Source organism: Dromaius novaehollandiae, chromosome 1 (genome assembly GCF_036370855.1).
Source record: "Dromaius novaehollandiae isolate bDroNov1 chromosome 1, bDroNov1.hap1, whole genome shotgun sequence".
Classification (NCBI taxonomy): domain Eukaryota; kingdom Metazoa; phylum Chordata; class Aves; order Casuariiformes; family Dromaiidae; genus Dromaius; species Dromaius novaehollandiae.
The window spans coordinates 170,596,983-170,741,161 of record NC_088098.1 but is presented as its reverse complement, the minus strand read 5'-3'; the positions used below and the strand labels follow the sequence as shown (position 1 = coordinate 170,741,161).

Sequence of the window (144,179 nt, the reverse complement as noted above, 5' to 3'; positions counted from 1 at the left end):
TATTTATTGATCTGCACTGGAAAACAGAGAAAGAAGACCACACATTTAAAAGGCTAATTCCTCACAATGGATTACTTTTTACACAGGTACATTTTTCTTATTAGCATCTGACATTGTCTTGTAAAAAAAAAATAGGTCCATCTGTTCTTTAGCCTTGCAGATAACTCAGTGACTTTGATACTGAAGTTCAGAGTAGAGTTCACTAGTTCATTCTCTAGAAACAGCACTGTTGGAGCTCTGAGTTGTTCTGTATGTGTGTATTTATGTTCCACAAATACATTTTCACATCTTTCAGAGTATAGAATTGCCTTTCTTATTCTGATAGCCATGGGTGTTGTGATAATAATTTTAAGCAGTTTTGTAATTTAATTAAAAGTTTCCTTTACATTGTATTGACACAAGGGAAGCAACAGGCATGTAGTAGATTTTCCATCACTTGAGAGCTGTGTCTGTATACAAAATACTGAGCTATTTTTGATTTCTTTTTTACTAATATCAGATAACATTTGATTGAAGTATTTAATTCCTCCAGGAAAATGCTAGACATATTCTTTAACAGACTCCATATCAGTCAGTGTGGTGGTAATTAGGTGATCACTGTGAAAATGTGTCTTCAGCATGGCAAGTATTGGTATCACAAGTGTCCTCCATAACTCAGCTGAGGTCAGTTTGTGTAACTTTTTTCTTGCCTGCTCTGTTGTTTTTGTGAAGAGCTGCCAATTCATCAGTCTGCTCCAAGTTAGCTGCAATAGCATTTTTGAAAGCTGTTATTGCAGTATTCATTATTGTTCTTCCATATTTCTCATTCGTAGTTTTTGTGCAGTATATCCATACGCAGCGCAATGTGCATAAAGAAAGTAAGAAGGCAAAAAAGTTGTCAGTCATTCAAAGGACTGAATAGTCCATGAGAGTCATTAATGGTTGCTAAATTCCAGCCCAACTCTTCCTGAAATTTCTCCATACATTTTCTTAACTCTTCCAAGTTTCCATGAGCAGTATTAGTTCTTCCTTTGAAATTCATGTGTTACACTTGGTTCTTCACTATTCTTCACTATTTTCTAGAAGAACTATATGCTTCAGAGAAAACAAGGGGAATACAGACTAATACACAAAAAACACTTTCATTTTATGTGTGCTATGGAAGATAGCTGTTGCATGGTGACATTGAATTGCTAACTATATCAGCACACAAAATGTGAGAACAAGAATTCATTAATTTGTGCCTGTACTCCATTCAATCCGCCCTTCCCTAATGCTTTGTCACCATACATTTGAATAGCTAGTTTGTGTTCACTCACTCCACATGCTTGAGAAGCATATTTGATTACTGTTGGAAAACATACAGCTACTTTTTCTTACACTTCTAAGCACTACACAACGTATTCAACAGTAATGTCTGTAAGGGAGCAGCCAGGGCAGGCTGCTCTTCAAGAGGAGGGGAGCTAGGAGCTAAGTATGATTACAGAGCTTCATGGACAAGGGGGCAGTACCACAGTATTTGAGAAAGTAAGCAGAGTAGGTCTCATGATGAAAGCTAAGGGTTAAGCCAAGAGTCCAAATCACCAGATAAGGCCCTGGAGATGACACAGGTCCAAGGCCAAACTGGGGGGTTGAATTAACAAGTCAGGGTGAAGATCAGTTCTGGAGACAGTAACCACGATCAGCCACAGCCCTGTGATCACCAGGCCAGTCCATAGTGATGAGGCAGGTCCAAAGTCAAGCCAAGAAGTGAGGTCCATTGGTCAAGGTCAGTCTGGATCAGAAAGGTACATGATCAGGCATTGGCACAGCTGCAATGCAGTGGCAATGTGGCACAGGCAGTAATCACGCATGAGAGCCTCAGCTTAAAAGCTACTCCTGAGGAACAGCAGGGGAAGACACCACTGAGGCTTAGCAGAGCTGTTGGGAGAAGAGCTTCTGCTGAGGTTTCTTCCAGGTCTTCTCAAAGATCTCCATGGCCAGCCAAGGCTTCTCAAGTAATTCTCCCTTAACAGAGAGCAGGTCTGGAGCACAGAGCACACTCCTGGGCAGGGGCGGAGTGCGCTTATGGCCCTTGACACATTATTCTCTAAGATAGAGCATGATAGCATCCCCATTCATGATAGAAGACCTGTCTGTCATTTCCTGAGCTTAAACTGAAATGTAGTTCGGTCTTTCAGGTTCACCCTTGATGTGATTTCTATGAAGAGTGTACTTGCAGTTCAGTAGCTTGTTCTGTATAGTTTCAGTTCAAGAAATATATAATGGAGTCTCAATGATGGATCATCCTCACATACCATTTCAAATGCTGACTGGAAAGTTCCTGGTTTTAAAGACTGAAGTGAAAATTATGTCCTTGGATACCTTCTTCATACGAACCACAAAATTTTAGCACTGAAACATTCACTAATATGTACTGGTTATCAGCTTCTTGGCCGTGATGTTGAATTTTACACTGGCGTTTACCATCTACATTTGCAATAAGCGGACTTTCCAAAAAGTTAAAGCAAAATAGCATTTCCCAGATGAGAGGCTGAGCTTTTGTTTTTTGAGTCACTCAGACAAATGCTTTAAGTCTTCCTACTCTGATTTAGCCCATACAGTATAGCCACCAAAAGGGCAAAAACAAACAATATAGACTCTTCCTGGATATGCTGGCAATCAGGCACAGTTGTCCACAGAAACAGTCACACTGAAGTGTCAACTTGCTCTTAAGTATCTGAGATTTGCTTTTGTTATTGACAAAAACTATGTCAGCAGGTTGATATGGTCCTAAATGCTTCACTACCAATTTTGGTTTAAAAGTCATTATACTGAACACACTTCTCAGCAAAAAAAAAAAAAAAAAAGAAAGGAAAAAAAAACTTTTTTTTTTTTCCAGAAAGGAGGGTTGCATTTATACATATATGTATATACTTACACAATAAATTCTCATCACACTTCACAGTTGAAATGGCAGGATCTGAGGCTTTGGAATCTTCTCACTTTCTCCCACAAACCAGTTTTCACATTCAAGCCTAGTTGCTGTATAGCTTTTTCAGCAAATTTGGGATATTCAGGGAATGCTCCACTGTTGCCTACAGAGGAAGCACTGTACACTTATAGTCCTTCACTCCCTGATCTGGTCTATTGCCCTGCCAGGCTTGTTGCTAGCATGAACACCGTCCATGTATACCACAAGAGGAAAATAAGACTCAGAAAGATTTTACCAAAGTTGATAAAGTCTTTACCAAAGTAGGGATAGACTCCTTTATTCTCAGGGTAAGAGCTACCTGAGTCTAAGCATTCACAGATCACTCTCTACCATCCTGTTTCTAAAAGAAAAGGAGTTTTATTCATGCAGGCCCAAAGAAAGCACTGATATGCTCCAATATTCCTGTAATCTGGATGACTGAAGGGTATACTAAGAAATGCTTCAGTGGATAAGTCCAGACACAGCTAAATGTTCTAAGGTTCCAGTAAATATTTCTTTGTTTCTAGTAGAGCATCATAAATTTCTCAAGAGATATTGAGAGAACCTGACTGAAAACTACACAGTTGCATAGGTTTTATAATCCTTAGCTGAAAAATGTAACATTTGATATAAAATCACCATCCTTGACTCAGTCTCTCATCTCTCCAGTACTTAGATTTATCTTTATGGTGATACCATCTCCTCTTTTATTCTTTTGCAAGAAAAGTTGAGATGCCACAGAAATTTATCTCTGAACAGGACTTTGTAAGTGTGCATGGGACAGAGATACTTCCTTCTAGACTGCACGTAGTTACCCGGTTTCCTAAAGTAAGTATGATTTAAGTTCTGAATTTTTTTCTCAGTATTTCCTTCCACTTCATGTCAATATCTTGCCCAGATAAATTATACACATCCACTTCTCACACTGATTTTTTCTCCGCGTTGAACCCCTGGAAGAAAGAAACAATTTCGTTAGCTTCCAGCCTGCATGATCTCATTCAACAAGGCATCAAACTACAGCCTGCTACCGTGGCAACGAGTGTTGCTTTAACTAGTAATCTGATTTTCATAGACTATCAAATGTTTCAGCCTTTCTATGGTACTTTCTGCTTATTATCATGCAGAATTCAGTAAAGTGCTATTTTCTTCCTGTGTTTTCCAACATGTGCTTAAAACTATTGCAAAAGGGTGATTTCTGAAATTTCTGGCTGAAGTCTCAGCAATGCAGATGACATACTTGTCTCTTCTCAAAAACACTCTCCCTGTTATTCTGACAGCCACGTTGAAATCAATTAGATGAAGAATGGTTGATCAAACTGAACTCAGATTGACTTAAGATGACAGTAGCAGAAAGACAGAAGCTTTTGAAAGTGCATTTCTTTCCTATTATCTTTCGGGGCATTTAGTTGCTGTGCAATACCTCTCTTCCTAAGCTATTAGGGCTTCCTGTCCTTTTGCACTTCTCAAGACTAAGAGATAATAATAACCATCATAGCAAAAAAGGAAACAAAAACAACCAAACAATCACCTCTGCTTGTTCTAAATATACAAGCAGAGGTAGTTGTTTATTTGAATGTATTCAGTTTAGCAATATCTAGAAGTGATAAAAACAAATGAAAAAAGCTCTTTCAGTGGTGACCTGTTGCTTAAATAAAATGTTAATGACTTTCCAACTTAACGAGTACATAACAAGGCCTCATTGCCAAAAGAAATTATTAGAGCACTGATAGATCAGATGCAAGCTTGATGAGAATAAGGACTTTAATAAGAGAGACTGAAGAAATCACATATATATATTCTAAGTATTATACTAATTCAGTAGTGACTTAACCTGCTTTTTGCCTTGTATTTAGCTTCATATAAAACTAATAAATAAAGTTGGCCTTCAGATTCATTTCTAAAAAATGTCAAAACACCTTCCAAACTAAGTTCTGATAATAAAACGTGAACTGAGACAGATTCTTTGATCCATTTTTTTCCCTTTTTTGATTCATTGTTGAGATAGGAGATATGCACTCTTATAACTCTGTTGGCCTTACAACAATATCCACTGTTAAATACTACCAAATCCCTGTTAACTCAGATGATTCTGGTGACAGAGCGCCCACAAAGTAAAACTGTGAGAGCTATTTACACTTTTCACAGATCACATGTGACAGTATGTGATGAAAAAGTGAATACAGAGTGAATCACTTATATCACTGGCATTTTAGAAAAAGAAGTCACCTACCTTTAATTAAATTGCATTTATGGTAGATATGTATGGAGATGACATGACCTGGGAATTATAGTGATTGAGTTACTTTAGTAGATATGTATATACATAAAAAGATGGAGTATATAGATAGATAGACAGACAGACAGACAGATAGACAGACAGATATATAGATATATGGACTCTACATTTCATGAGGAAAATGAGAACTTCTATGGATAAACTATGTTTAAAAGAAATATTAACTGAATGGCAATCAATTATTTTCAAATCAATTATATTGGTTTTATCAGAATGCAAGGAATATGAGAATGAGAATAAACTTCCATTAAGTAATTGTGTTACATTCATTTTCTCTAGTTGCTTGTGATCAATTTCATTCTTGTATTTTTTTTTAAATAGAATAAAATAGAAGCTATACAGATTACTAGATTTAGATCTAGAGTCTTCTCTTTCATTAATCTTTGGGTGCTAGTGCTTTTTCTGTGCAAATAGCTTTTTGTTTATGGAAATTTCTGACAATACCACAGAAATTTATTTATCTTTTGGGACAATGGGAGATAAACTTCTATGAAAAAGAACATTTTGGAACTAAAGGAAAGGATGCTAAATTCAGCTTTTAACACCAAAATCCCTTGATTACAAACTGTATCTTGATAAAGAAAAATTCCTTTGGTCCTGTTCTATACTAAAAGAAGTTTCTTGTCAGCTGTATTTAGTTTTCTTGATTCAGATTTCTTCTGAAGTCATCTAAAATAATTGCTTCTTGACATTCCTTTTCATTCTGTTCTGTTTCTCTGAACTCTTTAGCTTTTAAATAATTTTCTTTAAATTCTTTATTAATTACCTGGCTTTTAAGTGGAATTTTTTGATAATGTGCTTGTGATAAAAAGATGAGAGACTGCACTAGGTGCACTTTCCTACCTGTTTGCTTATCATTCCTTCAATACAATTCTGACACTAATAAATGAAAAACACCTTTAAAGGCTCTAAAATGCCATGAATAACATTGATGAAAGTATTATTAACACTCTAAAAGTATATATCCACTCTCAGGAACAAATACCCGAATCAGTAAATGTTTCTACATCTTGTATAATGATCTGTACAAAAATAATTACATTCCAAAAAGCTAATTTATAAGCATACTAATTTTTGATACTATCACAGTATGATGTGATACTGGGTGTCATAGATGGCAGATAAGGGTAAGCTCTAGCTAAAATATCAGTTCTTTTTGCTTTGAGCAAATTCCATCTGACAGCAATTTCCTATCCAAAGCTTCCTCATAGCATAGTATTATTACTAATAAAAAAATATTTGGGAAAGTTTTAGTAAAATTATTTTAATTATTTATGTGCTTATTTAAGGAATCACATTGTTCCTCCCCATATCTATTTATCTGTTTTGTTTATTGTGGATTACTTGTATGTATCTGAAACTGAGAGGCTCTTGACCTTTGACTTTATATTCTTGCTGCTCACTGTGTTCTCCATTTGAGTGAGATCTAAAAATTAAGGTATGCTTTAAACTAACTTTTGTTCAATAATCACAATAACTTAGAGCGAGATATCAAGCCTTCATAAAAAGTTGTTGTTTAGCTTTAATGTGTCTTCAAAATTAAAATATAGCAATACTAAGAATTAAAAATCTAAAGCCTATAGAGATCTAAGTTCTGAATTAAGAGTAAGCTTTAAAAGATAAAATTGTCTGACATTTATCACAGTTATATGAACTACCAGCATGGTGCAGAAAGAACTGTGATTCAAAACTCCAGCAGCAATTTCCACATTAATAAAAACATAGGATCAAACAGAACAAGGTAAACAATATAAACAAGTTATTTACAGAATCTGGTTTTAATGAAACTTAAAATCTTAGTGAGAAAATTAAAAGGTTAAATGCAAAAACTTAAGTGACCTCTGTTTTGGTCTTTTGTCTTCTTAAAGAATCTATGACCATTTCTGCTTACCCAAAGTTAGGCAGCTATTTTAAATTAATCACGTAGAATCACTATCTAAGAGATTAAACTTAGATTAATGTGACCATTTCAAAACTCTACTTGCAGGTTGACTGTATAAAAATGAGAGAGTTTCTTAAAAAGATACAGGCAGTTAATGTCAGGGCTTTTGGTAACCAAAGCACTAGTTTTTATTTAAAGTTTCTTCACCATATACTTTATATCTTGACTTACTTAAACGTTACCAAAATGTTATAGTCATGTCAGTGCTACAGTCTACTTTCCTGAAGCTTTTGTTCAAACGATCTTTTGCATACTTGTTTTCCTTACTGTGCTACAACTACTAACACTTTTAGTGAATTAAATATTGAATTAACCAAATTTTAATAAAATGTGCTGTATTATTGCAAAATGTAATGTGTGACAATGTTACTGATGATCAGTAAGGAATGCTTGATAAAACATGAGAAAAAAATAGAACAATACTATTAATTTACAATAATGACAAAAGCCAGAAAATGTATAGAACATTTTACACCAATAAAAGGCAGGCAGAGGTCCCTTCAAGAAAATGCTCCCCAAAATAAACCTGTCTAGTACACTGAAGACACATATCCATGATTGAACTGGGAGATTTATCTATGAAAAGCAATATTAAATATATATAGAATGAATCCATTTTATTTCATTCTGATCTGAGCTTTGTTCATTTATTCTAGTTTGTTTGTTCATTAAAAAATAAATGGGGTTGTTATTGCTAAAATTTTAAATAAACTGTCAGCTTGTTCTGCAATTTTTATCTCTTCAACAACTCCTCAAAAGAAAGAATTTAAATTCTATATGAAAATAGATAGAGGCAAAAACATTGAAAATTTATGAAAGCAACTTAAATGATCATCAGATACCTGAAAATATTCCTGGCTATAATTCAAATGTGTATTTTATCAGTCATGAGACAGGATCATATACAACACTAACGATAAAAAACTGTCAAACACCCCAGGGAAGCCAAAAAATGATAGTAAGCTTTGTGAGCTTTCTAGTAACCCAGTAAAACAATTATCTTTTTGTGCTTAAGTCAACATGAAGAATTTCCTCAAATGACAGAAGGGGTATTATTCACTCCATAAACTGTTGCTCTTTATTACATTAGCCATCTATCATGAAGTCTTTTATTATCTTCACCTTAATACTATTTGTAAAAGAAGCTGGCTCTTGATTAAACTTTCCTCTGACTACAGCTGGTAGGTCTTAAGCTCCCTGGGTGGACTTCATCCTCAAGGTGAGAGCTTACTGCTGAAGAGGCTCTAAGCACATCTAACTCCACTGACATCAGTCACTTTGGATTTATGCTGATGTCAGAGAAAGTCAAGCCAGCAGAATAAAGCTTATCTACTTTACTGAAAAAGTGAATGAATGCCTGAATGACTTATGTGTGTGAAATCACAGCTCCTTCCCTTAAGACTCACCTGGAAACACTTGAAAAACTTCACATTTTTCCAGTACTTGCTGTGTAAAGATAGCAAGACTCAAACTGCACCAGTAACTAGAATGGCTGGTTTATGTTGGTTGGAAATACTGGCAGGTGTTAGTACACTGAGGGTATCAGAAGCAAAGAATTGGTTTCCCATGGTGATCTATATTCAGGATACTGCATACATAATTAACACCAATAAAACATAATTAGACAAGGATCTTGCTTCTTTTTCCATAGCTCACAAAGTGCAGAAGAAACAAGGACAATTATCAATAGTTACAGAAAAGAAACAGAATTCAACCAGCTCTTAACAATGTTGTGGCTTCAAACTCTTTGCTTTTCTTTCTGTTTCTCAGCTTGCTTAGCAATTGGTGTACTTAGTAAAAGTTGCTGACATGAGTACTTCACAAATTACATTTTATTAGTTGTACTTGGGAGAAAGGGGGAGGAAAACTGCTGCCGAGATGACTGAAATGTTTTTACGATACGTATGTTAAACTCTGAAAACTTTGAAAGATGAACAGGGAGGCAGCTGAGCAGCTCATTATGCAAGCGTGCCAGTTCATATCCCATAATACAAATAATGACTGTCTCTCAAGCATGAAGCAAAATGGCAGAAGTGGACAAAGACTTAATGTCTATATAAAATGTGGGATGAAAAGTGAGGAACAAAAAAATCAAGACAAAGAATGGGTAACTGAATGTGTTAATGTTTATAATTGTGATTATGGTTGGTATGCAAACAGAATGAAAGAAGAGACTGAAGATGAAATGTAGGTATATTTCTGTATTTCGTATGTCAATTTTTTTCCAGAAGTAGAGCTTAAAGAACTGAGTGTGCAGCAAGAGATAAGTAGCTACAGATTATCTAAACAAGTTGTTGTAAGATTTTGCTCAGCAGAAAAATAGATCATTCATGGCTCTAAGGATTTGTCATCACTAGCACGTGTGGAGCCATTTCAACTTTTTTGGTAAAATATTCCAACTATAAAGGTAAAAAACAGAAGTGGAAAAGCTTATAAGATAGATATTAAAGTCACAAAAGGTTAACGGTAGCATTAATGTAGAATGGTGACTCTCCATTCTTGTTCTACTAGCCAGTTGAGAAATTCACTGAGATTCCGTACCTTAAAATACAATTCTTATATACAGCTTCCACTGCAAGGACGTGAAAGGGAAAAGTTAATATTATATGCAAACTCAATAAAAAACTTTTGACTTTCTTACTAGCAATGGCAATGCTGTATTACTGGGCTACAGGGTTACACCACTGAAGAGGGAGCAAATAAGCAAACTAAGTTAGCAAAACATAAAGTGACCTCAGATAGACTCTAGTGAGGAAAAATAAACCATGTGCTATCAATATCATACTCCTTCAAACAAAGAGGAGGAAAGAAACCCATCATCAATGTCATCCTGAGCAAGGAAGACTTATGCTTGGTGGAAATAGGTCTATGGGACCCGACAGGATGCACCCAAAAGTGCTAATGTTACTGGGGGCCATTCTTGACTATCTTTGAAAGGTCAAGGAGACTGGAAGAGGTTCCTGAGGACTAGAAGAAAGCAATTGTCAACCATATATTCAAGAAGAGGAAGAAGGAGGATCTGGGAAACTAAAGGCAGGTCAGACTCACCTTGATCCCTGGAAGGTGATGGAGACAATAATTCTGGAAGCTATTTCTAAACAAATTAAGGGCAAGAAGATGATCAGGAATAGCCAGTGTGGATTTATGAAGGGGAAATCATGCTTAACTAACCTGATAGCCTTCTGTGATGAGATGACTGCCTTGGTGGATGAAGTAAGAGCAGTGGATGTTGTTTATCTCAACTTTATAAATGTTTTTGACGCTGTCTCCCATAACATCTTCACTGACAAACTGATGAAGTACAGCCTAGATAAGTGGACAGTGAGGTGGACTGAAAACTGTCTGAACCGCCAGGCTTAGAGGGTTGTGATCAGTGGAACAAAATCCACCTGGAGGCCAGTCACTAATGATATACCCTAGGGATCAATACTGGGTCAAATATGGCTTAATATCTTCATTAATGACCTAGTTGATGGGACAGACTGCACCTTCAGTAAGTTCATAGATGATATTCAGAGGAGTGGCTGATATACCAGATGGCTGTGCTGCCATTCAGAGGCACCTTGACAGACTGGAGTAATGGGCCAACAGGAACTTCATGAAGTTCAGCAAAGGGAAATGACAAGTCCTGCACCTGGGGAGAAACAACCCCCTGCACCAGTACAGGCTGAGGACCAACTGGTTGGAAAGCAGCTTTCCCCAGAAAAGACCCTGGGAGTAATGGTGGACAACACATTGACCACGATCCCTCAATTGTGGCAAAGAAAGCCAACATTTTACTGGGTCTCATTAAGAAGAGCCTTCGCAGTAGACCAAGGGAGGTGGTTCTTCCCATCCACTCAGCCCTGGTGAGAACATATTTGGAGAACTGTGTCCAGTTCTGGGCTCCCCAGTTCAAGAGAGACCTGGAGCTACCAGAGTGAGTCCAGCAAAAAGGTCACTAAGATGATTAGAGAACTGGAGCATTTTGTCATACGAGGAGAGGCTGAAAGATCAGGGATTGTTTAGACCAGAGAAGAAAAGGCTCAGGGGCATCTTACCAGCATGTATAAAATACCTGATGGGAGGATGTAATGATGATGGTACCAGACTCTTCTCATTGGTGCCCAGTGAACGGACAAGTGGCAAGGGCCACAAATTTAAATACAGGAAATTCAATTTAAACATAAGAAAAAAAATACTGTGAGGGTGATCAAGCACTGGAACAGGTTTCTCAGAGAGGTCACTGAGTCTTCACCTTTCAAGGTATTCAAAAGCTGACTGGACAACGTCCTGAGCAATCTGCTCTAGCTGACTCTACTTTGAGCAGGGGCTTGAACTAGATGATCTCCAGACATCCCTTCCCGTCTCAGTGATTCTGTAATTCTGTGATTCTCCTCTTGGTAAAGAACTGGGGATGCTGATAATTCATTGCAAGCCCACCCCTTCTTCCTGGAAAAGTCTGCTGCCATCAAACTTAGGGCTCAGAGCAATGTTAGAAGGGTATGCACAACACCAGACAAAGGGGTAGACCCTGGAAAGTTTGTGTATATCAGTTTTCACTGTGTTATTTTGGGGACTAAATCTCACCAATTGATTTATCTGGTACTGGGTCCTTGAGGACTGGCTGATAAATCTGAATGCAATCAAACAAATATATATATTTAGGCAACTGATTTGAGCTTCTACTGTATATGTTGACACCTAAATCTAGGTGTCTTAGTACAGCGTCTAAATGAATCACAGCTGCCCATAAACATAACTCCTGCCGACAGCCCATTCTGAGTCTAGCAGTGCTTCTGAAATTTCCAGTAAAAGGATGTTCTCACACCATTCACCTTATATTTTTTCCTGTTTTTGCAGAGTGTTTGGAAATAAACTAGAATCAGCTCAATGGAGCCACAGGAAGCTTATGGGAAGCAATTTGACAATTTTATGATCCTGTTTTCTAGACTTTTTGTTACCTTTTTCTTTCATCTTGAATTCTTTTTAATACCCATAGGTTGACAAGCCTGGAGGAGCATGACTAATCCTAGAAAGGATCCATTTAGAGCAGTATAAAGGACTTAGTAGTGTGTGTGATGCCTTTGATAGGAGCAGGAGGTAAATAGAGTAAAAGTGGCTGATGGGGGTCAGGCTCACTGATCACACTTTTAAAGTCAGCCCAAAATACTGACATAGCCAAATCCAAAGAGAAAGAACAGTAGAATACCCAGATAATCTTGCATTGCCCAGCTTTTGAGTGCTTGTCTTCACAGTATTCCTCATATTCAAATAACAAGCGTCCATATCAAAAAAATCATGGGAAATTATATTTTGAACACCTTTTCTACTCTGTACTTTTCTGTTCCATACAGACTCTGTTATGTGTTGCTGCTTCCAGAACCTGCTATGCAACTCAGTAGAACTGAAAATATATATTATCTTCAGGTAGATTATTTATCAGCTTTGAGAACATATCTTTGTCAGGCTCTGCTAAATACAAAAGAATGTAAATGGTGATATTTGACAACTTGGAAAAGTCTTCTGTCTTCTTCAGACAGAACAAAAGGCATTTATCTGACATAAGGATTCCCTTGTGAAATTTCAGCTTCTCAAACACGGAAAATCTGGTTGAGGAAAATGTTCTAAAATGTCTAGAATAGATATATATATCTAAATGTCCAGAGTAGGTCCAATATATTTTCTAAATAACTTCAAATACAGCATACAGATACAATACAAGAACATTCTAACTTCAAAACCAAACTTTACAGAGCTAAGATGCATAAATATGTATGCCTGGATTTTCGCTGGTATAGAATACTATGGGGAGAAAATACATATTTTGAAAGAAGAACAATTTTTGAATTGAAGAACAATTTCCCTCAAAGATGGATTTCGGCTATTTGTTCCTTAATTTTAGTCCTTTTTGGTTTTCATATGGTGCCAGCCACATAAGGAAACCTACTGAGGCACAGAACAGCAGGATATTTTTAGTAGACTCTGGTCTCCTGCCAGTCCTGAAAAGATGCCATGCATTCATAGCGCTGATGAAAACAAGGTAAAATGAAAATGAAAGGGATGTAATGCTGTTTCATCTCATTGGTAAATTTATTGGAATCATAAGCAAAGGACTATTGATGCATACTTCTTCCATAAAGCATGACTGAAGGTCAGGCAAAGATAGGGAGTACATTTCTCTAAATAAAACACTTTTCTTCGTTCTCTTGTATCTTTTTTGAGGCTAGATCATTTTGCAGACTCTATGCTGCAGAGTTTCATGGCAGGCTATTTTTTAAAGTGCAAAATTACACTCTTTTCTTAACTTCTTACATTCTTCTTATTTGTATTTTGTGTTGTTTTTTGACAGAAGTGGCTGGCCTTACTCTTCCTTTAGAAAGGTTGTTTTCCCATAAAATAATCACCCCCAAATGTGCCATATTCACTGACGTTTTAGCAAAGAAAAAGAAAAAAAATGTACATTAATGCAGCAAAAGTGTGTTAGCACAAGTTAGAAAGTATCTTTTGATAAAGAGATTTCAGTAAGGACTTTATGTTAGAATCCATGGCCCAGAGCAAACAGGAGATGCTGACTTCAAAGCAAAATTTTAAAAAAAGAACATGCTGGGATGATGTGGCCATCTGATATATGATATACGTAGTATTTTTCAAGTTGCTATAAAATTGTCAACAAAACCAAAACATATTTAAGAATATTTTTTAAAAGATTAAATATTTAATAAATTAAGGAGAAATATTAAAGAGGCCTTTTAAGTAAAAAAGAACAAATGTCTTGAAGAATGAAATGCAGATTTTTTTTCTGTTTGTCTTTTTGATTGATATTTTAATTTTGATGTTTTGACTCTGTTTTGTCTTAAAATAAAATGCTGCTGAAAGACTGACATCTTTTAAAGAATTATGCAGCTGAAGAAAAAATAAAAATGTAATTTAATGTATAATTATATAATTATGTTACTGTAGTTAGATAGAATGATCTAGGTTGGTGAATTTGTTGCCATTCTGACAAATTTCAGAGATATGGAAGTCCATGGCCAAAATTAACACCCTCTGCTTCCCGGAAGGAAAAATAGGTAGGCCCCTTGACTATGACAGAACACACATTTTAACTTTCAAATGCAGAAGCAGTACTGGTAATCCTGATCAGTCTTTCTTTGCACAGAGCCACTTTGCAATATGATCATTTGGTCTTTTTATTATTCTATTTGTTTTTGTGTTCGTAAATCTGCGTGTCTTGGAAGAAAACAATTTTAAGCAATGCTAAAATTTTGCACTCAAATTTAGATGTGTTGTTGTAAATCTAAAAAGCCACATGATAAATGTGAACTTCTGGTTTCAGCAATATCATGTGTGGTATTTCTGTACAAGTGAAAATGAGAAAAAGGATAATTTCCATAACACCTATGCTATAAAACCAAATTACTACATAATGCTAAGTATTAAAGTGTTAAAGTATTATAACAATAAGATTTATGCCATTACAAATATATCTCTATATAGATATATAGATATCTATATCTATATACATATTTATCTCTCTATAGAAATTACAGTGGCATGTTTTGAGTAAATAGTTTTTGAAAGCATCAGCAAGGAAAGCTTGGACTCGAGGAGATCAGCTTCATCATCAACTTTCATAACGCTATTGCATGTAACTTGTGCCAGCAACATCTTGTCCTTCAACATATAGGAGAGGATACGGTGGAGTTCACCTCTGCTCACCTGACACTCAGTTGCCTGTTGGAGAATGGTGCAGGAAAAAATTATAGTCTTAAAGCTTCTCTAAGTTACTCTAGTAAGCAGTAAGCTAAAGCTTAAGAATAGAGAGAGAGCAAGAGGTAAAGGAGCTCTATAAGGAACTAAGTGAAGGGAAAGAAATCTGTACAGGTCTTCTTTTATTCTGGGCACTTAAATTTAGATGTTGTTAGTGCTAAGTTTTCAACTATATTTGTAAATATCCACCAGAAATTTATGTGACACTAATGAACAAGCAAACAAACAAAATCTAGTTTAATCTACAAGTAACCTTTATCTTTTAGCATAGTATGGATGTTTTTCCTTACTGATGTCAGGTGGACATTAGCACCATTTGCTAGCATTGGACCATGAAGATTCAGAATCATCATTTCTCTCTTTTTGCTAATTTGAGTCTTCAGTTTTACTTCAGCCACTTTTCACTGATTGTCAGTAACCTAACAAAATGTATTCATTAAATGGCTTTCAGTGTAAAGGACACAGAGAAATACCAAAATAAACAGATAAACAAAAACTCTGTCTAGTCTCTGATATCAAGTGTGGTTATATACATTGTCTAGAAAATAGAGTTTAATTCTAAGAAGATGTAAACAGGTTCATATCTGTCCCTGAATTTCACCTCATACTGAAATGAAGTCTTCTATTTAATGTTAATGATCTTCTGTGATATTCTACTGTGTGCCTCATAATGATGTTTATATTCTCTGTAGTATTGAAAGCTCCTACAGCAAACATTCTCTTTAGTATAAATCACTTTGATTTCTGCACTTTTACAAAAATAAAGGATATAAATCCATCTTCCTAAGATAAGGTCAGTGATGATTTTTGAATGGAAGGTTTTGGTAATTCTTCTCATTCCATAACTTTGTGTCATAGTTCACCATATTATTAATATTTAATGAGATTTTGATGATTGCTAGAGAGAGTTGAATATATCTTGCAGGTAGCACAACCTATTTAAAAGGAATCCACTAGAGGGAAACATTTGGTGTTCACTATGTTATGTACGTATTGTTATGTACAGCAGCATCCAAAATAAGCTTGAGGGCAAAATAGCAGATCGGGAACATTGTTTGACTTCAGGAACATATTTGAGGTTAGCTGCTGCTGATATTCCTAAGGGACAGCCTCAGGAACACTTCATGAGTAAAGGACTTCAGAAGTAAACTCATTGCAATGCACATAGCCCAATAATCTACGTAGTCTCCAGCTATTTCAACAGTACCGTGACACTGACCAGAAACACGTTCTTGGCTGAGGCTTTTTGACAACACAATATGCGAAGCATGTGAGATCTGTTAACAGACTGAGTTCAAGCTGGTTGCCAGCATATAAAAGACAAAGCAGATACTGGGCATAAGGTTCATGAAAGGTTTGATGGAATGAATTTCACACCATGTACCAGGTCCCAGAGGCAGTTTGAAATTTGGAGTGACCTTTGAAATTCTGTAAGAGAAAAAGTGTGGGTACAAACAGATATCCCAATGGTTAGCAAGCTTATTTAACAATTATCAGAATATGTCATGAGTAGACTTAAATTCTATCTACATCAAATCAACAGTGCTTAAACATAAATGTCAATTTGATATCAACCCCACCCCCAGGTGATGTTCTATGGCTAACTTATTTGCTGTTAATATTATATCATATATTTCTGTTGTTATTACAAATTTAAAATATATATATGAAGATCCCCATTCTTTCACTGGTTACTCCAATTTCTTCTGTCTAAGACTAAAAGAAGATTTTCTACTCTCTATAAAGAGGGAAAATGCTTCTCTTTGCTCAAAAAAATGAGCCCTGTAAATAAAAGTAAATATATGCAAAAAAATCAAGAAAATGCCTGGACATCTCATCACAAAGCCCCATTTCTTTAGGTGGTAGATTGACTTTCCACATCAGGATTTTACATTCCATAGCTTTCTTCATATGTTGCTTAATTTCCCTTATCCGCAAATTGTGTTTTTGATTGCCTAGAGACTTCCTTTCCCGCTCTTTGCTCCATGTAAAGCCAGATTCAAAAAAGCTGTTATGTCTAAAATTGATAAGAGAAATCAATATAATCACAAGGAAAATATATATTAACTTCCAGGGTTATTTGCTACAGAGATACTTTTTATTGAAAGCTTATGTTGGAAGGATGCTATAATATTTTATTTACTTTGGGAAAAGAAAAATAAAAAGCAAAAACTCTTCCTTTAAATTCACTATCCCCTTTCTACATCTATTGTAAGTTCTGACTGACTGTTCTGACTGTGATTGCAAAATCACACATATATATACACATATAATTATTCCAGCAAATACTTGCCTAAGACATAAGAGAAAATTATAATTAACATGGTTGCTCTATGTCCCAATACCTTAGACAGTTTCCTAATTCAGAAATGTCATCTTAACATTTCTGTCTGCCTCCAAGTGAAAAAGTTGATATTTGTTTTCTGGTAGCAGGCAGGGGGATCAGAGCTTTCTTCCAAGCAGAAGAGAACTGTAAAAAATTGCAACAAAAGAGTCTAAACTACAAAATCTCTACAGGGGCATGTGTTTATAGATCCAGTGTTCATTCAAATTTTAGATGCCTGATGTAAGATCCTAGGAGAGTATTTCTACAGTGAAGATTTCTTCCTAGAACCTAATTCTTATCAGCTGTGATGACTACTTGCAATTTCTGTCTTGGTAGTCTCTCATGAGATGCATACTCTAAGCCTGTTGCTCAAAAAATGTTATTGCGATCACTGAAATTGTTAATATTAGGGAATTGGGGACCACTGCGATTAAGGAAGTCTGAGTGACTAAGACACCAGGCAAATCTCAAGACTTCAAACAAGCTCAACTAATAGGTCATCTATCTGTAACAACTAAGAATCAAGCATTAAGCAAAAATACTAGTCAAGCATTAGGTATATGATACCATGAGTCTGATGCTTGCTCAGTCTTTGCTGGTTCTTAATTTCCAAGATTAAAAGCAGGCTTGAAAGGTCTTTGATGAGTCCCAGGGTCCCTTTGTAGTCAATGAGGAGACAGGTATTTCCAGATACTCTTTTGGTTAACTGGTTTAGGATGGAAGGAAGTGGCCTCCGAAAATACTTTATTCTTTCCACAGGTTATAGAAGGAGCTTAAAGTAGTTGCCAAACACACAACCCTTAAATAGCTACTTACATATTAACTGAATCTCATACCAAACACTTAGTTTCCACAAAAATGAAAAGATATTGCCAGTATTTTTAATAGGATACCTTTTACTGTAGATGTGTTGTATATATACTGCATATACAATCACAAAGTTTCTATGTATATGTTCATTCAGCAGCTGAGGTAGATTTTAGAAATAAAATCCATTTTAGCCAATTTGATTATGAAAGTAAATTACTGATTAGTCAGATAAACTTTTCACAAGAAGATGCAGAGGTAAAGTTAGGAAGGAAAAAAGAAAAAGAACACTTTGTTTTCAGGCAATTTAATCCTATCTATCATAAACCTTAGAAGTGTAATGCAACAGATATGATTGATACGATAAACAATTGCTTTCTGACCTATTGAGCACAGAGATCTGTACAAAAATAACTCATGTCAAGAGTAGGGTCCAACTTATGGCTATTATACATTTCTAAGAGTAAATTAAAACACACACTGGTGGTAATAAATGTCATCTGAGCGCAACATGATAAATGCAATGTGTCTTTGAAATCAAAATGCCTGGCTGGAAAAATAAACAAAACAGTAGAAGTATGATCGTGAGTGGATTGGCTTCAGAAAATAAAAAGTACAAAACCATAGTCAATCTCACAGTGTCATTAACCTCCATGACCCACCTATGTATTACATTCAGAACTGATTGGGAATGTTTTAATGCAAGTGGACTGACCACTTTCCTATTCTGTGTTGTGTGTTCCCTCTTTCTTATCTCTCTCTTAAAAATCTTCCCAAAAGCCACTTTTAGAATGATGGACTAAAGCTGACCAGAGTTTAGAGGTCTGCCTGCCTAGCCCTTCCCTCTATACTGAGTTTGCTCAAAAAAGACCTACATGATTTTTTTTTTTAACTCAAACTCCAGGGGTAAATAAAATATAAACTAGAATAATTGATAATCATTAATTTCCTTTTCCCTCTCCAAGGCATCTACATCTTAAAGACACTGAACCTATCTGCTTTTGCCAAAGACATTGCTTCTTCATATCAAGTGTTATAATTCCTACTTTTACCTCTTTACCGATCTGTGTTGTCTAAGAGCCAGGGGTCTCAGGATTTTGACCCGCTGTGTGGTGCTCCCCTAGAGTAGGGTGAGGATGTACCAGGCTCACCATCCAAATCCTCCACTAAAAGATGGAATATGATCTCTGGTCCTTTCCGTTCTTTTCTTTGAGAAAGGCTTCCTGCCCCATTCTCTGATTCTCTTTCTGTTTTTCTTCCCTTGCCTTCTATTTCCTGGAGTTTGCAGGCTTGTTTACATGACTATGTTCAGTTGCTCACCAGAGAAGGAAGATTCTCCCTCCTCCTTTTAGAGTGTTCCCCAAATTTGCTCAGTGTCTTTTTAAAGAAATATGACACTCTGTCTGAGTATCAAACAGATAGTTGTTGATCAATGCATGATCAAATTAAACAGAAAAATTCTGAAATCTAGGGTTTTATAAAATGAGAAAATAGCATCTGATATTTATCAAGATTTATTGTTCCTTGAATTGTTTGCCAGGATGACATATATTGATTCTTTGCCTAATAAAAGTGGAATGAAAAATGAGTACAGCAAGAAACACTGAAATCAAAACAGAAAATTCAAAAAGGAGGTACTAAATGGTCTTGAGCATGCAGCACGAAGAAAAAATTGCAAGAAATTAGTTCCAATCACTTGCTTTTACTCTCCTTGAAAACAGATAAAATTATTTTCAAAATTCAATCTTCTGAAAAAAGTCTATAATAATTTCTTTATTTTGGGCTACCTTGGTTCAGTTCTCATTAGGAGCACACACATGGCCCATGAATTATTTCAGTCCTACTTACTATCCTGACTGAAAGGACGATTTCTTCCTCGAGAGAACACTAATCTAGAAGATCAGCTCATTCCAAGGGCTCTCCACTAAGTTTATGTTTCATGTTCAAACTGAGATATTTAAGAGCAATACAAGGTAACATAGACACACAGTTATTTATATAATTATACTTCACAGTTATTTATATAATTATACTTACATATTTATATTTAGAAATGATCAATGATTTATTGTGAGAAGACAAACAGGAGAAGTTTGTATAGCTACCTGCTGCTTTTGTTAAAGATGTAATTGCTCCTGTAGCTTTTTCTGCTCTATTCTGTTATGTGCCTCTGAGAATATAAAATTACCCAGAAGTCCTAAAAAATGAACAAGTTTAGGTCCTGATCCTAGGACCAATTCTTCATATTTGATTTATTTTTACACGGAGGTGCAAGTCAAGAAGCCGTCTGCTGATTCATTTTCTTTTCCTTCCTTACCTGTTGCTTGTTCTGGAAGAGGTTTTCTCTTCCTGGCTCCATGTGATTGTGTCTGAAAGATCAGGTTTCAGAAACTGAGCAATTTCTTCTGTTGAGATTGTTTTGAGGTTCCCATATCTAAGGAACCACCTGCACGAGATTATCCAGAAAATATGAGGATTGGGACACATAATACTGTGGACAGACTGTGGACACATAAATTTACAAGTGTAAGTAAGTGCCCTATCATCAGATAGATGATCTATCATCAGATGATGATCTATCATCAGTTAAATGTGTAAGCTCCCATAGCAGCCAGAGAAGAGAAAATCAGTGGAAGGTAGAGAGCTGTCTGGCTCACTCTTTAACAGATACCTGCATTTCATATCTCTAGGCTCCACTGACTATACTGAACAATTCATTTGCCTAAGCAAATGTGTCTGGTACTATTTGACATGCTCTGTTTCACGTTTGGCTTCCAGCTGCCATTTCCAAAGGGCATGCATTCCAAATTGGTATCTCTCAGCCTGTGCAGATATTTGGGATACTCCAGGGAATCTCAAATGGATACCTATGTTTAGGACACTAAGCAAGCCCTACATTTCCATTGATTGTTATTGGAGCTTAGGCACTTAGCTTACATGAAGACATTTAGGCACCTAAGCTTAGATATCTAAATTTAGAACTGAATCCCACTCCAACTATTTTCAGTAATATGCAAAAAATCCCCCCCCCAAAAAAAAATAGAAAGAAAAATCCACCAGAATTAACAATTGCATAAGATACATTAAATATGCTTTTTGTGAAAATAAGATGTACAGGGAGAGGAAAAAAAAACCCAAACAAACGTATTTTACATCTCTAAAATCTGTTCCATGATTATCCCTGGTGGATTTTGTCTGTACACCATGAGAAGTTCCCATATCTTCCACTTGACTTATATACTGGAAAAACTGCTGCATTATCTTTAGAAGGTGCTCCTATCTCTCTAGTGGCTTGTGGAAAACAGCTTTTGTTCTTGTTTAACATAACCAAATTAATTTAACTTGGATTAAGAAAGGTTCCAGTAAAGTGATGAATCTTTACATAGATTTGTTATGTTGGTTTACAATTGGTTGTGCAGGTTTCATATCTTTACATTTCTATATGCAAGTTAAGTTGTTAGAAGCAGGTTTAAGAACTTATAGCTATTCACTGAAACAGATGTGTTGGTTAATATCTTGTCTTTCAAGTTTACAGTGGTTTTCTTGAGTAGAGGGACTGACCACAATATTTCACAAAGTGCCTTGATAGTTGCTATTTTAGATTCTTTTCACTCATGCAGGTGAACAGATTTTTTTAGGACATTGTATTATATTGATTATTTTTGACAACTGATGTGTAATCATGCTCTCCTGATGAAAATGTGTAATAGTTGGTAAGACTGGTGTAAATATGTTTTTTTTTGATTGCCTAGCTCATCATTAGGCAGTTGGTTAAAATAAAAAATTGAAAAGATAGAGTCTACGGGAGATTTATAAAGGTTACAGAAATAATTCTCCATATTTTTAATCTATGCAAGTGGAAGTGAATATATGCAAAACTCTATCTGATATGGCGGATGACTGATTCCTCACAGGGCTAGATAACTTTCTCTTATGCAAACCATATGCCTCAAATCATATAGCTTTCAAGAGGGTTGTTAGTTTTCTTCCTATTTTGACATCTTTCCAAACCATCTATGTGCCTCCATTTCTTTCGGCTTTGTTTTGAGACCGTCTTTAGTTAGAAAGAAACAAAACACTGGAACCCACATATATGTACCCAAGTCACACATGCATCCACAAGTCATATTCTCAATGATCTAAATAGGACTTAACTAAGTAACAGAAAAAAAATAATTTCAAAACATCCCAAAGGGAATTTAAAGACAAGCTCTGATGTGCAGAACTGTTCCCATGTAGCTCCTAAAAGAGTGCATGTAGGACAGTTCAACAGATATCTAAAGGAAATATACTCCCTGTTTTCTTTTAATATCTTAAGTTTTGCTGGCATTGTGACAACACATTTACCTTACTAGGTTTTTAATGTATTTTTGTAGTGCAAGTGATTCGAGAGTGAGTGCTCCTTTTTTTTTTTTTGTCAAATATGTGCAATTCTGTGTGCTGAGCCTAAATAAAAGAGAAAAAAAGTGAACGTTTTAGTTCCTAGTGTGGGACATTGTTGAGTATAACATTGGCTGGTGTAAATACTTTTCAGATTTATCATGAGAAATTCCAGTACCATCAAGAAGAAAAGAAATTGAAAAACAGATTTGAAAAATTCTTAACTTCTGAAATTGCTGCAGGGGGAAAAATGAAACAGGTATCATAAGAAAATCAAATATTAATCTTAAATTTGAACATGGCAGGCTTCTGGTGGAGAGGGTGACACAACAGAAACAGCGCCTGAGAGATTTCCCAAGTAAGTCTACTACTACTGATCTCACAAAGAATGACATCCCAGTATTCAGTTGTCCCCTAAAGTTACAAATGGGAAGTTTCAGATTTGAGACAGAAGTCAGTGCCAAAACCTAATAATTTTAACATTTATATTAAAATATTTTCCAGCTGTTAGTTTTATGTAAAGGCATGTCCAGAACAGAACTCAAAGCTTGCAATGAATTGATGAATTCATCTCCAACAAACAAGAATGAGTTCCTGTGAATGCACTGTAGTTGGTAGCCTCAGTCTCTTGAAAACAGCATGAAAGAACTTCAGACAAGAAGCTGGAAAAATTTGAGGTTGATGCTACAAAATCATAAATGATGTAAAAGCTTCATGCTACCTACAGACAGTAACAATAATGGCTTTCTGTGAAGTCTTAGTATAAGAATGATGCTTTAATAAAGCATGATTTTTCCCTTCCAAAAGTAATATCAGTATGAAGATTAACATTATTCAGAAGAGCATAATCAAAATCTTAACATGTGAAAATTAAAGAGCAGTAATAAAAAATTCACTTAAGTGATGGCAACGGTGTTAGAATCAATTTTGTGAATTTTAAATAGCTTAATCTATTCACAGACAATGTTTCATGAGCAAAATTTCTAACATATAGGGGTCAGTTTCCTGGAAAAAAAGGGAAAAAAAAATCTCCAAGCCTGGCTAATATATAATTTGGAAGACATATCCTATGTTCAATATTTTTAAAATGAGCAGTTATAGGTGACCGTTGACAGCCATGAGGTTAACATTATCTATACAGATATTGATGAGAAAAAAAGAAATAACCCTGATCTGATCTAGTAATCTAGTAAATACTGCGAGGTTGCTATTTGTTTTTACCTGCCTCACAATACTTGGCTACAGAGAATTTAGTAAGGACAATTGATTTTGAAAGACTTATAATGGTTAAATTGAGCTTCCTTAAAATGTTTTTTAAAGTTCTAAGCACACATGAAACCATCAGCTTGCAGTTCTTGAAGATTAGTCATCTATGCACATAACTGCATGAACAAGGTCCATGTTCCCCCATACCAGAAGCGATGTACCTGAAGCCTGATAGAATTTTTCAAAGAAATCAGCAGTTAAATAACCTCCATGACTTAATTATCAAAAATTTAAGGTGGAAGGATTACAATACCATTATCACCTTCACACACTGTTACTGTTTGCATTAAGGTACCCAAAGTTTTCCAACTGTCAAAACCAATAAAACATTTAAACCAGCTCTAATTATAACTATTTTACCTATCTCTCTCTCTATTTTACACATCTCCTTCTATTTTACTCCATAAGCAAGTAAAATTTCTTACCTGCTAAGAAATACTTAGATTGAACATTTAAGAAGTGCTTCGAGATCTTTAAGTGAAAGACAGTTTTGCTGATTTGCATTTCATGGTGCTTTTCAAAACAAAGTTTTTCAATTATATAAAAAAAGTGTTGCTTTATTAGCTAAAGTAAAACTAGAATGGAAGCCTGACTCCTGTTTATTATTTTCTTTCCTGATTGTTTTGGTTATTAGTGATACTATTCACAGCTGCTCTTTGACAGCTATATCATTGTGCTATTTTTGGCTGATTATGACAAAATGTAACTTGTTTCCAGGTGCAGTTCATTTTTCAGGTGTTTTCAGGTACTGTTCTCATCCATATGTTTGGTCTTTCAAGTGCTGAAAGAATTATCTTTCTTTATGAGGGTTCAGCTCAAAATTAGTTGGGAGATTGAAGCTGGTGTAGAAGTTCTTTTGTTATAGCTTTGATTGTCTAGGGACATAAGTAATACAAGGCTTGTAGGGAAAGGTCTTCAGGCATGTGTACACTCAAAAGCTTTTGTGTTTTCTTTCACTAGGTCAAATGGACTAATAAAGCCTATTACTCCTCTTTTTAAAACTCTACTAACTGTACAAATGATAATGGCTTACTTATTATTCACAGTGTCTCACTCAAAAGTTGGATATTAGCATTCCAGGATTTGTCTGCATCTTTATCTGGTGAGGATAAAGGGTCTGTTTATGACCTTTAACTTTTAGTCTATAAACTTTCCTGTCACAAGAAAGAGATGAAAATAAGTTTCTGGAAGTGACTATTAGGCTGAAATCTGCCAGGAATGATGACGACGATTGCTTTTTTTCATCATCTGGTATTGTGTTTTAGAAAATTAGGGCAGATGATACAAAACATTTGTACTCTTTTTCACATATACGTCACTTACTCACAGTCTCACACCTACATACCCATAAGCACCAAGGTTCATGCCTCCATGTTGTCCCGCTAGGATTGCCTATGTGTCAGAGGACGGACAAGAAGTGCTAGGTACCAAACCTTCATTGCATCTATTGGGTTGCTCTTGCCTGGTGATAAGAAAGGATTTTGGACAGATCTTTTATCACATTTAAGAGTCAACAGTTACTATGGTGTAATCCTTTCATCTGAGGGCCTTACTTCATCCTCCACTAATTTTAGGAAATGTCTCAGTACACTGTCTGTCTTTTCTCTTTTGGGGGATCTTAGGGATATAGTCATCTTCTTCTTGGGCTGACAGGAAAAGGAATGGAATAAACCGTGTACCGTCATTTTGTTACCATCTCTCTGTTATCAAAGCATAGCATCTTTGCTGCTGAGTCATTATCAGTGTGGGACTTCTGGTCTTGATGAAAAAGACACATTCCTTAGTTTTATTGCTGTCAGTTGTGTCTTTGGTTGTCAATGCCAATCTTTTAACTCTACTTTTGATATTCCTTCTGGTGTTCTCATGAACACATTCCCATTCATACTTCATTCAGAACAACCTTAATATTTCTGTTACAAAACTCTATAATGTAATTATGCATGAAGTCATCTATAATCCTGGAAAGGTATTTTCACATTAATGGAAATTGATCTCCATAAATCATATTCATTTCAGAGTCATGTAGACAATACATTCTCCAGATATAATTGCACAAATTATTGTCTACATTTAACAAAATAATCCAACATTAATTCACTAAAGTCAAGAAGATACAGTAACATGAAAATAAATCTCTACATTCAAAATTCTTCTCAGCAAACTGTCATTCTGATCCTCTGGGAAATACACAGCCTCTGTAGGGATATACACTGTTCACGACAGTCTAACAACAGCTACAGCATTCCAATACACCCAGGATATTTCGAGAGAGTGGACGCTGGATGAAGTCATGTATTCTGTAGAATTTTATCATATGCATGCAGCATGCTAAAGATTCTACTGAAGGTTATAGACACATGGTAGCTGGTTAAAATAGTCTCGTAAGATTCCTTTACAGCTCCTGACTATTATTTGGGAGACAAGTCTTTATTAAAATGAAAGACAGGAAAGCACAGATGATTCTGCATTCACTTTCCTCCTTGATATTTTGGAAATATATATATATATTTTTTTAAGAGTGAAATAAATATCAGTTGATGTGGAAGAAGCTCACTTATGTCAAGGTTAGACACATTTTAAAACTTACCCTTTTAATCCTTTCTCCCAGCAAAGCATATTCAGTTCAACAGGAAGGATTTGGGAACTTTCTCAGAAGTCAGCTTGCTGATTTACTACTTTAGAGGACTTTCAGTTTCTTGTTACAAACAAAAACAGAAATACACACATACAGAGGTGATACTAGCAATTCTCTGCTGGCATATAATATCACAGCTTCAGTGAGCTATGTTGCCTAAATATTTGGATCTTGTGGGTATGTTAAGAAACAAAATACTCAAAGCAGTAATTTTCCTTATGGCAACATACATTATTTAGAAGAATCATTATAATCAGGGAATTTAATCCTTACAAACTTTTCATCAAAGAAAAATATAAAAATACAATCAGGGGATAAACAGGCTCAAGGTCTCACCAGTCATTCTCAGTTTTGCTAAAAGACAAGTCTAGTGCTTTATATCCATGAATATTTAAGGATGCATTGCACTACTGTGATCTGGATCAAGCATACCTTATATGTAATCATGCCTGTAAACCTCAGCCTTAGTAACTTAGGAAAAAAATGACAACAATAATATAAGAGGCAAGTCTTTCAGCCTCAAAAACTGAAGATAAAAATCCCATTCACCAGGAAAAGGCATGTGTTTTGAGCTATGTTTTAGCTATGCTATTTAAATTGTATTTTAGTAGGATGCCAGAAAGTTAACATAATTGTTTGGTCTGTATTGCACATTCGGCAGTAATAAAAATATAATGTGTACATTGCTTTCACTGGAAAAAACAAGGAGAACAAGACATACAAAGAGGTAACAGTTCATAGAAATATATATACTGTCCTGGGTGACCTATACAGATGCTAATAAGTTTGAGTCTAAATGGTTACATACAAATACAGAGATTTATGAGGAAGTATCATGTTATCTAATGCCAGAAACCTGACTTAGATGGTATGACTTGTGGTGAATCTTATCTCTCTTCATTGACTAAGTGATACTAATAACACCAACTTTGTGGGAATGAACTTTTTTTTAATTTTTAATTTTCTCCTTATATAATGTGGCAAATAGTCCCATGTTATTTATTTAATAAAATATATAATTTATTTATTTTTATTATTTATATATATATATATAACTTTGTATAATATATATTTTTACCATCAAGAAAAATATTTTGACTAAGATGCTATTAATCTATATTAAGGATATGGTCACTTAAAATTCCACTTCAGACCCAGACAGCAATCTAGTCAGTTTGCTGTCCAGCCCTGCCCTAGTCACTTCATTCCAGGGTATGAACGTTCTCCCTAGATATTTAAATTTATGCAGTCAGTCAGACTGCAGAATGCTTTGAATGGGGAACTGACTGCCTGTCTGCAGCTCTGCGGTACACTAGACATAGTTTAGGACTATGTAATTTGTTTAATGGTCTTCTAATGTTCTTTCTTCATTTGCTGAGCCTCCACCCTAGAGTGAAGAAGGTGAACATCCTCTGGAGCCTGGACATTTTGGAGCTTTTGAAGAATATTGAAATAAAACAATCAGTCTTAATCTTAAAAGTAGATCTCAGCCAGACTCTGTCCAGGAAACACACATCAACATATACTGCAACTATAAGGAAGAAGCAAAAAGTAAGTCTCTACAGGATGTCCTCCACTCTACCCTCCACCCCAAACCACCAGTTTTCCTCCTCTCACCTCGCAGTAACTGCTTGTATTTTAACACACACACTTCCCACGATGGGAATTTGAAGTTCTCTGTACTTCCCACTTTCCAGCAATCAGCCACACTTTTTATTCCTCTGGTCACTATTCCTATCCTTAATTCTCCTGCTTTGACAAGTGCAAAAGTATTTTACAGTTTTTAATTCTAACAATAGGAGAGCAGATGAGCTTTTTTTTCCCTCTCATCCTATGTGTGATTAATGTCTAGTCCTTCAGTACAAGAAAGAAATAAATGATTATTTCAACAAATATTCTCTCTGAGATTTCCAAAGAAACACTAGGGAGTTAGCCACCTCTTTTTCATTTACAGAATCAGTTGTGTATATTTACAAATAGTGGGAATAGCTTTTAAATTCAAGTCTGATTTTTGTCTTCTTCTGAAGAGTTGGTTCACTCCCCTTCCCCCCAAAATTCCATAAATTTACTATTTCAGTAACAATATATCCTGATTTCATACCATTCAACCATTTTGCCAGAAAGCTTATAAATATGATTTAAGTCTATATGAATAAATTCATACTATTTAGGCTGATTAATCTTTGAAATGACTTAAAATAGCAAGGATACAATTTCATTTCTACAGTAAAAAATCTATCATTTGAGTAATGATTATTCTTAAAATCATTTTCTCTAATTGTTAATTTCACCAAGGCTTTGATTATTTATGTTTATATATATATATATATATGTATCAACATATCAGTCTTCTGCATATAGATATTTAATCAACTTTGTATCCTTTTTTGATAAAAAGTATATAACTGCCTGTGTTTCAATTTGTGCTGTTGCCTCTCCTCCTATTGCTGGGCACCACTGAAAAGAGTTTGGGCCCATCCCACACACCCCCACTTCAGATACTTATCCACCACACACATACATATCCACCATACACATTGATAAGATTCCCTCCCAGTCTTCTCTTCTCCAGGCTAAACAGACACAGCTCCCTCAGCCTCTCCTCATAGGAGAGATGCTCCAGTCTCTTAAGCATCTTAGCAGCCTTTTGCTGGACTCTCTCCAGTAGTTCCATGTCTCTCTTGTACTGGGGAGCCCAGAACTGGACACAGCACTCCAGATGTGGCCTCACCAGAGCTGAGTAGAGGGAAAGGATCACTTCCCTTCACCTGCTGGCAATGCTTTTCCCAATGCAGCTCAGGCTACCATTTGCTTTCTTGGCCACCAGGGCACACTGCTGGCTCATGGCTAACTTGGTGTCCAGCAGGACTCCCAGGGCCTTCTCCACAGAGCTGCTTTCCAGCAGGTCAACCCCCAACCTGTCCTGGTGCATGGGGTTATTCTTCCCTAGGTGTAGGACTCTGCACTTTCCTTTGTTGAACTTCATGAGTTCCCTCTCTGCCCATCTCTCCAGCCTGTCCAGGTCCCTCTGAATGGCAGCACAGCCCTCTGGTGGATCAGCCACTCCTCCCAGTTTTGCATCATCAGCAAACTTGCTGAGGGTGCACTCTGTCCCTTCATCCAGGTCATTGATGAAGAAGCTGAACAAGACTGGACTCAGTATTGACCCCTGAGGGACACTGCTAGCTACAGGCCTCCAACTAGACTCTGCACCGTTGATCTCAATCCCCTGAGCTCTGCCATTCAGCCAGTTCTCAATCCAGCTCACTGTCCACTCATCTAACCCACACTTCCTGAGCTTACCCATGAGCATGTTATGGGAGACAGTGTTGAAAGCCCTGCTGAAGTCAAGGTAGACAACATCCACTAGTCTTCTTTTGACTGCCCAGTCAGTGATGTGGTAATACATGATTCTGAAAAAATTCTTTATGTCTACTTCAAAAGTTTCTATTTAATTTTCACTGCAATGACTTACACTGCTTTGGATCAAGTCTCTGAAAGGAAACATTTAAACAGATTTTATTTGTGTTAAGAACATATTTTACGCTCAGGATCAATGGTTCCAACAGAAATTACAGTACACCTACTGGAGCTAGCTTTAGATGTACTTTTTTTGCAACTTCCTTACTTTAATATATAACTATTTTTTTCTATTTATTTATGTAAGAAATGCCAATCAGTGGCAATTTCAACTTTTACTTTATATTTCCATTGTTACTAAATTCTAAACTAGTTTATTGAGAGATTTGTGTGATTTTAATTCAATGTCAATTTAGCAAAGATGAACAAAAGTGATACCACAACATTCTTTTTCCTGGACATCATATAATACACACTCCCAAAAAATTTTGTGCAAGTAATTTTTTTTTAGTGTTCCTGGTGTAATAGAAATAATGCGTTAGAAAACAGTATACATTTTCATTTTGCCAAAATTTATCTAACAATAATTTTATTGAAAATGATTTTTTATTTCTTGACTATGTTTCCAAATTCACTTTTAAATATTAAAAAGAGGTGATTACTATAACACAAAGATATCACTTTCTACTGTGCTGCTAAATAACTTAAGATAAAGTTGTCTTTATCATTTATCTTTCTCCAGAATATTTTTATGTCATTTGTTATTTAAGTATCACATTTTGAAACAAAATATTGGAATTCAATCAAGAATAATATATACATTTATTTTGCTTTCACTGGAGGTAGTTTAACAATATTGGGGAAGAAGATGTATCTATTTACTGCTGAGGTTAAACAGCCTGAAAGAAACAAATCTCAATTATTGTGATTTTAAAGCAATTTGTATTGTATAATAATAATGCATACTAATCTTATAAGACAAAATTATTTTTTAAGTGTCAACAGCAAAAACTGTTCTCTCATCTTTGCTGAAAGGTACTGGTTAGGTACGGTTTCCGAGGGTACTGGAATGGCATGGTTATTGGTGAGCTGAAAGCTACAGGAACAATGGTGTTAGGATAGTTAGCTTTCAGATCTGTAGACTTATTCAGATTTAATTTAAATGGTCAGATTTAATTTAAATGGTCAGGTGGTCTTCAAGTGCATACTGTAGTGCATACTGACTGTGAAAAATAACAGGTAATTACTAAATCTGAAGGTTCCCACTGGCTTCTCAGTTTGATCTTCTTTTCTTATCTGTTGCCCAGAGCAGTGACTGAGATCACCTGAAAGTAAAAGCTTTTCTTCAGTGGCCCCTGGCATTATTTGTTTTTTTCTTAGACTTCCTCAGACCTCTTGGGTCTTTGTTATGCCAAAGGTATATTTTTTTCAGATCTTCTGTCTCTTTACAAGTATTAGTCTTTTCTTTGGAGAAATACAGAGTCAGCAGTTTCTTAAGGAGCTACCACTGGAGCTTCTATATTTAGGTTGAGTTTTGCACTTCTAGCACAATTTAGTCTCTGTCAACTAGGGAATATAATAATAAGAAAAATACAGTATTTTCAAAATGAGACCACTTTGTTATCCCCTGTCTTCAGTTTTGCCTTTCTTTTTTATAACATCAGCTTTAGGTTCACTTATGCTGGTGAGAAATTAGAGGGCTTTATTTATTTACTTATTGCTTTATTTATATTACTGTGCTACTCTCACCTGCAGTCTTGAAGATGAATGTAACAGCACTAACTTTTGTTTTAAGAGGTATTACTTTCTGTTGTGTGTTTTAAGTTACAGGCATAAAAACACACAAGTTGCCAACATGCAATGCATTTCTCTGAGGCTTAGATATGCTAGTGAGTTTTTAATTTGAATAGTTAACAAATTATTAGGTAATAAATGTTAGTACATATTATAGGTGATTACAGGAAGCATTAATGAAACTCCAAAGCAGTGTAGAAACAAAGTGTGCAGCACAAAACAGAAAAATCAGGAAGTGTTAAGTCAGACAGATAGTTATCCATCTTTCAGCCTCCCAACTTCTAACACTTTCTTAGGGAAAACTGTATTTGAATAGAAAACTGTAAATCCAGGAAATATTTGGTCAGCTGTCAAAGATCCCACAAGTGCGTCATAGCAGATGACTTCTTTCGTGTGACAGTATGGGATATACTCATGTAATGATCAAAAATTGGGTTATGGTGCTTTGCAACTTGCCACTTATGAAGCAAGCGAGAGTAACCGAATTGTGCTTCTGTTCTGGTCCACTTGTGAGGTGATAGGTTCAAAATGATGGAAATGGATTAAGATTATTAATTTGCCTTCTTGGCTGTATTAGGCTGAATAGAACTATGTATTTGCTTATTCTTCTGCTGTCTTTCTCAAGTTTAGAGAATCGACCATGCCTTCTCCTTTCATTCCAGCAGGAGAGTAATAACAAAGCAGCTAAACAAACTGATGCATAAACGAAACTACAGAGTAACATCAAGGGAAAACAGCTTTCAAATTAGGATGACTACATCCCCAGGACTTCAGCATGTAGTGGTATGATCACCAATTAACAATTTTTTTTCTTGTCATGATTTCAATGGAATACTATAGCATTAAAATCAAATTATTTAGACCATCTGTTCCTGGATAGCTACCCTTTGATAAGTAAAAAAAGCATTCTGACTAAAGTCAGATTTAAGAATTTTGACATTCACTGATTTTATTGGATCAGTGCAGCCTTTCCACTAAGTAGCATATTGTCTTCTTCTAAGTAGGTGACACACTTGTTTGGGTTCCATGGGATTTGCCAAAACTTCCATAAATGTCTTTCAGCCACTTCATCCAGAAATATCAAAGACAATTCAGTTTACCAATTATTCATAGGACTCTGGAAGTCAAGGAACCTGAAAGTATCTAAAATCAAAAACTTAAAATCAGTTGTCATTAATAAAATTTTGTAATCATCAGCATATTTGCTTCCAGGCATATTTAAAAGTGTCTCAGTCTGATATGGTTGGAAACTAAGATCCACTGTGATTCAGTGACAGGCAGGCACCTTGATTCTGCAGCTCAGTGACACAGACACTATCCTGGAAAAAGCAGAATCATGGATATTGTCTTTTTTTTCCAGGAACTGCATGTCATTTTTGCATTTAAGGATTTCTTTCTTATTCTGTTTATTTTTTTTCCTTGCTCTCCTCTCCTCTCCTGCCTTGTCTTGTCTCGTCTCGTCTTGTCTTGTCTCTTCTCTTCATATTAGCATATTCAACTCTACAACACTGATGCACTTATCTGGATTTTCTTAGTATAATAAAGCTTGTGTATACTTTTTCACTTTAAATCAACTTTTTTCATTAAAAAGTTTACCAACATTAAAAAAAACTAAACAACAAGGAAAAAAAAACTACTCACAAGCTCTTGAATTTACAAAGTTTCTGCTTTTGGTACATACTTGTATCTTAAAAACACTAAGCCTATATTTGTGTTTTTCCAACATTTCAAATAAATCCATGTTCATTTCTGGTTTATCACCAATGCTGGTGAAATTATTCACTACAAATAATATTATTAGTTTGTAAGTAAGTGTTCTGCTTAGTGAAGAGACCTTAACTGCCTCTTATTATAATATTTAATGATGAATAGTAACTCAATAATTTAAACAAATTCACTTATGGCTTGCAGATCTTCAACACTCAAACTTCTTTTGCAAAGTGATATAAGGGAAATAATATATATTTAGTATTCTCTATTTAATACTTGTTCTATTGTGTGCAATTATGGTACACATAAATCGCATGGAAATGATTCAGATGGTTACATCCAGAGCCAATTTGGGAGCCTTATTTTTATCAACTGACTTTTATTTTGGATAATGTTAGATGATTTGTTTTCAGTTTGCTTAACAAGATAAATAGGAAGGCTTAGGAAGTTTAAAGTCCCCAAAACTTCTTAAGACTCTTTTTCTGCATTGTGCCAATTACTGTCTACATTAGGGGATCCAAAAACCTATCACTCCACCAATACTCATTATTTCCTAACGGCATGTTCAGTAAAGTAAAATAACACTAATTTTCAGAGATTAATGCTATCAATGGTTTCTTAAACAAATAAGACAGGTAAGAGTCTGACTTCTCTTTTTCATTTTATGACAATAAGATGGTTATGTTTTCATTTTCAATTATTTTTGTGCAGCTAAGAGCCTGACAGACTGATGTTTAATACTGCAGAATCAATTCCTTTACAGTTATATTGTTATGCTTTACATGGAAGTGGCTGGATCCCTGGCTTAATGCACTTGTAAAAAAAGTCCATCTCTCTTTAGGTGTATTTAAAAAGAACATTAATCCATGCCAAAATAAATCATAAAAGTACACTACAGATTGCATTACAAAGTGAGCCAATTTACTCAGGAAAAGGTAAACATATTCTACACTGTCATGCTGTACATTCTAATAGAAAACTTTCTACCCAGCTAGAACATATTAATCTTACATGGCTTACTCTGCTTAAACTTTTCTGAAGTGCAATCTTTTCTTCTTTCTTTCTTTCTTTCTTTCTTTTTTTTTAAATACCATTAAATATAAGGCAAACCTCTGTCTACTCTGGATAGAAAAAAGCTTAAAAATTTCCAGTTTAGCATGGATTTCCCCTTAATGAGCTACAAATATCTTAATTATATACCTTCTTCCTATTGCAAATTTCTTCACCAAATGAGGTGGAGAATGAGGAGGAACTGTGGAGGATGTCTTCCTGATTACCTACTGCTTAGCTCCACCTATGCCTTAGGAAGTATCTCATATCTAAAAAAGGTAGCTCCAGTGAGAAACAGAGTAGCATAGGTGTTCTGTGGTTTCCTAATCCAAAATCCATCTGGAAAAGTTGAATAGATGGGATCATGCTGCTTTTTCATTTTGCACTTTGTTTTCTGCTGATCACATGAAATAACTAACTTGCAAAAGAAAAACATCTAAATTAGTAAATATTTATTGCCGGCATCCCAGAAACACCTTGTTTAGATACTTTTATCAAGTCTTTCAAAATTCTGTGTACACATTTCTTTTGATATTGAAAAGAGAAGCTGAGTGATAATATCTTTCTAAAATTTTGCAGCTTATGAAACTATCTAACTTTTGTGTTTCTAATAAAAACATCTCTCTTGAATGCTAGGTTGAGGTGGTGGTTTGGTTGATCTGCAGTATAACAGTTTAGAGAAAATAGAAAGGGGAACAATTGTGCTACAATTCCTGGATCACGTCTACCTGTTCACTGTCATTTCATAGTTTGTCTTCTAGGTTGCATCATGGCATATCCAAAACACACAAAAGCTGTTGTCTTTCTAGTAAATGACTCCCTTTCCACATAGCTTGTTTTCTAAATCACAGAAAATTAGAGATGTGTTTAAGGTGTCAAGGGAAATGAAGTGTAGTTTTAGACTTTATACATCAAAAGAGAAAAATTAGGTATAGAAATATGATGAATGTGATAAGACAAGGGGATAGAACAGACATATCAGAGAAAACAACAAAGACGGGAAAGGTTTCAAAGTAACTCAGTAGATCACTTACTCTTTCTAACAGTATACTAGCTCAGCTGACAAATGCAAGAGTAAATTAATTACCTATATGTAGGAAAGAAAAAATCACAAGAAAACCTAAGATATCCAGATTGTTATATCACTTCCACAGTCTATTTCTGCCCTTACTGTTGAGGCCAAGCAGAGGCCTATGACACCTGTAAATTATAAGTGCACTAATCACAATATAATTAAAATTAACTAGCCACATAGAATTATACTAAAATAGTGTAACCCACAACAGTATATGGGTATTTCATAAAACCATAAGGACATGGCCAGATAAAGTATATGAATTTTACATAAGTGTGTGAACAATGTGACTGCCAAAGGGGCAAAGGAGTATGTTGTTGCGTGCAGGAGGTGCCCAAGTTGCAGAACAGCAAAGGACAAGTTGGTCCCAAAGAAGTGCAAACAGGCAGGACAACCTCCCAAATACTCAGACATAATGACTGACAAAACTAAGAGCAAGAAAAGCAGTATCAGGGGCATATCGCCCCCTCAGGGAGGGGGCAAGTAGGATAAATACATCAGGTATGAAGTGAAAAGATGGAGAAGAAAGAAGACAAGCTCGCTTCAGTTTCCATTTTCCTGTGGTCACATTAACCTCATCGACTAAAAGTCATTAGGGACTGCAGCCATTAGGGCTGACTGTACGGCATGAATTCCATAGGACTGTACACTCACTGCTGGTTTAGGACACCTTTGTACTAACAGTACAAGACTAACATTTCTGTATGCATAGTGAATACATAGTGATAAAGAAGAACTAACCATCAGCACAGAACGGTGCTGTTAATGGATGAATACATATACATATACATATTTGTGTGTGTATATATATATATATTTATCAGTGAATATTCTGTAAACACACAACACCATCCTCAGCTTAGAAAGGAAGGAAGCATGAAGAAAACACAATATATGTACATATGTTCCTTGATGAATATATATATATAAATATACATGTATATAAACATACATATATAAAATGAATATGAATACACATATATTCAGTTGCAACAGTGCCTAGAATGGAAACTCAAGCATTCAGAGTATACTCAAGATAAGTGAGATCTTATTTTTAAAAAGACAGATTAGAATATTTTATCCATTTGGATAGGTCCTTCTGAAACTGTAATAGACCACTTAATAATATACCTACTTTATAAAGATATAAGACTAAAAACTGCTGAAATATATTAACTAATTGTAGTTCTGTAGAAATCAATGGTTATGTTCATTTTTACCATGCAATCTACTTAGAGAACCCTTATAGACTGTGCAGAATCCTATATCTTACTCTCTCAGTAATATATAACGTTCATTTTATATATAGGGTACAAAAATAATAATAAAAAACAAATAACTGCATAAACAAAGTATTGAAAAAAATTCATAGTAGATAATTAGTATCATGGGTACCTTGAACTTACATATATTTACTCTCATGTCTATATACAGATATCAAAATTTAATTCCTATCAGGTCTGTCTCATTGGAATTGTTACTTCGTGAAGCTGAAATTGGTAATTAAGAACACTTTTTTTAGTCCATGAACTGCAGCAACGGCATAAAAGAAAGTTAATTAGGCACAATGGGAATTCCACTGGGGGGGGGGGGGGGGAGAGTCAGAAGCCATCGTTTAAGACAAAAGGAGAGTCCTGACAGAATTCTACAGAGAGGTTTCTTTCCAAGGGATGTTAATTCCTTAATACTCCAGTTTTGTTCAAAATTAACTTGCCTGTATCCTTACTGCCCTTGGGCTCTTTGCTTTATACCTGACAAATATGTATATTTTTTTTCATCTGGAGCCCAGGATCTCCTGGGTATCAGCACTGTCCTTTAGAACCTCAGGAAACCATATTAATTTGTCAAAACTTATTTTTAAAAAGGAGGGGTTTTTTTTGTTTTGTTTTGGTTTGTTTTACTCCTGTTATGTTTGGGAATTTGTTCCAGAACAATTCTTTTGTGATGACAGAAACATTATAATTTTCATGCATGGGCAGTTAATACCCATGTATGCTCCTTTAGGCTATATTGCCTATCATTCAAAGAGAGCAATCACATCTCTTCTTGCTACTGAGGCCGAGTTTAGAATTATTGTTGCTTCAATCATCTTATTTTTCTGTAAAGTATTCTGTAATTGCACAATACCTTCCTCAGCTTAGAAAAGGAGGAAGCATGAAGAAAACACTAACCTTTGTATTAGTTAAAGAATTCTAAATGCAAGTCCTTGAAAGTCTCAGTTTAGTCACTATTCCTTCTATTTATTGAAGTTTCTCTTGTGAAATTTGGAGCCTTCATTATGCACATTACTTTGTTTAGCTTTCCATTTAAGGTAAACAACACCAGTGTAATCAACCGAGGCTCTTTCCCATGACTCTCTCTCATAAATATTATTATTATTAATCAAAATGATGTCTAAAATGACATCACTGACTGTTTGAAGGTCATGATTGGACACTCTAAAACAATATTTTTAAGCTTTTTCAGTTCTTGGTGAGTGTTCTGTCCCCTTACTCCAGCAAAAAAATGTTTTCTATAAATCACAGGAAAACTGTGGCATATAGTTATTACTTATACTCTTCCTTAGATTCAGGAAGTTTAGATAAGCCCTTCAGGAACTCAGATTCTTGTAAAGCCTGCTTGTCACAATGGGTTACCTGGTGTTCTCTCTCTCCTTCCATTTGCTTTGTTTATTTGTTTGTTTCAAAAAAACATTACTACTAAATGCAAGCAGACAGCAAATAAAAAAGGATGAAATTGAGATATGTTATTACAAGATATTAAGTTATTTAATATCCTGGATGGGATTCAGCTCCAAAGGAAAACAGAGATTACAATTCCCAGTTGGTTGCTGGGAGGTGTTTGTATATGCACTAATTGCTATCATTACAGTCAGTGGAGATCAAGACAATAGAGCCTAGGAAGTGATTTAACTCACTCTAAAGTCGATGCTGATGGCTTGTGTCACTGCCTAAGTATATGCATCTAGTTCCAGTTGTGATGCCTTAAGGCAACTCAAAGGACATTCAGCTCTTGGCCCAGAAGGACATTGGGTCTTCTGTAGGTGTGAAGTATCTACCAGCCCATGGGGGTATGCTGGCTAACTCAGTGAATCTGAAATGGCACTGAATATTTATGCAACAAAATTAACCTCTGAAAGTTTCTTTTACCCAAAGATTGGCATCGAGAGCTCAGTTCAGGTACCATTTGAGTACTGAAGATGTCCACATGGAGCTGACAGCTGTAACACTGGAGATCAGAGTCCTTCTATGGCTGATAGCTGGAAACGAGGCAGGGTACTCTAGGACATTTTAAATAGCACTAGATTCTTATTTTATGAATCAAAATACTAATGTAGTTTTAGGTACTGCAGAGTACTATGCCTGACCTGCAGTTATCTCTTCAGGTGACAGCGGCCTGTAAGTTGAGTGTCATACGTGTTATCCCCTCAAAGATGTCTTGGATATTCAAGTGGGAGTAGGAACTTATGCTGACGCCACTCAATCTTTGATGGCAGGTGAGCTAAGTCACTGTAGGCTGCACTGACCATATTGATTAGACTGAAGTTTGACATCTAGCTCATAGGTGCATGTCTACATATAGGAATCTAATATTTGGTATCTGGAGCTAAACTTTGTCTTAGTCTATTTGTCTCTGGTTCCTCTTTGGAGGAAGCTAGGCATTCCTTAAGTATCCTTTCATCTTTGATTAATCAGCTTTGATATTTACCTTTTAAATGTTTTGAATCATCATAGCTTCTAGCCTTTCAAAAACATTTCATTTTAAACATTGATAAACTTAGATTTCTTGCTAGTCTTAAGCATAAGACTTTAATTCCTCTGTCATCCCGCCCCCCATTCTGTTGAGTTCTTGGACTTTTGAATAAATTAAATAGACAAAATGTGTTTTGGGCTTACAATGGGTGTTAACTACTCCCTTCTTCTGCGAGTTTGAATAAAAGGTGTTGAAAGGACACTTAAAGGTCACTTTCCCTCTACTTCTACTATAAGATTAACAATAGAACAGCTCTTCTCACAAAGAGCTTCTCTGTGCCCTTAATCAACCTCTTAACTCTGTAATGCTTGAAGAAAAAGTCCTTTTCTTCAAAACATATTGTGTAAAAGTCTATGGCAAGAAAAGACTGCTTTTAGTAAAATAGTAATAATGAAAATTCAGACTAAATATACTGGAGAGCCTATGACCAAATAAAGTTTAAGATTCTAGATACATTGAAAGAACTTGATGCATGAAGACAACTGTTTCACATGCTCAAGGTTGGAATGACAGGAGATCTTTTCTCTGTCATCTTAGTGCCTAGTGCCTCCTGAATTTTGAATATATCCTTATTCTTATTGCTACAATCTTTTCCAAAAGGGGAGGGAGGGAAAAAAAAAAAAAAGCATATGGAGCGGAGGAGATGAGGAAAAGAAGCTGTGAGAAAAAAGTCTTGTGTTCTACATTCTTTAATTGGGCCTCTAGTTATCTTTAAGCCTTTAAGTGAAAAAAACTTACATTCCTAAGGGCTGTAAGAGGAAAAATCAAGAACGTTATTTCTCTGACCCTCTGGCCCAAAGTCTTTCCTCTGTCTTTCTGCTCTCTAGTTTACCCTTATTCAGGGATTTCATGTTTCTCCTGTTAAGGACAATCCATATGCATACTCCTTCCAATTCTTTTTACCATAATTTTTGAATCTCCCAAATCACTTCATGTCCAGACACTGTTGCCACAATCCTTTTTTTTTTTTTTTGACAAGCATCCCCATCTGCATTTCTCTCATCTCCTTACCACTTCATTTCTGCTTGTTCTTTTACTTCTGTTGCTGTTGTTGGAACTTCAGTTCTACCCAAAGTTTATTCTCCCTCTTCTAAATTGACAGCCACAACCATCCACTTCTAGCCTTCTTCCAGCATTTTATCTGCAAGGTTTCTAGTCTGGTAGGGATTTCAAAAACCCGAATGTAGACTGTAAATTAGAACTTTGGTGGGCAGAAAAGTAGAAGTTATCTAGAGAGAAAATATGAAAGGATAAGTACTACTAAATTTATTCTCCTACAGTTTGGATATTACTTGTAAAAACTACTTTCCCATATCCTGGAATGTGTATACATTGCCCAGAAGAAATAGATAGAGGGTATGGAGGAAAAAAAAAAAAAAAAAAAAAAAGCTTGCCTATTTTTGCTTTTAAATAGCAGGCCAGTTTTGTTCTGCACACTGAAAAAGGGATCCACTGACTAAAGGAGAGATGGTTTGTGTATGTAGCTATTTAATATATTTTTAGTTTTTAGTAGAATAACTTTAATAAAGCATAAAAGATTTTCCTTAGCTTATCAATGGATTGAGTAATTTATTCTAGTTTTATAATCCAAAAGTCATCTACTCCCCAGCTTTGCACTTAATTGCAAATTTTCCCTCTGATAAGAACACTATCTCTAATATACACCTTTCCAACTCTGATAAATATTATTACAATACTTTATAGTATTTTGTGAGATAGGATTCTTAATTCTAATTCAATTCTACTCTCATTCTTATCAGACACAGAGAAAACTTCTAATTAGAAAGGCAAAGGTCAGATACAGGCATCCTCATAGTCTTAATTTAGAGGTTCTTTGTAACCTTTTGGAAACAACAGAGCAACAGCAAAATGACGGAAAGTTGTATTCCATCTTATAAAGTAATCAGATAAAGTAACCAGAAAAAAATAAGTGCATTTGTAGCAGATGTACACTATCAAAACCATATATGGAATTCAGCTCCAGATTATAGACAAACACATGTAATTGTCTGCTGACAATGGAACAGATATTGGGGGATATATTCATTTCCCTACAGAGACATGGCACCGAATGCCATTTGAGACTCCCTAGAGCATCTGAGATACCTAAATGGGGCTAGAGATATGACACCTATAGCACCTATTGAAAGTTTTGAGTTTCTAGCGGGCAGCTGAAGGCTAAGTATGATTTGCTATGGCATCCTGATCAGCACTGAATGTCATGTTTTTGCAGTGAAACTGAGCCGTGTGTATCTACTTTAGGTAACCTTGACTTCATTAACTGTATTGACTACAACTCAACTGACTACAGTGACATCTTGGATAGTTGTTTTGCTTGGAGACATCTCACAGAGACAACTGCACGTATGTGTTAACAATCTGGAGGTCAATCACATTCAGAGTCAATTAATTTCACCTAATTTTAACTGAGAAAGACTAAATCTACAGGAGCAGTTTAGGGCTTGATGTAGTTACCTAAACACAGGCATCAAATATCATTGGAGTGGCTGCAGTGTAGTTGAGATACACGCAGGGGACCAACAGATATGTAACTGGGGGGAAAAAAATCACATTTGTCTGGAGTAACAGTTGGGTATCTGTGGTGGTCTGATTCACGGGCTCCGATGTGCTGGATCAGAATCAACTTTATTCAAGCAAGCAAGCCCTTTATATAAGCTCTAGCCCGGATCGGTACTTTCTCAAAGGTCATGTTCCCATCATCACTCCTCATCCCGTGCGGCTACTACCTTATCTACATACTGCTATTTATTCCTCCCAAGGCTTTTGGCTCCTTAACTCTGTCTTGTCCAATCCCTTGCTGTCTGCCCCTGCATCTTCCCCTTTTTTATTTTCTAAACTAAATATTGCCAGTGCAGTGTGTATTTGTACAGCAAGTACTTGATGCAAAGCCCTTCGAGTCATTCTCTGCATAAGGTTTATTAAGCAGGGGAGATAGATAGCAAGGGCTAGAAATCTTAGCAAGATTACCAATCCACACGCCAGTACGTTCTTAACCCACGACCCCAAACCTAATGTCCAGTCCTATCCCTCAAAAGGGTTCCACTCTGATTCTATCTACAACTTATTAGTAAGGTCGCGTAGTCACAGTAAGCTTTTATGAATCGATATTGACCCTGCACGAGGCAGGCAGATATTGCCAGAAAATGTCCCAAAATGGGCTCATCGTAACTGGATCTCAGTCCTCATTTGGTGTTTCGAGGGATGCATCAACAGGTCGAATCAGCCATGCAGGCATCCAACAAGGCCCGTTACCTGTGGAGACGCAAGCATAACCTTTCCCCCATGTTATTAAGTCTACTGGTTCACTCCATTGACCTGTTTCCGGGTTCTTGTAGTGAACCTGAGGCTGTTCTCACCACGTAGGGCATGAGAAATGCTTATTAACTGCTCTTTGGTCCGCATAACGGTTTAAGAGGTTGAGAACATATAAGGCTTTCCATAGCTGCTCTTGTGGGGAGGCACCGGGGCTATTCCCCCTTTTTTGTTTTTCAAGCATGTCTTTTAGAGTACGATGGGTACGTTGCACTATTGCCTGGCCAGTTGGGGAACAGGGAATTCCGGTCACATGAGTGATCCCCCAGGTTTGAAGAAATGCCCACGTTCGCTATGCAGTGTATGCGGGACCATTGTCAGTTTTAATTTGAGTAGGAACCCCCGTTGTGGCAAAACAAGCAAGCCACTGATGACATACATCACGGCAATAGCGACAACGTAATGGGAAAGGGTATCTACAGAGACATGGACATATTTCAGTATTCTGAATGAGGGATAATGGGTAACGTGTGTCTGCCAGATACTGCAGGTTGCAGGCCTCGAGGGTTGGTCCCTAAGTACGGTGGTAACAGGGATACATTTTGGCAATGGGGGCAACTTCAAATAATGTCTTGGGCCTGGTCTCTTGTGATAAGTTTTTTGTAGCACTTTTGCATTTTGGTGGAAAAAAAAAAAATCATGGGACAATTTAGCCTGCTGATCAAAAGCCCCTTGCTGGGTTCCGCTGGGTTTTCCTCCTTTGTCAGGAATGGGCAATCCTCCTGACACAGTTGGACCAACATTTTTTTTTTTTTTCCTAATCACACACTCTCTTTCTCTCACTCTCTGGGAACCACACTCACACCACCCGAGTCTTTAACTGCTAGGACTGCTGTCCCTTCGCAGCGGGCAGCTTCATCAGCCAACGGGCACCCCGGCCGGTTCCCAGGCTATGCACACTCGCACACACAGTACTGCTCACACTCACACCAGTCACAGTGACTCTAGACTTCTGTCTTACAGTCTTGCAGTGCGCCTTATGCTGATCAGGCTGTGCACTCCTCCTCCGACCGGACCGAGCTGGGACTTAAAACCCACTCAAACCCTGGGGATGGGACTCGCACCCATCCACTGGTACGCCTTACGGTGATCAGCCCACATACCCCTTACAGTGCACTGTTACCAGACCAGAATTTAGAATTTAGGCGGGAATTTAAGACTCACCTTTTCGGTGCCTCTCATTGCTAAAAGATCCCAGGTGAACTCACCCGATGGCCAGATGATCGTTTGGAGACAAGAGGCCCCGACAGTGGTTGCCTAGCATTCCATTTGGGGTGCCAAACTGTTATGGAAATTAGGCTTGTCAGCCACCATAACAGGGCCTGACCCTAGGTTCCTGCAGAAAAGTTCAGAGCCAAATCAAAGCAAATTAAATAATTAAATTTTAATGACACGCATGCAGTAATTACAGCTCAAGCTGGGTACCTCCGAAGAGGGACTTACTGATGTAGACATTACAGAAGAACCTGTCTTTGTTGCAGTTGTGGATACAATTTCATTTCTATGTCATAAGGCCTATCATTCTCCGTTGGTAGCTCAAACACACACCTAAGTTTTGAATGCATGAGTTCTTCTGGTTTTGCCTCTTTCCATACTGCTTCCATATCTGAAGTATCAGCTGGAGCAAGCATAGACTGTTTTTTTTTTCTTTTTTCTTTTTTCTTGTTTTTCTTTTTTTTTTTAAACCATAAACTTGTGTTCACTTTTCTCATTAGGATCATAGTCAAAAGGCTGTAGCATCACAGAAACATTAATTGATGTTCCTGCATCGATAATTGCACTGTTAGGTCTTACACAGTATCTGCGTGGCGCTGTGGTCTTAACTTTGAAGCACACATTTCTGTCTGTAGGATTGCCGAGCTTCAGGTTTGTGGTGACACCATCTGTGAAAGGCTCTTTGAATTTGAGCTCGTGCTGCAGTTCAAGGTTGAGGCCTGCTCTGCTTCCGCCATGTTCCTCCTCCTGCTGCTTGGTGGTGGCGGCACCAGGTGGAGGCAGCACCAGGCAGAGAGAGGAAGGGCCGAGCGGGAGGGGGAAGGAAGGCAGGAAAGAAAGGAGGGAGGGAAGAAGGCAGGCGCTGGGCGTTCCCGGCCGGTGTAGTCACGCCCTGCCGAGCGGCCCTGGGACGATGGATCCTTCCCAGAAGGCCGGGTCAGTGTGTGGGGGTTGTGGGCAGCCCGCACTCGCAGGAGGCCCGGTCTCTTGAGGGGGGGATGGTTCCGAAGGGGCCGTAAGAGGGACACAGCAAGGTATATTAAGAGGCGGATAGAGGTCCGGCTCCTGTTCCAGATCGATCGGCCCTGGGTCAAATGGATTGTCTGGGTTGTTTCCTGGGGAGTCCCATCCACCCACCGCCCCCACTACCGTGTCGCTTGACAGAGGTGCTGTGGGGGCTGCAGGTGCCTCTGGTCCCTGTGTTTTCTCCTTGCTATGCTCTTTCAGGGTCTCAAGCATGGTACGCCACAGGGCTAAAAGTCCTGCCACCGTCTTATCGTTTCTTGTTGCCGCGTCCCAGAGCTTAACCCCGATCGAGTCCCACGTACCAAGGCTTTAAATCATGCTAGAATTCACCTTGGGACAGTTTGAGTGTGCCCACGTCAATAACATTTTGAGATCTTGGGGGGGGCATCTCTCTGCCGTGCTGTTTCAAAGTCTTTTGCATTACGTTTAGCACGGACCTATCTTGCGGGGAGATTCCATTTCCCATGACTCCCACATGTTCCCGGCCGCTTACCTCCATCCAGCTGTAGGTAACCTGTTGAGCGCAATGCCGCTTCCCGCTTCCTTGCAGCGGCTCCCCTTCTGCTTCCTTTCAGCAGCTTCTTTGTTCAGCCGGGCTCCGCCACTGGTTTAGCTAACCGCTGCTTCTACAGCCCTGGACAAAGTCAGTCCTCGGTCCCTGTTCGGGTGCCATTTGTGGTGGTCTGATTCACGGGCTCCGATGTGCTGGATCAGAATCAACTTTATTCAAGCAAGCAAGCCCTTTATATAAGCTCTAGCCCGGATCGGTACTTTCTCAAAGGTCATGTTCCCATCATCACTCCTCATCCCGTGCGGCTACTACCTTATCTACATACTGCTATTTATTCCTCCCAAGGCTTTCGGCTCCTTAACTCTATCTTGTCCAATCCCTCGCTGTCTGCCCCTACAGACAATATCCAATATCCAAGCAAATCTCAAATGACACTAGTCGCTGACATTTAGGCAATGAACCAAACTGCTGGGTCTCCTTCATGGTTATCTAGTGAGATAGGCACCTCTAAAAGGTGATGTACCCCTTCTCAAAATAATTATAAACAAATCAGGAGTGCAATTCAGTTCATCTTCGATAATGTCTTGCAAACAGAAAGAGCAAATGACCTTTAGGAAGTGCCTGTCTCTTGCCATTGACTATAGGGGGAGAGAACCTAGAATATTGATCACTGACGATTACTCAAAGGCTAAAATTTGGTGAAGTAAATGTCAGTTTTAACTTTTGAAAAATGAATACACCGGCCCTAGTCTGTGTCATATGCAGTGCACTGAAAAAGGTGGAATCTGGTAGGATGGACAATCACTCATTTTGTCTGCTTTCTGTTAACAGAACAAAGTAAGAACCAGCCGTGACTGAAAACAAACTACACTTCTATCATGTCTCTCAGCTGAATATATTAATCTAGCAGAAGTGTAAAAAGGACAAGAAAAGCAGTACAGATGGTGTGATCAATGCAGAATTTTTGGCAATGATAAGTAGTTAATTACAAATCAAAAGATTTCTGAATTCTTCCAAACACTCTTGCAGTTTTTTGCTTATTTACGATGATTAGAAAGTTGGAATACTAAAGGAGGAATTAAATTATCCTTTATGAATGCATTACTACAGACTTCTAAAAAGTTAACGTCTTACTTGTTATACTTGCCGTAAACATTGTAAGGATGACTGATATCATTGATCTTGAAATGTAATTTAAACAATGTCACTCCAGGGTGAATCCACTTTTCTAGATCAGTTTAATTACTAAGCTGTAATTATTTTTGTATTGAATAATCCTACCCAACAAATAGGCTTAGTGCACAAAATAAATTCCTAAAGGATGTGTAATATCAGGTTTTGAGTTGTTGTTTTCAGAGTTTTTACTTGCTTATAAATAAAGTTACAAGAAGTTTCTGCTTGGAGGCATTCAAGTTAGCATATTTCTGTACTGAATCATCACCTGGAAGGGATTCATTCCACTTCACGATTACCATCTAGAATGTAGGTATCTATTCTGAACTACTTATCAAGGGATTTTGCTATTCTCTCTCTAGTTGGTGGTGTTCAGGGAAGTTATCAAGTTCTTAGTTGTCCATTAATTATACCTTGGGGATGTGGCATCCTGTAAAACTATGCACTCATGAAGCTCTCATCTCTGCCTCTGATCCTCCCTTTTCCCCAAAAAACTGTAAGGATCTCCTGGGAAATTCTGAGACTAGTGTTCACTTAAGATGAAGAGACAGACTGGAGACATTAAAAGGATGTAAACTTAGTAAGAAAGATCTTGTGGAATAGACTACGCTGCTGGAATTTAGCCGTTGCTTTTATCCATTCGTATGTTGTGTGGGGGAAATATTCCTTTAAATAAGATCCTTAGGACAGACACAGACACAGAGTACTCAGTGAAACAGTTTGTATTCTGTTATAAACCTGTATCTTCCTCTGGAGCAACTCCTATTAACCACACTTCACCCCAGTATTTATGTACTCTCAACCCACCTAGATGTTAATCTACTTGGCAGTGTTAATAATGTGTTTCATAAAAAACTTGTTTGTGTTTCCTACCACCTGGTATCCAACAAATCCCTGCTGCCAGAAGGAAAAATAGTGATACAGATTCAAAGACTATAAAGGTAGAAGACTTCATGATGATCATTTACTATTATACCCTGTAGAATATAGGTGATAAGATAACATTCATTAATTTCTGCTTCCTGTCCCATGCTTTGTGCAAACTAATATTTCTTTTAAATGAAAATAAACAAACATTTGTTTAGATGCATATAACAATGGAGAAACTCATCATTGTCCTTAATAATCAGGTCCAATGGTTAATTGTTCTCACTATGGAAAACTGTGCTTTAGAATGTGTTAATGTTTCCTAGTTTTAGGTACCTAATTACAGAGGCCACTTTGCTTTTCTTAGTTACAGCTTAAAACTTTCCCTTAGTTTCTGTTCATAAACTATAAGCCATATTCACTTTTTATCATTTTCTTTATTAATCAATCTGTTATAAAATACTAAGTCCAGGGGAGCTGCAATATTTTAATTAAAAATCAAGAGTATTTCTTTCAGTAGCAATTAGTTTAATGTCAGAAGAAATGTCTGGCCAGCCTTTGTCATGCGTCAGATTAAATGTGGTTACCGTACAGCACCTTCCTTAGCCAATAGTACAAAAGGGAAAAATAGAGTTGGCACCATAACCAACTGTGCCACTCTCATCTGCCTGATCAAAATAGATACGGAGCAATTTTGAGAACAAATATAGATCAATACTCAAAGTCATACTCTAAATCTCACAACACAATCTCTTTGTTGTCAAATCCAGCTTAAGTAATTCCAGTCATCATTCATATTTCTAGCTATGTTTTCTTTTCAAGAAAATTGTTTCATACGAAATTTCTCTCTGTGTTCATATATGTAAAGGCAAGGCGGAGGCAATGGCTGGGCTCCCAGCTGGGACAGATACACGAACACAAGGCACACTGTGGTTGGTATTGAACATTTATTACCTCTGTGTTTGAGCGGAGGTTCCGCAGCGATTTCCCAATTGAGGCAATACTGGAGCGGGAGAGTCCCTGGCACTGCTGAGCATCAGTCCATGGCGCGGAACGCCGTGGGGGGGCAGTATATGAGGTTTTTATGTACTATACACATGCGCAGTAAGCATGTTGAGCTCATTGCTAATCTCGATTCAAAGTCCAGGTGCAGCACCACACTGGCACAGGTTCAGCCACATGACTATGGGTCAGCATGCCTTGTTGATGCTCCTTTTCCCACAGAACGGTCTGGCTGGCTTCCATCGCTTGTCTCCTCGACATTCTTCCACATTTTCCCATACAATATATTTGACTTTTTATATATATATACTTTCATATAGCAAATATAATGTTTCTGTCTGGTAATCAGATGGGAATTTGACTAGCCCAAGTAGGAGATACGAAAGCAAAGGCTGACAAAGGTGGATAACTTCTTTGGATGCTCATTGAAAAAGTGACTGGTCAACAGAGAAGGAAACAAGGAGGTTTAAAGAAGGAAAAACAGCTTATGGACCCAAACTCAGTTCAAGCTTAGGCCATTTGCTTCTCCAAACAAGAAGGTCTTTGTATAGAACAAGGGATTTTCCTGTATTCTGTCTGTGGGAAAGGTGAGCATGCAGTAGACATGGTTTATTCATGGCTACAGTTAATCCTTAAATAAAGGAAACGAGGATGTGGTCTGCTGCTTAAACCTGCGTCTATGTCATTCTTGCTGAACTACTCCTAGGCCTATCAAGTTATGTTTTAATAGCCACTATTTTCAGGTTTGTGGTTAATTCCTCTTAAGGATTAACCATCACTATTAACTGTCAGTATGATGTCAATAAAGTATTATCCATAAAGTATGCATCTTTTGTTTAAAGTCTTCTATATTTACTGTAAGCTCCAAGAAGATTATTATTATTTCAGTAATAACAGTGAATAGTCAAAGAAAAGATATAAATTTGAAGTGACTCCTTAATAATGAAGGGTTTGGGGGGAAGGGCATTTATTTCATCCTCCCCACGCAAATAATGGCAAAGTAATTAAGGCCTTACATGTCTTGTTCTTTACTCTTATTTGCTGCCTCTAACACTCTTACCTATGGTACCAGAGCATAAATTCATAAACATTCAAGATAATATGTTTTATAACAGCCAGTAACTTAGAAGTAGTTAATGCCATTTTTTGCATAATTCCATAGACACTTCCTGACTGCTCTCTTAATCCTCTATAAATAGTTTTTAACACAGGATTTTTTTTTTTCCCCTGTGGTGGTATCACAAAACAGAAGTAAAACAGCTTCTGAAAAATGTGGTCGATCATGTGGGATAGCATTAGCCAATGTTGGAGAGACATGTAATTTATTGCATCTAACCTGGAACATCACAGAACAGGAAATATTATATGACTATATAGCGACACTTTTAAAGGAATACTAATTTTTCTTTCTCCCTCACTTCAAAAATTATATAATTTCATGACTTCAGATAAATTTAGCTGAATAGTTTTAGCCAAATTAAATAAAATAATAGAAAAGTACTGTGTTTTCACGTGTTTTAAATAACAAACTTTGACTGACTCCCATGACATGGCTTTTTGGAACCAAAGCTATTTCTAAAAAGATTAATAATCAAAAAATAATTTGGGGAAGGGAGATATGGAATAGTTGAACCAATTATTATAATGTAACTTGAAATAATGTATTATCTACTTGCAAGCTAACATCTATTATTTGAACATTTATCATTTATTTTTAATACGGGGGAAATAAGGTATTTTCATGAATAGTTAACAGACAAAATAAAATATGAATAAAATAGCTATACACCAAACAAAGCTGATTTCTAGAACCCTCACATCCAGCCCAGAAGTTATGCAATAATAATGTTGGCCATGGTGAAAATTGCCTATTTGCCTTTGAGTGGTCAACAGTTCGTCCAGTCAAGAATATCTACACTGGGATTGACTAGATACTAAATTGTCCTTTTGATATCTGTTTTTTCGTGGAGGCTTGCCATTGGCATTGAAATATGCAAGAAACTCATTGGTTAAGTATTCTTTAAAAAAATCTCTGCCTGGAACAGGCAGTTCTGGATTTGACTTTCAGTTATTTGATTTCCCAGCGATGACAATTTGTGGGATGTGATATAGTTATACATTACTAATTTGGAATGATGGTATACTGTTAGCTTAAACAACAAAAACAACCAACCCCCTAATACAAAACATAATACTGAATACTTTGTTGTTAAAAATGATTTAGCAATAAAAAAAATGACAAAAACAAATACCACAGTGGAACTGCTATATTTGATATATTTGGTTAAATCTTACATAATCATGATCATAAGATAATGATGTTGTTTATTAGATGCGGCATTAAGATAAAAAATTATTTGGCCTCAATTTTTGCATTGGAGTTTATATTGTCTGTGAGTGACTATGACTGCTATGTTATTTTAAAATGTACATTTCCTGGAAATAACTTACATTCCATATAACAGGGTTAGATAAATACATGCTCTTAAGTCTTATCATTTCTCCAGCAAAGTTACAGATCAAAGAATTATGCTTTGAGGTGGGGAGATTTGCCACATAGAGATGCAAGATGGCCTAGGCTCCTATATTCGGTTGGATGAACCAGGCCTTATTGTGTATCCTTTTATTCTCATGGACACATAAAATGAAGATAGTATAAAAAGATAGTATTAAGCAGTTAAGTAAATATAACAGAAAAGTTATGGGAATGTACAGCACATACTCTTTTGCAAATAGCACATTTTGGTGTTTTGTTTGATTTGAGTAAGCAATTTTTTTTCCAGGTATTTTACAGTATTCTTTTCTACTCTGGCATTATATTGTAATTTTTAATGACATGCAATGTACCTTTCCTGATACCATGGAGACACTGCGTCATATTCTAAGATTTATTTTTCCCATTGCTTTCCTACTGTGGTGAGCCATTAAAGAAAGCCTGTCTTTATTAGAATGTCATATTATTTCAAGACACTTTCAGATGTTCCAAGTAATATTAAAATAATTTTTATATTCAATATCCAGAAGTGTTTTTTCAAGTTTTCATTTCAGAATTTAAGTAGTAAAGTATTCATTTTATGACACATGACTTATTTTTCCCTGAAAGAATCAAACGAGCCAAAAAGTTCTACATTTTTAGGCACTGTCTCTGAATTTATGTTATATTCAAATACAGTATTGTACACATATCTTGATTATACTGTATTCTGTTTTCTTTTTTTTTTTTTAATTTGAGGAATAACAAACATGATTAAAAAAATCTAAAAGAAAATATATGCCAAAGCCACAATCACAGAAAATAGTTTTCTGCTACAGGAAAAATGCTTTGAAAGTTATATCTAGTTCTGCATTTGCTTCAAGTGTTATTTTAAATCTGTTGGTTGTCTTCAACTGTGTGACTCATATAGCTGTAACATTTTCTTCATGTTCTATCAACTACCAATTCCAGAAGTAGAAATTTTTTTTCCAAATTCTAATCCTTGGAGAGAGAAGAACATATGGCTGTAAATGCTTTAAAATGAAACACACCAAATATAATTACATTTGAAAGTATTCAGAAAGAAATGGAGGAGATCTTCCTAGAACCATTAGTTCTAAGAAAACATGGAATAATAGTAACACTGTTTTCATGATAGTAAGTATCCTATATAACATACTGAGTTTCAAAAGGGTGTATTATGTGTATATATATAATGTTGATGTTGATATATTTCTACAGCAGAATCCCTGTATCCAAATTTTGTCATCTAAAACATTAAAGCCTTTATTCTAAAAATATTTTCTAGGCCCTTTGCATATTCAATGGAGATAAATAAAGATATATTAAGAGTGACTCATACTAGCTGACTTGCAGTTAGCTTACTATTTGCAGATACTTAGACTTTTCTTATGGAGGGATCCTTGATGACCAGATTTCTTTCTTTTTTTTTTTTTTTTTTTTTTTTAATTTCATCTAATCTATTAATTCTCTATCAGAAAAAAAAGGAAAAAAAACAGATGAAAATTTATGTTTCAAATCAGTTTTATTTGAGGACAAACATTTTGGTCCGTTGAGCTGAAATGAAATATTTTTGTCAAGACTAATATTGAACAAATCGAACAGATTCTGATAGTGTGTTTTTCAGGTTGGTTTACAAGTCCAAGAAAATGGGAAGATTTCAGCAGTCTCCTCTTACTGATGATTCTTATTATATTTTACTTCAATCTCCACGAAGCATTTACCACCAGTCCTGTATCTAGTGATTTTCTACACCCAAGTTTTCCGTATCTATGCTTTCTGTCACTCACCTCCATTCTTGTCAGCTTCTTTTTTTCTCAGTGAAACTGACTTGCTTCTTCTCGGTTCACTTTCTCTGTCATCTTTGACACCTTTTTTTTCTTTCTCTCCCCAGAAAATACATTCTTCCAGGATTAATTAACGCCTACATTATTATTATTCTGGGGGAAGTCTTCAACTGATGGTGGATGGTACATTGTAATTTACTGAAATGATGTTAAAGTACAGCACACCTCGTTTCATTGTGCTTCACTTTATTGTGCTTCACAGATATTGCAGTCTTTACAAATTGAAGGTTTGTGGCAACCCTGTGTCGAGCAAGTCTGTCGGCGCCATCTTTCCAACAGCATGTGTTCACATCCTCTCTGTGTCACATTTTGGTAATTCTCACAATATTTCAAACTTGTTCATTATTATTATATCTGTTATGGTGATCTGTGACCAGTGATCTTTGATGTTACTATTGTAATTGTTTTGGGGCGCCACCAACTGTGCCCATATAAGACGGCAAACTTAATCGATAAATGTTGTGTGTGTTCTGACTGCTCCACCGACCGGCCGTTTCCCCGTCTCTCTCCCTCTCCTCGGGCCTCCCTATTCCCTGAGATACAATATTGAAATTAGGCCAATTAATAACCCTACAAGGGCCTCTAAGTGTTCAAGTGAAAGGAAGAGTCGCACGTCTCTCGCTTTAAATCAAAAGCTAGAAATGACTAAGCTTAGTGAGGAAGGCATGTCAAAAGCCAAGATAGGCTGAAAGCTAGGCCTCTTGCACCAAACAGCTGCCAGGTTGCGAATGCAAAGGAAAAGTTCTTGAAGGAAATTAAAAGTGCTACTCCAGTGAACACATGAATGATGAGAAAGTGAAATAGCCTTATTGCTGTTATGGAGAAAGTTAGAGTGGTCTGGATAGAAGATCAAACCAGCCACAACATTCCCTTAAGTCGAAGCCTAATCCAGAGCAAGGCCTGAACTCTCTTCAACTCTACGAAGGCTGAGAGAGGTGAGGAAGCTGCAGAAGAAAAGTTTGAAGCTAGCAGAGGTTGGTTCATGAGGCTTAAGGAAAGAAGTCGTCTCCATAACATAAAAGTGCAAGGTGAAGCAGCAAGGGCTGATGTAGAAGCTGCTGCAAGTTATCCAGAAGATCTAGCTAAGATAATTGATGAAGGTGGCTACACTTCCTTGTATTGGAAGAAGATGCCATCTAGGACTTTCATAGCTAGAGAGGAAAAGTCAATGCCTGGCTGCAAAGCTTCAAAGGACAGGCTGTCTCTCTTGTTAGGGATTAATGCAGCTGGTGTCTTGTTGCTGAAGTTGAAGCCAATGCTCATTTACCCTTCCGAAAATCCTAGGGCCCTTCACAGTGATGCTAAATCTGCTCTGCCTGTGCTCTATAAATGGAACGACAAAACCTGGATGACAGCACATCTGTTTACAACATGGTTTACCGAATATTTTAAGCCCACTGTTGAGACGTACTGCTCAGAAGAAAAGATTCCTTTCCAAATATTACTGCTTATTGACAGTGCACTTGGTCACCCAAGAGCTCTGATGGAGATGTACAATAAGACTAATGTTGTTTTCATGCCTGCTAACACAACATCTGTTCTGAAGCCCATCGATGAAGGAGTAATTTCGACTTTCAAGTCTTACTATTTAAGAAATACATTTTGTAAGGCTATAGCTGCCATAAATAGTGATTCCTCTGATGGATCTGGGCAAAGTAAATTGAAAACATTCTGGAAAGGATTCACCATTCTAGATGCCATTAAGAACATTTGTGATTCATGGGAGGAGGTCAAAATATCATTAACATGAGTTTGGAAGAAGTTTGGTTCCAACCCTCATGGATGACTTTGAGGGATTTGAGACTGCAATGGAGGAAGTAACTGCAGATGTGGTGGAAATAGCAAGAGAACTAGAATTAGAAGTGGAGCCTGAAGAAGTGACTGAATTGCTTCAATCTCATGATAAAACTTTAATAGATGAGGAGTTTCTTCTTATGGATGAGCAAAGAAAGTGGCTTCTTGAGATGAAATCTACTCCCAGTGAAGATGCTGTGAACATTGTTGAAATGACAACAAAGGATTTAGAATATCACATAAACTTAGCTGATAAAGCAGCAGCAGGGTTTGAGAAGATTGACTCCAATTTTGAAAGTAGTTTTATTGTGGGTAAAATGCTATCAAACAGCATTGCATGCTACAGAGAAATCCTTTATGAAAGGAGAAGTCAGTCGATGTGGCAAACTTCATCGTTGTCTTATTTTAAGAAATTGACACAGCCACCCCAACCTTTAGCAACCACCAACATTGTCAGTCAGCAGCCATCAACACTGAGGCAAGACCCTCCATCAGCAAAAATATTATGACTCACTGAAGACTCAGATGATGGTTACCATTTTTTAGCAATAAAGTATTTTTTAATTAAGGTATGTACATTGGTTTTTTAGACATAATGCTATTGCACACTTAATAGACTACAGTATACTGTAAACATAACTTTTATGTGTGCTGGGAAACCAAAAAATTTGTGTGATTTGCTTTATGGCAATATTTGCTTTATTGTGGTGGTCTGGAACCAAACCCACAGTATCGCCAAGGTATGCCTGTATTTAAAATTATGAAGGCATGCCTCCTGATAACACTCCTCTAACCTTGCACACTTTATCCTCTACATTTTTTCAAAAACTTCTTACTTTTTCAGAACCACTTCCACCTCACTGAATATCACTGAAGTTCATTCCTTTATTGCTAACATTTGTTTATTGTATAATAAAATGATACTCCTCTACTTGTGATTTTACCCATAGCCTACTAGCTGTCTGTGTTGAATATTAATATAGTTCAGCCTGAGCTCTGCTAACCACCGACAAAACTTTGGACAGAAAGAAATATGGACTAAATAGTCTAAATTTAGCCATTTTGAATTTAGGCAATTAGTCTGAGATGTTTATGTAGGCTCCAGCTCTAGTCAGCTGAGAGAGATGAACATCTTCAAGGAGACTTAGTCACTTTATTGCACTTTATTTTCCACTATTCACAGAATCACAGAATGGTTGAGGTTGGAAGGGACCTCAAAATCATGTAGACCAAGCCTCCTGCTCAAGCATGGTCACCTACAGAATATTGCACAGCATCACATCCAGGAAGGTTTTGAATATCTCCAGAGAAGGAAACTCCACAGCCTCTGTGGGCAGCCTGTTCCAGTGCTCTGCCATCCTCACAGTAAAGAAGATAAGATCCCCTCCCAGGCTTCTCTTCTCCAGGCTAAACAGACACAGCTCCCTCAGCCTCTCCTCATAGGAGAGATGCTCCAGTCTCTTAAGCATCTTAGCAGCCTTTTGCTGGACTCTCTCCAGTAGTTCCATGTCTCTCTTGTACTGGGGAGCCCAGAACTGGACACAGCACTCCAGATGTGGCCTCACCAGAGCTGAGTAGAGGGAAAGGATCACTTCCCTTCACCTGCTGGCAATGCTTTTCCCAATGCAGCTCAGGCTACCATTTGCTTTCTTGGCCACCAGGGCACACTGCTGGCTCATGGCTAACTTGGTGTCCAGCAGGACTCCCAGGGCCTTCTCCACAGAGCTGCTTTCCAGCAGGTCAACCCCCAACCTGTCCTGGTGCATGGGGTTATTCTTCCCTAGGTGTAGGACTCTGCACTTTCCTTTGTTGAACTTCATGAGTTCCCTCTCTGCCCATCTCTCCAGCCTGTCCAGGTCCCTCTGAATGGCAGCACAGCCCTCTGGTGGATCAGCCACTCCTCCCAGTTTTGCATCATCAGCAAACTTGCTGAGGGTGCACTCTGTCCCTTCATCCAGGTCATTGATGAAGAAGCTGAACAAGACTGGACTCAGTATTGACCCCTGAGGGACACTGCTAGCTACAGGCCTCCAACTAGACTCTGCACCGTTGATCTCAATCCCCTGAGCTCTGCCATTCAGCCAGTTCTCAATCCAGCTCACTGTCCACTCATCTAACCCACACTTCCTGAGCTTACCCATGAGCATGTTATGGGAGACAGTGTTGAAAGCCCTGCTGAAGTCAAGGTAGACAACATCCACCACTCTTTCCTCATCTACCTAGCCAGTCATTCCATGATAAAAGGCTCTCAGATTGGTTAAGCATTATTTCCCCTTGGTGAATCCATGCTGACTACTCCTGATCACGTTCTTGTCTTCCACATGCCTAGAGATAACACATCCAGGATGAGCTTTCCATCACCTTTCCAGGGATGGAGAGGAGGCTGACTGGCCTGTAGTTCTCTGGGTCCTCCTTCTTGCCCTTTTTGAAGACTGGAGTGACCTTAGCTTTCTTCCAGTCCTCAGGCACCTCTCCTGTTCTCCATGAACTTTCAAAGATGGAGAGTGGCCTAGAAATAATATACGCCACCAGTCTTGGGTTCATTCCATTGGGGTCCATGGATTTGTGGCTATCAAGTTTGCCTAAATGATCTCTAACCCGATCCTATTTGGAGTGTCCTAGCTCTCTCATCACCCTGAATAATTGTTTACTGTATTTTCTTTTTAAGATCAGTATGTTTAATCCTCAGCAGTATGTTCACTTCTTAACTTTCTCTCATTTCAGAACAACAAATAGCCTAATTTGTTTTCTCTTTGCTTTGAGTTTGTATATATGTATCTGTACGATGTACATAGAGTCTACAAAACAAAAAAGGAGAGTATAGAAGGAGAATTTTCCCCTTGCAGATCTTTCCATTTCAATTAGATCCAATTCCTGGATCTCTAAACCATCTTCTGACAAGATGGAGATCACTCTGCCAACATAAAGAACATTATCTGCAAAGTCATTGTGATCCATTAATGAATCAATAAAGCAAAATAATATCCACAGAAAATAAAAACTATTACTTTTCTTATGTAGCTATCACAACACTGTATTATGGTTTCCAATTCTAACTGCTCCCATTTACAGATAGAGAAAATTGTGCAAAAGAAGAAGAATTTGTAGTCTAGGCAGTATGCAGAGGTTCAGGAACATAGTTATTGCAAATAGGCCAGCAGGTGGGAACATCATTCAATGCCTAGGGAAGAAATGAAGGATGAAGTAAATCCAGTTCTTCTCTATTTTTCCTGTCAGCAAAAATAATGCTTTCTAAGCTTTTGAGTAAACTCATTTTTTTCTTGGACACAGATTTTGTAGAGAACTTTGTCTCTTCTCAGAGTTGCTGTTGTTAAGTTCTGGCATTTGGAGATGACCCTTTACTCACAGTCAAGCATACAACATCTGAAATATAATTCCTTTAAGTGAAACTGTCATTGTTATCCATTTTGAAAAGGCTTATACTCCTATCTCACAGGGCGTTGGGATCCAGCTAGACTTTTTGGCCTCCCAGCACTGTCTGGCAACTTACCAGTATTCATATGAACATTAATATCATAGCTGAAATCACTTAAATTTCTTGAGATTTCCAATTTCCAGCTAGCACCAACATCTGGAAAGTAGAGAACACAAAAATAGCACAAGACAGGTGCCAAGAAAGGGGAACTGTACCATAAGCTGATCTTCCCGCTAATTAAGAAGCATTTGACTGAACAGTATGTCTCAGCACAATGCAGCACAACTGAACAGTCAGTAGCAATATGCAGCAGAAGATGGGGAAGAATTCTCCAATCATTCAGCAAAACATCAAGTGACGCTGCATTTTTCTTGACCTAGACTGGCGAGTAAATTAATTAATAAATCATGAGGCAAAACATTACACTATACCATAATGATGTTCTGGTAGTATATAATGTGAGTAAGAATGAACCTACTAAGAATAATCAAACGAAATGATGATAAAATGATGGTAAGACAAATCAAACATTATTTTGTAACAAAATAATGAATTTTAGGAAGTGCTGCTACAGCAGATTAGAGAAGGTGAAATCATGTGAGCCACGAAAAGCAGTATATGCTTCCCGTACATCCTTGTTATCATCAGGCAGCTGCTATATTAACCACATCACAGCTTAACTAAATGGTAAATAGGCATGGAAATGTAATGTTTTGAACACTTTATTACTGATAATCTGTAAAATCCATCACTGCCTAAAAAAATTACTAATACCACGTAAATAGGCAGTTACAGACATTGAGTAAAAGCCAAGTACACAATTTCTGTGGGTTTCTCTGAAAGAGAATTACTCTTTATGACAGTATTTTTATAAGAATTACTCATGTTACTCTTAAGTAATATGGATATATATATATTTATATATACATATACACATAACGTATTTTTTATATATAACATATATTATATATATATATATATAAATATATAAATATATTTCTCTGCTGGAAAGTTTAGATTCAAAAACTTAGATTAAAAAACAATTTTTTTTTATTATTATTCTGGTATGTCTCTGAAGTGTTTTGTGACAGCTGATGTTTGTGATTATGAACCCTCCTATTGTTTAAACTGAACTACTTAAAGCATATTTTTAAAAATAGTACCTGGACTCCCTTCTGGAAAAGAAGAGAAACGCATTGTGAGTGAAATGTCTGTGGTACATCACGGTGATGAAGTGTATCTTATCTATTGAGTAAGAGGGAAGTGAGGCAGACACAGTCTCAGGTCTGTACAGCTGTGTCATATCAAATGGTGTTTCTTTGTTTCTTTTCTTTTTCAGGTGGAACATGATCTTAAAAAAAAAAAAAGAGAGAGAGAAAGAAAGCTTCTGTTTTTCTTTCACAAACACCTTCAAACCTTCAGTAAAACAGACCTAATATATACAGTAATGCTGCTAGTGCAGCTTCTGTAAACCAAACTTCAGTGTAAATGTCTAGAGGAGAAAAAATATGTAAACCTGTATGTTTCCTGGCATAAGACTGGAACATCTGATCCCTGTGAAAAAAGATGCGAAAAGAGTGCATTAAAAAAAAAAGTGCAAAACAATTAGTTTCAGTGTAGATATAAATGGTTTATCACCATTCTATATATTTCAGAGAGAGTGAAACTGAGTCACAGCAGTGGTATCTATGCTTTTGCAGCATTCCTGGTAACATCTAATATGCATTATTTATGTCTTTAAGTACTCCAGCTGACACTGCATGGGATGAAATCTGAAGTGCATGCAGCCCATATAATGACTTCTAGGGAACACACACATGCAGTCTGAGCGATCTATGGTACGCAGATATGTTCGGGCATATCAGACTTTCTAGTACCTTATTCAAAGATTGTGTAGCAAGCCCTGTCCCAATATATTCTCATTTGGTGCCTCTACACTTCCAGTGCTTGACTGCAGTTCCATAATATGGAACATATTCAATGATTTCACAGATGATGCAGGTGCTATCAGCACAGATACTGTTGTGAACTTCATTTATCAGCAGCTCATAACCTGTTGTCCAGTAAGATAACATAGATCAAAAAGCTGTTCTGCAAACTTACTGTCATACAAAGCAAAAATTGCTAGGGCAAAAAGTTTGACTTGGCCAACAACAGTCCCTCAAAGAGTATCATATTTTTTTCTCTATATTTAATATGATTTTAATTATTAAAAATCAACAGAATTTGTTCTCTGAGGGAGAAAATATGCTCATGTCTTCATAATGAGTACATTTGTTTACAGTTTACAAAACTGTGAAAGAAGACTGGTTCACTTCCACAAATAAAGAACATGGCCCTGCATGGGAAATCATTACATTAAAGAAACTGGGAAACAGTATCTTATTCACTTATTATCTTAATTTTTACATTGAAATTACTTATGTCAATATTCATCTTAAAATTAATGAAAAATCAATTGTTGCAACTGTTAAATGTTCCTTTGTACAGTTTTTAATTCTCAGTTTTAATTCTCTCAAATTGTGAAAAACTTGGAAATGTTGGAGATACTGGAAAAGAAAAGAAGGCTTTAAATAAGGCTCAAACTGAGGTAGCATGTATTGATTGCTTCTTTAGATGTGATACTGTAATAGAATGTTTTTTTCAAGAATGGGCCCAAAATGACATCGCCAATAATTCTTGAACAAGACCTGCCATTATTTCATATATATTACGGGGGGTGGGGGGTGGGGGGTGGAATTAAATGAATTGAAATGATTATTAATCAGTAATTTGCTAGATGACAACAGGATGAAAAGATAATATTCATGCTAGCAATCCTGTTTCAGAGTGCACCAAACAGCCCCCTTGCCTCCTTGTTAAATCAATGAAATACTGTTGACCTGGAAGAAAAGCACTTAACTTGCCATTTAAGATGGTATAAACACAGCCCTAAATAGACGGGTCAGAACTTTTCTATCTTCATAGACGGCCTGATGAATTTTGACTCCTTTAAAAAAACAGAAAAGAAAAAAAAAAGAAGAAGTAATTACTCTGACACTGCATAAAGGTGTCACAGCTAATGTAAACAGACTGAGTTTATTCCCTTTCTCATCTCATTGTTTGCCTCATTGCTCTGACAAACAAAAGATTACAGCCTAGAAAAAGGATTCATTTATTTATCTATTTATTTTCCCCGGAACTGTGAGATTCTGCTGGGTGATCACCACCTCTGCCATTAGTGACTGTAGACCAGCTTATTGATATAAATGAATGGTATAATTTTTACCCTCTTTCTCCTATTTCATTTTTTCTGATATTTTTTGCTCTAATTTTAAACGCAAGGGTGGAAAAACAAGGCTAAGCAAAATAAAACAGATAAGTAACTAATCAATCAAAGGAATTGCAGCCTCTTTGGGAAGCATAATTAAACATCAAAGAAAAATTGAAGTGATTTTCAGAAACTTTTTCAGAAGCTTTTGAGCTCAGTTTGTAATTCTGAAAAACAGTATCAGCTGATTCCATTGTTTTTTTGATGTAAATGCCTGTCTCATGAGGTTCTTGCAGTTTATGCAGCTCAATAAATTATGGTCAGCTCAACAAAATTATATTATAACAAATAGCCTAACTCTTGTTTGATCTTTCTTTGTTTCGTTTTAATGGAACAAGACATAATTCTTGATCATAACATGGTTGAGAGTCTAGATGGGGGAGAGGGAGAGAAGGAAATTGAAGGAAGAAAGGAAGGAGGGAAGGAAGAGAGTTACAGTTTACAATTATTTTGAATATAAAACAATATCATATTAGATGATGAAGTACAGAACTATGTATCTAGGTAATATCTATGTATTAATGACAAGAATGAGAAGTCAAGATATTCAGTTCTGAGGGACTGTTAATACTGTAAGAAATACTTAAATATGCAACAATTTCAGTAATTCACGCTACTTATATGTAATCAATGTTATTCATATGTTACTCATGTATGTTACGTTATTTTCAGTAAATCATATGCTTATGTGAGGATGGACAAATACATATGCTTATGAGACATCATAAGAAAGCATCATTTCCACAAACCTAGAAGAATGGATAAAGATTGTCTGTTTATTTATTCGTCTTGAAATAGCTCATTCCGATATAAAATCATCTAAAAATTAGTAAGATGGGGAGGGGCAGGGGGAAATGGTCTTCAGCCTAGTTATTAGGATTTTCTTTTCAGAGCTGACCTTACTCAGTTCCAGCCTCATGGCTCATGTTCTACAAAATGGAATACCTTTTCAAAAAAAAGAAAGAGATCTGGCCTCAGAAACACATAACTGCAGTGCAGGCGTAATGGGAATTTTTAACCTCTGAGGCTGAGGAAGAAGTCAATTCTAGGCCTACCACATTCTACTTACATGTAAAATAGAGCCACAAAATTTCTTCTCCTGTGAATTTAATTTGATGTTTTTCCAGGCAAAAATATTAGTTTAATTTGATAGTAGCTTTGCAATAACTAAAAATATTTTATTTTACAACACTGTTATTTGCTTCTGCAAGGACCTTTTAAAATAAATTTCACATAACTCCTTCAGTTATGTGTGAGAAGATGAGCATGTTCACATAAACATCTTTGAATTCTTTCCTAATCAAAATATTAAAATAGAATGTATCAATATAATCTTGAGAAGACACTCTTATTGTAGTCTTGCTATTACATTCCCATAGCTAGGACTTCATTGGCAAACATCTTTTCTGCAGAAAGCACAGTTTTCACACCTTCAACCTAGAAACATGATTTTTTTCCTTTTCTTACACACTAAATACTTTAAGTATTTCAGGAGGTCATCAGGAGAATCATTTTAAAGATAAAATAATTTCATGTACTGGTATCTTAGCTAAAGTTGTGTTAGCTACTGTTCCTCAAAACCCTGTAGTTTTGATAGAAGAAATGACTATTGTTAACATCACTGTTCCGATTTTATAGGGATAGATTTATTAGCTCAAGTAACAACATTTTCAATACATTCTTTTTTTGTACAGAACTATAGACCTAATAACCAGGAGAGGAAAATGACCACTGTGCTACAAGAACCTAAAATAATATCTTAGGTACATTAAAAAATATACTTAGGGCATGCAACTAAAAATAATAAATCGTAGTTGTTCCCTAATTTCTACATTCCTCAGATCTTGGTATATTGCATGAAAATTACAATGGTTACCTCTCACATTTATTTTATTAGATAAACAACAATCTGTTCTTTGTGAGATTAGACAATTCACAATCTCAAAACATTTTATAGAGCCATACTGTTAATAGATATTTTATCACAAAGTTCACGTTAGACTTCACAAAGTCTTTTCAAACTATCAGATGAAAGTCAAAATGAAACTATTAGTACTAAAGTATTTTAAAATAAGAGCTATTTTGAAGTAAATAGTTTACAAACTATTTCTGAACATATTTGGGAAGAGTTAAACAAATGCATCTTAATCTAGGTAAATATCCCAAAAGACTAAAGAGGAATATCAGTTGAGCATAGTTTTACATAAATTTATTTTGTTTGTTTCCCTATCAAAATGTCATTTATATTCCTCTTCCAAGCTCTCTGTCTATACAATGAACCATTACTGAGAACTTTTAGCATGCACAGATCTTTTTGTGTAAGAATGTGCATGGCCTTAAAATGTCCCATTGAGCCATGCTCCCTGTCTGCTTGAGAGTGGATTCCACTTCAAATTTCAGTGTACTTAGAGCAAAGCATTCACTTTCAAGTTTTTCCTGATAAGTAAAAGTTATTGCCTCCTCAAGCTCAAAGTCAGCTATGAAGGAGAACATTATACTACAATGTTGCTGTGCTTTCATTAATATAAATACTAATTTAAGTACAGATTGGTACATTTATAAATTTTAAAATTTTTATATATTTATAATATAATATAAATTAAGATTCTGAGAAGCTCAAAACTATCATCATAGATTCTGATTCTTCTCCGTTTTCCAAACAGCAGATTGGGAATATGTTCCCCAAAAGTAAATACATTTCTAAGAGAGTAAATATACATATAGACTAAAAGAAAAATCTAATGAGAAAAGCAATACAAATCTCCACACTTTCTTTTTTTTTTTAATCATTCAAAAGAATTTAGGGACAGCGTCTAGATGCAATCATAATGAGTCATGCTTTGTTCATAAGCATCACTACTTTTAGCTGGATAAGATACTACCCAGTATTACTGAAGATGACAGGACAAATTTTCAATAAACAAGAAGCTAATCACAGGAAAAAGAAAATAAGAAAATTAACTGTCTTGCTAATTTTTATAGAATTTGTGAATTGAATTCCATGCCTGTATAGGGAAGTATAATTTTAGAACATTATTAGAACAATATTAGAATATTACCAATCAACCAACAAATACAGGACAGTGATCTGAAATGCTAAAGGATATTATAAAGGGTTTAATATTTAAAGGAAGAAAAATCAGTGTGAAAGACTTTATCTATTCTTGTGCAAAATAAGTATATGTCATGTCTAAAAAATTGTAGACTCCTTAAATGACTGCTTCTTGGGTAACTAGTAAGGAAATCACAACAGGAGAAGCCAGAAGACACAACATATATATATTTTTTCTGAGTAGTTTCCAGGATCTATTATAAAGACCTGCAAGTATAAAAGACCCACTCTATACTAGTGGCTATAATGTACTCAAATTCACTACCCTTGTCGGAAGAAGAAAGTCAAAATGATTATTCACACTAACATTTAACTTCAAAAAAAGAAAGCACATAGAAATAAAAGAAGTGATAAATAGAGAACTGCAGCTAAAAGTATAAAATTCTTGCAGACTCAGTAGAGTGTGTAAAGAAAATACATTAAAGATTCAGAGTAAATGTATATTACCAAGACTAAATCCTAAAAGAAGAAAAAAGGCCTTAGTATTTAAATAGCAGCATGAAGATGCTTCTTAGATGCAAAAAAAACATCCTTCAAAATGCAGACATTATGTTAAAATGAGATTGTAGAAAACATAAATTTTTGGACATTCAATGTAATGTAAAGTTTCAAAAAAGCAGGCCAAATAAGATTTGAAAGAGTAACTTACTGAATGTAAAAAGCCTGCAATAAAACACAACAGAGCCAGGAAACCTGCCAAAGCATGGGTGAAGATGAGAGGTGATTTTTGTTTAAAATAACTGCACAGGGAATGCAAGACCATAGAAGAAAAAATAAGTGGTTTTTTTTTTTTTTTTAATGTTTATTGCAGACAAGGACAGGTGACTTTATACCTGGAACTTATTGTTTAGAGGGAAACATTTGATGATCAGGTTCTCAAATTTAATTTCAATAGGAAAGTTTTTAGAATAAATGAATAAATAAAGTGCTAAAGAATCAGGACAAGATGATAATTACCACACAAACTTCAGAAGAAATTAAATATGGAATTTAATAAGTTAGCTGTAATATGTAATCTCTTCCTCAAATCTAATTTGGTGCCAGAAGAAGATAGAAAATGTGGCAAAATTTTTCAATGGGAGAAATAGTTACTTTAAAAGCACAAAGTTAGGAATCAAATTTAGGACTTATTACAGAAAGAATAGTTAAAAAAAAAAACAGGAAGCATCACTATGCTGTTGTATAAATCTGTGGTGTATATCGGTCTTCAGCACTGCATGCACTGTTCGCTGTATCTTGCAATAACGATAGAACAAGAAAAACTGTAAGGAAGAGTAATAAGAATTATTGAAAACATGGAATAGTTTCCATGCTACTGCAGAACACACTGATTACAGTCCTGCAACATGGAAAAGAAATGCCTGAGAGAAGTATGATAGACATTTAAAAGATCATGAAGGACACTGAGAAGATGAAAAAAGAATTACTATTTACCTTTTCTCATCATAGAACAATTGAAAATTACTATGTGGCATTGTTAGGGAACATGGTTCAAATAAGCAAAAGAAAATACTAACGTATGACACAATTTAACACAATTTGACTTATAGAAGGCAAGATTCATGAGCATGTAGACATTCTCTCCTGTTCCAGAAGCAATACTAACTTGTTGGAAGAATTGGTTTGGGTCCACCACGTCTAACCTACATCTGTGAGCAGTTGCAGACTTGAAATGAGTAATTAAATTAGATCAGCCATTCCTGATGTTAATGTACACACTTTATCTATGTTAAGTAGTCATATGGTGCAAAAAAAGCACATTAGCATAACAAAACAGTTGATGCTGAGGCTTCCCATATCTCCATTAAATGATGTTTTGAAGGTTGGGATGAGTTCACTGATACTATTCATATGCAATATTTTAAGGAGGTTTTGGAGGATGATCTTGGAGACCTGATAAGGATTGTGAGGGAAGAGACCACAGCTCGAAGATGGAAACTTGGTAATGGTTAGGGAGCAGAGGTTGGAGCCTCTGAGGACAGAAAGGAACCCCCTCCTCAAGGAAATGGCTGCCTGGAAACATGGACTAGTGTCTATGGTGAGACTAATAATCTCTGTCTGGCATCCAGTTGTTCAGCTCTGCTGAGTGTACTGGAGATACCTTTCCCTCATAGTCTTCAGAGTCTCCCTCCTTTCTTTCCCCTCTTCTCTCCAAAGCACTGGCTCAGCACTGAGGTGCAGGGAAAGCCTCTCCAGGATGACCTCTTGCCGTATTCTGCCTCTTGCTTGCAGCAATACAGGTATGAGGTGGCAGGACAGTCACTTCACACCCCTCTGTTCATCTGACATACCTGAAGAGGAGGAAAGAGGGAACTTGTCAGTCCGTGACTGTTTGTGAGGATACAATGTGCTGCTCTGTTATAAATGTCTATTCTTCCTTTCAGTATCCAGCAGCTTTCCAGGGAGAGGGTTTTCTGTAAGTTAGTGGGATGTGCAACGCTGGGTGCAGGAGCAACCTGTTAGTGTTTGCCATGAATCCACTTAATACAACACTCTTGTCACCTGAATTGAGAAAATGCTCTGATCTTGTCTGATAAAGAGGCTGCACAAAGCATGAGGTATTCAGTCACCTAGAACTGTGCTGAGTGGAAAGTTTGCCTATACCTATCTGTCTCTTTCTCTCTGTCACTGCCTCTACTTCCAATGGGAATTGCTCCAAAAGGAATCCAGTTCACAGGCAGCAAACCACTCTGAGAATTGAACCAACAAGCAATAAGTGGGAACTATCAGGATATGCTTCAAAACTTCATTGGTGCACCAAACTGAGTTGCTAATGAAGACGGAGAGGGTCATCTCTTTGCCTTCAGCTAAGGGCAAAGGTGATTTGGAGAAAGCAGCTTGTGGATCTGTTACATCTTGGCTATTTTCTGACTGAAAAGGATTAATAGAAACTTGCCCCTGAATCCACTTTCATCCACAGATTAATAGATTCCTGAGGATGGTCTGTATTGCTGATAACCTGGGAAAAGGTTGAGCCCACTCCGTACCTACATTGCAATTAAAAATTTGCCCGTAATCTGGGATGATGTATGGGTTGCTCCAAGAGCAAAATACTGCACTAAAATCTTGGTAAAAACATCCAGTCTCTCGCACTCCTTTAGAGAAGTTGAGGGCCTTATTTCAATGCTCCTTTGATCATGACTGCAGCTGCCCCTCCAATGGGAGAGAGATTTTGTAAGATGTGACAGGAGTAAGAACATCAGTAGAGAATGCTTTTAGATTCTTTTAAAAATCTTATATTGGTAAGTTTATATTCTCACTGCTTATACTTTCAATATTCTTTGAATATTATATTCAACAGGATGTCAAGATGAGCTGACTAACTAGTGGAAGATCATAAAATAGCAACTTAGCTATCCCAATTTTTAGAAGTTCAAGGAAAGCTAATCTCTAGTGTACTGCATACAATAATATCAAGCAAGGGATGAAGCTTCCTGGTAAAAGATATAAAATATTGCTTTAATCAACAAAGGATAACAGCAGAATAGTACTGCAAACACTGGGATGGTTTGCTATGGTGTAAAATTTAATAAAGCAAAGCTGAGTTTGTGTTTTCTTTTCATCTGGTTCATTATCTTTAGTTCTGCAATTATAGTTGCTTTTTGAGAGAAAAAGTATACTTTTTTTTCCAATTCTAAATGTGACTGACAGGCTAAAAATATTCTGAACATTTAAATTGAATATACTTGCCATATCCAATTTATGTCACAACCACAATTTATTATGCAAACTCATCAAAAATAATTTTTCAGAAGAATGAGAAATTATATCTGATATATTGCTGAATGCAATTAGTTTGTGAACATTTTATTATACAGAACCCAACCCTTCCTCTCAAAAGAAAGAAAAGAAGAAAACAGAAGGATTTTCTGTTCCTTTTTGTAAATTATATAAATCGCTATTATAAGAAAAATAGTACTGTTCTCATCGAGTTTTTATGGCATATTTAGGTCTCTGTGGCAATAACTAAGAGCAAATGCCCTGCAGGCAAGAATGGAAAGGAAGGAAACTAATATTAGAAGACTAATGTTCAAAGTGGACTCTACTTCACCTAATTTTAGATATCTGCAACTGTAGATACCTACATTTGGTCATATGTAATCTAATCCCTGTATCAATTTAAATAAAAACATCTAGAGGTGGCTAGTAGAAAATTAAGAAATTAAATAAAAAAAGAACGTATCACATCTCATGGGCAAATCCGCACTTCTTCGGGACTAAGATGTCTATGGGAAAGCTGATTTTTTTTAAAAAAAGCTACATTGAAACTGAGTATTTGCCAAGACAGCAAAAAACAAGCAGCAGAAAGTTTCATACAGTGCATAAACTAAGGATGAAGGGGAAAATAGTATTTATGTAAAATGCAACAAAAGGTGAAAAAAAGGAGCTGTACCAATACATGGAGAGACCAAATAATTGGAAAGAAATGAAATGAAGGTAGGCTTATGGAAAAAAAAAAAAAAAAAGAAAAGAAGTAAAAAGCGTTCAGTAGTTACCTTAAAACACAAATTAATGAAAGTGGAATTTATGAGAAATTTCCAAGCTGTCAGTTGAAAATTAACATAAAAATTCTAGACAGATTGTTGCTTGAGAGCAGTAAAACTAGACAGCACATATATGCTAGGAAAACACTGTCCCTGGCTTCAGCCCTTCAGTATGGTTGTTGAAATTACTCTTAATTTAAACATGTAATGTTAATATATTCAAAATCTGTTCATGTCAAATTCCACCACAGGTGTGTATGCAAAAAGGAGAAATAAAAGGTACTTTCTTGCCTCCCATAAGTTGTTATTTTTTATAACAGAGGGTGGATTATGAATTATAGAATATTAAGAAAAAAAAGTTTAAGAGACATTAAGAAAAATTTGCAGAGTATGATCACAATAAGAAATAATTTATAATTATAAACATGGAGAAGACTGTAAAGAACTATGGCTAAAAAGAACTATTTTATATGAAATATAAATGTAATAAAAGAATGAACTAACAGGAAAGGACATTATCTTCCCAGAAAAATCTATGGAATAAATTAAGGGATTTTTTTAGAGTAATGAACTGGTGAGGAATGCTGAAAAACAGGATACCGTAAGATATAGGGCTGGACGGGTAACTTTTTTTCTGAAAGCTAAAGATTTGAATGTATCAATGTCACATAAAACAAACACTAATATTGGGCCAATATCAAGAAAGTGATAACATTGTACCATATAGCAAAAGAATTTTAGGAAGTAAAGGAATAGGAAGGGATGCAGTGGTGGAAAGTGTGCATTAGGAAGATAGATATTATATATCAAATTTAATAAGTGCAAATGTTTTATATATCATGTATATAAAACATCATGTATGTTATGCAGCAACAAGTATCTTTGCAGAAGAAATCTGCTGACATATAAAACAGTGGATACAACTGTATACTTAAATCTTTTTTTTAATTTGAATTAAAATTAATGAGAATTAGTGAATAATGTAAACTATATATATATTTTTCAAGGAGATTAATAAAATTAAAATATAATTTTTAAACATTCTAAATAAATTGCGGTCTAATGGAATTAGCTGTGTCATCACAAATAGATGCTATTTATTTCAAAAATCAGCAGGCATTATTAAAATAAAATAAATGGATTATTTTTCTCTGCCTTTATAAATAAAGGCATGATACCTAGTCTGGAAACAGTCATAATTTTTCCTGGAACAGAAAGATAAGTGTATAAAGGAAAATCATGGTTAGTCTGTGACAAACGCTCAGAATACTAAGACAAAAACTAAACCTAACAGAAAATCCAAAGTACATAAATTCCTCTGAGACTATTTTATGATATATCTAGAAAAGAAACAAGTAGATTTGAATATTTTAAGGGGTATAAGAAAATATAAGATGCGAGAGGGGGAAAAAAAAAGCATAGGTATTATTTTCCAGTCCTGCTACTGCATGCTACTCTACATGGTCCACCATTAAAAATAACTGTTCTGTATCGTCATGTAATCGTGAATTAACTTTTCCCCATATAGTCTAACTTTAGAGTCTTAATATATTTGAATTTACTAGTTTTTATTAACAAAACAGCATACACATTAATATAGCACTATCAAATTTTAATCAAGACTTTGAAATGTTAGTTGATTGATCTCACTGCAGAGATACTTAACCACAGAAGATTTGTAACAGGAAAATAATACAGCAAATGATATCCCAGGCCTGCTTTTATTTTAACAGAAGTTTAAAGAAGGATTTCAATGACTTTGTTTTTTATATACACTCCCTTGGATGTTTTGAAAAAAAAAATCCTAATTCCTTTTGACTCAGCAATACTTTGATTAAAAAACAGAAATGTATGTTTGCTTAGAATGACAATTCTTCCAGAAGTATTTTATGAACATGCTACTGTAGTCCATGGAGGGCAGCATGAGTCTAGACACTTAGCGTGAAAGATACAATATTCACTTAAAGAAAGAAGGTACATCATGAAAAAAAAAAAAATGGGAAAAGAACACAAAATGAGGCCAAAATTGGAGTGAAATTCTTTACAATTCCAAAGAAATTGCTTCAAAATAGGTACTCTCTGAATTGGATATGTAGCTTTTTTCCATCATGTCCCATTGTAGAACTTCATGTGCCTCACTAGAAGACATTAAGATAGAACTGTAGGTGTCCACATCCAAGATGAAATCCTGAAAACATCTAACAGGATGCACAGCCTCAGAATCTTGATATTCTGCAGGCATCTCAGTTTCAATTTTTAAATTTCCCAGGCATCTAAATGTTATTTTACTTCACATGCCCAACAGCAAAGAATTCTGGAAAAGACTCAAGCCTCAAATGTATGGAGAAATGAGACATTTCTTTAGGGAATCTATATACTTCATTTTACAGGCATTTTCAGAATATGCTTGCCAAACAGGGCCTTGAACAAAATATAGTGAAAATTGTTGTACGTAAATGCAGTCTCCCTTTAGCTTCTTGTTTAGAACTCAGAATACCCATCCATAAGCAGATGCAGGTTTGGCGCCTACTTCTGTTTGAGTGGGTTCACAGCTGTTCTGAGTATTTCCTTAGCTCCAGTTGGCTTTTTGTTCAATGCACTGTAGAAATCCCACTCAGAAACCCACAATTCTCTTCCTCCACTCTATGGGCACTTTAGATATGTAATTTCCAATTTCATCCTTCAGTTATAGGTGCCTAAAATAAGCCCATTATGCTTATACCTGCAGCACCTACATCTCTCTTTGGATCTAGCCATTTTCATCCCTTCCCAAGATTAATGCATGTAGCACTTTGTTTGATGAATATCATTTAACTTCTCACACTGAGCAGTTGTTTAAGTCTAACCTAGTTATCTAGATTTCCATTATACTTAATGGGGGAAAAGAGATATGTAAGAAGGGTAAATGATCCACTTAGACTTCTAATGCTGTAGGAAGGATGAATTGCCATCTGGCAATGCCTGCTTTCTTCCACAAATTATAAAGGCAAACCTACATTACTAGCTTAGATAGAAAATTATTAGATCTTTTAAGGTAGTGAGATGACTATTGCTCAAAAATAAATATATGTTGGCCATGAGCATCTGGAGAATCTATCACTAATTCAATGTGAAATAAAACTTGACTGAGATTTTGAATAAGAATTAGATTATGAACTTTGGATTTTTACACAAATCTTACAAGTTTTCCAAGACTATGACAGTCTAAAAAATACCAATTTATTATGCCATTTCTGACACTTTTTTGTTATTTTCATGTACACTGTACTTCGGTGCACTTAATTAAGTAGATTATATTTAACAGGTAAAAGAACAAGAGTTCAAATTCAATGTAAAATTGTCATTCTGATTAGAGGAGTTATCTTCTCAGGGAAAGGTAATATGCAATGTGTAATATGTAAAGAGTAAATAAGAACACGACAGTCACAGCAGCCTTTGGAGGCTTACAACTGTAGACAGCACTGTGAGAGACTGATTCCCAGAGAAGGACAGAATGAAGTTTTCAATCCCTACTTTTCCATTCATTTTAATCCAGTTAATAGTAGTGACAGAAGAAAAGCAGGATAAGTTTCAAAACAGGAGGGGGAAAAAAAGTAATAGTGAGAACAACTGTCAAGTAATTTATTTTACACAATGAAAATGCTTTTGCTTCTGTAGAAAGTTTATGAAGAGGATGATGACTTTCTGAAACTATTCATTTCTCTAAATAGTACCTTATCCTCATATCCTCTGTAATAGCTGCTAATCAAAGTAGCATGTCAAAGGCGACCTTATAGGAAAGCAGCAGACATAGCAACTGCTCTTTGCAAGTAACAAGCATAGGAAGGTATGATGGCCGGTACAGAAAAAAAGTAGAGTCACTGAAAACAGGCAAAAGAGCCCAGACTTTAGCTGTGTATGAAGAATCACCTGTGACTGATCAAAAAAGGTAGCTGCCAACACCCTATTGGAGTGAACCTGGACAATGGAGATGAAGAAAACCAGCTTATCTCAGTCAAGTAACTAAAGAATGATTGTTGAACCTAATTAGTATTTTGCTGCTCAGTGTCATTAGGCTTAAAATGTTCCACTTGTCTATGGTACACTGTGTTTTCCCCCTTGTCCCTGCCTTCTGCCTTGTTAATCTGGGCTACTGATTCTTGAACCTCTGATATCTTCTTTTTTTGTCCAAGATCCTAACTCATTTTATTGAATTCTTGGCTTCCAGACTTTTGGCACCATCTCTGATCATCTGCTGTTGATCTTGGCCTGAGTGTAAATGGCCCCACCTTGCCATTTACACTTAAGAGTAGTGGTCTGGTTTCTCAGGTGAGAATCACCTTTAGCTGCAGATAGCTAAGGTTAGGTTTCTACTATGCAGATGTCCTACGTACTATGCAGAGACAGACAATAAGATAGGTCTAACCTCCAATATTGTAGATCAGTGGAGATCTAGTCAACGCAGTCAGTGGCATCGAGAATGGTATTTAGTATACTCTAAATTAGACACATGCATAAAGTCAAGCCACAGAGCCCTCTAGACTCCACTGGCTGTATTGAATAATGGTTCAATTTAATGATAGAAGAATGGGCATTTAGTGTCATAGGAGATTGAAGGGTGTCTAAGACATCTGCATGACATTGGCAGATATAGTACAGGACCTATCAGAGGCCTGTGCTTATTATGGAGCAGTACGTGGGGTCTGTGCAAGATATCATAGGACACTATGAACGGCACTGGGCACCTACCTATACGTAACTGAATTGAGCACCTTCACTCACTAAGCATACCTTCACAAAATCAGATGCCACTAGATACTAACACTCCTAGGACTATTGCTTTGTAAAACTAACCCTGTTCTAAAATGAATTAGTGCTTCCTTTCTTTGATTTAGGAACTATGCATTGGAAAATAAATTATTTTGATAGTGTAAGTTCCCTTTTAGGTATTAGGTAGCCATTTGGACTGATAACCTTCTCAGTAAGTATTTTATGGAAATTAGATCCATGTTACTTCATGCCCTCCCTCATAGGAGGTATTAGGGTATTAGAACTCTGGTTCAGCTTCAAGTGAAATCTTTATGATCACTGAAATGATGGATAGAGGAGGAATATGTATTTGTGTCCATTTTTAGCAAGGTGAATTGCATGCTAAGTTACAGGAAGTGCTGGAGCTCATAGTCTTATGGCACTTAACCTCATTAGATTTAGAACTGTAAATACAAAAACCGGAGCTAACTAAATGAAGAGAGTCAGTAAGTACCCCCCCCCCCGCCCCCCACAGTATTCATTGGCTGTACTGCAACAACATGAATAAAAAATAAAGTTTTGACAACACGTACAAAGACTTGTGGAAAAAAAGAAAGGGAGAACGGAAAAACATCACCGGCATAAGAGCTAGATATTGCCCCACTCTTCTTGTGGCATAATTTAAACTGAATGTAAAGGTAATAAGTAAAGAAGATAAGATAGATTATAAAACATATTTGATCCAAGAAAACTTTATAATCCTTTAGTTTAATCATTTCAAACTCAAAGTCGATTACCTAAAGCAAAAACATACTTTGAGTGCTCAGATTAGACAGATATAGATTTGGATTTTTTTAAGTGCTCAGAGCTGACTAAGATTTCCTGCAGTCTAGGAATTCCCATATTCTCTTGTCTGTGAAAGGCTTCCTGTGCAGTCTTCAAACAAATAACATACAGTTCTCTGCGTCTTATTTCATTATCTGCTAAGCGTATGCATAAATACAAGGATGTGAAAGACATGAATGAGCAAAAAGGATACATATAAGTATCTTTCTTCAATGAACTGCTGTCAATATTGAAATTGTGTTTGAATTCAGAGGGAGAAGAATTAAGCAAGGCTGAGCAGTTTATCAAAATCCTCTCCAGAAAGAGCACCTACTAGTCAGTAGTTATTTAAAGGCTTCATTGTTGGAATGGAATCACAAGTGTCAAAAATCTTCCCTCTCTAGGTTTTTCAGGAGTGCCTAAATAGATAGATGGCTCTATTTTTGGATTACCAATGCCTATCTCTATACAGCTAAATAAAAAATGGGTGCGAGACTGATCCCAGATTCTGAAGTCAATGTACCGGATTGCTTCCATGTCCTGTTAGGCTTGTCGTGTGGATTGTTCTTGGACAGAGCTAGTTGCAGCGGTCCAAACATGGCTAGGGAGTGTGCGTTATTTAAACAGTTTGAACAGCCAGGCCCCAGTGTTTGAATTCAATTCCAAACTTCTTTAATCAGTGTGTCTGTACCCAACTTGGACATTGAAGATATTATATTTTTAGAGTGTGAATACTGAACACTTTCTGGGAATCACTTCTCTATCAAGGCATTTCAAAAACAGCTCACAGAGGTGACACTTTATCATGAAGCCCTAGTTTTCCATTTTCCTGAAGGTTACTCCAACAGCACATTGACTGTTGCAGTGAAAACCTGCTCAGTTCACATAGTATAAATAAAAACACGATAGAAGCAATTTATTGATTTATTAGTGACATGTAACTAACTGGCAATCAGTGTATTATACATTCAGGATCAGTATCAGCAATACAGTAGATAAACCACAATATTAGACACTTACAAATCTTAACAAATACCTATAAATTTCTAAATGCCCTTCTGCAATGCCAAGACAGTCTAACACCCACCAACACACACACACACAATTACACACACACGTCACACCTCTGTCCTCTGCCAGTGGGGCTGTGGCGGACAGATGAGTGAACTTTTGCCTTAAACATTTCTTGATACATAAGGTGCAAGCAAACCAAAACCCCAAACAAGCCATCTGTTCCCAGCGGAAACAGGACTGAGCTGCTGCGACCCCTGAAATGGTCTCCCTGCGACCATTCGGGACACACCGAGCCTGCGCTGAACCGGACCACGATCGGACAGAGACTTTGGGACCTGGACTGCAAATTACTGCCGCTTAACACAACTTTTATAAAACTTGCTTAGCCGCACTCCCTAGTTCAGTGAGAAAGGGCCCCAGAGCTGGTGCAGACTGGAAGGATAAGGGAGTTACAAGCAGTTTGCATTCCTATGCGTCACACTCCAGGAGGGAGGATGTCAAGGCTTTGAAATAAGGCCTGCTTGGGCTCCGGGACCCTGGGAAACAAAGCCTCCCCTCACTGCTGAAACAGTGTTAATTAGGGGGGGTCTGGATTATATCCTCCTCGTCAGGACCTTGGAAGATAACACCTATTGTCACTGCTGGGGCAGTGCTAATTGCTGGAACAACACCTGTTTGTCAGGGCCCTGAGAAAGAAGGGCAGAACCCGAGGAATCAACACATTTGTCAGCAGAAACCACAACAGTAAAGATAAGGCAGAAAAGCAGCCTGCCTGGGAACAATGATGAGACCCAATAGGGAGCAGGAGACCCCAGACCCAAAAATTACTATTGGTCTGAACTACCGCGTGAGGGGCGGGAAACTTAATTTGAAAAAAGCTATAATTGCCCAGGGATTTCTTTGTTCAGGGTCCCTCTTTGGAGGCACCCAACTCGAGCTGTAACTACTGCACGCGTGTCATTACAATTTATTTATTTAATTTGCCTTGATTTGGCTCCAAACTTTTCAGCGGGAACCTAGGGTCGGACCCTGCTCGAGTTGTAATTACTGTACGCGCATTGCTAAAATTTACACCCAGGGTGAAGAGGACCAACGGGACGCCGCTGGATCCACGGGTGGTGATATCTCTTTCTCTCCCCCCCTTTTCTCTCTCTCTCTTTCTCTCTCTCTCTCCTCCCCTTTGCCTTTCCCCACCTTTATTCCCCACTCTGTGGAAAATAAAGTTAAAAGGTTGTACGATATTTGACCGGTTTTAGCGTCTTAATCTCGTCCTTGGGATCGTAACGAAACCCTCCCGATATTGGATCGGGACATCTAATTGGCGTCACGGACAGGATCCCTTGAGACGAGAGTGTCATACAACCTTATGGTGTGCTGAGCGACTGTGTGTGAATGAGACGTACGAACAAGTACGAAGTGAGTGCGGAGTTCCGATCTGCGGTTCCGCTCTCCCGTGAGGGAAGCGGCTGGAGACGAACGAAGCGTAAGGAAGGAGTGAATGTTGAGATCTTTAGTATACTAGTTTGTGGTTTGGCTCCTGAGGGTGGATAGGGGAAACTTGGATTTTAAGGTGTGACCCCCTCAGGATGATATCCCCTTTGTAGGACATTTTTTGTACTAGTATACGGTTTGGCCTCCTGAGGGTGTATAGGGGAAACCTGGATTTTAAGGTGTGACCCCCTCAGGATGATATCCCCTTTGTAGGACATTTTTTGTACTAGTATACGGTTTGGCCTCCTGAAGGTGTATAGGGGAAACTTGGATTTTAAGGTGTGACCCCCTCAGGATGATATCCCCTTTGTAGGACATTTTTTGTAGTAGCTTACAGTTTGGCCTCCCGGGAGCGTATAGGGGAAACTTGGGACTCCTTTAAGGTTTGGCCCTCCCGGGACGAAATCCCCTTTGTAGGATATGGCTGCCCAGAAGGCAGGCAATTTTTGTGGAGAAATCGAGAAATTGTATGATCTTTTGGAAGTACACTGTTCTCACCCCTTGCCCTCAGGACGAGACTGGGCACGGGACCATTGGTCCCAATTGCAAAATGTAGTAGACCGGATAGCGGTCTTGCAAAAAGAAGCTAAAGTAGAGAAAGGAAAAGGGAAAGCTATTGTTTGTGCCGTGCTAGGAGCGTGCCTAGCAGCTGCGGTGGAGGAGAGAGAGTGGGCACCTTGTCAGGCGGAGGCTGTGGTTGCCGCGCTGCAAGCGGCGGTAACAGCCCTGCAAGAACAATTATGGGAAATGAAGCAGGCGCTGGAGGAGGAGAAGCACCAAGGTCTGATATTGAAAGAGGAGCTAAGAAACCAGCTCCTGAGGGAGGCAGGCACCCTCGCCGAAAGTGAGGTGCTGCCCGAGGAAAAAGGGGTACGCCAAATTTACCCCCAAAGGGACGAAAGGGAGGCGGAAAACTAGATCCTCCGTCCCCTCAGGGGGAGGGGGGAGGCGGAGGGTGGATGTTTCCCAGCACAGTCCCCCTTCAATTCTCCTGTGTGGCATACCCGCCTCCCAGAGCTCCGATCCCCCTGATATCCCATCCCATTCCCCCGGCCAGCCTGTTTTGGTCGAACTTCCCACCATGGGAACCAAACCGCTCGTATTAGACACCCCGATAAATAAATATACTTGGAGAGCAAAAGATGCTAGTGGGAAAACCCACAAGATTCACACAAAATGGATTGTTCCCTCCTTCTGACCCGAGGAGCGAGTTTGTTCTTATTTCTATTTTCAAGGGCGGCGGTCTGACCAAGATGCATCTACTGCTCTGGACCATCCAGATTCAAGGATGCATCCACGAACGACCACTCCCTCTACCTTCCCCCAACCCATTTAATCCCTTCGAGAACAACGAGTTCATGTTGCTGGCGAAAGCAGTAAGCCAAACTTTCAATTTACGCCACTGCTGGGTTTGCGGAGGACCGCTAGGGTTATCAAGTTGGCCGTGGACGTCCACACCCCTCACCCCAGACCAGATCGTAAGCAATTATAGCGAAACTGCGGACGACACGTGGGACGACAGTGGGACCTGGCCAATTCAGTTTCCAGCCATGGGGCAATATTGTTTAAATCATACCCAGGAGGGAGGGATCGAAGTGGGGGAAAGTAAATGTTGATGGACACTCACTCGTAAGCCACTCGATAAAGACGGGAATCTCCACTTATGGACGTGGCTCGATGAAACGGGGCACAATCGGGGATTTGAGGGATACTGGTCAAACAAAAATGAAACTTTAACTCTCCAACGATCCAATTATCCCCCTTACAAGCAAACCTGCAAATGGGAAGGCACTTCTGGGGCTTGGTATTGTACCGGCCAAATAGGTGATGGGACGGTCACATTTGTCAGCCCTCTGGGCAACAGAGACACAACTTACTTTCAGTTCCCACCAGGGATAGACAGGCCATTTGCTCAGAGCATCAGAGCTAAGAAGGGGCATTATTGGATCTGTGGACACAGCATATAAATTTTTACCCGCGGGGTGGTCGGGAACTTGTTATATAGGGATTATCAGATCTTTGTTTTTCCTTTTACCAGAAACAGGTGGACCTCAGTTAGGCATAAAGGTATCTGATAACCTCGGAGACAGAAGGGTTGCCTGTAAGACGCAATCCATTAAGGCAGATTTGGGTGGGACGCAAAGATGGGAGAATAACGAGTGGCCTCCTGACATACCCCCTGGAGGCCACAATCCAGTGGAAAAGTTGAAAGAATGAATCAAACAATTAAGAGACAGGTAGGACAATCAGCACCAGATATAAGGAGAAAGCTTCAGAAAGTAGATGGTATGTCGGGGATGTTAATATAAGGTGTACAATAACAGGGAAGAAGTAGAGGGAAAGGAAAAACAAAAGGAGAAACTGAAAGATAAGGGGCAAAATGCTGCAATGTTGGCAGCTGCATTTGCCCAGGCACAAACTTCCTCTCAGGGAAGGGGTTTTCCAAAAGGACAAGGATGTGGAAGAGGGCATAGAGTAGGAGGGCATTTGGGAAACAGAATTCCACTGAGGAGAGATCAATGTGCAATTTGCAGGGGGAAGGGGCACTGGAAAAATGAGTGCCCGAAGAGACAATCAGATCATTGGAAACCTCAGTCTGCATCTGTTCCAGAGGCAGATTTGCTCATGATTGGTACAGAAGATTCAGACTGACAGGGACCGGGGATTGAGAAATTGGATTCCCCAGCCGAACCCCTGGTTTCAGTAAAGCTGGGGAACGAAATGCAATAGATCTTTTAACTCTGCAGTCCCAACAGATGCGCATGGCAATCCTTCAGCACCGCATGGATTTAGACTATCTGTTAGCTGAAGAGGGAGGGGTGTGTGGGAAATTGAATATTTCCAACTGTTGTTTAGAGATAGATGATGTAGGCGAAGCAGCTCTCCAGTTAACCAAAGATATCAGAAAAAATAGCCCACGTCCCTGTCCAAACCTGGAATGGCTGGAGTGGCGATTTGTGGTCCTGGTTACTGGGGGCACTGTGAGTGAAACAGTTAATATTGTATTTGTAATGTGCAGTTGCTGCTTTAATGTTCTTATCTTGTATAATTCCTTGCTTTGTTCAATTAATCCGACATGTTGTGTCAAATATGCAATTTGTTTACCTGTTGTAACAATCACTTACCTTGTTAACTCAATTTTGATGTTTGTTCTGTGAAGTTATATGTTGTTAAAGTTGTTAAAGAATAAGTTTGCATTGAGCAAGACCTCTGTTTATTGTGCGTGCTTCTACCTTTTCTATATTTCCTTCTGATCTCCGTCTCATATCACCACCATGGATGAAGGCTATGAAGACTTCAGGAAGGAGACGTACCAATCAATGTTTAAGTCACGGGGTGGTGTGGCGGACAGATGAGTGAACTTTTGCCTTAAACATTTCTTGATACATAAGGTGCAAGCAAACCAAAACCCCAAACAAGCCATCTGTTCCCAGCGGAAACAGGACTGAGCTGCTGCGACCCCTGAAATGGTCTCCCTGCGACCATTCGGGACACACCGAGCCTGCGCTGAACCGGACCACGATCGGACAGAGACTTTGGGACCTGGACTGCAAATTACTGCCGCTTAACACAACTTTTATAAAACTTGCTTAGCCGCACTCCCTAGTTCAGTGAGAAAGGGCCCCAGAGCTGGTGCAGACTGGAAGGATAAGGGAGTTACAAGCAGTTTGCATTCCTATGCGTCACACTCCAGGAGGGAGGATGTCAAGGCTTTGAAATAAGGCCTGCTTGGGCTCCGGGACCCTGGGAAACAAAGCCTCCCCTCACTGCTGAAACAGTGTTAATTAGGGGGGGTCTGGATTATATCCTCCTCGTCAGGACCTTGGAAGATAACACCTATTGTCACTGCTGGGGCAGTGCTAATTGCTGGAACAACACCTGTTTGTCAGGGCCCTGAGAAAGAAGGGCAGAACCCGAGGAATCAACACATTTGTCAGCAGAAACCACAACAGTAAAGATAAGGCAGAAAAGCAGCCTGCCTGGGAACAATGATGAGACCCAATAGGGAGCAGGAGACCCCAGACCCAAAAATTACTATTGGTCTGAACTACCGCGTGAGGGGCGGGAAACTTAATTTGAAAAAAGCTATAATTGCCCAGGGATTTCTTTGTTCAGGGTCCCTCTTTGGAGGCACCCAACTCGAGCTGTAACTACTGCACGCGTGTCATTACAATTTATTTATTTAATTTGCCTTGATTTGGCTCCAAACTTTTCAGCGGGAACCTAGGGTCGGACCCTGCTCGAGTTGTAATTACTGTACGCGCATTGCTAAAATTTACACCCAGGGTGAAGAGGACCAACGGGACGCCGCTGGATCCACGGGTGGTGATATCTCTTTCTCTCCCCCCCTTTTCTCTCTCTCTCTTTCTCTCTCTCTCTCCTCCCCTTTGCCTTTCCCCACCTTTATTCCCCACTCTGTGGAAAATAAAGTTAAAAGGTTGTACGATATTTGACCGGTTTTAGCGTCTTAATCTCGTCCTTGGGATCGTAACGAAACCCTCCCGATATTGGATCGGGACATCTAATTGGCGTCACGGACAGGATCCCTTGAGACGAGAGTGTCATACAACCTTATGGTGTGCTGAGCGACTGTGTGTGAATGAGACGTACGAACAAGTACGAAGTGAGTGCGGAGTTCCGATCTGCGGTTCCGCTCTCCCGTGAGGGAAGCGGCTGGAGACGAACGAAGCGTAAGGAAGGAGTGAATGTTGAGATCTTTAGTATACTAGTTTGTGGTTTGGCTCCTGAGGGTGGATAGGGGAAACTTGGATTTTAAGGTGTGACCCCCTCAGGATGATATCCCCTTTGTAGGACATTTTTTGTACTAGTATACGGTTTGGCCTCCTGAGGGTGTATAGGGGAAACCTGGATTTTAAGGTGTGACCCCCTCAGGATGATATCCCCTTTGTAGGACATTTTTTGTACTAGTATACGGTTTGGCCTCCTGAAGGTGTATAGGGGAAACTTGGATTTTAAGGTGTGACCCCCTCAGGATGATATCCCCTTTGTAGGACATTTTTTGTAGTAGCTTACAGTTTGGCCTCCCGGGAGCGTATAGGGGAAACTTGGGACTCCTTTAAGGTTTGGCCCTCCCGGGACGAAATCCCCTTTGTAGGATATGGCTGCCCAGAAGGCAGGCAATTTTTGTGGAGAAATCGAGAAATTGTATGATCTTTTGGAAGTACACTGTTCTCACCCCTTGCCCTCAGGACGAGACTGGGCACGGGACCATTGGTCCCAATTGCAAAATGTAGTAGACCGGATAGCGGTCTTGCAAAAAGAAGCTAAAGTAGAGAAAGGAAAAGGGAAAGCTATTGTTTGTGCCGTGCTAGGAGCGTGCCTAGCAGCTGCGGTGGAGGAGAGAGAGTGGGCACCTTGTCAGGCGGAGGCTGTGGTTGCCGCGCTGCAAGCGGCGGTAACAGCCCTGCAAGAACAATTATGGGAAATGAAGCAGGCGCTGGAGGAGGAGAAGCACCAAGGTCTGATATTGAAAGAGGAGCTAAGAAACCAGCTCCTGAGGGAGGCAGGCACCCTCGCCGAAAGTGAGGTGCTGCCCGAGGAAAAAGGGGTACGCCAAATTTACCCCCAAAGGGACGAAAGGGAGGCGGAAAACTAGATCCTCCGTCCCCTCAGGGGGAGGGGGGAGGCGGAGGGTGGATGTTTCCCAGCACAGTCCCCCTTCAATTCTCCTGTGTGGCATACCCGCCTCCCAGAGCTCCGATCCCCCTGATATCCCATCCCATTCCCCCGGCCAGCCTGTTTTGGTCGAACTTCCCACCATGGGAACCAAACCGCTCGTATTAGACACCCCGATAAATAAATATACTTGGAGAGCAAAAGATGCTAGTGGGAAAACCCACAAGATTCACACAAAATGGATTGTTCCCTCCTTCTGACCCGAGGAGCGAGTTTGTTCTTATTTCTATTTTCAAGGGCGGCGGTCTGACCAAGATGCATCTACTGCTCTGGACCATCCAGATTCAAGGATGCATCCACGAACGACCACTCCCTCTACCTTCCCCCAACCCATTTAATCCCTTCGAGAACAACGAGTTCATGTTGCTGGCGAAAGCAGTAAGCCAAACTTTCAATTTACGCCACTGCTGGGTTTGCGGAGGACCGCTAGGGTTATCAAGTTGGCCGTGGACGTCCACACCCCTCACCCCAGACCAGATCGTAAGCAATTATAGCGAAACTGCGGACGACACGTGGGACGACAGTGGGACCTGGCCAATTCAGTTTCCAGCCATGGGGCAATATTGTTTAAATCATACCCAGGAGGGAGGGATCGAAGTGGGGGAAAGTAAATGTTGATGGACACTCACTCGTAAGCCACTCGATAAAGACGGGAATCTCCACTTATGGACGTGGCTCGATGAAACGGGGCACAATCGGGGATTTGAGGGATACTGGTCAAACAAAAATGAAACTTTAACTCTCCAACGATCCAATTATCCCCCTTACAAGCAAACCTGCAAATGGGAAGGCACTTCTGGGGCTTGGTATTGTACCGGCCAAATAGGTGATGGGACGGTCACATTTGTCAGCCCTCTGGGCAACAGAGACACAACTTACTTTCAGTTCCCACCAGGGATAGACAGGCCATTTGCTCAGAGCATCAGAGCTAAGAAGGGGCATTATTGGATCTGTGGACACAGCATATAAATTTTTACCCGCGGGGTGGTCGGGAACTTGTTATATAGGGATTATCAGATCTTTGTTTTTCCTTTTACCAGAAACAGGTGGACCTCAGTTAGGCATAAAGGTATCTGATAACCTCGGAGACAGAAGGGTTGCCTGTAAGACGCAATCCATTAAGGCAGATTTGGGTGGGACGCAAAGATGGGAGAATAACGAGTGGCCTCCTGACATACCCCCTGGAGGCCACAATCCAGTGGAAAAGTTGAAAGAATGAATCAAACAATTAAGAGACAGGTAGGACAATCAGCACCAGATATAAGGAGAAAGCTTCAGAAAGTAGATGGTATGTCGGGGATGTTAATATAAGGTGTACAATAACAGGGAAGAAGTAGAGGGAAAGGAAAAACAAAAGGAGAAACTGAAAGATAAGGGGCAAAATGCTGCAATGTTGGCAGCTGCATTTGCCCAGGCACAAACTTCCTCTCAGGGAAGGGGTTTTCCAAAAGGACAAGGATGTGGAAGAGGGCATAGAGTAGGAGGGCATTTGGGAAACAGAATTCCACTGAGGAGAGATCAATGTGCAATTTGCAGGGGGAAGGGGCACTGGAAAAATGAGTGCCCGAAGAGACAATCAGATCATTGGAAACCTCAGTCTGCATCTGTTCCAGAGGCAGATTTGCTCATGATTGGTACAGAAGATTCAGACTGACAGGGACCGGGGATTGAGAAATTGGATTCCCCAGCCGAACCCCTGGTTTCAGTAAAGCTGGGGAACGAAATGCAATAGATCTTTTAACTCTGCAGTCCCAACAGATGCGCATGGCAATCCTTCAGCACCGCATGGATTTAGACTATCTGTTAGCTGAAGAGGGAGGGGTGTGTGGGAAATTGAATATTTCCAACTGTTGTTTAGAGATAGATGATGTAGGCGAAGCAGCTCTCCAGTTAACCAAAGATATCAGAAAAAATAGCCCACGTCCCTGTCCAAACCTGGAATGGCTGGAGTGGCGATTTGTGGTCCTGGTTACTGGGGGCACTGTGAGTGAAACAGTTAATATTGTATTTGTAATGTGCAGTTGCTGCTTTAATGTTCTTATCTTGTATAATTCCTTGCTTTGTTCAATTAATCCGACATGTTGTGTCAAATATGCAATTTGTTTACCTGTTGTAACAATCACTTACCTTGTTAACTCAATTTTGATGTTTGTTCTGTGAAGTTATATGTTGTTAAAGTTGTTAAAGAATAAGTTTGCATTGAGCAAGACCTCTGTTTATTGTGCGTGCTTCTACCTTTTCTATATTTCCTTCTGATCTCCGTCTCATATCACCACCATGGATGAAGGCTATGAAGACTTCAGGAAGGAGACGTACCAATCAATGTTTAAGTCACGGGGTGGTGTGGCGGACAGATGAGTGAACTTTTGCCTTAAACATTTCTTGATACATAAGGTGCAAGCAAACCAAAACCCCAAACAAGCCATCTGTTCCCAGCGGAAACAGGACTGAGCTGCTGCGACCCCTGAAATGGTCTCCCTGCGACCATTCGGGACACACCGAGCCTGCGCTGAACCGGACCACGATCGGACAGAGACTTTGGGACCTGGACTGCAAATTACTGCCGCTTAACACAACTTTTATAAAACTTGCTTAGCCGCACTCCCTAGTTCAGTGAGAAAGGGCCCCAGAGCTGGTGCAGACTGGAAGGATAAGGGAGTTACAAGCAGTTTGCATTCCTATGCGTCACACTCCAGGAGGGAGGATGTCAAGGCTTTGAAATAAGGCCTGCTTGGGCTCCGGGACCCTGGGAAACAAAGCCTCCCCTCACTGCTGAAACAGTGTTAATTAGGGGGGGTCTGGATTATATCCTCCTCGTCAGGACCTTGGAAGATAACACCTATTGTCACTGCTGGGGCAGTGCTAATTGCTGGAACAACACCTGTTTGTCAGGGCCCTGAGAAAGAAGGGCAGAACCCGAGGAATCAACACATTTGTCAGCAGAAACCACAACAGTAAAGATAAGGCAGAAAAGCAGCCTGCCTGGGAACAATGATGAGACCCAATAGGGAGCAGGAGACCCCAGACCCAAAAATTACTATTGGTCTGAACTACCGCGTGAGGGGCGGGAAACTTAATTTGAAAAAAGCTATAATTGCCCAGGGATTTCTTTGTTCAGGGTCCCTCTTTGGAGGCACCCAACTCGAGCTGTAACTACTGCACGCGTGTCATTACAATTTATTTATTTAATTTGCCTTGATTTGGCTCCAAACTTTTCAGCGGGAACCTAGGGTCGGACCCTGCTCGAGTTGTAATTACTGTACGCGCATTGCTAAAATTTACACCCAGGGTGAAGAGGACCAACGGGACGCCGCTGGATCCACGGGTGGTGATATCTCTTTCTCTCCCCCCCTTTTCTCTCTCTCTCTTTCTCTCTCTCTCTCCTCCCCTTTGCCTTTCCCCACCTTTATTCCCCACTCTGTGGAAAATAAAGTTAAAAGGTTGTACGATATTTGACCGGTTTTAGCGTCTTAATCTCGTCCTTGGGATCGTAACGAAACCCTCCCGATATTGGATCGGGACATCTAATTGGCGTCACGGACAGGATCCCTTGAGACGAGAGTGTCATACAACCTTATGGTGTGCTGAGCGACTGTGTGTGAATGAGACGTACGAACAAGTACGAAGTGAGTGCGGAGTTCCGATCTGCGGTTCCGCTCTCCCGTGAGGGAAGCGGCTGGAGACGAACGAAGCGTAAGGAAGGAGTGAATGTTGAGATCTTTAGTATACTAGTTTGTGGTTTGGCTCCTGAGGGTGGATAGGGGAAACTTGGATTTTAAGGTGTGACCCCCTCAGGATGATATCCCCTTTGTAGGACATTTTTTGTACTAGTATACGGTTTGGCCTCCTGAGGGTGTATAGGGGAAACCTGGATTTTAAGGTGTGACCCCCTCAGGATGATATCCCCTTTGTAGGACATTTTTTGTACTAGTATACGGTTTGGCCTCCTGAAGGTGTATAGGGGAAACTTGGATTTTAAGGTGTGACCCCCTCAGGATGATATCCCCTTTGTAGGACATTTTTTGTAGTAGCTTACAGTTTGGCCTCCCGGGAGCGTATAGGGGAAACTTGGGACTCCTTTAAGGTTTGGCCCTCCCGGGACGAAATCCCCTTTGTAGGATATGGCTGCCCAGAAGGCAGGCAATTTTTGTGGAGAAATCGAGAAATTGTATGATCTTTTGGAAGTACACTGTTCTCACCCCTTGCCCTCAGGACGAGACTGGGCACGGGACCATTGGTCCCAATTGCAAAATGTAGTAGACCGGATAGCGGTCTTGCAAAAAGAAGCTAAAGTAGAGAAAGGAAAAGGGAAAGCTATTGTTTGTGCCGTGCTAGGAGCGTGCCTAGCAGCTGCGGTGGAGGAGAGAGAGTGGGCACCTTGTCAGGCGGAGGCTGTGGTTGCCGCGCTGCAAGCGGCGGTAACAGCCCTGCAAGAACAATTATGGGAAATGAAGCAGGCGCTGGAGGAGGAGAAGCACCAAGGTCTGATATTGAAAGAGGAGCTAAGAAACCAGCTCCTGAGGGAGGCAGGCACCCTCGCCGAAAGTGAGGTGCTGCCCGAGGAAAAAGGGGTACGCCAAATTTACCCCCAAAGGGACGAAAGGGAGGCGGAAAACTAGATCCTCCGTCCCCTCAGGGGGAGGGGGGAGGCGGAGGGTGGATGTTTCCCAGCACAGTCCCCCTTCAATTCTCCTGTGTGGCATACCCGCCTCCCAGAGCTCCGATCCCCCTGATATCCCATCCCATTCCCCCGGCCAGCCTGTTTTGGTCGAACTTCCCACCATGGGAACCAAACCGCTCGTATTAGACACCCCGATAAATAAATATACTTGGAGAGCAAAAGATGCTAGTGGGAAAACCCACAAGATTCACACAAAATGGATTGTTCCCTCCTTCTGACCCGAGGAGCGAGTTTGTTCTTATTTCTATTTTCAAGGGCGGCGGTCTGACCAAGATGCATCTACTGCTCTGGACCATCCAGATTCAAGGATGCATCCACGAACGACCACTCCCTCTACCTTCCCCCAACCCATTTAATCCCTTCGAGAACAACGAGTTCATGTTGCTGGCGAAAGCAGTAAGCCAAACTTTCAATTTACGCCACTGCTGGGTTTGCGGAGGACCGCTAGGGTTATCAAGTTGGCCGTGGACGTCCACACCCCTCACCCCAGACCAGATCGTAAGCAATTATAGCGAAACTGCGGACGACACGTGGGACGACAGTGGGACCTGGCCAATTCAGTTTCCAGCCATGGGGCAATATTGTTTAAATCATACCCAGGAGGGAGGGATCGAAGTGGGGGAAAGTAAATGTTGATGGACACTCACTCGTAAGCCACTCGATAAAGACGGGAATCTCCACTTATGGACGTGGCTCGATGAAACGGGGCACAATCGGGGATTTGAGGGATACTGGTCAAACAAAAATGAAACTTTAACTCTCCAACGATCCAATTATCCCCCTTACAAGCAAACCTGCAAATGGGAAGGCACTTCTGGGGCTTGGTATTGTACCGGCCAAATAGGTGATGGGACGGTCACATTTGTCAGCCCTCTGGGCAACAGAGACACAACTTACTTTCAGTTCCCACCAGGGATAGACAGGCCATTTGCTCAGAGCATCAGAGCTAAGAAGGGGCATTATTGGATCTGTGGACACAGCATATAAATTTTTACCCGCGGGGTGGTCGGGAACTTGTTATATAGGGATTATCAGATCTTTGTTTTTCCTTTTACCAGAAACAGGTGGACCTCAGTTAGGCATAAAGGTATCTGATAACCTCGGAGACAGAAGGGTTGCCTGTAAGACGCAATCCATTAAGGCAGATTTGGGTGGGACGCAAAGATGGGAGAATAACGAGTGGCCTCCTGACATACCCCCTGGAGGCCACAATCCAGTGGAAAAGTTGAAAGAATGAATCAAACAATTAAGAGACAGGTAGGACAATCAGCACCAGATATAAGGAGAAAGCTTCAGAAAGTAGATGGTATGTCGGGGATGTTAATATAAGGTGTACAATAACAGGGAAGAAGTAGAGGGAAAGGAAAAACAAAAGGAGAAACTGAAAGATAAGGGGCAAAATGCTGCAATGTTGGCAGCTGCATTTGCCCAGGCACAAACTTCCTCTCAGGGAAGGGGTTTTCCAAAAGGACAAGGATGTGGAAGAGGGCATAGAGTAGGAGGGCATTTGGGAAACAGAATTCCACTGAGGAGAGATCAATGTGCAATTTGCAGGGGGAAGGGGCACTGGAAAAATGAGTGCCCGAAGAGACAATCAGATCATTGGAAACCTCAGTCTGCATCTGTTCCAGAGGCAGATTTGCTCATGATTGGTACAGAAGATTCAGACTGACAGGGACCGGGGATTGAGAAATTGGATTCCCCAGCCGAACCCCTGGTTTCAGTAAAGCTGGGGAACGAAATGCAATAGATCTTTTAACTCTGCAGTCCCAACAGATGCGCATGGCAATCCTTCAGCACCGCATGGATTTAGACTATCTGTTAGCTGAAGAGGGAGGGGTGTGTGGGAAATTGAATATTTCCAACTGTTGTTTAGAGATAGATGATGTAGGCGAAGCAGCTCTCCAGTTAACCAAAGATATCAGAAAAAATAGCCCACGTCCCTGTCCAAACCTGGAATGGCTGGAGTGGCGATTTGTGGTCCTGGTTACTGGGGGCACTGTGAGTGAAACAGTTAATATTGTATTTGTAATGTGCAGTTGCTGCTTTAATGTTCTTATCTTGTATAATTCCTTGCTTTGTTCAATTAATCCGACATGTTGTGTCAAATATGCAATTTGTTTACCTGTTGTAACAATCACTTACCTTGTTAACTCAATTTTGATGTTTGTTCTGTGAAGTTATATGTTGTTAAAGTTGTTAAAGAATAAGTTTGCATTGAGCAAGACCTCTGTTTATTGTGCGTGCTTCTACCTTTTCTATATTTCCTTCTGATCTCCGTCTCATATCACCACCATGGATGAAGGCTATGAAGACTTCAGGAAGGAGACGTACCAATCAATGTTTAAGTCACGGGGTGGTGTGGCGGACAGATGAGTGAACTTTTGCCTTAAACATTTCTTGATACATAAGGTGCAAGCAAACCAAAACCCCAAACAAGCCATCTGTTCCCAGCGGAAACAGGACTGAGCTGCTGCGACCCCTGAAATGGTCTCCCTGCGACCATTCGGGACACACCGAGCCTGCGCTGAACCGGACCACGATCGGACAGAGACTTTGGGACCTGGACTGCAAATTACTGCCGCTTAACACAACTTTTATAAAACTTGCTTAGCCGCACTCCCTAGTTCAGTGAGAAAGGGCCCCAGAGCTGGTGCAGACTGGAAGGATAAGGGAGTTACAAGCAGTTTGCATTCCTATGCGTCACACTCCAGGAGGGAGGATGTCAAGGCTTTGAAATAAGGCCTGCTTGGGCTCCGGGACCCTGGGAAACAAAGCCTCCCCTCACTGCTGAAACAGTGTTAATTAGGGGGGGTCTGGATTATATCCTCCTCGTCAGGACCTTGGAAGATAACACCTATTGTCACTGCTGGGGCAGTGCTAATTGCTGGAACAACACCTGTTTGTCAGGGCCCTGAGAAAGAAGGGCAGAACCCGAGGAATCAACACATTTGTCAGCAGAAACCACAACAGTAAAGATAAGGCAGAAAAGCAGCCTGCCTGGGAACAATGATGAGACCCAATAGGGAGCAGGAGACCCCAGACCCAAAAATTACTATTGGTCTGAACTACCGCGTGAGGGGCGGGAAACTTAATTTGAAAAAAGCTATAATTGCCCAGGGATTTCTTTGTTCAGGGTCCCTCTTTGGAGGCACCCAACTCGAGCTGTAACTACTGCACGCGTGTCATTACAATTTATTTATTTAATTTGCCTTGATTTGGCTCCAAATTTTTCAGCGGGAACCTAGGGTCGGACCCTGCTCGAGTTGTAATTACTGTACGCGCATTGCTAAAATTTACACCCAGGGTGAAGAGGACCAACGGGACGCCGCTGGATCCACGGGTGGTGATATCTCTTTCTCTCCCCCCCTTTTCTCTCTCTCTCTTTCTCTCTCTCTCTCCTCCCCTTTGCCTTTCCCCACCTTTATTCCCCACTCTGTGGAAAATAAAGTTAAAAGGTTGTACGATATTTGACCGGTTTTAGCGTCTTAATCTCGTCCTTGGGATCGTAACGAAACCCTCCCGATATTGGATCGGGACAGGGGCACACCGTGGTGGATCTCCACGTTGTACCCCCACTGTCAGCCCGCTGCGGTGAGGTGGCACTGCCTGGCCTGTGTGTGACGCCGGGGTTGTGGGGCCACTGACAGCAGCTGCAGACCTGCTGCCAGGATGGATCATGTCAGCACCCCAAAAAGTATTCATCTTGAGTTCTTATACCAATATAATTGGAGAAGAAAACAATCCTTATTTTCAAATAAAGAGGAAGCATTAACTTTCCAGGATGATTTAGAAATTATAAAACAGTGCTTTAACCTCCTCAGAATTTTTTTTTAATATATATCAATATAACTAAATTCTGCACTTGATGCAGGTAACACATGGAAAATTTGATTTATCATACCATTCTTTAATTTATCATTTGTTAAGCCACTCAAAGTTATACACGAAGACTATCCATGTAATAATTGTGGAGATCTGCAGTACGTAGGCTTCTGTTATGAAGAATTTTACCTGACATCTGCCACTCCTAAAGCCTTTTATGAACCTCAGATAGTTATATTTGAAAAAAACTGGCTATAGTCATATTGAATACATAAATGTAAATAATGTTTAATAACAAATTATTAATAATGAATAATTAATGAATAATTTCATTTAAATAACTGAATACATAATTGCATTTATTCTTTAAATAATAATTGCATTGTAATTAAATTAAATAATTCAATAAATAATTCACTAAATGAATATAGCCATATTCAGAATAAAATAAAATGAGAAATCTGCATGGAAAAAATACAAAATAGGTAAGACAAATTCCCATCCCAGAGAATATCTGGATGCACATTCACAAGTGATGGTATTGTCTATTGTTTACAAAGCAGCTGACAGATTGTTCTAGGGTGCCAATTACATGCACCCTCTGCTTAGACTTGAGTTAGGAGAGTACAGCTGCATTTATATACTTGAAAATAAAGATCCATGATTTCAAACTATACTCTTTTATGATCTTGTGATCTAAAAATGAGTTGGCTTAATGCCATTTGAAAAAGAATTCACAGTGGAGCATGCTTCCTTTCCTAATCTGAAAGTCTCAACATTTTGATGCATAAAAAACTTCAAAAGCGATTTTAGTTTGGTTTATAACTGCCAAAACCTTGTACATAGGAAATGAAAGCAGCCTCTATGGAAGAGATCCACGAGGTCTTCTACAGGTAAGCCCATATCTTAAAGTTTAAAGATTGCCCAAATACTCTTTATGAGACCTTTAGGTATACAACAGTATAACAATAGTACAGGATTCAGCATACTACTCAAATACTCAAAAGGACTTTTGTCCTTTTCAGCAATGGAGTGGAATAAATTCATAGAATTCCAGCTATGGAATAAATTCATAGAACTATACCTTAGAACAATTTATCTGATGGGCTATACAATAAAAAGCTGTGCTGTTTTCCCCTTTCTCTATTTTTTCTCTGTTTTCTTTCTCCCTCCAAAATCTCATTAAGGTTTTAATTTGCATAACCTGTGCTGAAATTGTTGGTTTGTATGACAGAGCTATTTCAGCTAAATCTTTTCACGCTTCTAAAAATAAATCATAGATTCTAATATATATTAGAAATACATGCAAACATTATCTTTCCTGCAGATATCATCTCTACCATTTATTTTCAGAAGTATTCAAGAAAACATTTTTCAAACTATTATGAACATCTATTGTATGACTCATAAATAATTATTTAGATGAATCCACTAAACAGAGCCATTTTTTATGTCAAGAAAAGATTTTTATACTAGTTTTGGCTGCATAAAGCAGGTCAAAGCATAGGAAAAAACAAAGCTACCACTTGTTTCATTTATATTTTTTATTTTAATGCTAGGACAGCTATTACTCTTTCTTCAATATCTACTCTGTTTCCATATATTTGTGAACAGTTTGCTTCTCAGAAAGTGTGGCAGATACAGTCCAACACTTCATTCTCAGTGAGCTTGAAATATATTCAAACTTTTAACTGCATTGACTATTCACTTCTAGGGTGTATATACACACTTACATAATTAATGCTACGTGTAGAAAAATGTTCTACATTTTGGGTAAGATGTGCCATTTTATTCACTACCTATAATAAACTGTAAACCGAACCTAAATCAAAACTCTACTACCCGTGAACAGTACAGAAAGTAGCTGAGTACAGTCTTCACAGACAAGTTTTGTTTCTCTGCTGGCTTAATCTAAACCTAAAATTGAGCACTCTTAAATTCTGGATTTATAAATGTCCATGTAACTACTTTTTCCTCTTATCCATTTCATTTATTATAACATAAAATAAACAAACAAAACCCCTTCATAATAGAATTTTAATAATGCTTTACATTTTACAAAAGTCAGACAACACTTAGAAAACACAAATTGTGTTCTGTCTTTTCTCTTTCTTAGTGACAAATCAGTATTAGCATTCTTTTGCCCAGGAAATAGATGTGTGCCCCACAAATCTCTTGCGTTCAACTTTCATGAGATCCCGGTAGTTCCACTGATGCTCTATGTTACATCAGGTTTGCTGCCTCTTTGCTAATTTCATTTTCATTTAAATACATTATGTTGTACAATTAGTTTCTAGCCTGATTTCCTTTCCACTCTCTGTATGAGAGTAGCTCCTTTTGCATCTTCATTTAAAAAGGGCAGAACCCCAGAGGGAGGCTGAGTAGGAACGTCACTGTGAGTAGACTTTTATTTCAAACATTTTCTGTGCAGAAATGTATGTGGGGGAGTCCACACAGCATGTGGGGGAGGGAGGAAGGGAGTGGAATATTTTGGGATTAGTTACTGAAGGTGCTAAGAAATGTGCAGGTATTTATTAACATTCCGTAAGGTTTATCTGTTGTATTGCCTGTATTGATTCTGAATGTATAGTTCAGTGACTGCAAGCCACTAACAAATCAATAAACAACTTCTGTTCTGATTTAAGTTAAACCATGTGAGTTGAACAGTTTTGCCTTTCAATAATCAGAGGGGGGAACCCAGAACTAATGACCAGTAGAATCTGAGACAGTGAAACCTGAGTCATAATCTGCAAAGTGAATTCTAACCAAAGTTGGGAGCAAAAGACTTAGTAGACCTAATGCATGTAAAAGTGATGTCATCAAACTTATTCTATAAACAGAAGAATTAGTATGCATTTTGGACTAGAGTTCTTTTTATCTATCCTTCCACTTCCAGATTAACAAAACTGAGACAAAGAATTATATTTAAGTATAAGAATTGTTTAAAGCCTGATCCAAAGGCTATTGAAAACAGCATCACATCGTTTGCAGTAGCACTTTGTGCAAGCTATAATCAAATCCAGCTTCATTTTACCTTATTTTATACTTAGGAGATAGCTGTAAAGGATTAATGACATTAATGAATTGTGAAGTACAAATACACTGGAATTTGTACAAGTAATGAATTTGATTTTGCTATACATAAAGTCTATGCAAGCAAGTTTCTAACAATAGTTTAGTAAATTTTAATGTGGTAGAATTAGAATCATACATAAACATTCTCACATTTTTCTGACATTTCACCATCCTCTTATTACCATTGTAACTGACACTAAAATTAAAGTTTTAAAAGATCCATTCCCCAAACATTTCAGCCATTTCTCTATGAATGATTAGGAATGATTCTCTAGAATGATTAGGTTACAGGGGCCAGGAAAACAGGAGCTTTATCTTTTCAAGACTTTGTCAGAGGAAAATAAGCTGACATGAGTTCGTGTTCTAGAGAGGGAGTTTGGTGTACCTCTGTTAATGTCTTCTCTGTCCTCAGTTTGACAAATTCCTGAATAATATACAGTTATGATTATAACTGGGACCAAAGGTGCAAGTCTGCAACGAGCATAGTTTCTCATTTCTACAGGATACAAAATGCACTATAGTCACCCACCTAATGTGCTGAGGGATTCCTAAATGCCTTTAGTAGTTGTCTCTCTGATGCAGCCAAAGGTACAGCTAGTCAAAACTAGAAAGAATGAAGACAAGAATTCTAGGTACTCTGTAGCTTTAAAGATCAGGCTGCTTCATTAGGATCTAACTTTGGAAACTCATTTTTCATTACTTAACCTCTTTTTTATGGGTAAAGTTGTCTCAAAACACCAAAGCAAAATTAAATACAGTATGTGAATCTGTAAGCAGCAGACAAGAATGCATCAGCCAGAATAATATTAAGAATCATGACTGTTTCTATATTTTAACATTTTAATGCATTTTCTTTGTTTTCATATGCAGAAATAAGGGATAGTCATAATTTGAATAATCATGTGTAAATTATCAAAACAATTGAGAGGTTAATTGCCTGTAGCCCAAGAAAAACTCTACTCTGACAATTATTGTATTTTTTTTTTATATATTTCTAGAAGAAAAACTGATCTTCTCCTGCCAGTAGAAGAGAGAAAGAGCTGGGTCAAGGATGTTGTATCCAGTATCTCCTTCAGGATCTTCACAGTCTTTTTGTTAATGAGACTGTTCATTCCAGCAATGATATATATTGGAGCTTCCGGATAGGAGACTAAAAAAAGACAATTAATTTCTATGTTGTTCTTTAAGTAGAACATTGCTGTTTTTTATTTTCTATTTACATCCTTAGTAGAGGAATATGTTCTGCATCAATCTTCCTGAAGAATTTATGTTATTCTAATGTTTCTATTTTACTTCTCATTGTTGGGGAATGGCTTGAGGAACAGGGACACAGTTCTATGGAGATGCTTGTATAGGTGCTAGCTTGAGGAAAATTACAGAGGTTTTGAACTTTACTTGACCTTTAGTTACAGCACAGTGTAGGTAACAAACAGCACACCACTAACGGACAGGAGAAGTCCCTGGCAGTCGGCCAAGGGCCTTGCCAGGAGGGCGTATACAATTCTTATCCAATGTATGTGCGCCAAGTATGTAATCGAGAGTAGAATGAGCAATATAAGCTGTGCTTGTTACCAATAAAGTTGAAGCTTGCTTATCACCCATATTGGGTCGTCTCTCGCTTCCCTCGTCCGTCCTGCCCCGACATCTCATCTACACATCTATTCGGATCCATTCCCTTACCCTCAGAAAAAAATCTAAAATGTATTTCTGCCCCAAAGGTTAAAAAAAAAAAAAATGCTTCTGATATTTCTAGGTTATGTCTCTTTGAAGATATGAACCCAAACAGCAAAGAGAGAGACATCAATTTAAAACTTAATCTTCATTTTTGTTCAGACTTCCCAGAAAAACTCTTGGAAAGACCCAAAAATTTCATATGACTCATTGGTATAACAAGCAATTAGGAGCCTTTTTTCATTCTTCCCCCCAGCTCACACTTATAGTAGAGACCTATTTTTAATAGTTATTATGGAGCAGCTACTGACCTGTGTTACAACTTCCACTTATGTTGGTCACTGAGAAATGTGGCTATGTTGTAATAAGAAATTTGATTTTCCTGAAAATCACTACTTTCATTGTAACCAATGTTCAAATTAAAACAACTGAATTTATGCTGCATACTCTTTTTATTCTTCACCATTCAGACACTTAATACCTCTGTTTATTTTATTACTTTATATGCCTGTAGAGCTTACAGCATCACTTTAGCACTTCACAACATATATCCGCAACGTCTGTTAATTTCCCCCAAACATTTATCTATGTGATCTGAGCAGTTTCAAAGAAAACATTACAAAAAGATTGCTTTAAAATGAATCACATAAACCTGCATTTTCCCCCAACAACTTATGGGTTAACCAAAGAGCTGGGAAAATATAACTTCACCTTCTGAAAAGCATTGAAATGCACTAGCAAGAATAATTACAGCAGAGTGAAAACTATCTTTCATCAGTTATCCTCTTTAATTAGATCCTTCTACTTTATGAGCAAAGAAATCATGGACTGAATCCCAGTTCTGAGTTATGTGAAACTTTGCAAAAAAAAAAAAAAAACAAAACAGATTCATTGTGATCAGTCTCCTTAGACTGATAGTGGCTATTTCCTTTCTATAAAGATTCTCCATAGGAGGTTTTCTGAAGCTGTCTTGGTAACTCACATGAAAAAAATGCTGTCTGGGACAGCCTTGACTCACTGCAATTCTTCCAGTCGATTAACTGTTATATCTCCAAACAATAGCTCACATGTAATTTTTTTAAATTAAAAAAGCACTAAACAAAGCTGTATTCAATACAACAAGCAAACCCATTTCTGGATAAAATTCTCTTGTCCCGCTATTACAAGAAATCAAATTAGTAGTCACATTTCCCTACTTCAGCTTCTTATCATATTAAATTTCTCTCAAGAAAATTAAGAGTATCAATGCCTGCTTTAGTATACACTCTCAATACATAATACATATTCAATATACTTATAAATAGGTATGTCCAGTATATGGCTTTGTAGTATATGGATTTATACATAAATATTTTTTAATGCACTTCAGTCTTGATAACATTTCTCTTATTTTCAAAAGAAAAGAAAGCCAATACTCAATACAAGAGATACTGAGAAAAAGACCTTGGATATCCTTGAGTAGGACTATTTAATTAATTTTTATTGAAGTTCACTGAGTAATTTTGCAAGATATATTCCATAGTGAAATCTTTCTTCTAGGAGTTTGTTGTCTGTGATCCAAGGCTAGTTTTGATACGCCATAGCTGCTTAACCTTGGCTCAGACCTCTGAAAAAATTGCTAAGTTGTAAAAAAGTGGGTAGACTAGAGTCATCCAAGATAAGAAAAGTAAAATTGCAGACAGAGGTAAGTGATGAGACAGGAATCTTCAGCGGCTCAGAGAGTCAAGAAGAAAATCACTGACATGAAAGGCTGTAAAATCCTAAGAATCTCCCTTCCCCCTCCCCCCCCCAAAAAAAAATCAGAGGCAGAAAACAGCAATTCAGCAACATCAAGGATCAGCCTGTTACAGGAAGCGGCAGAGGCTGACCTTTTCCCACTTGGCTAACTCTTACCTGGCCAGTAAAGACTCTTAAGTATCTTATAAAGTGTGGTGAGCATATTAATGCTTAACCTGGTTATGTCATTAGTCTTAGATACCTATTGTCTGCATTAGCCAGCAAACAATCATGTTGTACTTTTTAGTTATGCATATCTTGCTTGCAGAGTTTCTCTGTGAATGGTAGAAGATGCCTGTTTGAAGTGAGGCAGAGATGCAGACTTACAATAGGAAATGGTGCACCAGCTTTTCTTTGCTTGTCCAGCCAGCCCCTCTACATTGCCTTTAAGGCTGGGGATAGCCAGGCTGGGGGCCTGTTTTATTTCCTTTCCAAAACTGTACAGTTTGATAAACTTGATATTATATCTTAAAGATTCTAACAGATATGGTTTTCTGTATTGGCTTTTTAATGCCCTGGGTGCTACAAGAAACCCAAATAACCAAAAAAAATACTTTGTTTGAATTGAGAAAAAAAAATTACTAATGCACGCATTCAACTGCATTTTGAAACTGTACCTACCCTCTTCAAAAGGTGATTTTTCAGCACTAAGATACAATTTGTTCACAGATGCACAGTCTTGTTCATTCTCAAATCTACTTGAAAGTAGGAATGCACTGTTATTAAAACTGAAAAAAAAGTTCCATTTAATTATATTTAGATTTATCTTATGATTTTAGTGGATATATGACTCCTCACTGTTGAAAGCTATGGTTTAGAATTTTTACCCTTGATATAGTAAGGGTAGGCTGAGTGGCTACCAGTCTTCTTAAGAAATACTTAGAGTATTTCTGTTGAATGATACTGAAAATTGAATGACTAGTAATTAGGCAATAAAGTCAATCAAAATATTTATGAATATCTTATAGACTCCTTTTCCTCATGGACCTCACATGAAACATAAATAAAATGCGTTCATAGAAACAACCAAAGAAGTTATGTTATACATTAAATACTTACTGACAACAATTTAGTTAAATTCAGTAACTCAAAGACCTAATTTTACTCCAAGATTCAAGATAAATAACATTTCAGACAAGCTAACTTATCTCCAGCTTTAAAAATTTAGTATTTCAATAAAATATTTAATTTGTAATCCTCAGAACTCATGTTGTTATCAGATAAAATTTGTGAGAATGCTAATAATAGTCCCTTTCATGATTCCAACTCACAGCACTCGCAACCCCGCATTTCTAAATCTCATTTTATGTACATGCAACTGTCCCTCCAAATTTGCAGCTGTATGGCCAGCAAAATATATAGACTGTTCTGACTATTACCAAAGCATAACCAGACTGTTTCAGTAGAGCTAATAGTATACCCTTTTCCCACTAAACAGTAGTCAATGCAGGAGCCGCATTTTCTGGGTTCACCAGGTCAAAGGATTTTCTGCTGTCTGTTTATAGCTGCAGCACAGAAAACTATCACTCATTACCACAGTGATTGCAACTGAAGCAGTTACCATCCATCGTATGCACCAAAATTGCTGTGACTATTATTTTACTACTATTATTTTAAATCCCAAGCTTCATTTTAATGCCGTATCTCAGGTTTTCTGTGGTAGAAAATGCTCCTTTCTGCTATAATGCCTGTTATCCAGGAAAGGGCCTGGATCCAAACTGCATTCTCATGATGGTGAAGGATGAGTGTCCTAAGAGATTAGCCATGTGAAGAGAAAGCATAAGGTGAATGTAGTAGCCACTTCTGCCTGAAAGCAGAGAAGTCACATTTCTCAGCATTTAGCAGAAATAGGCTAAAGACGTATCTCCCACAACTGACTTGTTCCTTTAAAAAATATAGTCATGGGGACAAGCATATGTTTTTACAAATATTCCCTGCTGTTTCATATTCAGAGCTAGATTATCCCCACTTTACTGCTGGCTCTGCATTTGTGCAACAGCCCTGCTGATTAGGGAGGAGATGGAGGAAAGAGCTGTAATCTGCTGATATTCTGGCAGCTGATAATAACAGCATGTTTGAACTACAGTAGTAAATTCCTTTTCCCTGTATAAAACTATTCATCCAAGGGCAGAATAGCAGGTATAGTGTTGCATATTTTTGTAGGCCCACCATACTCATTTGTTTTTTATTCTTCCTTTAAGGAATCAAGACATTTCCATTGCTGGAGGCAACAAATCAGACACGACAGACCAGTGAGTTAGGCAAATCCTATGTTCATTTTTGAAGCAGCCCTGTGCCATAGTCTAAGAATTTTCCAGTCATCTGTGATTAAAATAACCTTTTCTCTTAATACAGAAACTAAGCAAGAACTGCATTCTTCTTGTCCCGCAGCTTACTAACCCGCTGTTCAGTTCAGTTCCTGCAGACAGTGCAGAACCTGTCAAAATGATATAATATATAGGCTGGAATATAAAGTTAGCCTTAAAGGTACAGTCAGGTACTTTGTATAGGAGGTCTTCCACAAAACTTGCTGCTTTAGACCTGAATTGTTTTTGATTTGCTATGGCTTGTGCATCATGATGACCTTTCCTCTGAATAGGTCAGTCTGTCAGGGATCCAAAATCTCTTTCTGCTGGGGTTTGTAGAGCTCTGAAGACCACCAGCAGTTTGCTAGCTGGAATCCTTAATGATTGGGAAGAAACTTGTGATCTGTCAGCAGAGTACAAAATGCAATGTGTTAACAGAGAGTATAAATTAATAATTACAAATTAATGTATTAATAAAATTTTGTTAGAAGTAGTTACCTACTGTTAATAATGAGTGATTTTTTTTTCCAACTGCTTATATCCCAATATATTGAGATCTGCTGGAAGACTTCCAAGGGACTAAGCAAGCAAAACCACTCTCCAGAGAGGGGTCTCTTAAACACTTTTATATTGCTATGTTTGAAATATTTCAAAAGATGTTTAAAAATGTTAATGGTACTTGCTGTTGTCGTTGTTGTTTCTTGTTCATTCCACTTTCATTGCATTTGACAGGAAAGTTATCAGCAGCCTAAGATGTGCCCAACCTCTCCTTTTCAAAACCAGTTATGAAATTTAAAGTGTAGTCAGGTGCTATGATTCAGAACTAGACCTCTCCTCCATGTTATTTACACCGCCCTTGTATCCCTTAGTATGCTGCTGTTTTTTTTCCAAAACAACCATACCACAAAGATTTACTTGTTTCTGCCAGCTTTTTTTTTTTTTTTTTTTTTTTTGGAAACTTAGGAGATTGTCAAGACTTCCTAAATACTCTTTCAAACTTTCTGACACATCTGTACGTGATGGGAGAACAACAGAGCAAAGGCATTATTTCTTGCAGTCTTTTGTTACAGCAAGTGCAGCTGTTAGGAAGTTGCATGTATCTTAAAATGAGCAGAAGAATGCTCTCTGTTGCCTACTTTTTATTTACTATTGTTATTACATTATGCTAAACTGATATTTTCCCTTATTATTTTTTCTTAAGACTATAAAACAAGCAAACACAACAGTAACTGTTTCTGACTTTTTTTGGTGGTTGTTTTCTGACATTTGCTGAGTCATTTATCCAACAATTAGCGCTCCTTACAAGCAGAGGGGGGTTGCTAGCAGGGATTCAACCTTTCTCTCATTTTTTTTTTTTTTTTTACTTTATTTCATTCTTTCTGTGGATGAAAGGTGGTATGGTGCTGTCCCTGCAGACAGTCTATTAAGCTATTACTTAGAGCAGTCAGCCAGAAGGTAGTGTGACTCGGGCACAGTTGGCACTCTCCTGTTCTCATCAGATGTGTCATATACATGCTTACCTGATATAAACAATATATATATAAATGTGTATCAGCAGTTAAACAAACTTTATTACCCAGAAACTGTATGTATCTTCTTCCAGTTATCTTTCTTTGCTGTATCTAATTTTCAGTTGACTGCAATAGCATCAAGCCTTGCATTCCTTACAGAAATACTCACAGGTTAAACAAAAATTATTTTTTCCCAGCATGTGTTCTTACCACTAATTCTACATACCTAAGTGTTCTGCTGGAATTCTCTTACCGAGCAGCATTTATTAGGTATGCATAATGAAATTACTGGTACTGCTAATTTCAGCAGCAATTTAAAAGTGGCCTTGATTGCTGAATTCATAAGGACATTAACTCTAACAGATGATTTGATTTGATTAGTTGTACCTTAACGCTTTAAAATTATATGCACGGAGGTAGGTGAAAACAACCCAGAAACTTTAAGTCATATTAATTTTCTGTACCTTTAAGACACCTGACTGTGTGGTGTAGGATACAGACAAATTCTTGGCAGGAGAGTTTTTGCCAAACACACACCTTGACCCTCCTGCTCTAACATCCCTCCCAACTGGACCATTGCTCTGCATTACTCTTTTCCAGTCGTACAGTGATCAAAGGTGAGGAAGATAAGCCATTCTCTTTTCCTTGCAAGGAGAACATACAGACTTGCTATTTTTCAGAACTGAGAAGTAATTTACATACTTCATCAAGGATGTAAGATAACTGAAAGCAGTGGGAATAATCTGATGGATTGGGAAGGACAGTCACAGACCTAATTTTTTGTTTTGCTGCACTGGACGACACTGGGGCTATCTCAAAGCAGAGTAAGTGATGTTATCAAGCAGAGCAGCTCTTGAAAAAATCTTCAGTCACAGGTCTGTTCTAGAGACTATTTTTCACATATTATCCCCTCTCCTTTACTATACATGCACGTAAATGATACATTCAGCAGATTTACAAGACAAATCTCAGACATTTATGCCTGTAAATGCCATAAAACTCAGTGCTAACAGTGATGAAGAAACGCCTAGTTAGGGAGTATATGAAGAAATTTCATAGGGAAATGGCAAATTGGAAAAGAGACAATTTATAAAAATACCATGGGGGAAAACAAACAAACAAACAAAATAGTCGTAACAGGCATTACAATTTGTCAAGAGCTTCATCTCATCAATGGAATGCACTAATTGGATGCATGTAAAAAAATGCACAAATTGAAGAGACTAGGAATAAAAAATAATTAAGAAAGATTTTAAAAATATCTCTCAAGCCATAAGAAAACTCTCAAACAGGACTCGGACGGCACTCCAAAAGTCCATTATCTCACAGCTAATTCTACAAGGAAAAATCCTCTTGTACAAATGGAGAAGTGGGAAGACGGCTGGGTAGGACCACTGCTTTGACAGTCTCTGACCCAGCAAGAAAAGGAATAGCTTACTGACAGCTTTGGCAGATAGGGGGAGGAAATAAAAACGCACACTCTGTCCTTGTAAAGAAAACCAAATGGATAAAATGTGTACATAAAATAAAACACTTTCCATCATATACACAGTGAAAAGTTCTTAGATACATGCTGATAACAAGTACATATGCCACTCATCAACCTTATCAGTAAAGATTTTTTTTTTTTTTTTTTTTTTTTTTAGTAAACAGGAGAGAAGAGGGAGGAGAGAGGATACAGCAAAGGTGGGAGAGGGGAGGAAAAAAGAGACAGGGAAGGGTAGGGGAGAGGGAAGATATGGCCACAAGTTTAAACAGCTTTCAAAAGAAGTAGATGTTTGGTTTGAGGCTAAAGAAGTTTAAAAAAAAAATGTATGCAAGAAAATAATAGCTCAGGCTTAATGCAGAAAAGGGTAGGTCACACTAAAATTGAAGTTGGAATTAATATGTTAACTTATTAGTCTAGAATGACTCCTTTTAATATTGAAGAATTCATGCCTTGCCCTGGAATTTGAATAAACAAGCTGTGAAAATGATCATGCAAATTTGACTAAGGTACATGGAAACTATAAAAAAACAGTTTTTAAAAGCATTAACCTAATAAGCATCACCCTGTTTCTCCTTTCATTCTCTTTTCCAAATGCAAAGATGCAAAAAAAAAAAAAAATTGGGACAAAGCTTATGTGATTTTATACATGCCACCCTGATAACAGAACCAAATGAGACAAGCACATAAATGATAATGTTATTTTAGAGAAAAACACAGATTTTAAGTGGTAGAGCCTCAGCTGAGGGATATCTCTAGAAAAATACTTAAAATTACTTACACAGAGTGATTTGCATAGACTACTCCCAGCTGTTGTTAATAATTTAAATAAGAACTTTCAATATGAGATGTATTTCTAATTAAAATTTTATGAAGATTGTATAAGATTGTATTGTATAAAATGTTCTTTAAATCCTTACAAAAGGATAGATTTAAAAGACAAGAAATTGTTTAAAGTTACAATTATTAAAAAGGATATGGTCATAAATGACTTAAGCTCAAACGATGACATTCAGAAAGTGTTCACACTTGCCGAGGACAAAAGTGAAGAAAAATACTCCCTCACCTAAAACCAAACAGATGAGGATTTTCCTGTGTTAACTGCTATAAGTTATGTATTTTTCCTAACCTATTACTCTCACTTTCCAGGAATAATGTCACCCGAAGACAGCCAAGCCAGGAAAAAGTAGTCAAAAACTAAATTTGCAAAATCTTATGGAGTTTCTGGTATGCATATCAGATTTCAGGACACGAGGATTTTGTACGATATGTGAATTTTCTCTATCAGAAATGCAGATGCCTATGAAATTCATCAGGGGACTACTAAGCCATGTCTGTATTGATAAATAAAGTAGTTCATGGTCCAGTGCTTAGTCCTGAGAGGACAGTAGAGCTTCCACGCATGGAAAAATTATCTCCCTCCTCTCCCAAAGTGACCCTGTTCATGCTGCCTATTGGACCATTCCCTGGTCTTTGCTAAGTCTCACACTGATGTGAGCATTGCCTCAGAGAGTGCTACTTGGCATGGGCCAAAACTCAGAAATGTACTAAAAGTTGAACTGTAAAGATGTATACATAGCAATGCTTAGTCTCATGATCTAGCTCTGGACACACTTAATTTTTAGCTCACTCCATATTTCTGTTTTGAGCTGTTTCAACTGTCTACATTCAAGAGAATTGGTGTGTAGAGGGAGCTAACCCATAGCAGGGTGGATAAGACCAAATTAATGCCTTTTGACAGCAGGGCCTAGGTCAGACCTTGGTCTTTCATTTCTCCTAATAGGCATAGCCCTATCTGCTGAAAGACCCTAATCGTGTACAGAACTAGCCACTGCTTTTATGAAGGCTAGTTGTGTTAATAGGACTTAGATACCCTAAGCAGCATTGTGTTGAATGAGGACCAGGTGGGACTCTACTCTTACTAACCTGAGATTTGCTGAAGTTGGTCCTGTGATAGAAGTAGTTCCTGAAAAACTATATATGCATGGTATGTTTTTAGCAAAACACATAATTTACACCTATACATGAACTTTGCATATTGCTAGTTACTTAGGAAAGTATCATTCTTATACAATTAGACACTGTAATAGATATATGGGCTATGTTGGTTATTTCCAAGTTTGGCATACTTGTATCTGAAGCAAACAAAAAACACCAGGAAATAAGCAAATAAAACAACAGCAAGAAAAAAAGAAAGATATAGAAGGAAAACACTGTTAAAAAACCATATTTTTGCCTGTTTGCAATTTTTCATTTTTTAACCAGTGAGCAGGTTATATAGTGCCTTCAATGTCTTCTTCTGCATTATGTATTTTATTCCATTACAGAATGTCTCAAATACTGTATGTTTTCCTCCTTCTGTGCATTTGTTAATTTCTGCATACAGTTATGTAAATAGCAGCACAGTTCTACTTTTCAGCTTTAAATAACATTGAACAGATTTTGCAAAGACAACTAAGGGTAGAAGTCTCATTAGATTTAAATTATTAGCTTTTGATTTTCTTTCCTTTCATGCTGGCAGCCTTCCAGGTGGAAATGCTATCTATAGAACAAAAAAAATTCAGTATTCTTTCTCAACATTATCTCTAGGATAGTGACTTCTTAAACTTAAATTCAAATTTCATAATTGAGAATTTTGTTCCAGGAGATGAACCATGAAGGAGAAAAAAAATAGCAACCACAGATCACAGGTTTCTTAGACATAATGGAGTAAAGCAAAAGGGACTGTTTTGGGCAGTTTCATAGGAAAAAGCTACCTCTGGAGCAAAATTTTAGGAATGTAATGAGAATTCCTGGACTATAACAGTGAAATGGCTTGATAAAATTGGATAATCCTCTGTATCTCTTTAAAAAATAAGAAAATGTGGAAATGAGGAAAACACGTTAAAGTGGAAAGAGACACTCTAAAAGTGTCTAACAGGTTGGTTTTTTTTTTTTTTTAAATACTTTCTTCCCTCCAAAAGCATACAAATGATTTCAGAAATTAAAGTAAGCATAGCTGCACATGCCTCTGAAATTATAAAAGATGATCTAAAAGTAATGGATTTAGGAAAGAAATACTATCTAAACTCTATCTACACAACACAAACTCAATGCTAGCACTTACAGGTCAGGAGATCATAGAGTCACTGTTATCATTTCTCTAAAATCATTGGCTGTATGTGCAGCATCTGCCAAAAAATGCTGGGTATCACCAGGAAGGGCAGAAAGAATACTGTGGAAGGCATCATTTTGCTGCCATATAAAACCATGATGTGCCCATATGTGGAAAACTACACACTTCTAATCTCTGCATCACAGGGAGGATACAATAGAGTCAGAAAAGGTACAGAGAAAAACAACTAAAATGACCTAGGAGATGGAGCTTAACATGAGTCCCTTACAAAGAGACAGTAAAACAAGCAGGATTCAGTTTAGAGAAAAGAAAGCTGAGGGATCTCGTCAAGCTTTGCAAAACCATGAATGCAGTAGATAATTTGACAAATGATTGAAAACAGATAAAAGAAAATACCTCTTTACAGAATCAGTAATGAACTTCTAGTGTTTGCTGGCACAGGCAGTAATGGAGGCAGACAATAACAGCTGGTTCAAAACAGGATTGCACAAATTCATGAACAGGGACATCAGCAGACACCAGAAGGAACAGGCAAGGATGTACCCTCTAGGAACCTCAGTACAGCTCCTGTGGATTTCGGAGAATGTAAGGGTAATGGTCTGCAGAAAATGGCCAAACTCATGTGCCTTCTCTTCTTCGTCCTTCCTATCATTACTGCTCTAGACAAAATACTGGGCTAGATGAACTGCCATTCTGATCTAGTAGGACGTCATCATCTTCATTTCAGTCAAGGAAAATATGGAGCCAACAAAAGCAGTTTGCCTTACAAAGCTTAAGGAGTGCAATGATTCTGTATGAAAGTGTTTGATAAAAGTATACAGCTGTCTTGTACCAATCAAAAAAATATGAAACAGTGATAATTAAAGACATAGGAAAATATTTCAGATAACTTGTGGAGATACTAAAAGTACACAACATAAAGTGCAAATCACAAAGCAAAATACTTTCTAATTATCTTTCATTATTAACTGAAATACAAAACATTATTTTTAGCAAAAATAAAAAGTGGTCTGTAGGTAAGAACACAGTTCTTCAACAAATAGTCTTTATGTGTTGAGCTCAAATGATCCTAATCTTCCCTTCAGCAGTGGAATAAGCAACTGAAATGGAATTAAAAAACTTAATACGAAGATGGGTGACTGTCATATATTTCCTTCAAATCTAATGGAGTTATTTGGATGTGTGACCAAAATTGTGGATGGAAAATAAACAGATGCTGAAATGTATCTGACATTTCAAAACCCTTTAACAGACCCTTATAAGAACAAACAACGAAAAAAGAAACAAAGCAATCATACAAAAAAAAAAAAGTATTTCTATAAGTCAGAAAATAAGAAGAAAACCTAAGAAGCACCAAACAGCATGGCAAAACTATAACAATAAGGCATATCACATTCTGTACTGTGGCTGGTGTTCTTTATCAAATGTATTATTGATTCAGAGAAAGTGAATTTGCAAATTTTGACTTAAACAATTTTGTTTTAGTCAAACCTACAGAAAATTTTCAAGAAAGCTTCAGGAATTCTAACTACATTAGATTACTATGGGACTGATAAGCAAGTTTCAATTTTGAGAAATTCTGAGGAATACGCAATGCTTTAAGATTTACAGAGTAGTCTAGATGGTTTGCAGGATTCATTAATCCAGCCACCACATTTTTGTGGAAGAGTTAGGGAAGGATTATAGAGAGGTAAGAAAACTCTTCATATCCAAACACCCCACTCCTTGACTGCTGGCATACCCAAACAGTTGGGATTGTTCTTGCTGCTGTTGCTATACCAGCAATGTTAAGTATACGAGAGAAAGGAAAGAAGGATGAGGGAGCAACCCATCTGAAAAGAATCTGTCCTTTCCACTGATTTCCACTATTGACTTAAAGAAACAACTGAGCTGAATATGTAAATTGTCTCTTATAGGTTAATCATCTATCTAATGGATCTATTGAAAACAATGAGTAATACGCAATGAGAAGTGTTAAGTTAATGGTCATGTAAGTCCCCTGCTTGCAGCAAGTGTGTTTCTAAGGTCATAGAGAAAATAAAAAACACTAAACATTCTGAAGATGAAAGGAGCATACTTACAGACCTGCCAATATGACATAATGGTAATAAAAACATGATGAGCAAAAGAATTAATTTTGTATTATAAACAATTTTTGTGTTGAAACTAGATAGTTGCTAATATTTTAAATTTATTTCTTTTTTTCCTTGCTTTTCTTTGGCATGTCAGCTCTTGCTGAACTAAGACCATGGAAAGGAATAAAAAATAAACACAAAACAAGATGCTATTTATATTTCTCCAAACTGATCAAGGACCACAGGCAAATCTGAACAAATTATATTTATGTAATTGGAAGTCTTTAGCTGAAAGAAATTCAAACAAAATGTGACCTTTAATTTTGTTTACTTTTTAGAATCCTAAAACTCAGTGTAATGAGATGTGACAGTCACAGCCTATTTATCTATCTGTCTGTCTGTCCATCCAGATCATAATGTGCCATCTTAAATTCAGGTGGCAGTGTCAGAAGCCTTGCTAAAGTCAAGATTAAATGACATCCACTGCTCTCCCCTTGTCCACAAATTATTTTTGTCATAGAAGGCAATCGGGTTGGATTCTCCAACCACCCTTCAGATAGATGCTCGGTAAGTCCAGAGCAAAGTAATTAGAGAGATGTTTTTCAACACATATTTAATTTTTTATAATGTTTTATTTGAAAATGTGTGACATTGGAACTTGCTAATTGCTTTTTCAAAGACAGCGTAATAATACGCAGTAACAGCAAGTTTCAATACCCCCAGCAAAACAATCCAGAAAAAAAGAAATTTCGTAACTCATAGTATTATCTGTAAGATTTATTGAAGATTACTGATTATCTGCAAATGACTGAAGAAACAAATGCAATTAAACATCAAGGTTCCCTCCACACAAAATGCACTGTGCTCATTTAATTTGATGAGTGTGTTTTTATTTTAATTAGTTAAGATACAATTGTAAATTGCGCTAATAAATCAGGGATGAGTGTCGTACTAAAGCAAAACGTCAAAGCAACATGAGCTCCCACTGCAGCTTTCTGCTCCTATTAAATCTTTTCCAGAAAAAAAGAAATAAAACAACTGGATTGCAAATGAATGAAATGGGAGTTCCTAGATGCTGCAGAGAAGAAAGATCTCACTCGAAAGCTCTGTGTGATTATAAAGAAACAGAAACACATGACAACAGGTAAAATATGTACCAAGAACCAAGAGTATGTACCATTTAGTAAGGTGACCACAGAGCACGACATGGCTCTCTCATATATTGCCTTTGCTGAGATTACTCAAGGGAACCACACGGCTGACACAGAGTGACACAGTTTTTATTAAGGAAGCTCTTCAGTTTGCAGTCACCAGATAAGTTTGACCCACCCAACACCCTGCGCACCCACAGCTAACGAATAACTTCCCACTCTGCCCTTAAAGGTGCTGCGCTCCCAGAACCACCAGGACCCTGCTGGAGCCGGTCAGAGCCGATCGGGCCAGTTTCTCCCCGACCCCCGCGCTCACATAACTCTGCCCACCCGGTGGGAGCTGCCGCTTTATGGAAACCAGAACACGCTGGAGGGTAAATTTTAGGCCTTCCAGACTTTGCCTAATATATTTTACCAGGCTGCAGCCTGGCACCAAGGCCGGGCCTGGGAAATGGGTCCAGCTGTAATACAAAAAAACATGGCCTCAGGCTACCTCTCCCTCCACAGCCCTCCGTGACCATGATACATTCAGAGAGGGAGCTCCAACTGCCTGAGAATTTCGGGGATCATACGAAGCATTCTCAAATCTAGACCTTGATGATAATCTTCATTTAGAAATCAGCTCACTGAAAGATGAAGGTGAAGAACTGTGAACAAAAAAATGATTTTAGGTTTAGGTGTCCATTAAAGAACATGGGATAGATGAAGTCTAATTCAATAGGTGCAAACCCTGTAAATCTGTTAAAGTTTACTTAGCTTAATTCTTTTTTAGTTTGGTAATTTACTTAGCTAAGCTAAGCTGATGAATCTGATGTATCAGTTAATGTCGATCTGTGTTAGATATATTCATTGTTTTTACTAGGTGATTACAAGTGAGTTAGGCAAATTAATGTAGCTGTGATCATCATGCTAAGCAGGAAAAAAAAATATATATTTTGACTTTCTATTGACTTACGATCCTCAGAAAAGTATGCCTCATACCTGACTAGTAGAGGGAGAAGGCAGAGAAGTTTCTGAGGTCCTGCCCCTTCATCACACCGAGCTGCCAAGAAGCGAAACGCTTCTCCTTCCCATTTCGTTCTTATTCTCACTTAATTTACCTCATCCAGGTCTAAACCACACTGGAGCAGTCAAACTGCAAACAGGCAGCTTGTGACTGGCAGACACTTTCCCGATAGATTTGAGTCTGTGTAGAAACATCAGGGAAAACATTTTTTAAAAAGAGTGTGCTAGGTTGAAGGCTGGCAGAGAGAGGCCTGAGCGGCCTCTTGGGCATCTGGGTGAGGCAGTCGAAGGGCAAAAAGACTGAAAAGGATACAACAGCCAAAGTGCTTCAGGCTTTGGTCTCAGAAAGCCCTGAATAATAACAGTGACTGTGTTTACAGGAGGAGCTAGTATAGAGGAAGGCAAATGGTACACAGCAATGAGTGGAAGGAGGAAAACAAGGGGGAATATGGTTCTTGCAGTTGCTGTGGTTGTTGTTGCAATAACTGAGAACTGATGCTACAAAAATGCAGTAACAGTGGGAAGGGTTCCCCCAGTATCCTATAAAACTAAGTGGGCCTGACCCTGTAAGCCTGCCTTCATAAACAAACAGATTGAACTGGAGAATAAATATTGTATAGGTGTTTGTCTTTTCTACACTGGGCTTTCACCAGGCTCTTTTTCTACATTGGCTTCTCTGAACTGTTCATAAAGGCCAACCTAGGAACCACTGACTGGGTTTATGCCACTAAATAAAAGAGGATCAGGGACTGAGTTCAAGCACTCCTCCTCATCAACAGTGCTTAACTGGTAGCCCAGCCCCTGGTCCTGTTTTGAACTAATTAAAATAACTGGCTCCAAGTCTAGCTTGTTAGGACTGATTATAGCCTCAGGCACCACAGGTGTGAACCAACCCAGTAACATGCTGATTTGGGGGGCCCGGGGTTGATATCTTGTATTCAGTAGGATGGTATAGTACAGATGTGGCCATTATGTTTAACATGACTTATGAAATACTATGCATGTAAGCGTATCTGGCCTGTTGAGAATCTCAGAAGGTAGGCCTTATATTAATCTCAAATATTACATTTTAGCTGATAAACTGTCTGCAAGAATGGCATGCAGTTCCATCTTCCTGCCACACATTTTTTTCCCTTAGATGTTTGCTAATCAACTCGTTATAATAAGGATCTGTTTGGGTAAGAAGCTCTGACTCACGGTTCTCACTAACCACTATTTAAGAACAGAGCATGACCGCTTAACTCCTGAACTCAAGGAGGCTATAACTTTTCATTTTCTGCCAGACTGTGGCCAAAGCAGAGGCCTGTTGAATCCATAAAGTAGCTGCACGCTAATCAGGATATAATTAATACTTGCTTCTTTTGAATCCAGACATAAGTACCTAATAATACCATAACTTATGACAATGTATAAGAATGTTGTGACATCTTAGCACCATTAAAAGCCAGAAGCATAAAGTGGCAAGTGGATGAAGAGGGTATAGGAAAACATGAAAGAAGTAAAATATGCAAGAACAAATAAACATTGAAAATGTCTGCTGAAAACAAAGCTATCTTGCAGAGCAGGTAGTAGCAGGGTGACTGATGGAAGCAAAATAAGTGAAACTGTAACAAGTTCTGGTCCCAAAAATAAAATATCCAGAGCAAATGAGATCACTGCTCTCTCTTGAGGGTGGGAATAGAAGGGTATAAAGCATCAAAGATGAGAAAGGAGAAGAGAGTCAATACTGTGTCCAGTATTGTTCAAGTTATTCATCAGTGACTTAGATGATGAGACAGAGTGCACGCTGAGCAAGTTTGCTGACGATACAAAACTGGGAGGAGTGGCTGATCCCCCAGAGGGCTGTGCTGCCTTTCAGAGGGACCTGGACAGGCTGGAGAGATGGGCAGAGAGGAACCTCATGAAGTTCAACAAAGGGAATTACAGAGTCCTGCACCTGAGGAGGGCTACTAAGATGATTAACAGACCAGAGCTTCTCTCATATGAGAGAGCTGGGACTCTTCAGCCCGGAGAAGAGAAGACTGAGGGGGGATTTTATCAACATGTACAAGTATCTGATGGGAGGGTGTAAAGAGGATGGGGCCAGACTCTTTTCAGCAGTGTCTGACAATGGGACGAGAGACAGCAGGCACAAATTGAAACACAGGAAGTTCTGTCTGAACATAAGGAAAAGCTTCTTTATTGTGAGGGTGACAGAGCACTGGAACAGGTTGCCCAGAGAGATTGTGGAGTCCCCTTCCTTGGAGATATTCCAAAGCCTTCTGGACACAATCCTGGGCAACATGCTGTGGGTGACCCTGGTCTGAGCAGGGGTATTGGACTAGATGATTTCCAGAGGTCCCTTTCAGCTACAGCCATTCTGTGATTCTGTGAAGATGAGGAAGTCCCTGCTACAGCTCTGGCTTCCCTGTCAAAAAGCCTGATCACCTTGACCTTGGTGAATCAAGGACTGTAGCTATCATCATTAACTAAAATAATACCAGCTCCATGGTAGTGTATAGTTATAGCTAATGTAGGATAAGTTTTTTAAGTACCAATTGTTTTGTATATTTACTGATAATGCTTGCTTAAATAGTTGCGAATGGCAATGTGTATTGTTAATGAATATCAGTCCAGTAAAGAACAAAAAGTTGTTTTGAATTTTGAAATAGGCCTGATTTTAAACACTTCTTTTAAAGTCTTTTAAACATTGCCATCACAGCAGTCTCCAGTTCCCTAACTGATACCTAAATCTATCTATTCAGCTTCCATAAGCTGTACTGATCTCTGTCTTTGCTTTAACTAAGTGCTTCAGTGGTCAGTGGGAGAGAATATATGGTTATCTACACAACCTTTGTTAAAACAGCTCACATTAATGTGGTGTCTGACAATGCAGTGTCATCATCTGTAAATATGCTTGTCTCACAAACAGCCTATAAATAGGTTGTCTGGTTATGCCATGCTAAACTTTCGAGCATGTTTAGGACATTATGCATTCTAAAGAGAAACCTATAATCTCATGAGGGTCTGCAGTTTCAGCTTGACTGCATGAACCTTATCTGGAGGGTCACTTTGACATGGTATTCAAAGAATGGTACAGATACACTCTAAAAAACCCTGCAAGCTGAAGATCCTTGTGTTTCTGCCTCCAGCAGGAATACATTATAATACAAGTGGCTCAGTACTATTTAATTTTCCCACGGTTAATTCTTGTGGATTACAATCTAGTGCACCTTTTTATTAGGCAATTTCTTATCTTGCACGTCCACCTCATGACATTCTTTGCTCTAAAAAGTACACTACTACATCTTTTTTTTATTAGAAGACTTGCTCTCTCTTCAGAAAGCAATTATTGTAATTCATTTAAGATGCATTTCAGTATATCACTTTATTACTTTGTCAAAGGTTAAAGGAAATAAAGTTTTTTAATAAAATGAATGTTATTAAAGAAATCTCTTTATGAAAGTGAAAACCTGCCAAGATCATATCGGTTGGGATAGTCTAGTATCTACTGAACTTAATTGTTCAAACAAGATAACTAAGTCCTCTCATTCATGTATGTTTGCTTGGAAAAGACAATGAAATATGAAGTAAAATTTATATGATGTTCAGTGTGATGAGCAGATTGGAATTTAACTGCAGTAAGAGCAAGCTTTCTTATTCTATCCATAGAAGTATTACTAAAATATAAGTACATATCTGTCAGAACATTATGTTCCTGTATTTGGTACAAGAATGTTATTTTATAATTAGAAGTAGTGTGCAGTACAGTTGATTTATGTTTTTGTAATTATGGTATGAAATCGCAAGCCATGAAAGCAAGGATACTAAATTTGTATTGAGCTTTCTGTGGGGACTATGTAGAACACCATATGCTTTCCAAATGTAAGAAAGAACTGTGATTCTGATTGTGCAATTTGTATTTTTTTTAATATCCTCCTAAAAAAATTAATTCTAATTAAAAATGACGTAGCGCCCTGTCCAAGTCTTTTAGCTTGGCCTTTCTTCTATGGTTTTTTTTCTGCTATAATATGGCATCTCTTGATTGACTTGTACCACAGATTGTCTATTAGGGAATTGGAGAATCAGAAGTAATGGTTGGCCAGGAGAGCAGCCTGAAGATCAAAGCAATAAAAACAGATCTTGGAAAGTAAAAGAGGTGAGCTCTTGAAGACAACTGTCAACATATTCCCTTTTCTGGACATTTTATGAAAAGCCAAACTGCCTGGATAGCTTTGTAAAATTCAGTGTCTTTAGAGTAGAGATGCTTCAAACTTACTTTGAAATTATTCATGACAGAAAAAATAGAGGCTGATATCAACAGAAAATCATAATATTGCCAGAACATTTCATGTCTGTTGCTGTCCTTACCCACATATTCGTGCGATGTTGGGATCCTAAATTCCTCTGTGGGGGCGAGGGGCAGGAGGAAGCTACACTGTGTTTTTCAAAAGACCAGCAACTGCAGACTATGGCCAATACATAATAAATACAATAGAAACTAAATACTGACAGCCAGGATAGCCTGGCTCAAACATTTATTTAATGATTTAAAGGCATGAGCTAAACAAAGCTGTTGAGTGGTTACAATTTTTACAACTCTCTGTTGGACAGCAGTTGCAGCATTGTACCAGATGTCTGTCATAGAAGATCATACCTTTTTAATGTTTGCTTAATTTTAAGAAATAAATTAGGAGATACTAGTGATCTTTTAAAATGTTTTGACAGTCTTTTCCATGTTACATTAAGCTTTGCCATATGTGATGTAACATTAAGAGAATGCACAATTTACATGGAGAATTGGCAGAGCCTTAAAAATGTTTGCTTATGAGCGTCTTGTTTAGATCTCAGTATTCATCTGAACTATATGTCACCAGTTATGAGGAGAATACTAAACTCTAGTATTGCATTATTATTAGAGAGTTGGAGACTGCTGTGAATGGAGTATTCTGAGATATATGAAACACCAGGCTAATCTCAAAACTTCATGCAAGCATCTATTTATGTTCAGGTACTAGGTAACCTGTTAACAACTAAGAATCAAGCATTAAACAAACAGAACAGTCAAACCTTAGGTATACTTAGGTATATTTAGGTATACCATGAGTCGATGTTTTTGGCTCTGATGGTCACAGTTTTTGGTAGTAGTTTCTGAGGCTGAGGTGGCCAAGCATGAGAGCTCTTCGACAAGTGAAGTTGGAACTGAAATGGGTGTGTTCTCTCTTCCCAAGCTCTGTTATATATAGCTGGTGTTAATATACACTTTTTCCTTGGATCAAAATCAGCCTGGTCCAGCAGGTTAATTGTTTTTTGTCATTGTCAGTGTCAGTCTTGTCCAGATGTGTGTTACCTGCCAGTCATTCTGACTTCTTCAGATGAGTGTTACCTATTAGCAGACTAGATAGTGGTCATCTTGGTTTTACTATTTTTATATAACTGTGCCAAACAACCAGACAGGACAAGATGTTTCACTTCCAACCCTAAATCAAGCAGTCTTTTGGTATCTCTGGATGAAAGGCAAACAGGAATGTCAATAAATTTCACGATCTTACGTGAAAGTAGAAATGTGAGCCCTCCCTGCTGAAGATTCCTCTGAAGGAACAGTGTACTGCACACTTCCTATTCCAGTTTATACTACCTATTCTGGTGCGTTGCAGTGCTGGATTTGGTGTTAGCATGTGAGATGCCCATACTTACTGCCAGAGGAAAATAAATCTGAGAAAGATTTCACTAGATTGTAATGTTCTTATGGGGATGGACCTCACTCTCTCTATGGCAAGAAATGCCCCTAGAATAGATTTTATAAATCAAAATTTGTTTGGGGTTTAAGAAATCTCCAGCAGCCCAGGCTGTCATTTTGTTTGATTTTTTGTTTGTTTCAATATATGTACTAAAGGGTTAAATTTGTTCAATTCCCATGGATTCTTTTACTCCTCATGCTGTATAAATGACGCAGCTGTTTTTTGCAGAGTGGAAGGAGAAGAAAATTGAGCCCTGCAGACGGTTGTCAGATGTTCTACATGAAGCTGAAGTCTGGATTATGGGGTTCACTGAACTCTTAAAAAAACAAATGAAATTAAAAGTCAGACTGTGTCCTGAAGGGAGAAGAGAGCAAAAGCCTGTATGTCCTTCAGTAAGACTAGGATAGTATCTGAAGACCACTGCTACACTGATTCAAAAACCTCGGGTGCAGTTCTCTCAGATTTCCTGAGCACACACCAACATACATCAACAGGTTAGAGTAAAGATTGAACGCTCCATGCATGTATGGGTATTTAGCAGTTTATTATGCATGTTCCATGAAATAAAAATTCTTATGCAATAAACAGAAAACAAAGGATGTTTTACAGTTCACAAAATTACTATTAGCAAAACGGTCATTTGCTTTATAATGTACTAAGCACATAGTTCACTGTGGCATAAAATGGAGAAGGCTATTGGATTCAAGACTGTCATATTAAATCCCTCTCTTATGGTCAGCTTTATAGATCTTTGAAATAGTGTCTCTTTCAGAGGGCTTGATATGCTTTGATTAGCATCACACGACAGTCCACATATTTGAAGAGAGTGCTAATGAGCTGGAATAAAGGATGAATTTCAGCCTCAGCACAAAATACAAATTGGTTTAGTAATTTTAAATGTGATTTTAAAGCTTGTCGTTCAAGACAGGAGAACTATACAAAATAACTTGTGTAACAGTAGGTAATACCTTTCCATAGTAAATACCTGGTACAAATAATATCTTCATAGGTAAATGTACATGAAAGCAAGCATTATATGCCAGCGAAGATATCCTTCCATATCAGAAAATTAAGAACACCACCAACAACAAAACAAAACCCTAAGCATTTCTGAAGAGATAAAAGCAAAGCAGAAGAAAAGAAAAATGTCCAAGGACAAAGCAAAGTTGGAGCTGCACAAAAATGCTATTTCTGTCTTCTTTCTTTCTTTGTTTTGTCTATGAATTACTGTACTGCAGAAGACTAGAAATAACTGGAAACAGGAACTGCATTTCTAGAGATTGTAAACACCATGGCCTTGATGTTGCTTTTGAAATTCCATGGCGCAAAGTTGGAATCCTTCTGTAGCTAAAAATACATTAAGTAAAATGTAGGTTAAACCTTGAAATCAAAAAGAGAACACTGGCCTTCCATCCTTAATATTTGTGCTTATTTTAATGCATGCTTTTATTTCATATCCAGATAAACAGAATTATTTTGTACATATGAAATGTGAGACATTCAGATTATAAAAACCAATAATCATTTAGTTTTTACAATGTTCCTATAAGATAAGAACTGTACAACCTATATTATTCCACTTTTTGTAGTTTGGATAAATTAAACACAGATAAATTATAGTATGATTTTTTTTCCTTCTCAAATTTCATATTTCACTACAAAACGTGAAATGTGCATCTTTTCTATATTTATGTATGCATATATATTTGGTGTGTGTGTCTATATATGTCCACTCCACTCTCTCAGGAAGTGTGCTGTGTGTAAAATTAATAACAACTCTTAAGTCTAATTGCAATGTTTTACTCCTATTTTTATGTCCTGTGAAAACTTTCCCTCTTATGCCTGTTTAAACAGCACGTGGCAGAGTGAAGTCCCATCTTCTCTTGCTCTCTCCTCCTTCTCTCCAAAGTTTCCACTTGGATAAGCAAAGTCAGTCCATCCCATGTGATGGATTCAGTAGCTCTCAACAAATATCTATATAAGTAGTCCTTACTGTCTTTTACAGAGACTGCGTAGTCTGTAACATTTTTATAATATCAGAACTCACAAATGCCAAAACTGAAATCATATAAAATCATATAACATGCTTAGAATTAAATGTGCTACTCATGCAACAGACATTTATGGATACTACGTAATTATTGTTAAACTAGATGTGTGCTAAAAATGCAGATAAATAAGGTGGAAAGTTCAGCTGGAATTTCATATGGAGTCATTTAAAAAAGCAAAAAAGTTGATTGGTTTTTAATATAAGAGTACACAGTTACAGATTTTAAGGAGAAAATTAGCAAATTCCATAAGGACAGTATTGGATCTGCTTAAGCCCAGGCATTTATATCTGACATTTAAAAACACTATTTAAATATTCTTTGCACTAATACACACATGTATCTCTATATATCACATTTGCAAACACTAGAGGCAGAGGAAGATGACCTGAATAACTCCTTTTGATGAAAAGTCACTACAAAAAATTAAAGAAATACAGTCTCTCTATCAAAAAAGTGACATGAATTGAGTGCTGACATTGATATCTAACTGCCATTAAAAAAAAAAAAAAAAAAGAAAAAGAAAGGCCTCAAATGTTTGCTGTAAAGAAAGAGATAGGAAAGAGTGGCTTTGGAAATAAAATCTTGGAATTTTGGAAAAAAATCACAATTCAAGTGAAATGATTATGTCTTGGAAGTTTTGACTCTCATAAGAGGTTTTGTAAAATTATCATGTTTAATAGATCACATTTCTTCCTAGGGCCTGATATCCTAGTTTGATTTTGAAACTTATGACTAATAGATAGTTCCTCCTCACATCTGTGTATTGTCTAAAATAATTGTTTTTAATTAATGATCACATGACACATCTTTGGGTTAAAAGGGAAAGGAAGCCAACTGTCAGTTTCATGGCCTTTTTACTTCAGAGAGAAATGTCCTTAAGGATCTCACAGAATGAGTGCCAAGTAAATAAAGAAATAAATAATGTGAATTTATTTGCTTTCTGAGGTAACAAACATTTCTGGTCTTGTTTTATATCTAAAGAGATAGTACAGACAAAGGAGTAAAAACTAGACCAGTTTGCACAATACTTGACATAGGATAGTTAATTTTATTTTTATTTATTTATTTTTTTTTACTTGGTGATTCTTACTTAAATCATTTTCATGTAGAGGACCAAATGTAAAGACTTTTAAGATTGTTATATACATATATATATGTGTGTGTGTATGCTTATTTTTATATATTTTATATATTTTTATATATTTTTCTAATCAAATTATATGGACTATATTCTACACACCTCCAGGCACATGGAACTAGCTATGTTCATACTAACATTTAGACATTAGATTAATAGTGGCCTAAGCAAGAACATTTTTTCTTCAATGTAAAATAGTTCAGTGACATATTATAACATAAATACTATGTAAATGATTGAAATGTGCTTGTAGTTGATGAGATTTCATTTCCATCCTTAAATGTTGACAAGAATTGTGATTTTTGCTTTGTTTCTCTCACCTGAACCCACAGAACTATATCTACTCCAGAATTTACTAATTTCAGAAACAGTAAAAACCTCAATAAAAATACATATAGCAGCTGGGAAAGCGAGGAGTTAGCAGCAGCAAGAATTAAGAGTTAATCATTAGAAAATATGTCAGAGACAGCAAAGGAGCACAAGAGGAAAGCTGTGGTAGCTAACATTTCATGGGAAGGAATTTTTGAATGTGGTAGCTAGAATAATATCCTATATCTAACACTGGTCCATTGCTTTATATAAATATAGTAGCAATATAGCATTGTTTCCAAAATTAACTCAAGAGAATATAAAAACACAGCTACTGAGCATAGATATTTTCATGTTGGAAGCTCAGTCTAATAAGCATCCAAGATTTTTGGAAAAAAAATGTGCAAAAAGCAGGAACACTTATGGTGTTCTTTCAATATCTTTGAATAATGGAAAAGTTTCAGGGAACTGACAGAAAATTATTCTTATGACAATATTTAAAAAGGGTAAACAGGATGACCTGAATAAATATAGACCTGATACACAACTCAGTTCATTAAAAAAAAAAAAAAAAGTGAGCGTGCGGGAGAGAGAGATGTTATTACAATTAATGTCAATCAAAATGAGACTAATGAAAGCACACCTACTCAAGTAATTTGCTACCCTTCCTTTAAAAAAACGTATGTGGTGGCTATATTTAGTAATGTTGACATAATATATTTAGAGTACTGTCATACATTCTACTCCATGTTGTACTACATTTTGATTGAGAGACTAGAATAATACAAAATCAAATAGTACACATTGAATGGATTAAAACTTGGATAACTAATAAGTCTGAAAATGTAGCTGAAAACAGAACATCGCAATTGAATTATAATTTAATTCCTCTGAAATTAGTTTTTGAGCTCCTGTATTTTTTTTCTTCTTTTTTTTTTTTTCTTCAAACTACTCGAAGGATATCAGTGACAAAACCTGTAGGTGACCCAGTCATTGCGGAAAACAATAACAACAAAGCAGTTGTCTGGTTTGATAAATATGATTTCAAAACAATCAAGTGAAGTGATACTTTTATGAACAAAAAGTACAGGTCGCATTTATCTGATGTAGGGGTTTTATCTTCAGGGCCAGTGAAATGAAACACTTAGTGCTTTTAGCAGAGAGCAGGATTTAGCTGTCTAGGTGCATTCATTTAGGTGCCTGTTGTCACTTTATGTGCTGCAGGAACCCACCTGAATTTCCGCTGTAGCTGCAGAAGAGTGCAAGTCTCCCATTAACCCTGTCATATCTGCCAACCCATCATAGATGCCTTGCATTCATTAGGGTGCCTCAAATGGTGTTAAACATCTCTACTGAGGTAACTGGTTCCTTATCTGGGTCTCTCAAGGCTCCTGTAAGGGTGAGGCGGGGGCACTGCCTGGACTCCCAGCAGGGACGGATACACAAACACAAGGCATACGATGGTCGATATGGAGCATTTATTACCTCTGCGTCTGAACGGGGGTTCTCCGGCGTTTTCCCAGCCGAGGCAATAATGGAGCGGGGGATCCCTGGCACCGCTGAGTGTCGGTCCAGGGTGAGGAACACCGGGGGGTGGGGGGGGCACTAGATGAAGTTTTTACGTACCATACACATGCACAGTAAGCATGTTGAGCTCATTGTTATTCCCAATTCAAAGCCCAGGTGCAGCACCACCCTGGCACAGGCTCAACTACATGACTATGGGTCAACATGCCCTGTTGATGCTCCTTTTCCCACAGAACGGTCTGGCTAGCTTCCATCGTCTATCTCCTCGACATTCTTCCGCACTTTCCCATACACTTCACCCCCGTGATGGAAAGCTAGTTACAGGCCATCCCAGTCCTCAGAAGGGCATGGGGTATGATGGCAAGGGAGTTTACAAAGTAATGAAATCAAAACATAACATAATACAAAGCAAGAGATAAACAAGAGTCCTCCTTGTATGAGGTGGCTGATACTCTCAGTAGATGCCGATTCATCAGTGATGTTGAAACAGCACATCTTGGCGAAGTCACGGTGTCTGTGGTTATCCCGCAGTAGGAGGCAGTCAGTCCCTAGATGGTTTTGCAGTGTTCCTTGCTACACTGCTCCCAGCTCCCTATTTAAAGAAGCAATGGCTCTAGATGTCCAATTTAAGCTTTGAGCCAAAGCACAGGTAACATGCTCTAACTGTTTGCAATTATGTGCCACCACCCCTGGGATCCCAGCTAGGCTCAACAATAGGCCTAGAGCTTCTGCATGAGAAAATAAACTTATAGGGCGGTTACAAGTGGCATCTTAGGATATGCTACGAGGTCCGCCGCCGCTCCGTCATAAAGGGAGAAACACTTAAAAGTAACACGACCTACAGTGCATAGGCTACCTGTGGCGTCAGCCAGCACATATACATATGCTGTAGTGCCACACAGAAGGAACCATCCTAATGATAGTATAAGGTGAGCGGACGCATAGGTAATATCCATAGTGTCATTACAAATTAACTGCACATCAGTTACATTCTGCAGAACAGAGACAGCATTCACAAAGCGAAAGCAAGTATCTGCTTTGGCTATGTTAGCTATATGGAAAGAGTAAGCCAAAGGTGTCAGCTTTCAGGAAACAATACTCAAATCATATAAATTCATGGGAGTAACAGAAATATCAACATTTTTTAGGAAAGTGTCACTCTGCAATACCATGAGTGGAGCTGGTGCACCTATGTAACATGTAGTTAAGACATCATCCACTGATCGTCCTCCTGCAATACAGAAGGTTAGCTGATCCTTCTGCGAGCCAAATCCATGTATTTACATGGGAATCTGGATGGTCTTGTAGATCGACAGCATCTGTCGTGGTCGCAAGAGGCAACATTCCAACAGCAACTTACAAATGCCGGCATGATAACCTGTTGATGAGAGGATAGAAAGGCATGGTATCGCCATCAGGAAGAACAAGAGCAGTGGCTCCTGGACCATCTGCTAAAGCAGTGCCAGGCTGTTTTTTCTTTTGAGGAGTTAGCACTCACACACTGGCTAAAGCGTGTATTGAGGGTGTTCGCTGAACTTGAGGCACTGCGGCAGTGTTGATCAGGATTCCTCGCAGTATGGGTGCTCCCTGTGGAATATTTACTGGCACGGATGCAGATACCTGGAACAACAAATCTTGAGAAGTCAATAAGAGTGGGGCTATTTTAAAAGGTATCAAAGGTGTAATCAGCCATACACACTGTGAAGGGCAGTCCAGTCTTAAATGTAAGCTTATCACTCTTCGTTCAGTAATCAAAAGTTGCTCAGATGTATAGAATTCTACCTGCCCAGAGGCGAGTACGCAGGGGGCAATCCCCCCCGCTTCCATTACAGATATCCAAGCAGGGATTGCTTGAGTCGGTTTGGCTTGTACTCGCCCAGGAGATAATGTCCCAAAAGGAGGGGCCTCTTGGACAGATAGTGGGAGTATTGGGGGAGCAAAGCCCGCACCACAGCCAAAAGCTGTTTTTCCAGAGGTGTATAATTTGCTGTGGCCCCTTGCAGGGAACAGGACCAGAAACCTATAGGTTCCCATCTTACATGGGCACATTGCTGCCACAACCCCCAAGACATCATATTCCCCCATAACTGTTACCTCCATCTCAAAAGGTTGTCCCTTGTATGGAGTGAATAACTTGGAACGTCGGACCACCGCCTCCTTGCACAGATCAAAGGCTTGCTGCTGCTCTTTAGTCCATTGCCACTGGCTACCCTTTTTTTTGGTCAAATGCTGTAGTGGCTGCATTAAATATGCTAAGTGGGATATAAAGGTCCGCCAGAACCCCAAAAGGCCCCCAAAAGCTTGTAGTTGTTTTACAGCAGTGGCAACAGGGTATTGTTGAATAGTATTGCGCACTTTCTCAGGGACAGCTTTCGTCTGCAGCCTGCAGACTATCCCTAAGAATTGCACACTGATGTCCGGCCCCTGTACCTTCTCAGGGTTTACAGTGCTATGCAACACTGTAACCTCTGCTCCTGCATCTACTAAAGCAAGCACAGCTACTTCCCCTCCCCAGCGCCACCTAATTCTCAGGGGTACGTATGGGCGTCGGTCCCCCGGATGATATGCTGCAACTGACGCTCCGATTTCGGGGGACCCGCCTGCCCTTCATTGTTTCTTAGCAGGCAGCTTCCGGGGATCACTGGGTGCAGGTGGGGCCGTGGGTTTAACTCAGTTCTGCTGATTGGCAGGCAAACGCTGCCAACGCTTGAATAAATCAGCAGTGGACAAGCCATTGATCTCATCCCATGATACCCTCGCCTGCCGCAAGTCAGTCCACATCTGCTTTCATGTGACTTTTCCACTCACTTTAGTCACGCCTCGCTGTCTCTTTGCTCTAACTTTCTGAGCCACCCGTACCTGTTTAGAATCTGGTCCACCCAGCAGAGCTAGGTCTCGCGAATTATTCACCAGCTCCCCCACTGTACCAGTAGCAGGCATCACCGTCCCTAACAGGAGCAGTCTCAAGGCACTTGGGGCCCCTTTCAATAACTGTGTTTTCATTTGGCGAGTTATCTCTATGCCATCTAGACCGTTACTGTCTGCTAATCTAGTGGCCGCCCCCAGCTGTCACAACATGTTTATTCCTTCTTCCACGGTAAGCCATGCCCCCACCATGGCGGCCAGCTCACCCGTAGATGGGTAAGCCCCTACCACCACAGCACATAACCGCTGATACAGTGAAGGAGCAACTACAGGGTTACTGGTGCTATCTTGCGCAGACGTAAGCTGGGAGAGATAGTACTGCGCTTGAGAGTCTGTGGACAACGGGCTCATTAAATTCCGCTCCTCTCTTACAAGAGTAAGCGATGCAGCACCTGCATCCCATGCTCTCACTAACCAGGCTAACAAAGACTCCCTGCGCTGCTGCTGGATAGTTAAAAACTCACATAACTCTTTTGGCGTATAAATCCTTGACTACTCTACAGTATCCCTATCTGTTTGTCTCTCCCCTCTTCAATTGCACAAGAGGTCAGATCTAGGGAGTAGTCAGTTCTACTTCTAATGCAAATTCAACTTCCAAGCCAGATGCCATCCCACTCCTCTGGGTCCCAGGAGGGTCGAGTTATAATCGCCCACACCTGAGAACAATAGTGGGCACCTTCCCATAACACCCGCAGCACTTATTAGCCATCTGCAAAGCTAGCTGCTCTACCCTATGGGTTAATTCCTGACTCTTTCTAGTTTGGGTCATAATCAACTCCTGTGCTACCGCCTTTGCATCATGTAAATCTCCACTCTCCTTCTCCAGATCCTTTACTCGTTGCTGCAAAGACGATACCTTGTTATCTAAGGCTCCAATGCCTGTCAACAGTGCCCACCCTAATCACCCGGCTAGCTTCCGAGCTGCTTCCGAAGTGCCACGGAAGGACATAACCTGTAAAGCGGATTCAACCGCCTTTGGGGTAACACTTTCCCCCTGTGCCAACTCTGGCCAGTCCTCGGGGACTGCCAGCTTGGCAAGCAATGCAGCTGCTGGCCCCCATGGCTCAGTCTGGGGCCATCCTGGCAGCCACAGGCAAGCAGTCCCTTCTTGACTCTGGCCTTCTCCCTTCGCTCTCCTCAGCCACTGCATTGTCATTTGTGTATCCTGCCGACTACGCCAAGTGTAAGGGTGAGGCGGGGGCACCGCCTGGACTCCCAGCAGGGATGGATACACAAATACAAGGCATACGATGGTCGATATGGAGCATTTATTACCTCTGCGTCTGAACGGGGGTTCCCCAGCATTTTCCCGATCAAGGCAATAATGGAGCGGGGGATCCCTGGCACTGCTGAGAGTCAGTCCAGGGTGAGGAACACCAGGAGTGCACTAGATGAAGTTTTTATGTACCATACACATGCGCAGTAAGCATGTTGAGCTCATTGTTATTCCCAATTCAAAGCCCAGGTGCAGCACCACCCTGGCACAGGCTCAACTACATGACTATGGGTCAACATGCCCTGTTGATGCTCCTTTTCCCACAGAACGGTCTGGCTAGCTTCCATTGTCTATCTCCTCGACATTCTTCCACACTTTCCCATACAGCTCCGTTAATTGTACTAACTGGATTTGCATTGAATATAACGGTGCTGAAACACCTTTACTTGCCATCGCCTGTGTGTAGAGACATGGGAGTTTCAAACTCAGACAAACACTCTTGTCTAAATGAATTACTAGGAGTCTTACAGATTTATTGCATATGGCCAGTTAAGCAAAATGATCAAATGAGCCATTCTGCACTTATATGTATTTATTTTCTATATTTGCAAGTGAACGATGTATATAAAACTGTAAGTAAAGCACTAATCAGTACATATGTTCCAATCCGTTAACTCAAGTTGAGAAAACGTAAGGTGCCAAGTAGTCCAGCTGAACTTAGTATTTCTGAAAAAGTGCCATGAGCGAGTTTTCAAGATTCCTTCCTTATAAAAGAATATCGAAGGATTACTGTTGCTTTGCCAGACTGACCATAAACTTAAAATACACCTTCTGATAAATCGATGGGGTTATCTTTAACCCTTTTTGATGGGTCGTGTTAAACAGAAGTTACTTAATGTCATTTTAGAAGGACGGACTGTTAATAAAATAAGGAATCCAATGTTAAAACATTTTCTCTCAAGAAAAAGCTAAGCTAGATCATAGTCACAGTTGAGAAGTGTGAAATTCAAATTACCCCTTTTTCGGAAATTTTAGTTATAAAGGCATGAAATTGCATCCCTGTTTTGCAAACAGTTAGATACTGCATAGTAAGAGTCTAATTCATCACACAATTTTTTTCCTGCATAACTGCATTTTTATAGATTGTTCCAAAATTATCCAGTTGCAACTTGAACAGGGAGCTAGGAAAAAAAAGAGAAAATAATGATTAATTGTTAATGGGTTCTGATATTTCTTTGCCTTTGTTCTTGCAAATTATAGTAGGAGTACATAGACACTAATTTTGCCATCTGTCATTGTGTTAGGACTACAGTTTCTACTCGGTGGAAAAAATACAAGTATTGTTTAGGTCTTCTTTTAGAAAGGTATTTGTGGTTGCTTGGAAATTATTAGTAGTCAAGTAGCTAGTACATAGAACTGGGATCAGGGAGTTGTGGGATCTGCGGTAGGTATATTTCCTTTTATCCCTTGTTTCAAACAGGCCAAAAAATGATAGGAAGAAGGTTTACCTTGTCTTGAATATGCTTATTTTATGATTAATAGAAGAGGATGTTGAAAACTTTTCAAAACCTCTTATTTTATAAATTACATCTTCATTATCCACACCCGTGAATTAGACAGACTAATTTACAAACCCTTATAGTATAATAGTACAAAATACTGTGTTTCAAACTATAACATACACTATAAAGTGTTTCTAGTTTTATACACACACACACACACACACACACACACACACACACACACACACACACACACACACACACTATGAGCTATTTTTATAAACCTGGTTTTTTAATAGGCTTTCTACAGCTGGGTTCCAACATCTCCCAACAGATGGCAGGTAAGGACTTAATACTGGGAGAGTAAATGGAGTCCAGTTTATGCAATGTGGCTTCGAATATCTAGATTCGTATCCGCAGCACTGTTACTTACTGTTATTTAGTAAATCAGGCAGTAATGCAGTACCAGTCATTTGCAACTTAATTTTCATTTAATCAGAGGAAGAATTTAGAAGTGAAATGCTTCGTGTTCTGTCATCTCCTAATCCTTCTTACTATTAATAAACCATTTTCAACAGGGATCATTGTCTAAATCTTAGGCTGTCTTTAATTAAATATAATAAATTTAGTTTCTGCTAACTGAACTGCAGGAATTAGGACTGTTTTGTTTGTTCAGTTAAAAGAATATTCATTTAAGAAACTAAGGACTTAGAAGTGAGCATTTATTTTGAATTCCTTGTGTGATTTAATTAATTAGCCCTACATTAGTAGTTCTCACATACTGTGAAATTTGTACACCTCTACATGACAGAGCTTAGTTGACAATAAAAATATGATTATAAGTGTATTTTTAAGGTGCATGCAAAGACAAAACACGATATAATTTAAAACTATATAGAACCCCCCAAATCATTAGGATTTGTGCATTTTTTACTGTTTTAGAGGCTGTCATGTGAAAATTTTTTAAAGCTTTTTAACAGCAACTTGCTGTGTCTTCAGAAAGTAGTTGAAACTCTGTTAGAACCAAAAAAAAGAGTTAAAAAGGTTTTCAAACTGAGTCATACCCTGTGTTCTTCTAGCAGCCTAGATTAGAACATCCACACAATTTGATCTTTTCTATACTATGGATTTTTCGGCTTGTTTTCTGATTTCCTTCCACTTCTGAAACAATTTTATAAGTATTCAACTATTAGATTTGTTGCATTTTACCCAGGATGATGAGTTTGAATTAATGAAATTTTTCTTTAAGTAAAAGACACTAAAACAAATATTCAGAAGAAATATGTTTATCCCAACAGGAAAAACAAAACAAAACAAAACAACAACAAACAGATTTCATTCTTCCCCTAATCCTGAGACTGTCTTCTATTCTTACATTTGTTCTCATTAACGCATTTCAATACAAATACATAAATCACAATTTTTTAATGGGAAGAAAATGTTACAGAGATTGGTGGAATTGAGAAATAATTGGCCTTTGGATGGCAGACATTCACACCCACCTTAATTGATGAAAAACTGTGCTTGGTCAGATTGAGAGTATACAGAAATATGTTGCTAGAATACTCTGGAAATCTACTCAGTGCCAGCAAGTACAGAGCGGATCCTGGTAATTTTCAGGTAGAAATTATTCTTACCAAGTGCTTTCACCTGTCCTCTTTGTATATTATTTTAGTCCATCAAACCCCACAGCATTACCACAAGAGCAAATGGGAGAATGCATGTGATACACATACACATACACACACATATATATGTGTTCGTTCTCTCTCTCTCTCTCTCTCTCTCGAATTGCTAACCATGAGTAGGACAGTATTTTATATGGACTTTGGTTAAAGGTATTTTGTTTTCAAATGATGTTTCACAGAATCAAAATGATTGATAGTAAAATAGCTGTCCTTCAACACATCTGTTTTTTAATGAAGAATAATGGAAAAGCAAGCTTCTTTGGTCATTGTCCTGCATGAAGGCTAATTTTCAGGAACACAGCCTCAGATCCTGAGACTATGACCTGCACCGTCAAGCAGAACTACAATAAAGTTTCTTTTGTGATAGCAGTTACAGATTCTTTTTCTAAAACACAGAACATCATTGATGTATGGAGACTGCTGACAACCTTCTTTTAAAAAGAATTAGTGATGTCAGCATTATTCAAAATAACATATATTTAAATATATTTTCTTTACCTGGTTTTCCTATTAGATGCATGTGTACTACTTTCATCCTTTTCAGGATTTGCATACATGCAGCTGGAGATAATAGAACCCAAATTCCTGATAATAGCACCTATATCAGAATGAAGCATTTTCCTCCATTAGTTGAGATAAACTTTGACACAGCAAGTTGCTGAATTCGCTAACCACTTTGAAAATTAGGAACTACTAATCAACAGAACAGCAGGGCATACTCCATTTCATCTTTGATTAGTAATAGTTAAGCCTTCAAAGTTTGGGAAGGTTAAGTTGCTTAATTTATTGTTTATATGCTTATAAGCATATTTGATTATGTATACTCAAAGTACCAAAAGGTCTTTATTTAAAAATCTAAACAAGCTGTATCACGGGAAATCTCGGTTACTTTATTTTGCATGTCTAAGTCTACTTCAAGGTCAAAATGTAATCTTGAAAAAAATAATAAGTCATTTAATAAGCTAAAGGAGTTGAATTTCCAGAATAATAATACAGGATTTTTCTACAGTTTGTCAACAAGTCTCGAATTAATTTAGTCATCTTTTTTGTGGAGTAAAGTGAACAGAATTTGTTTAATTTAGGATGCATAAAGGTATTAAAAAGATAAAAGAAAATGCAGTTTTAAGTGATAAGAAAACAGATATTGATATTAAATTAGACTGCAATAGGGAAAGTCAATATTTTGACTACTAGCCAAATGAATCAGCATTTATTGTTTGTAATAGAGAAAACAATCAGCACAGTATAACCAACACAGGCAACTGAATTAATCTGTGCTGAAAGTGCCCACACATGTGCATGGGGGAGGCCTGAAAAGTGCAGATCCAGTCCTTTCAAAAAGTTGAAAAGTTATCTGTGCAATCAGTGAAGAGCTGTATACATTACTGAAGATTTTCAGGGGTAATCTATGTCTTTTGTTCTACATGGTCCATCTCTCTCCACTGACTGTATAAGGAAAGAAGACTAGGAACCTCCAAAAGTCTGAAATGTCCATCTGTCCTTTTTGAGTAGAAGTATCTAATGGTAGAGATCATCAGTCTTCTTTTTAAAAAGGTAATATTCAATTGTCTTTTTGTTAGAAAGAAGAGGCAGAGCAGTATTAGACTTTAACAGGAAGATCAGTGGCACCCAACTATCACTGGTTACAAGGTAGATGTGAAACTCCCAAGTTATTCACCCTCAAAATCTCTTTGCTAATAGGAAAAAACAGTTTTAAGATACAATTCATCTGACTAATGTTAGATATTTATTTGAGGATCAGATGAATTGTGTTCTGTAAGTGCTTAATTAGGAAAAGGGGACTGAGGATAACTAGCTCAGATCTTGGCATCTATGAATGGCCAGATGGATCTCAGTCAAAGCAACTGATCCTTCTGAAAAAAACAAAACAAAACAAAACAAAAGTAGATGATACAACTGAATAATCACCTAGAAGTGTATACTAAACAAAGTAGCAACAAGAGCAACAGGTAGTGTATTTGCTGAATTAATGACTCGGTCCAAAGAGTTCGCTTTCTTATAAAAGACTGAGACAAAAATCTGGTTTATTGTGAGGAAGAATTACTAATTTATTCAATTAAGTACTAAAATCTTTTGTGCTTCTAGAATTTATTTACTGTGCTTAAGATGTGAAAGATATCTGCTTCATACAACCATATAGTAACAAGTTATGTAATATACTTAACCGATAAAAAGATAATGAAATTACTTTGTTGTAATTCTTAGTACAATGAAACCTTGAAAATAAACAGTTGGCAAGTGAGCCTTTTTTTCTTTCTTTGCCTATCTCATTTTTTATCTATGCTTGAAATTCTAATGACAGAACATGTACTGTAGTTACTTAGCTTATGCTTTTCAGTGGTACCCAGTGAACAGACAAGAGGAAATATGCACAAATTGAAATACAAGAAATTCCATTTTTGCATAAGAAAAACTATTTTTACTGTGAAGGTGGTCAAACAATGGTACAAGTTTTCCAGGGAGGCTGAGTATCTCCATCCTTGGTGATATTCAAAACCCAAATGGCCAATGTCCTGAGCAACCTCCTCTAGCTGACCCTGCTCTGAGCATGGGCGTTGGATTAGATGATCTCCAGAGATCCCTTCCCACCTCAACCATTTTGTGATTCTTTTGTATGCTTTGCCTACAGTATATGTAGGCCCAACTTAATTGTGATGCCCTAGTGGGCATCCGGGTGGGCAACAGGGTGACCGTAATTAAAAAAAAAAAAAAAAAAAAAAACTTTTTGAGAAAATAGAGATTTCTTCATAAATATATATATTTCACAAAAAACTTATTCTCTGTAAGAGAAGTACCCTTATCGAAATTTCTAGGCAGTCTATATTTTTAACTTTATCACATTTTTTTTCTGTTTTTCACACAGAAGTCCATAGTTATCTGTCAGTTTAGTATCCAGAGTTGAACAACGATAACACCTATACTGCTTAGAGGTCACTGAGACAGCTAATTGATCCATTAAATTTGGTACCTGCATACGTGCAAAATCAATTATGAATGACTTAAACATTTGTTTTCTGTGACTAAGCAACATAGTTACAGTAAAAACACAGAGCCACAGAAACAACAAAACCTGCAAATAATCCCAGATAATCATATACTAAGCATGAAATGCCGCTAATTTTAATATATTTCTTGCTTTCTTCACCTCTTTTTTAATATGAATCTTGTCTATGATAACCTAATGCCTTCTTAATGAATTAAATGCTTTTTATTAATCATTAGACTTCACCTAACAGATATAGCTATATTTCTTTTCATTTTTACTTCTCTATTTTTCTGCTATGTTCTTCATTCCTGTCTTGAATGCCAAGCAGCACATTGTGATTCAAAACCAGTTAATTTTCTCACTCTTTCATATTTTGCATTTCATCACTTTACCCTTTCCTTAGTATGTCACCACTTATTACTAGTCTTAGATAGGCTCTCTTTTTTAAATCTAATGAACATTATTTTTGTATCACAATTTTAACTTCTCTGGCACTGAAATAAATCCCATTTATTGCACCATTTTCATTCACTAGATTTTAGGAAGATTTTTTTTTTTTTTTTTGATGTTGCATCAAGAACATTTTGGACAATGCTAGCACCATATTAAAGCAACAAATCAAAGTTGGTTTGAAGAAAATTAGAGAAGTATTTGAAAGCGGGCCTGGGTTTTTATTGTGGAAGAGAAGGGGATTTCTTTCATTCCTGCATAATCAAGCAAATGCAAATCCAAAAAAGAACAGCACTAAACAGGCTGTCTGTATAGAGGTTATAAATTTTACTATATCATTAATAAGAGTCTTCATAATACAATTAAAGAACACAGTTGGAAGCATGCTTATGGGAGTGCTCAAGACAGACTTTATTTTTTAAAGCCATTTTATTTTGTTTATGATGGTTGTCCATGACTATAAATAACTGAAAAGATCATTCTCTATATCTCATTCGTAGATGAAAGACCAAAACATCAGCTTTTCATAGGTTGATCCAAATTACTATTTCTGTTTTTGTTTTCTCATTTTCAGAATAGTACATTAAAAATGGATATTTGCAAAACAACAATGGTGTTAATGAATCTGTTCCTATTGGTTTCATACTGACACTATAAACTTGTGTGAGCTACATGCACGAGAAATGCATGGAAAACTTCATGGAAAAGTCATTTTTACGTATTCTTATCTCAATCAGAAAAGAAGATATTATTTGAACTCTACATTGCAGATATTTAAATTAGGTTTTCAAAGATACAACAGTCAACTAAAGTTCAGAAATCTCTTGTGAGGGAATAAATATAATTATCCTGGCATGGAGGGACTTCTTTAATATTAGAGAATGAGTCCCTGGGCAACTTGGAAAAAACTCAGGATTTATGATACCCACATTCATATTCTCTGTATTAGATCATAATCCTCATGTCTATCCACTTTGGAGATAGTCCTCTATGATAAGGTCATTCAAAATTCAGCAGTGGCCTAACTTCGGTTCAAATTTTTCTAGGATTAAAAATGCAAAATTCACAGGATTTTTCAAAAACATTTTTCACTTTATGCTATGAATGTCAATGCCAACTTTTTCTCTGAGTAATGAAATTCAAATATTCGTTAAACAAGACATAACAGTTTTGACAAACTATAGTACAAAATGCAAACCCATATAAGCTCCTGGACATTCATTTTCTAGTCAAGATAATTAGGGCTGTCAAATACTCTGTTGCCAAGGGATTCATGTCTGGAGGATTTATTGTGTCTGTGTTTCAGTCTTTAATCTTTAGCTGTCAATATACAGGACTCATCGATGTCAGTGTCAGAATCCACATCAGTATTTGTGGCAGACCCAACACCTGTGGTTTAATATGCTTGTGTTTTATACTGTCAATCTTTTCACAGTCTTGGAGTTTTGAGATTGCTCCTAAGTTTGTAATGCTAAAAACATTCTGAAAACACATCTGGAATTCATATCATACTCAAGGAAAACAGCTTGTTACATAGCAAGTTACACAGTTTGTTTATTTTTTTACAAATTTCAGATATGGGCTTGGGCTTACTGTGTCTGCAGCATCTTTTTGCTATTAAAAAATATTTCCTTGGAAAAGAAAAAAAGATCTTGAATTTTGCAATTATTTTAACATAACAGTAAAACTTAGAATTGAAGGATTCTGGAGAAAGGTTATTCAGATAAAACATTGTGTAAAAAAATGACAGAACATTTGTTGTAGTATAATAGAATTTGGAGGTATGTCAAGAAGTATTCTACAGAGCATTATCAGCTTTGTTCCACTTGCCATTAGTATCAATATAAAAGTAAGTTTCCAAAAAGGTCGAATTGACTAGCTTGATCATCTCATATAATTTAAATTGCCATATAAGATGCTATAGCAAATCACATTTGCTGCAGTTTGGGGTACAAAAAGTTACCTTGTTACTGTTAGGATAGTTCATGAAGTCTGGCAACAGCTATTAGTTCTCTATAAAAGATCGTACAACTTCAGCTATCTGTGCTAAAATTTAATAAAAATCTAAACAAATTTATGTGGATTAGGTAATTTGGAATTATCAGTTGAGGTAACAAGAGAAGAAGGTCCATGCAAACTTCTAAACATGTAGATACAGAGCTACAGGTTAATGGTGGCTGTTAGTGAAATCAGGAGAACTCTTCCTTAATTTTCTCCTTAGATGAAGCCTTATTTGGATTTCTCCATTGCTTCCATTTAGAAATTCAAGCCAAATGCCCACCGTGTAGTCTATGTTGAGCCACTTGTCCAATGGGCTAGGGATTGCCCAGTGGGAGGACACCTTCAGTGTGAACTAGACATAACGTAAAATGGATCAGAACTAGATAGGAACATAAGATAGGAGTCTGGATGCATGCATTGGGTACTAAGTACTACGATAATTAGAAATAGGTATAATAATTTTAGTATTAAGTCTTTTTTCTCATTCTATTAGCTTTATCAATGTTATTATTTATGTATCTTTTTCATGCAATATTTGTATTATTCTCCTTTGATCTGTTAGGCATCTGTAATTCACACCTCAGTTGAAGATATGTATATACATATACATATAGTATGTGTATATATGTATAACTGTATACACATAGCAATGCATACTTACACACAAATATATACGGATATAGTTTTTTGGAATACTTTTTCTCTGGATCTAGTTATTTGAACTTTTTTGGATCCTACCTCACATCTAAGGGTCATCACACCACTCACTCAAATGAGGCTGTAGCCAAGTCCAGAAGCGCATCCATCTAGATCTCTTTGCCAAATGAGAGATTTTAGCATCTGAAAAAGGAAACTGATTTCCTGTGTCAACAATGTGGTTTTATTTGTGTCTTTCTTTTTATAGCTATGGCTGTGATACTTTAGTGCAGGAGTACATGCAAATGAGTGATACGAGAACCGAAGTGCACTATTTGCTCCAGTGGGTAAAGCTGGTGAAAATAAAAAGGAAAACTTTTCTGTTTTATATGAAAACTATCCCTGATACTGTAACTCCAGCTACTTCTGTAACTAGCCATTGCAATGGAGAGTAGAGGAAGAGCATGTCGCATGCACAGTTTTTAAATTTAAAAAGTTTTTTATCCCTGTGGCCCAAGCAATGTTTGTTATAAACTTCACATTTAGTCATGCACAAAGAAACATATATTATTCATCACATTTTGTAATGTGTTACACCAATAAATCATAATTTTTGATGTAGTGATAGAACCAGACTTTTCAGAACTATCATATGTTTGTTATACTTCTCAAAAGACTGACTTGACTGATATTCCGTTCAGTCACAGTGAAATAGTATAAAGCTATTAAGACTTCACATCAATGTTAAATCATCTTATCCACACCCCTTCCCTCCCCAAATGAATTGATATTTATATTTTCCCTTTTAAAGGTATGGTTTACTGATAATATGTCATGAGGGGAGGGAAGGAAAGGAAGAAAAAGGGAAGAGGGCAACAGGAAGGGAGGCAGTGAGGAGTTATTTTGCATCACAGAATTCAGATTAAAATTTAAGTCATATGAGACTTGCTGAACTTAACAATACTCTGTAAGATTAGTAAAGAAGAAATAAAATTAGGCAAAGGAATCACATCCATCTGGATGTGCTCCAAAAGAGAAAGGGAGGAGTTCATGCAAAAAGGGGCTGATTGTGTATCTAAATTCCAGATAGGGGCATTAAGCACTGAATTCTAGTTGAACACTCGCTTTTCTCAATAAAGGTTCTTGATCGGTGTCTCAATTCAGGAGAAATTGGGAATTTCAGATATTCTCCTCTTAGCATTTTCTCCTGAGCAGCTAGGTGTTTCCTGGTCAAAAATCTAGCTGGAGAGATTATCAGTTATATCCCGCTGTCAGGAATATAACTCTTTCTACGCACTGTACAGGAGTTTAACAAGTTAATTAGAATTTAGATTAGAGATTCTTTGTTAAAAACTCTACATCTAAAAGTAGGAAAGGCACAGTTTTGCATCACTGTAGTGAGATTATATCTGTATAAATAAAGCAGATATCATCATAGCATGATCCTGAATGTTGGCCCGTGATTGTTCATATTATTGTTAGCGCTATCCCTGGCTTGGTTTTGACCTGGAACAATATAGCAGTCTTCTCAAAACATAGTCAGGCATGGTGCTAGGGTAAATACCACCAAAAAAGATTCCCACGGGGGTGTCAGGATGAAGACACCACATTAAAAAAGATAAGAACATTTACCTGTATTCATATGAGGTATGTCATGCAAGTTGGCCTGTACAGGCATAGTATAAACCTGGTCTTAAATTCCATTGTGGACCTATGCCATAGAGGCTAAAATTTCCATAAATGCCATCATATGGTATGATAGCTACTTTAAAAGATTTTTATTAACAAGTTTATTATTACTATTATCACTCAACAAATACATTTCTTAATATATTTCAAGTAAGCATTATTTTTTGATGGAAGGTAGATGTATAAGGCATGATCTCTTATAACTATTTGGATGCTTTACTTCCTTGATTTCAACAGGATTCCAGTGTCTTAACATCTGTAAGTATTTTGGTGGAAATGCCAAATGGTATTTTGTTCTTTTATGTAATCTGAAAATATTGTCTTTAGATTTATAAAATACTTACGTTGTTTCCCCCTTGCTTCCTTTCCTAGACTAACTTTTTGTAGAATAAAATCACAGAATACTTCAGATCTCTAGTCCAACCTCCTGCTCGAAGCAAGGGCATCTGTGAGATCAGATCAGCTTGCTCAGGGCTTGTCCATTTTTTTCCTTATGTGGTAGCTAATGCAGACCTCTGGTAATTACCTTTTCCCCCCTTTTCTGTATCTTTTCTAGCACTTATTTGTGAGGTGGGAACACCAGAACTACATGCAATATTCAAGATGTGGTTGTAACATTTATGTATACAGAACTGCAATATTTTTCTGCTTTGTTTTCAGATTCTTTTTTTAACAATATCTAGTATCTTTTTTTAACAATGTCTGGTATTTTTTATTTAACTATATACAACATCTGACATTATCTATAAAATATATTTGCTATGTAAAAAAAACCAAAGGTGACTCTATTATGAAGGATATATGAATGGAGAGCATTTTCAAGAATAGACTTTGTAGATTGAAGATTACAGTATATGAATGTGTGGGCCACTACAGTCAAATATGTTCATATGGCTCACAGTGAAAACTTGCATAAGATCACTTTACTTGTTGTATGTATATATAGTCTGATATGCAGGCACCAAATTATTATCCTAAGTCCTGATCATGATGATCAAATTGCATAGAGACAGTTTGCTTGTATATTGTGTCATATATTTCATATTTGCAATCTGTTCGCTAAAATCAGCTACTTCCAAGCAACCAAGTACCACCAAGGCCATGGTGGTCATATTAAAAAAAAAAAAAAAAAAAAAGGTCTTTCTTCCCACCTTTCCAACTCATTTCTACGATTTAATACTCATATCCCAACTCATCTGTCTTCCAGGTATTATTGTTTGCCTGCTTTTCTAATCTACATGCTCTGCTTATTTGCTCCTGTTTTTTAGAGAACAGCTATTCAGAGACCATCTATCCCTCTATTCACAATCACATAACCACTTTAAAGCAAGTGCAGCATTGTCTTTCATAAAAAATAATACTTGGAAAATGCAAATGGATTTCAAGGTTTATAGAAATAGTACCATTAGGAAAAAGCAGCTAAGCCAACATTTTCTGTATGATTAATTCAGTCAAAATCTTGGAGGAGATGCTTACTTTAGGATGAACTGAATCGTACTCATCACTAGCGGGACCACATTATCAAAAATATACATTATTATTTCTCCCTCATAGAGTGACCAAAAAATTCTAAAGAATTAGATTTGAAAAGAATGAATTGTGTTAAAATGATAATTAAAAAATGCATATTTATTTTGTGAATAACAATTTATATAAAAGCTTCTACAGCAGATAATTATGTATGTACATATTAGGTGTGTTTATAAGGATCCCACTGTTAACAATAGTAACTTTAATAAGTGCATTTATACAAATATTCAAGAAAAATAAATTACAAGCATTTTAAGTATTGCCAATTTGTTTCCAGTTGTCATTTATGTATAGGACAATTTTGTTTTCTTGGCTGTAGGAATGATTTAATATAATTTAGTATTATTACATTCTTCTACAAAGATCTCAATATATTCAGAACATTCTGTTTAGGATATACCAGCAACAGTATATTTCCAAAAATAAACATAGCCTGAGTATCTTCATTGCAAAACAGAATCACAGAATGGATTGGAAGGGACTTCTGGAAAATCATCCAGTCCAACCCTTCTACTCAAAGCAGAGTCAATTTGAACAAGTTGCTTAGGGCTCTCTTCAGTCAGGTTTTGAATATCTCCAATGATGGAGACTCCACAGTCTCTGTGGCCAACCATCAGTTCCAGTGTTTGACCACCCTCATGCTAAAAAAGTTTTTTTCTTTTGTTTAAATGGAATTTCTTATATTTCATTTTGTGCCTATTGCTTCTTGTCCATTCACTGGATACCATCTAGCTTCATCTTCTTTACTGCCTCCCAAAGGTATTTATAGACATAAGAACCCCCCCAGAGCCTTCCCTTCTCCACACACAATCCCAGCTCCCTTAGTCTCCTCATATGACAGATGCTCCAAACCCTTAATTGTTTTTGTGGCCATTTGTTGGAATCAATACACTATGCCCACGTCTCACTTTTACTGAGGAGCTGGACACAGTCCCTGTACAGAACTGTACACAGCAGTCCAGGAGTGGTCTCACCAGGGCTGAGTAGAGGTCTTCCTAATACATCCCAGTATTCTGTTGGCCTTCTTTGCCACAAGGGTACATTGCTGATTCATGTTCAACTTGATACCTACCAGGACACTCAAGGCCTTTTTTGCAAAGCTGCTTTCCAGTTGGTCAACCCCCAGTATATACCGGTGCCTAGGGTTATTCCTCCCTAGGTTCAGGACTTTGCACTTCCCTTTGCAGAACTCCATGAAGTTAGTGTTGGCCCATTTCTCCAAGTTGTCAAGGTCCCTCTGAATGAAAACCATCTGGTGTACCAACCACTTCTCCCAGTTTTGCATCATCCACAAACATGTGGAAGGTGCATTCTGTTCCATTATCAATGTCATTAATGAAGATGTTAAACAATATTGGACCCAATATTGACCCCTGGGGTCTGCTGCGGGTGACTGGCCTCCAGCTGGACTCTGTGCTGCTGATCACAACCATCTGAGCCTGGCAGTTCAGCCAGTTTCCAGTCCACCTCAGTGTCCGCTTATCTAGTCTGTACTTCATTAGTTTGTCAGTGAGAATGTTGTGGGAGACAGTGTCAAAAGCATTTATAAAGTCTAGATAAACAACATCCACTGGTCTTCCATCATCCACCAAGCCAGTCACTCATCCTAGAATGTTACCAGGTTGGTCAAGCATGATATTCCTGTCATAAATCCATGCTGACTACTCCCCATCACCTACTCGTCCTTCCTGTGTTTGGTATTGCCTTTCAGGAGGACTTGCTCCTTAAGGATGATGACCTTCCCAGGGCTCAAGATGAGGCTGACCATTCTGTCATTCCCCACATCCTCCTTTTTCCCCTTCTTGAAGATAGGTATGACATTCACTTTCTTCTAGTCCTCAGGAACTTCTCCAGATTGCTATGACCTTTCAAAGATAATTGAGAGTGGCCTTGCAATAACATCACTCAGCTCAACACTTGTGAGTGCGTCCCATCAGGCCCAACAGACTTGTGTATGTCCAGTTTGTTTAAATATTCCCTAATTTGGTCTTCCTCCACTAAAAATGTCTTCCTTGCTCCAAATTTTCCCTCTTGTCTGAGGGACCTGGGATTCCTGAAGGCGTTTTACCAGTAAAGACTGAGGCAAAGAACTTATTGAGTACTTTAGCCTTCTCCATGTGCTTTATCAGCAGGAGCCCTACCCCATTCAGCAGTGGGCCCACATTTTCCCTGGTCTTTCTTTTGCTGCTGAGGTACCTTTTTTTGTTTGCCCTTCATTTCCCTCGGCAGATTCAACTCCAGTTGGGCTTCAGTTCTCCTAACCTGCGTGCTCAGAAAATGTATCTGTATTCCTCCGAGGTCACTTTTCCCTGCTTCCACCTCCTGTATGCTTTTTATGTTTGAGTTTTGTCAGGAGCTCCTTGCTCATCCATGCAGGCCTCCTGTCTCCTTTGCTTGTTTTCCTGATCGTCAGGATTGACCATTCTTGAGATTGGAGGAGGTGATCACTGAAAGTCAACCAGCAATCTCGAACCTCACTTTGCTTCAAGACCATATCCCATGGGCTTCTTCCAAGCCAAAGTCTGAACATGCAAAGTCTCCTCTGCTGAAGTCCAGGGTTGTGATCTTGCCTTGTTCCCTCCACTCAGGATCCTGAAATCCACTGTCTCATGGTCATCACATCCAAGGTTGCCCCCAGCCTTTACATCCCCACACAGTTTTTCCTTTTTTGTAAGTGTGAGGCCCATTCTTCACCTACCGGCTTGTCTTGCCACCTCACCTTATTTTCTTAATCTCCCTGTCTGGAGATGGCTTTTTAATCCACTGGTTTATAAAGAATATTCCAGGTTAGAACATGATATGAAATAATGACCTATGGCTGGACGTATACTGAAATATCACTAATTCTGTATCTCAGATGTGGAGTGGATATAATATTGTTGCATATTGTGTCACATGAGCTATTGTTTTGTCCACACAATGAAAATAAATGGAGGCAAAACTTAGCTAACATGCTACAAATTATAAGAATCAAACTATAAACAATCATTGCTTTGTGTAGTGTACCACATGATGTTTATTTTAGCAGATTTAATCTTACTATAAGCTACTATTTCACATCTAATTTCTAGGACTTATTTATACATGCAATGAATTTGAGAACTACTTGCTTTCTCTGCTTGTTTGTTTGGTATTTGATCAAAACTGAAATCATGGGAAAAAAACATAAGAACATTTAGAAGAGGATGAAGCCAGATCCTTTCCCAACTATTCTCAATGAGTAAAGAATGGTCAACTGTGCAACATAATATTCTGTTTTCATCTGTTCCCACATGAACATTCCACTTTCATGTTTTCTTTCTCCAGACTTTCACATGATGCCAAAAGTCTAAGACAGACTCAAAACTAGAATCTGTTTTTATTATCCCAGAGGGTCTTATTCAAAGCAGCTTAAATTTTTGGCTCACTACAGCACCAAGAGTGACCTTGCCTTAGAGATTAGCATATCCAGAATTAAATTAAAGTAGTTAATTATCCAAAGGAAGCTAGCCTCACAAACACAGATTGGCACGTGTTCAGTGAGATTAATTTGTTCACTCACCAAGGCCTCAATACTCTGAAGTTAAATTACATAGGTAGACCAGTAGTTCATTCTCTGCTCCATGCAGAGTAAAGGGCCTGAACATGCATGTGAAATGGGTTTCTTATGTGCTTCAGTTTGCAGGACTGGATGCCTACAGCCAAAGGAAGCCTGAGTAATGTTTACAGGCAGAGTGTAAGAATGATCACTCACTGGGGATGAAAAGTAGAGAAAATAATCTTGCCATATATTCCCAGTACAGCATCTTCCACAAAGTACTCTGTTAAATAGATAAGCAAACTATATCTTTAGAAAATGTGGACAGGGATCATTCTCATAGTCTCTATTTGAAATGTTTATATGCCAACTTTAGAAATGAAAATTTACTCTTTATGATTGCCTGCTGCTGAAGATAAACATTCACATAAATTTGTGCAGAATGCCTCAAGTGATGCTTTTTTATGTTTTTTTCTTAAGCTAAGATGGAACATAAGATAGCTTTCCAGTTGAGAAGCAAAGTAGCTCCTAGTAGTTAAGGAACTTAATCAAATACATAGAAAACCTGGATTCAACTCCCTACTCTGCTGTAGACTTCCTGTATTACCCTGTCCCAGACATGTAAGGCCAGTTTTTCAAAGCTAATTGGGCATATAAAGACACAGATAGGCATAAGAGAGATTTCTGTTAGTGCCTGATCTGTTTAGTTGCTTCTCAGCTTTGCACTATAAGCTTGTTTACTATTTTAGGCAGCAATTAATCTAAAAATCAGGACCCTAACCACCTCCTCCCCAGCTGTGGTCTTAGCTCAACTGTCTGTGAGTGTATAATAGAACTTTGATTTTTCACAAAGATGTACGAAGAAAATACATTAAGGTTTGGAAGATGTTCATGATACAGTAGTGGGGGCTGTAAAAGTATCTTACATAATTGGTTTTAGTTATAGTCCACTTCAGAATGTTACATGTGGAATTTATTGTTCCAGTCCACAGCCACAAAATGTCATCAGTTAGGACTAGGAAGCCTGAGCTGTATGACACCATTTCTGATACTGATTTGCTTAAGTGGCTGTTGTTTTATATCTCCCTTTCCTACTCAGGAATTTTCAATATTTTCATTGCGTACATTCCATACTTAACAGAATTTATTTTAGAGAAGAAAAATATGTGACCAATCTGTTGCAAAATATATCTCTAGTGAACAAGAACAGAAAATATTTGAACCTGACTCCCATGTACCATGAAGGGATCTATAAGTATCTAGAGAGGTGACATCTCCTGTTTATACTCACTTCTTTCTTCCCTATCTTTTTTTTTTTTTTTTTGCCTCAGCTGTTTTAAATGCTCAGTCCTTTTCTCCAACTTACAAAAGAACTGCCTAGAAAATTTTCACATATTTGTCTTCTGACCTTTTTGTCGTAGTAGTTCTGGGGCCTGTGGCATAATGGAAATTATGGAGTAATGGCCCGTTTACAGAAATCAGACACTTGAGACTTATTGACTAATATAAAAAGGCAATGAGGTATATATAGTGTATGTGGGCAAATACACACACACACACACACACACACACACACGCACACACACACAATTACTATATATATAAACAATTACTTCCTATAAACTATGTACCCAAAATCTCTGTGCAGTGCTCACCCTTGTGATACCCCTGACTTGTCAAGAGTTTTAAAAATTATTTTAAAAATGAGATTGATTATAATTGTTTATAATTTATTGAAATAATTCAATTTATTATGCAATATATCTTACAGTATATTGTAGAGAAGGTAGTGGATATAAATTGCCTTCAGTAATGACAAAATCATAGACCATCTAGCATTAACTGACGTATGACAGATAATAATAGAAGTCTAATACTATGATCTTTACACAGTTGAGTGATATGCTATGCTTTATATTTTTAAACAGAGTTCTCCCTTGACTATGTTGACAAAAGTTGCTTACAAATAGAGAGCACAATAACGTACTAGGATATTTGCCAGGCACCTTCACATCAAACCAATAATATCCTATTTTCTTATCTCTGGTTGTATTGTGCTTAACTGGAGTTGGCAATTATTCTAATACCTATTTTTGAAGCTTCTGATATTCATATTGTTTTCAGGTTAGTAAAAAAATGAATAGAGTTGTATTAAAATAGTACAGATAGCATAGGATTGCTGACTGGGGATTTTATGTGTTGTTGACGAGTCGGTGGTGTAATCCATCATATGAACAGGCCATGCAACTATCGCACCAGTCAAATTCACTCTTGCTTAATCTGGTTACTTACTTTAATTGCTTACTTAAAATAGTAACTTCATCCTCCCGTGCAAGGATTTTTATCGATATTGGTGAACGGTCACCAGAGGCTGTAATTCTTGGGTTTGTATTTTCAGTGCAGAATACTGCCTATCATTCACATTGTCATACTCAGCACAAGTACATGGAGCTGTGTATGCATAGCTAGATTATGTGTCTGTATCATCAGCCTACGTAAAGGAACATAGTGGGGATTTATTGTCTCTTTGAAAGATTTCAGCAAGAGAGTATCTGCAGGTATGCTGTGAAGCTATGAAGGAAAAGATCAAGGTCTTAATCCATGCAAATGTAGAGTATAATCTATCCTGTGGTGTTGCCTATTTTATAAACATTTATCACATGGATTGTATATTATTATGCCTCCTTACACTCAAGAACTTAAATGGTAGGGCTGCCAGATTGAAAATATGTCTCTCTGTTTCTGTCTGTGCTCAGTCTCTATTTCAAATTCAGAGTACAGTTTTAGTTTTAATTTTGTTACCTGAGATGGGAGTCAGTGAAAGACTGGAATGACTAAATTTAGATGTCTACTTGCAGAAACAGGATTCAGTTGCATATAAATAGGCATCTAGTGTCATCTAGACTCTCTGCAATAGCTTCCTGTGGACTTCAGCTGATGTTGCAGAGGAGTATTGTCCTCCTGCAGATCCTATGTGATATCTGCCAACCAAGTACAGATGTCTTGGTTCCCAAAAGCATGGAATGAAATGTACTAGATGCCCTTCTTAAGCAACTGGATCATGCTGTATGTGTGCAAACTAATATAAGCATCAAGTAGCCTTCCTGGACCCTGTTTTCTTCTCTGGAAAGGTAAAGGTCTCCAATACATCATTTTTGG

At 37.8% G+C, this 144,179-nt stretch overlaps 1 pseudogene; it reads left to right on the top strand.

Moving 5' to 3' along the window:
• Positions 1-42,664: 42,664 nt before the first annotated feature.
• On the top strand, positions 42,665-122,233 carry LOC135327538 (tigger transposable element-derived protein 1-like; annotated as a pseudogene).
• The last annotated feature ends 21,946 nt before the right edge of the window (positions 122,234-144,179 follow it).